The sequence below is a fragment of the Brienomyrus brachyistius genome, chromosome 6 (genome assembly GCF_023856365.1).
Source record: "Brienomyrus brachyistius isolate T26 chromosome 6, BBRACH_0.4, whole genome shotgun sequence".
Lineage (NCBI taxonomy): Eukaryota > Metazoa > Chordata > Actinopteri > Osteoglossiformes > Mormyridae > Brienomyrus > Brienomyrus brachyistius.
In genome coordinates this window covers 5,149,897-5,267,553 of record NC_064538.1, presented here as the reverse complement: position 1 = coordinate 5,267,553, position 117,657 = coordinate 5,149,897, and the positions used below count along the sequence as shown (strand labels likewise).

The 117,657-nt window shown below is 45.9% G+C and overlaps 2 protein-coding genes and 1 non-coding gene across 16 annotated transcripts; 1 reads left to right on the top strand and 2 right to left on the bottom strand.

The window, feature by feature from the left end:
* Nucleotides 1-7,213: 7,213 nt before the first annotated feature.
* Nucleotides 7,214-81,759, bottom strand: prex1 (phosphatidylinositol-3,4,5-trisphosphate-dependent Rac exchange factor 1). The gene is made up of 40 exons (XM_049016617.1): nucleotides 81,087-81,759; nucleotides 60,395-60,460; nucleotides 59,065-59,187; nucleotides 55,381-55,485; nucleotides 54,028-54,129; nucleotides 53,256-53,417; nucleotides 50,839-50,972; nucleotides 50,254-50,369; nucleotides 47,134-47,283; nucleotides 42,929-43,076; nucleotides 38,216-38,316; nucleotides 36,744-36,847; nucleotides 36,361-36,410; nucleotides 34,960-35,035; nucleotides 34,143-34,215; nucleotides 32,489-32,631; nucleotides 29,158-29,250; nucleotides 27,025-27,173; nucleotides 26,410-26,495; nucleotides 25,120-25,259; nucleotides 24,587-24,686; nucleotides 23,132-23,307; nucleotides 22,515-22,676; nucleotides 20,998-21,208; nucleotides 20,194-20,467; nucleotides 19,614-19,841; nucleotides 16,545-16,633; nucleotides 15,973-16,055; nucleotides 15,354-15,444; nucleotides 14,692-14,817; nucleotides 14,549-14,590; nucleotides 13,834-14,051; nucleotides 12,400-12,502; nucleotides 11,848-11,991; nucleotides 10,963-11,077; nucleotides 10,799-10,865; nucleotides 9,707-9,894; nucleotides 8,601-8,703; nucleotides 8,330-8,397; nucleotides 7,214-7,348 (listed from the first exon to the last, which is right to left on the bottom strand). Exons 1-40 carry the CDS (start codon nucleotides 81,225-81,227, stop codon nucleotides 7,306-7,308), a joined length of 4,893 nt encoding a protein of 1,630 aa, XP_048872574.1. The 5' UTR covers nucleotides 81,228-81,759; the 3' UTR covers nucleotides 7,214-7,305.
* A 2,011-nt stretch (nucleotides 81,760-83,770) lies between these two features.
* LOC125744675 (ral GTPase-activating protein subunit beta-like) lies at nucleotides 83,771-110,449 on the bottom strand. 14 transcript variants are annotated; one of them, XM_049016741.1, is made up of 34 exons: nucleotides 110,270-110,449; nucleotides 105,318-105,529; nucleotides 103,577-103,779; nucleotides 103,322-103,488; nucleotides 102,279-102,465; nucleotides 101,721-101,852; nucleotides 101,226-101,404; nucleotides 100,763-100,810; nucleotides 100,121-100,198; nucleotides 99,591-99,635; nucleotides 98,771-98,922; nucleotides 98,077-98,293; nucleotides 96,730-96,765; nucleotides 95,668-95,869; nucleotides 95,034-95,201; nucleotides 94,697-94,811; nucleotides 94,191-94,338; nucleotides 94,036-94,100; nucleotides 93,694-93,829; nucleotides 92,302-92,435; nucleotides 92,024-92,206; nucleotides 91,778-91,929; nucleotides 91,134-91,321; nucleotides 90,854-90,957; nucleotides 90,462-90,617; nucleotides 89,795-90,004; nucleotides 89,556-89,714; nucleotides 88,113-88,278; nucleotides 87,878-88,000; nucleotides 87,366-87,496; nucleotides 86,910-87,018; nucleotides 86,485-86,560; nucleotides 86,080-86,228; nucleotides 83,771-85,975 (listed from the first exon to the last, which is right to left on the bottom strand). In XM_049016741.1, exons 2-34 carry the CDS (start codon nucleotides 105,492-105,494, stop codon nucleotides 85,782-85,784), a joined length of 4,689 nt encoding a protein of 1,562 aa, XP_048872698.1. In that variant the 5' UTR covers nucleotides 105,495-105,529; nucleotides 110,270-110,449; the 3' UTR covers nucleotides 83,771-85,781. The 14 variants fall into 14 exon arrangements, with proteins under 14 accessions (XP_048872698.1, XP_048872699.1, XP_048872700.1 ...); XM_049016742.1 differs by having other exon boundaries at nucleotides 90,462-90,614; XM_049016743.1 differs by having other exon boundaries at nucleotides 90,462-90,614; nucleotides 92,302-92,423.
* A 3,139-nt stretch (nucleotides 110,450-113,588) lies between these two features.
* On the top strand, nucleotides 113,589-113,749 carry LOC125745575 (U1 spliceosomal RNA). Its single transcript, XR_007398711.1, has one exon. It is a non-coding gene; the product is annotated as a U1 spliceosomal RNA (small nuclear RNA).
* The last annotated feature ends 3,908 nt before the right edge of the window (nucleotides 113,750-117,657 follow it).

The window sequence follows — 117,657 nt, the reverse complement described above, 5'->3', positions numbered from 1 at the left end:
GAGACTGACATTTTTTTCTTAAGGTTCCTTCAAACAAAAATCTACCGTAAAGCCATTAAGAATCCGTTTTTCCCTTCTTAAGAATGAAAAATATGTTTTCAAAAGACCCGCTGATCAAGGCCATCAAAGCAAACCGGTCCTTGGTTTGTAGTCTCAATAAATTCTTACCAAAAAGCAGCAAAACCCATACAAATGTTAAGATGAAAGTGTTATTGTTAACCGTTCCTTCTTAAACAGTAGGTGGTAATATTCCTATTTGGGGCCATTTTTCAGAACCTTGGGTTGCAGTAATCCGGAGCTTGTCCCACGAAGTACAGCGCATTAGAAACGGAACATTCTGGATGGGATATCCATCTCATTCACTGGGACACCATTTTCCCAGATTCTGTTCAGTGTGTCCCACTTATGCAGTGAGCTTAGATTTGATAGTTTCCTATTTCACTTTATGCTGCTTTTCCTTATTTCCCCACAAAATCTCTCACTATTTCTGACCTCAACAGATTCATTTGTTACAGAACGACCTAACCATTCAATAAAGGTTATGTTAATTTGCTTTGTCAAGCCTTCTGTTCTAGGGTAAACCTTCAAGTAAGAATCAAAGATAAAAATAAATAAATAAACACGAGAGAAACAAGACCACTAAACATTGAATGAGGTGAGGCTGGTCTCCAGTCAGCCTTGAACTCACGAGCGGGGGGTTGAGTCTCTGAGCTACACACTCTGAGCTGCATGGCAGCCCAGGGAATAGGGAAAGACACTAAGGCCAAAGGGTTACAGGACAGGTAGGAGGAAGCAGGATGAGCAGCGCTCCCAACTGGCCAAATGGGAACAGGACACATAGTACCGGGTCGGATGGCCATGAGCCTGATCCTGAGACTCCTGGCTCTGTGTTGACCATATTCTTAGCAAACGGTTATGGAAAAGGGAGGGGTGTTTAGTATATGTAAAAAATGTAGAATATGTGTATGTTTACGTAGCGTTTGTGTCAGATATACAAGAATTAATAGAAACTGATCTTGACAGATTATGAATAATTAGTTCTGAGGAGAAACACATTCCCAGTATGGACCCTTGTCAATACTCAAGTTCAGATTTTTTCCTGTATACATCAAGCTACAGTTACTAAATTTGGTGAGTAACAATTTGGATTTTAGCCCCTTGTTGAAAACAATGTACAGGTAGTAATAGATTCCACACACTGTTGTCAGGCACCTTGGGGCACTCAGTAAAAATACACTTACCCAAGGTCGAGCATCGGAGGGTTGATGTCTCCACCCATGTAAGGGGGTTCTGGGGGTTGTATTGGCTGGTTTTAATTATTGGGGGGGGGGGGTTGTAAGCCCCCCCTCCATCCATAATTTTGGCATAGATCCTTATCTGACACTTTTATCCAAAGTGACTTACAGCAGAGGGTTACCGTTTACATGTGATCCCGGGATTCAAACCCACAACCTTAGCACAAAGTTCTATTTATTGAGCTACAGGAACAAACAACTAAACAAATTGATTTGCATACTCCAGCACTTTACTTATAGCTCTACCTTCTACAGGTACTCCTAAGATATCCGTCCAATATTTCCCTCCAAGACACATACAAAAAAATCCTATACACATAGCCTGTCTTATGTTACAAAATAGCACACAAGATCGAAATTGCCTACCATCACTTATATGAGAAAATGGCACTTTATTATATATCAATGGGGAGTTGATACTACCGCGACCCAGTAGGATAAGTGGTTTGGAAAATAGATGGATGGATGGATGGATGGAGTTGATACTAGGGATGAAACTCAAAATAGGTAGGTAGGGGTAACCATGGAAACTCTGGATCCTTCCATCTGTGTGTCCATGTCGGGTAATATGATGAGGACTGGGTGACCCGGTTGCATGAAAACTTGGTCAGAAATGCCGTTTCAATCTCCGCGGTCTGGCACTGCTGACAGAGCAGGTGATGTGTGTCGTGCTGGTCCAAATTAGTCTTAATAATGCCAGGTTGCTGAAAGCCATTTTCAAAGGACGTGAAAATTATTCCAACAATCCATTTTGAACTTTAGATCAAAGCTATTGTATTTAAAGTAGGTGCTTTAGCCAAAGAAACGCCTCTTCAGTTTCAGTGGGGACTTTCATTGGTTTTCAGAACATTCTGGGTGGTACATTGGCAAACAAGCACGCAAATGAAGTGTCATGTCATGTCTCAAAATACCTTCTAATTGAGTGGCATACATAACGAATGATGCAAATGCAAATTTTCTATCAAACTGCCAGGACACCATAAGGGACAGTTTTGTACCAGCTGAATTATTCCAGGTATTCTGATGATCTTTCCGACTCACCTGAACTCACTTGTTTTTCCAGAGAAATGAATGTTGCCAAACAAATATCTCTGCCCAGGTCCAGCAAAGCCAAGAACCTTAAACCACCTACGCTGTCAGTGCGGCCACTTGCCAACTTGCCCTCGGGGGAGCGTCGTCAGTGCCTGCCAGGTTCAGAGGGTAACTCTCACCTTTCGTATCCCTAGGAAATATCATCCAATGGTGAAACATTCGTCCGACCCCTTAGCAGCACATGTGGGCATCCTTGGCCTTCGCAAGGTCCTGATCGAGAGGCACTCACAATGAAACACTTCATATAATTTTGGAAAAGATGGTGGGTGTGGAACTAACTATAGCTGTAGCCCTCAGCTAAGGAAATAAGTGGTAACTTATCGGTACACGTCCCTCCTCATGCTCCCCACCGTGATTTTTGCAGGGCGTGATTTATGCAAATATATATCCATGACTTCACAGCTTTGGTGCCAGATATTTACAGGCTCACACCCACCGCACACAATTAATTTCGGTTTCATTCTCTCTGGCACCTTCAGTTCCCATCACCTCTGCAAGGGAGGGGAACTTGGAACATTCCCAACAGACCACTTCTAACACCGAGGCAGCCTTGGACTCTAGTACGAGGATTTTTTCTTTTCTACAGCATGATATCGTTGTAGGTGCAGTACAGTGAGGCAGAAACAAACTGCAGTCAGTAGAGGAATGTGGTAGCTATACGTCTTCATAAGAATCCTGTAGCTCTCTGGCTAACTCTAGTACTGCAGGTCATATTCATTCCCTTCAAGATGCCTGAATTGCATGTCCCCCCCCCCCTGACACTGTTATATCTTATTGAATGACACCAGACGGTTCATGGGGACATTTAAGATACCACAGTACCATGTGGCATATAAAACAGCACCTTCTAACCTCATGAATCTGCGGTGAATTCCTGGAACACGCCGCCCCGAAAGGATTTTAACACTTCTGACACTTTTGACACATTGTTGGTTTTCTTACATGTAGTCCCCCCCCCCCCCCCCCACGATTGCTTAGTGCCTGAGGAATATCCAAGAATGCAATTTGATGTGTCACGTATGGACAGAATCTGAACACGGCGAGTTGTATTGTATCACAGAAATAACCAGACAGCTCATTCTTTGGGATGGAAACATATAGATCGCGTTTGCTTGCTGCCAGACCCAAACATATTAACCTGAAAATGAATTAAAAGAAGCCAAAGAAACTAAAAAAAAAAGCTTAGGGAAGAAATCATTACTAAGCCTTATGAAGAGCTGACTGAAAAGACATTACTTCTACTAAGTTGACTTTAGTTGATGCCAAAACCAGAATTGGGGTCGTGACTAAATGGAGTTTAAAATAAGATTAATTTTACATTCCTATACACATTCTAAATTGAAATAAGCTCTACATAAAGCAGCTCAATTTCTCAAATAACTAATATGCAGTTGTACCTGAAATGCATTTTTTCTGCATTTAGAGAAGACTCTGTAAATCACATATAGAGTAGTCAAGCATATATATATCAGTCATATATTAGTCACAGAAGGTGGGAGTCTCCTTCTGGTGAGGAAAATTACCTGACCACCCAGATCATTTGATAAATGGCTGGCACCGGTGAGAACAGTCAGAAATGGAGCTGGACAGTAAAACCTCATTCATGGAAACATTCATGGACAGTTCTTAGACAGTCAAGTGGTTCTATGGTACCACAGAAGGTACTTTGACAGAGAGAGTTACGGAACATATAAATCAGACCAAATCAGAAATCACCATACCGTTTCGTAAATATTTTATTAACTAGCAAAAAAACGTTACATTCACAACAATAACTATAATGATTTGAGGGGAGAAATTAAAACTCTTCTGCAGAATGTTTTTAGACCACAAATAAACTAAAATATAAACAATTAATATTTAGAAAAAAAATACATAATTATTACATATAATTATGCAATACATATCCAGGCATATTGATAACCCAAAGTTAACAGATTCTTGGTTCGTATATAAGACAAGTTCCTTTCAATAACAGCTACCGCATGAAGTTTCTAAAACTGGCCAAGTAACTGCTTATATTACATATTGCGCTAATGGATGTGGTGAATGCATACGGTCTGTCCTTGCGGATTAAATTGTGTTTAGTAGAGATATGAGAACACAAGTTTGTCAGGCAAGTTTCTTGAATAAAAATCTATTTTAGGCAAAGGCATCTGGCAGCTAACTGTATAACATTTTTGTTCAAAGATCACAATCTTAAGATAAAGATTAACAGTGCACACATGGTTTAAAGATGTATGCATAAATTGAATGTCTGAGTTAGGTTTACATTTCGTAGATTACCAGTTGGTTAATAGCGAATGAAACGTTCAAAAGAGCTACACCGTTCGGCATTAGGCTTTACACCGGTACGGACAGATTCACGGGCTTTCGCAGCGAACCCTGACTCTAGCCTTTCATAAAGGACAAATTCCGGACAACACACCAATCAGAGGACACGAGAGAGAAAGTCAATTTACTAAACAGCAAAGTTAAGAATTACAAACCAATTCCAGTCCATCATAGTTCAGCTTCCAGAGAACATTCTAGTGTGACTTAAGTTCTTATTCTAACACGTAAAGTAAAAAAGAAAATCCTTTATAAGTCTTTAAGGTTTGGATACTGCCAAAATATAAATGCCACTCTCTAGTGGAGAGCATCTGTTTTGTATTGTATTTATCAGTATTATTTATTATTATTATTATTATTATTATTTTTATTATTTTTTTATCTTTACACAAGTATCATCCTTTCACCTCCCGAAGAGCCATTTACCAAGACGCCCTGATCCAAAACAAGACGCACGTTAACCGAAACAGGACCTTCAGGGCGTCTGCCGCACCAAAGAACGCAGCACCATCTGTGCTCAATCTCAGCTCTCGTTCAACAAGGGGGAGAAACGTCCAGAAGCTGCACAATGACGGGAGAGACGTGGCACATCTGAGGACACGTGAAAGGGAAAGAGGCCTCCAGTAACACGCCAGGAGAGGAAGGAAAAAAGCCAAATCCAATCAGATTTATTGAAAAATGAAACGAGAATTGCTGTGTGGTTTAATAAAATATTTACTAGTGGAGGAAAAAAAATAAAAAATAAGTACACTTTTTAATTGAAATAGGTAAGACGGACACTTATCACAGAAAAAAATACAACAATAATATTTATTAAGGGCAACAAAACAATTTAACTAGATGTAAATAAATCAAATCTAATAGTAAAAAAATAAACCTTCAAAACTGGACAATACTTGTTAATTTATAAATGTATAAATTTCTACAGAGAGCCACCTCAGAGAACAGACAAAAAAAAGACATTATTAAGTCACAGTGCAAATATTTGCGTTTTTAAAAATAAAAAAAAAAAAACTGTCACCAGCACTTGAATGGTCACTGCACTAAATCGCGTTCAAGTCCCGACCGAGTGTTAATCACTGTCCACTTGATGAAAATCACGCAGTAATACTCCGCCAAGGTTACAGCTTGCCGAAATAACCAGCGTCCACCTCATTCTGAACTCGATTGAGGACTGTTTGAAGAACCGTCTCTTCAGAGACAGAGAGGGACATGCAATCTAGCCCAGCTCAAAAAGAGCTTGTTGTTGAATAAGACTGACCTCCTTATAGGCGCTGCCACCCTGCCAGGAACTTAGACCTTTTGTCAATTAGAAATACTCATTCTAACACAGATTCCAGTTAAATGCACCCAAAGTGTCAATATCTGCCCTTCTTGTCAAGTTACTCAAATGTACAGTATTATTAAAAAGAAATACATGCTTTAAATTAGACTAATACAGATTCACAAACATTTTTTAAACACTGCCCTTCAGTAAACATCATATACTATATATAAACATGGTGGTCCCTCTGAAAATAAAATCTGGTTGTAAATATGTACACGGAAATAATACAGCATAGGTAAAAAGGGTTACATCTTTAAAATCGAGTGATTCCTCTTCCCTCATAATTGTACGGATGTGTTTAGAAATCTCTCCTTCTGTAAGTCTTCCGAGGATGGTTAGAGAAGCAGTGCGTACGTAAGAATGATGAAATGCTTTAAAAAAAAATCTTGAAAAAGTTTATGTCTGTGCAGGCTGGGAAAAGCAACATTTATAATCCGATAAGGGCATTCGGCCATGAATATTTTCATAATGTTAAACAGTAACAATTTCCGCAATGTTGCACTGCTAAATCTTGCAATACGCGATAACTGAAAAGATTAGAGAGGAAAACAGATTCAAGCATAGGATTTAAAGGCAAACTTCCTTGTCTGTTAAATACTGTGACATTTAGCATGGAATACTTCTAGTTTTTTCAGTCTTCTTAATACCTGAAATTACTAACAAATTTAATGCCCCTTATCAATATGTTGACAGACAATAAATAGCATGTTAAGGTACTAAGGTACTAACTCTGTATAGTGCAGTAGTACTCAAATCAGAATACACCGATTGCACACATTCTCCATATACCTCCGGCCGTGACCCAGGGATGGTGACCCCAGCATCCGTGCCTGGCGTGCGTTAACTGCGCATGGAGTGTTAGAGTTGTAGCCACAGTCCATTGCCGGGGGATTGGGAGGTACGCGCAGTTTAGCCATTATTTGAACTCTTGCACTTTCCCTTTTCACATCACAAGGCACGGCCGGCACGATTCGAAGTGTGGGGGGGGGGGGGGGGGGGGGGGACTCATCCCTGACAGCGCCGATGTGGTCTGGAAATCCTGCTGATGACCTAGATCCCCTCTGCCTTGTCCCCATAAGGTCTTAGGCACTCAGGGAAGCCCGGCGGTGAGCTGCCATTGGCTGCCTACAGTCTGCCAGTCCCTCGCCCCCCTCCCACCCCACCCCACCCCCCCGGTCGCCCCTCTCCAAAGGGTCCAGTTTCTGCTGCACCCCAGTGACAGACATGAGGAAAGGCGGGTAATTGAAGCAAAGGTGGTTTTTACAGATCCCCATCAGAGGGGGGCAAACACAATCTGTACAACCTGCGGAGAGGGGAAAAAATTATATTAAAGAATATTTACAAAAAGAACTCGTCCAGTCAAAACATCAACCTGGAATGTGCCTTATATAATCCAAAGCAGTGTTTCTCAGCCCAATCATATGGGACACATGGTTTTGCTTCCTCCCTCTAAGCACACCTGTACCAGGTATGGTGCTCTTGATGGTCTGGTTCAGGAATTCGGTGATCTTGATGGTCTGGTTCGAGAATTCAGTGTTCTTGATGGTCTGGTTCAGGAATACGGTGATCTTGATGGTCTGGTTCGAGAATTCAGTGTTCTTGATGGTCTGGTTCAGGAATACGGTGTTCTTGATGGTCTGGTTCGAGAATTCGGTTCTTTTGATTGTCTGGTTTGGGAATTCGGTGTTCTTGATGGTCTGGTTCGAGAATTCGGTACTCTTGATTGTCTGGTTTGAGAATACAGTGTTCTTGATGGTCTGGTTCGAGAATTTGGTTCTCGATGTTCTTGATTGTTTGGTTCTGGAATCTGTGCTCTTTATTGTCTGGCACGGGAATTTCTATTTTTTGCTTGTTTGGTTGAAAAACACTAAACTACAGGCCCTAGTCAGAGTGCATACGATTCAGCATGGATCTGCATTCTCTAAACCCAAGTACTACCATCCTTCATTAAGCTACAAAGCAAGATGAAGTCATCATCATTACTGCCAGAAATAATTTACGGATGTCTTTCTCATAGAAGAACCTCCTACTTGCAACAAATAATTCCATTCCCAGTTTGACTCCAGTGAGGCCAAAATGAACAGTATCCCTTTTCCAGAACACAGCATTTCTGAGCGTGAGAGGCCAGAGTTGGATGTTCACAGGGCACTGCTGTCATACCACTGTTTACGGCGCTTGACCCATAATGATCTCATGCCAATGAAGTACTCATCGCAGGATTAGCAGATAAATGCATTGTGTGGCACCATCTCACATACAGCCCACAGAGCCATCTGAAACTCACCTTGGTGCAGCTGAAGGCATCTGATCCATCACTTTGAGATTTTTGGCTGATATTTCCACTCGGGTGCCCTGTGAAAAGACATCCCCCTCACGTTAGATCTCACTTTCTGCTCCCCTTCTGCCAGTGCAGTCTGAGATTTCCTAAGAGGCCCCCCAGGCAGGGTGCTTCACAAATGACTACTTCTAATTGACTCCCTTTAACTAAATTTCACAAGGCCGATATTCATGGCAAACGGATTAACATGACAGATTAACGTGGGAAGTGGAGGCACCTGTTTGCGCATGATGTCAATGGTTTGCATGAGGCAGCGTGGCTGCAGGCCGTGGTTGCGGGCCAGGAGGACGGCCTGCTCCAGGGACACGCTCAGGGTACACCTGCGTGAGAGAGGAGGTCAGCTGGACCCTAAGGAAGACAGACATGGAGAAAAAACACAAGCGGCCTCGTAGCCCAGGAAACAGACCAGCCGAATACAGAGAGCTGATCTATCCATCCCAATGATACGCGAGAGACAGACACACACAGGTTCAACTGTCTCGTACTGGTTAAAGGTCTAGACCAGAAAAACACAAGAACCTGTCTGTTCCAGTGCATGCCCTCTCCGCATTCTCTCCCACTGGAAAGCAGTACCAGTGCATGCCCTCTCCGCATTCTCTCCCACTGGAAAGCAGTTCCAGTGCATGCCCTCTCCGCATTCTCTCCCACTGGAAAGCAGTTCCAGTGCATGCCCTCTCCGCATTCTCTCCCACTGGAAAGCAGTTCCAGTGCATGCCCTCTCCGCATTCTCTCCCACTGGAAAGCAGTACCAGTGCATGCCCTCTCCGCATTCTCTCCCACTGGAAAGCAGTACCAGTGCATGCCCTCTCCGCATTCTCTCCCACTCGAAAGCAGTACCAGTGCATGCCCTCTCTGCATTCTCTCCCACTGGAAAGCAGTACCAGTGCATGCCCTCTCTGCATTCTCTCCCACTGGAAAGCAGTACCAGTGCATCGCCACCCACACTATCCATTTCAGAGGCAAACCATCCGGTCCCTAAACAAACTGCACCTGTCCATCCCACAACCACTGTATTACACTGTTCTGTTCCTACTTATTTTGTCTTGCACTCATCTGGTATCACACTATTGTTTGTGCTACCCCCCCCCCCCCCATATATGCGACAATAAAAACTTTAACTCACTGTACCAGTCTGCCAAGGTACTTAAGCTGCTTAATATCCATTTGAATAAATAAATGATACTTGCTTTGCACACTGTGACCCTCCAGAAAGCGGTTTGAAGATGGATGGATGGATTTTCTTGGCAGGAACACAAACACTCAGCCAGGGAAACGTACCGAGCGGTACGTCAGACTGAGGGCCATCGAGTGGGTGGTGATTACCTCTGCATGCCCGTGGCACACATGGTGATGTGACAGGCTCCGAGCCGGTTGCAGAACTCCGAGGACACTGGCAGTATGCTGACCCCAGAAGGGTGGCTGCCACTGCTGCCCGACGCACTGGGCTTGAAGTTGACGTAGGTCTGCATCAGACGACAGAGGTTGTCCAGGGCATTGAGGGGCCGCAGGAGCTGGGTGGGGAAAGACCAGTTAGAAGCAGGGGGAGGGAGCACCAGTGCCCAGCAAGCATCTTCCAGTACCAGAGGAGATGGAAATCAGCTTCAAAGCCCAACCCCATCACAGGTATTATAACTTAAGATTAAACAATGTCTTAGACATGTTGCATTACTTTTTTCATTCCAGTGTTTTGGCTCAAGGTATCCTATAGTGCAGACGTGGGCAATCCTATCTGCAAAGAGCCAGTGTGTATGCAGGTTTTGGGGATAACCTTTAACCCAGCCGTTCAAAACCTGCACACACAACAGCCCTTTCTGGATGAGACTGCCTTCCCTTATTCGAGTGCATGAGCTGACCCTCATACAAAATACCGTGTTTAAAATGAAGTGGACACTCGTGTGATCTGTGACTGACCTCTCGTCACTTCACATTGGCGCTGCCTAGAGTGCAGGCATTTGTCTGCCGTCAGAATTAGCTAGATAACGCCGTGAAAATGACCGAAGGACACTCAGTTTTAACAGCCAGCTACATGCGACTGGAAATGGTATTTTTAGGTTTTAAAGTGCAAGCGTGTTTAAGTGTTTTGATTGCCACGCTCAAATGAATTTTTATAGTTAATTTGATACCGTTATGCTTTTCCCCACCCACTTCATAACGTTAACAATCAATTTGCCTTTCAGTGGTTGTGACACACCTGCAGTTTAGAGTGGATAAAACTGACAATACATCATTAGAGATTTTTTTTTTTTTAATAAATTTTTTTATCACTTTTTTATTTTTTTTTTTAAAAGGGAATTTAATTTCGAGTCAAAACATGCAAGCTAATAAAGTTTTCTATTCACGGTGGCTACCGCGCCAATCTTCAAAGCGCCCTCCTTCAGTCTGGTCACATTAGGAACTGCAAGCATAAAGACTCACCTGATCTATTTTCACTGCTGTGCCGTTGGCGTCTGTGGGCAGGTTGGACTTTTCCAGGTAGAAAGCTCTAGAGAAGACACCATGATTGCGGTGACGCATTCCATGGCTTTGATGTAAGTAACGTGGGTTGTGCGTGTCATTCGAAAACAGAGCGAGAGGCCTACCTGAGCCTGCGATAGTACAGTTTGACCTTCTCCAGAGAGATGGCATTGATTTGCAGCTGAAACTCCTGCACAGAGACGCAGTCCTGTATCGCCAGACCCTCCGGCCTCTCTAATGCTGATGTCACAGACACATCGAAACAATGAGGACCACAGGCCATCACCCACATGGAGACGACACTTTATAATACCTAAAATAGCTACGACGAGTTAGCGCCTACAACGAGTTAGCGCCTACAACGAGTTAGCGCCTACAACGAGTTAGCGCCTACAACGAGTTAGCGCCTACAACGAGTTAGCGCCTACAACGAGTTAGCTATAAAAATATATAAAAATTGGAGGCATGCACAGAGTGCGTGATTAATATAAACATTTACATTTACTTATTCAGCAGATGCTTTGGTTCAAAGTGACATAAAAATGAGGATCTGAGGTCCCCGGAAGCAGCTGCAGTTAAGGGTCTTGATTAAGGGCCCGATGGTGAAACGATTACTACACCAAGAGATTTAAACCCAAGACCTTCCACGGGGACAGACCAGTAACCTACTGTGCTACACACCACCCCTCTCCATTTATTTAGTGATAAAGATTATCTAATGGCTGAGCGGCTCGATGTGTGGAAAAAAAGGTAAGATGAGACAAATTTGTAATGTAAACACATGACCACTAGATGGAGCCGGCAATCAACATTCCCTTCTGTCATCATCCAACACGGTTCAATGAAAGTCGATGGCTTCATATCAGTTTACACGTCTTGTCATTTGTTTTGGACACAACAGAGCCAGTGTAAAATCCACTCTGACTGTCCTCAAATACGATGGGCCTGTTCCTGATGACTTATGACATGGCTGACTCACGCGGCGCCACCCCTGGTGGGCGCAGACTTACATTCTGTGAAAAGCACCGTGTGCAGCTTGAGGCTGCCGCCGTTCTGCAGGCGGGTGGGCAGCTCGCTGAAGTGGCAGCTGTCGAGGTACAGGGTGACCCTGAGGGCCTGTCTGCTGCCCTCCACGTGGTAGTACACCGACGTGTCTGAGGATAAACACGGGACACCAGTTACTTATATACATTCCAAATACAGGGTATCTTTGATAAAAGCATACAGTATGCCATCCACTACAAACATAGGTTAATGCCTTAAATGCAGAGCAATAAATGATCTGCGAAACCAGATGTGATTTCCTAACAAAAATGGCCCTCACTCCGACAAAACCTTTGGTTCTCTTTAAATTTCGATTTGTTTTTCGCAAACGTCACAGCTCTGAAATTCCCATGATACCTCAATGTGCGGGAAACGATAAAAAAGGAGCCAGGCCCTATTAGGAAATCCCAGGGCGATTAGCAAAAGGGAAGTCCTACCAAACACAGGCTTGTGACACATCAGAACTCCAGGGTAACGCGACATGACAGGGAGAACGCGGTGAAATGCACACTGCTTACTCGCAACCAGACATTCGTCCTCAAGCTGCCGGAAGTAGACGGTGACTTTATCCAGCTCTGTCAAAGCTGCCTTGGTGTCTTCTAGCATGATCCGCTCCTCCTTCTGTTGGCAGAAGAAATGAGTAACCCTACCCCGCTTGTCAGAAATAGTCCATTCACATTTAACATTCACGGTGCTGGTGCCCCCTGACCCTCTTAAATGTGACACTAGGCCAAACAAATCCAATAACTCCAGAGTTACACATAGTTATTAAACCAGACTTGCTTTGGGTACTCAGAGTAGCAAGATTTACGAGCCAAATCTCAGTGTCACTGCACTACACAGTATGGGATGATGCCACTGATTCTGAAAGCTGATGGAATTTAAAATATAAAGCAAAACATATACAAGAGGTAAATAAAGCACAAACAAAATAAACTATATATAGATGCAAATACACTGAGGGAGTCTAACTGTTAAAGTAACATATTATAAAGGGACTATTAAACAGTGCATGAGAGAAGTGGCAATATATTTAGGTTATTGCATATATTTAGGTTGTTGCACATATTGCACAATGTCTGTGAACTATAATAGCCCTTTACATTACTTATGTGAGATGTGTCTCTCTTTGGGACAGAGTTCATTATGCGAGATGGTGCTTTGGGAAGAAACCATTCCAGAACAGGACATTCTTATCCCAGGAACCGCCTATCATAAACAGGAGGACAAGTAGTCGGCTGATCTTTACTGATGCGGAAGACCTTCCTCGGGCAGCAGTGTTTCTAAATGCCGTCAGTGGCTAAATGCCCGGTGGCCTGACGACTCGCTGTAGAGCTCTCTGCTAATAACGATTATGATCCCTGTGGGGGACATTTTCCTTTCGCCTACCCCATCTCCACGACACACGTGTAGGTGAGAACAAGCTTGGCAGCAAAGGGCAGCCACCTGTAGTGCTGGGGGGGGGCTTAAGGGCCTGGCTGAAGGGGCCTGTGACTGTTCAGACCGGGTGGGGCTCGAACCGGCGACCTTCCGATTACAAGCACAGAGACTTAGCCTGATGAGCCACTCACTGTCCCGCGGTGAATTTACTAAGCTCACCTAGGCACTCTGTCAGTACAGTGCCAAGTGCCAACTGAAGGTGACTCAAGGATTTGACCCTCACAGGTTGTCATTTTCAATCAAAAAATATACAGGTAGCCACTGCTTCGTGGATTAAAAAATATATATATTTTTCAGGGGGCTGAGACAAAAAAATGCGAACAGTTGAAGCCCTTTAAATAGGGCCCAGAACAGCCCATTGTACCAACATCCTGCAGAGACAATGAGACGGTTTCCACTGCACTGGCAGCACTATGGAAGGACTAGTCTTATAAAGACCCCCTCGCTGGGTAGTTCTAGGGCACCATCGCCAGCCGGGCACCAAACTCAGAGTCCGAGGACACGACTCTCACCACGTAAGGCGACAGCGTGGACTGGAAGTTGAGGAGCACGCCAATGGTGGAGACCTGCTCCAGCCACTTCCTGCTGACCTCCTTGCTCTCCTCCTCATACTCGCCATTGTTGTTGTAGCGGAAGTTGAGGGCGGCCAGGAGCTGCTCAGTGAGGGTGCAGAGCGCCCCCACCACGCTCTGGCAGAAGATCACGTCTCGCCGGAGCTGCAGGTCCGTGTCTGCAGAGGAAAGTGCGTGCAGCCCGTCGGCATGTGGCCAAGCGCGGCTAATTAGTACCGCCAGAGTAAATCCTCCACAATGACGACGCCTCGTTTGCAAAGTCGGAAGCCACTCAGCATCATTGACTAATTGTATTATTTGTAACAGCACAGAAGTACTCATTAATTACCATAAAGCTTCTTACAACTGTTCAGATTCACTGTTTATTTTTGTTGTGGAGATTTATAAGATTGATTTAAACTGATAAAAGTAAATATGAATTACTAATCTAATTCAATCTAATCAGTTACTAATTAAAACACGTTTTATATTTTAATTCTCTTAAAAAGCAAACAAAACACTGCATTTTATTGAATCTGTAGAAATCTATCTTCCTGAATCGCCTGCAGCTGCATGAGGACCATGGAAACTGCGTGTTCTCTCTTTTTTTCTTAGAATGTGAAAGGCTGCTTTCGAGTTACTCCCTGGAATATGTGAAATTCCCTGGAAGGCTTACCTGTGCATTTCAACAGGGCAAGGAGCAGCTGATTCTTCCCATCTAGAGACGAAAGTCATGGAAACGGATCAGTGTCACTTAGCAACCGGAGGTGGGCGACACACGGGCAGAGTCGGCACCTGTCCTCAGACGGGCTCGCCCACCTTCTACAAGCCGCTGTAAGCTCTCCACCAGGGTTTTGATGGAACTGGGCAGGTTCCACGGGTCTTCCTGGATGTTCTTATGGATCATAAAGCGACAGCGCGCTGTCCAGTCCTCGGTGTTACGGTCTGAGAAAAACACAGCTCAGCTCCCATTACTGTTTTTTTTTTTTTTTTGACTCATTTGGCACAAAAAACTACCTGACAGTCAGAACGGACTCTCAGAAGTAACCGGAGTGCGTCACCTCCTTAGTCAGCGAGTTTATACTTGAACTCTGGAATGGGTGTGTGGTACCATCTGTTAAGGCTAATAATGATTAAGTAGGATACGACACATTTGTGTTTTTTTAATACATTTCAAAAGTGTATGAAAGGTTGTACCTAATTACTCAATCTGTGTCCTCATCTACAGTAACAAATAAAAACATGTAAAATATTATTATTTTGCAATGAATCATCCATTCATCCACATATCTGGAACAAGGTTAGCCGGAAGCCTATCCCAGGAAGCATAGGGCACAAACAGTCTAGGACAGTCTAGATAGAACACAGAGACAGACAGACAGACAGTCAGGTAGGCAGGCAGACAGACAGACAGACAGGGAGACAGACAGACAAACAAAGACACAGACAAACAGACAGACAGAGATGGAAGACTTCTCTACCGGACTGACTGTGGTCCATGGGAAAGTGCTTGGTTTCTTCACAGGCCTTGATCATGACCGGACCTTTCAAAAGGCTGTTAATGGAGTCAACCTGCGAGGAGAGACACAGTGAGGCCCTCGTTGTGCGTGAGACCAAGAGGAGCTTGACAGGAGGAGGAGGACGGCCAGAGGAGGAGGGCCAACAGCAGACAAAACACGCATGTGGGATAACCGATAACATCGGAGGCAATTCACTAAAATGTCGACTGGTTTTATCAAACACATCTGCGCAGAATGTTCCTGAAAGGATTACGGCAGGGGGACGCAGGTGCGCCTGTGTATTCAACAGGCCTGGCACAGGAAGGGGAGCGGAAAAAATAACAAATAAGATAACAAGATACATAGAGTCATCGTCAGGGTCAGAAACCAAGCTGCACCTGGGGACCGGGGACTTCTCCGAGCCCCGGACCCACTGACACGGAAAATTAGCCGAAAAATGCTGCAAAGACACAGATAGCTGTATAATGGCAGCTATCCCCATGGCAACAGCACACAAGCTGACACGGGCAGCTAGCCCCAAAAGGAAGCCGTCCCCGTGGCCGATGGCAGACCATGCGCTGGCGGAGCGATGATCGCTGACCTGGTTAAAGAGGTGCTCCAGGCAGCCGTGCAGCTTATCCTGTTTATCGGAGGGGATTCTCATGTCACAGGGCAGCTCGTCACCTGCAGGGAAAGCGGACATGCTGAGCGGACATGCTGAGCGGACATGCCGATGCCCCTGCGTCAAGGAGTTTGCTAAGCCGGCGCCCTCCAATAAGATGGCACCATAGACTGTTGCCCATGTTGCCCAATGTCCAGCACTGGACCTGTTGAAATTCGAACCAACCGCTAAGTGGGCAGGAACAGAAGTGCCCAGGAACTACACATCACATTTTTGCGGAGTCACACCGGACGCCAGAGTCTGTACCCCACCCTCTTTTCAGGGGTGAGTCATGTGTTCTTCTGCCACTTCCTCCAGCTGAGGCAAGATGGGGGGCGGGGTGGGGGGGGAGTTAAATAAAGACTAGGGCTGCTGAATCCTGCAGGAACCTGCAGTGAACTGTGCCACTTGACAAGTCAATAGAGTGAATCATGGACCTCTAAAGGGTCCTGGGTGGGGGGGGGGGGTGCAGGAGTACCCCCAGGGGATGGGGAAGCAAAAGAACATCCTACCTGAGCCCATCTCGTCGCTTCCCAGGTAGGAGCTGTTGCTGCGGACGCTGGTGTAGGACAGTACTGAGTCCCGGTTGCTGTTGCACTCGCTGGAAAACACGGAGAAGGTAGAGAGCTCAGGACCCAGGGACAAGATGCGCGGGAACCTGGAGTGCGGCGCATAAACACGCGTAAACACTTAATTGGGGACGGCAGCTTGATGCAAAGGACGCTAACTAAGCTGCGCTCGCACCGAAATCCAGAGCGTTCTGCCAGTCCGGTAAATACGCTCCTCACAGCCGTCCTTTCGAGTCCCACCAAACATCTCAGAGGCTCACCAACCCAAAAATATTCACACGGGGGGGGCTGATCCACCCCACTGCATGACTTACTTCAGCTGTCAGCGCTCCAAACTTACGTACGGCCTGTTTTCACGACGGCGAGCAGCGACGGCCTCCAGCTCAGGCTCGGGGAAAACGGTGCCATGAAAACACAAAGTCTGCCCTGCCGCTTCCCGCCGCTTGGTTACGTCACGGTCATTTGGGATGCCCCGGCTCTCATCCCGCATGTGGTAAGCATTACCCCGGAAAGAAAAACACCCCTCAGAAGGGTGCAGGAGGAGGCTTTGCGGGTAACGGCCTACATAGAAGACCATTCATAAACAAAAAAAAACAAAAAAAAAACTAAAATGACTCCTAAAGAGAGGCCTGCTCTGGGTGGACCAACTTAAACACTGCGATCTGTCCCACCGCCCATGGCGACTCCCTGACCATCCCACATCTATTCTGGGCTCAAAGCACTGTTTTTCCTTCATAATCTGAGCTTTTTCTGTATCTGGGAAGCATAAAAATAACAGCAGGAGCAGGGCAGCAAGAAGAGCCGGCAGCACGGTATTCAAACAGAGAAATTTACAGTATATTTGCTTCGAAGATGCTTTTACCCGAAGCAACATGCATTATTTTGAGAAAACGGGATCAGACAGTGGCCCAACCTCAAGGGCCCGACCGTGACAGCGCTCTGCCGATTGTGGGATTCGAACCAGTGTCCGTCTGATGCCAGACACCTAACACCTCCCCCACTTCCCATGAGCTACATGAACCACATGAAGAGGATTTTCAAGGAAGGGGGTGCAAGGCAAAAACAGTCCACTTCCATGGGACCCAAGGTGAAGCTGGGAGGTGGCAGGATGGATATCAGCCCCCCCCCTTCGGGTTTATCATAGGTGGTTCCTGAGATAAGAATGTCCAACCTATGGGCAACTCTGTACTGACACATAGACTGTGTAATAGACTAAGTCTATTACATACAAAATTTGACCTAAACATAATGGTTTATAACAACAAAGGAACATATACAGTTACTTTTATTATTTTTGTATAATTATTATTATTACTGTATTATTATTATTATTATTAGTATTCCGACTTATCTACAAATTAGACTTCAAAATAGACAATGCATCTCGTTCATAAACTGGGGACTGCCTGTATTTGGGTTCATTCAGATGCAAAACAAAAAAATGGCCGACTGACCTCATCCAATAATGCCTGGTATTCAAACACATTTACACACAGATTCAAAACAGACTTGCCATAAAACCTGATCTTTTTTAACAGTTTACAGAGGGTCATGAAACAATCTTACTCAGACTTCATAAAAGTAAGACACACCCACTGTCGCACGGAGTAACTGGGAGAAGGTAACGTCTGAAAATGTGTAATATTAAGTAAAAAGGCCAATATTACATAATACACTGACTTCAGCCACCCTGCTGAGCATGGTACTGTAGGGGGCGCCAAACCACATCGTGGCAAGCGGAGGGCTCTGATTCAAACCACATTGACACATTCCGCGCATCGGCTGCCTCGCCACAGGAATGCTGCCCTCGGGTTGTGAGAAAACACTGCCCACATTGTTTCAGGCAGCCAATCTGGCATTGCCATACAGACATGCACGTGTGCTGCTTGTTTTCCTTTTGTCAGGTGCATCTCCGACACATATAATGTTGATAGGAAAGCTAACACTGACAGGAGAAAGCCATCACTCGAGGTGGACCTGCTCACGGGGCTGACACACCGTTCTGCTGCAGCGTGAAACCGTGTGCACGAGCGGTGCGTAGCCCCCAGCCGCTCGCACGGACACTGTCCTCCTCGGCCCGGCCCGGACCGGACGCACACAGCGTCCCGACAAACGATACAGCGATTCACAGCAAAGGGTCGACTTCTACTGTCAGAGTCCAGACCGAGACAATGTAATGGGCCAAAAAGACATGGCAAAAAGCCAAGTTGTGTTTACACGAATAAAACACTGTGGGCTTTTTGCTCTCGGAGATAAGAAAACAGTCCCAAGTCAAACGGTTTGCTGCTGGGAGAAAACCCCCCCCCCCCGGCTGACATAATCACTACGGAGATGACTGTCGCTGTCCCACACTGAGGGCCCTGCCTTGGCTGTGAGCCCCAGATCTCCAAGCCCTCCCCTCAGCTGGGTCCACGCTTCACTTAACGGCCACCGTGCAGCCGGCAGCTCTGCCGTCACTCGCTGCCCTCGGAGCCTCGTACACAGGGCCTTCTGGGCAGCGGGCAGCCTCTGCACGGCCACTGCCAGCCTGGGGGGTGAGTGCCAGTAACAGCAAAGGGCTCGACAGGCCGGCAGCGGCGAGCCAGGTTATACAGAGGGCAGCCGGCTATTCCGAGACACGACTCGGACCGGAGTGGAGCAGACACTCCTTTGGGTGTAGAGGATATGGCATTTTACCGACCAGGAAAAGACAGCGTCGCGACATGTCACAGCCAGGGGCGAGTCGGCAGAGAATGTGTCTGGGACATTTTGGGCACTTCCCAGGTTAGACACCGGAAACTGAGCTACAAACTAAGCCACAAATTTCCCAGCGAAGTAGAGACACTGCTGGAAGAAGCCTTCTATCAGTGAGCGTTAAAGCTCATCTCTAGCGATCACCTCTGATCAGTCTCCACTGATCACTTAACCTGAGGTTCCGCTGACGTCAACAGCCACGTTGGGAACACTTTCCTGATCCCGATGGGAACCACCCGCTCAGAGAACGGAAATCCAAGTGACGCCACATGCTATCACCTGTACGAGTCCCTGTAGCTCATGGTGTCATGGCCGGAGTCTTCCTGGTCCTCTTCAGTCACCTTGAAGCAGACCTTCTTGATGCCGCCGTGCTCCGACTTGTCCAGGTCGACTTCCTCCGTTACTGGGGACGTGGGTGGAGTATCTTCTGCAGTGGGCGGGGCCTCTTCTACAGCAGGGGGGTCGCAGCTTTCTGGCTGGGTGGGCTCAGTTATAGAGGACAAAAGGCTGTTGGATTTGGGGGGGAGAGAAGAGATGGAGGATGACAAAACACTGTTAGGAACACGACTCCGACAAAACATCTGAACTTTGCTCAGTGGTGTGTGTTTTGTCCCTGCTCTGTTTGGCTTTTCGGCGGAAATATTTTCAGGAAGGAGATTCCTTCCTCGGGCCTTGAACGTAAATCAAAACACTATGTGGATGATAAAACTCCCATGAGCAGTGAGCAGACGCGGTGTACTGTGCAACCAGTGACCGTCTCGGCCTTTCACTGAACCCACTGCTCCTTGCTTAAATAAAAACATGAAAGTCTGTGTCTGTGGGGAGGCCGGGGGGGGGGGGGGGCATCTCCAGTACTTACACGTCGATCTGGGCCACATACTGCTTCATCTCCTTCACGGCCACATCCATGCGGCTGAAAAGATGGATGTAGGCGTCCTGGGCCTCGGTGTCCTCCTGCTTGAGGAGGAAGCTGAGGCCGCCACCCTCCTGCTGGGAGCGGCCGTCCAGGCTGCGTTCCAGGGGGCCTCCATCCGCCTCGGTGTCGCCGTCCTCCTCCAGAGTCTGGCAGCTGAAGGAGGGGGCAGCCATGCTGGTAATGCAGTGTGTCGTTTGGGACATGGGGTTCAGGTTGGCTGTAGGGGTGTGTGTATGGGGGGGTTGGAGAGACAAAAAAGGCAATCAGACTTTTTTTACACCGATTCAGGCCTTGCGCAACGAGTTGCCCCGCTTAAGAAGCACTGGGAAACATCCGGATGACCCTCCCTAAGGAGAAAACACATCTCCCAGGGCACAGGGAATGAAGGCAGACAGAGCGGTGGAGGTGACCATGGGAACTGGCAGAATTTCCTCAAAAGCGTATCCAGACTGAACTGCTAGCAGGTTTCTGCTAATCAGCCGTGTATCTCAGAAGTTCACCGATTCAAAGCAAACCCCGTATTTGGAAACAAATAGTAAGATTTATTGCCATATTTTTTGGAAACATTTTATGGGAAGGGAACTGAACATCCTCCCTTTAACCACACCGAGATTAACCAGAAAACCGAGATACGAAAGTGGGCCACTTTCACTTTCTGCGACTTTCGTAACGCCCGACAGACACAGTTATGCCTAACCGGCGTGTCTAGATGCATATCAGAGCCGACGCCCAGGAAGAGAGGCCTACCCTGGTCGGGGTCCAGCCCGAAGAAGGAGTTCTTGCGGCCGAACCGGATGCTGAAAGTGCGTCCGGCTGACGTGCTGCTCTTGGGGTAGGAGACCTGCATCAGGTTGACATGGCAGTTTGTGGGGACGAAGTCCAGTGCGCCCAGCTGGTGGGGTTGGCCGCCCGCCTTCTTGAACGTCGGCCATGCCATGTCTTTGAGTTCCTGGGAAAACTGAAGGGCCACATTATGAAGGACACAACAGAGCAGTGGCAGGGCCTCCTCCATCCCGCCGGTCGAGACGCTCGCCTGTCTCCGATTATGACCGGGCTGCTCGAAAGCCAGTTGGACCCAAACTCCCACTTGGGCTGAGGGAGGCCCAAAGTGCATTCAGCCGGCAAACCTCTCACAGAGTCTCACGAAAGCTGAGCCACTCGCCAGAACAAACCGGACAAGCAGCACAGGATACATTACTTGTGTTAGCAGCTGGATGGTATAAAACTTTGCCGACAGCATTAGAGATGGGGCAGAGAAAATAAATAAAAAATATATATATTAAAAAGCAAAACTAAAACAAATTACAGTCTCTAAAAGCTAAAAGAAATCAGCACGGCAACAACAGATACAAAGCAATTTCCTGACAAATGACATCACTGTTCAGAACTTTGGTGGTCTGCCCATCATTAATACAACGTGCACTTTCGCTGTGTTATTCTCACCATGAAAAATATTTACTTAAATGCATTTTGTTTTACTGCAATTGTTAGCTCATATACACAGTGACGTCACCATGGATAAACAGTTGCTGACAGAGCTAGAGAGGACAGAGAAAACACAAGTTTTACAAAAGTTATAGCCGAAATGAAAAAAATCAGAGTAGCAACAACAGACATAAGGCGTCATCCGGCAGTAAAGCTGACAAATGACATCAGATAGTTTTGACTATTATTATTGTAATGTGTGTTTTGGCGTTTCCTCCGGGTTCTCCGGTTTCCCCCCACAGTCCTCAGACATGCTGAGGCTAATTGGACTTGCTAAATTGCCCGTAGGTGTGCATGCGTGAGTGCATGGTGTGTGTGTGTGCCCTGCGATGGGCCCGCAGCTCCCAGGATAAGCTCTCGACCCCCCGCGACCCAGAAGGATAAACAGATTGGAAAATGGATGGATGTGGGCGTTGGCATCATTAAAAATATGTAGTTCAGTGCCTTTGTATGCAATTGCTGGCTCACAGCAATAAATACGCATTCTGAAAGCCCTAAAAAGGAGGAATGAAGGAAATCTAGTTCAACAGTTAGTAGATTTTAACCACAGGCTGCATTTCTGATTCATACCTGGGAGGTGGGTCAATATGAAAAGGACCATTCGGGACAATGAAGGTTCTCAGTCTCGACTTTAGTTCCAAATTTAAGACCTTAAATTCATACTTGGTTTAAATTGTACTTAACAGTATAGTTCTGTATAAAACGGATCTGAAATAGATCAACTATGTAACGCCTAAGAAATGCCTAATTCCTGCAAGGCAAGCGCGCCGGACGGATACCTGCTGGTAGCACTGCATGCGTCTGCAGATGCTCTCCAGCTTGGCGTTGCAGATGTCGCGGAACTCGTACTGCGGCATCGTCACCATGGTCCTGCTCTGTGCCATCAGCAGGCTGCAGTTTTTCACGAAGAGGCTGTCGTCCTCGGCGACGGCCCCCAGAATCTGCCGGCCACAGAGATCCCCGGTCAAAGGGACAATCGGCGTCCAGCAAAATCGGCACGTGGGCCTGAACGCGGCCCTGACCTTGAGGACCGTGATTTCAATAGCTCTGGTCTAAAGTGACATGTGGATCAGAAAGCCAGGCCAGCCACTGCCTGGAGGATTAAGGGCCTTGCTCAAGGGCCCAATGGTAACATCACACTGCCAGCCATGGGATTTGAACCGGCAACCTTCCGGTGATGGGATCTATTCAAACTGTCTGGCACACCAACAGTTTCCCGGGCCGTCTAAAGTTCACAGGTGTGTTACAGTTCCCAGCCTCTTTGTCAAAATGACTATTTGCAATATTTAAGCACATAAAGATAATTTCCTGAGGGTGGGAACTATCTGCAAAGTGCTGTAAAGTGGCATTGGGGCACTGGAAGCGCTCTCGTCCATCTGAACGGTGCCTGGCCTACCTTGGCCGTGAGGCTGAAGCAGCCCTTGGGCTCCACCATCTTCTCCAGCACGTAGCTCTTGACGCCTGCCGTGCTGACGTACTCGTAGAGCACGCCATGCTCCAGGTGCGCGTTGTCCACTGTTAGGCTGACCAAAGGCCCCTCGTCCAAGAGGGTCAGCTTCCCAAAGCTCTTAGCTAGCCCAAAACAAAGCAAAGCGGGGAGGCAATTAGGACTGAAATGACCAGTGTATTGACTTTTTTGGGGGGGGGGGGGGGGGGGGCTTCATTAATCATCTGAAGGGTCGGACGTAAATTTTCTGTGGTACACGATGATACAGCAAGAAATAATATCCCGAGAGAGAGTGAGCGAGGGAGAGGGAGAGAGATGCACGTTCCTGTGTTATAGCACACAATGCCAGCAAAATTGCTTTCTCAACTCAAGCCAGCAATAAGATCATCTCCCCAGCCTTAAATAAATCACTGGAAAGTCTTCTCTATCTAACAGGCAGAAATCACAGGCCTGTGTGTGTGTGTGTGTGTGTGTGTGTGTGTGTGTGTGTGTGTGTAGATTATGTTTATATCTGTTATATATGTTTTTCTGACATCGATGAGCCCCGTGCTCAGCCTGACCCTGTATTCCATAAGAAGAACATGTTTCCATACAAATGAAATAATAAATGCTTTTGCATGAATTGCAAACAACAGGAAAATTGAAATAACTCTACGCCCTAAGGATTGGATGTGCGGAGCCCGGGAAGGTGGGCTCTGTCAGCCACCAGCAGGGGCGAGGGGTCACTGCCGAGCATCTCGGCCCTTAAAAGGTGACCTATGATTAGCCTTGGCTGTAACATGAGACAGGGGATGTCCTGCAGGTGCCCCCCCCCGCCCCCTTCCTGCCTCCCGGGACAGAGAAGTGACAGAAGCAAACAGCCTGGCTATAGGCGGGTGTTTGGGGAGGGGGGTCATGACCCCACTTCCATAATGAACTCTGTGCAGGACCATCATTAGGCGTGTGCTTAAAAAACAAAAAAAGTTTTACCTCATACCCTGTCAGCAAGTCGCTGACATGATTCGAGAAAACGAACCTCGTTAAATAACGGAAGCGACTTAAGTGCAGCCATGGTTGTGGAATACTGTCTGTTTTAAGATGGGATTTCACCACCCAGCTGGCCCTTTCCGGATGATCGGGTTTCACCGGGGGACACGCTGTTCCATGACAGGCTGTTTCACCAGCCCGCAATCCCCCGCCCCCCCCCCCCCCCCCCCCGAAATCATAGGAAAGAGGAAACAGGAAAATAAATAAATGGGAGAGAACGTCCTTCTGACATGTTTATTTACATATGCGCACAGGAACCTGGGAGAGCTGCATTGTGGGAAGCCGCAGTAAATAATGGAAACGGCTCCTTTTTCTCCATTTGCCGACGAGGCCTCAGGTGCATCCTGCCGCGCTGCAGGAACATACCCGGCCACTCACCAGCTTCCTCGCTGTCAGCCCCCGCCTCCGAAATGCCGGGCCTCCACGCCCTTTCCACTTCCGCATCCTCAAACGTCCGGTAGACCCACTGGGCCAGCCCCTGTGTCGGCAGTGCAGAGAGGGGTCGTCACCCAAGGGGAAGATCCAAGCACGGGAAAGGCCTGCTCTGCATTTTAGGACTTATTTACATTGGTACCTAATTATCTGATGCTTTTAGTTAAAGCAACTTACTTCAGCGGGGATTTTTTTGGGGATTTGAACCCATGACTTTTGCATTGTTAGCACAATGCTCTATTTGTTGAGCAATAGTAAATAATAGGAGCTCCTGCAGGAGGACTGCTTGATTACAGTAATTAGGCAGATGTGTCGAGCTACTTTAAAAAGCTTTCTGGACACGTTCAGGAAAGCAGAGTGAAAATACAGCAAAGTGACAATAAAGACAGTGGCTAGCTGATAAGAGATTGTGAATCTGACAATCCAGCGTGAGAACAACCAGAGATGAATCAACAGTGTATGTAAGGAGCTCTTCTCACCAGCTGCCTTTGCTCTTGGCCTGTGCGGTGTGCTGTAAAGTGTTCCAGGACCTCCAAGTGGCTGTCATTGTTGACGTTGTTGCCGTTGACTTTGAGGATACACTGCCCCGGCTGGAGGCCTGCGGCAACGGCGCCTGAACCTAATGCCGCAAGAGGAGAGACATGACCAACGTTGACCATGTTCAAGCTGTTGCCTGGATACCTCTGATCTGTCCGATAGCCAACTTTGAGAATGCGAAGATTCAACTTTCACACTCCCAATAACGCATTCACTGACATTATCTGATAATTCATAACCTCACATGCATAAACGTACTTTATTAGTTACATCAACAGCATAATCACAATATAAAAAGCTAAATCCAGTTAACTCCAAACTCACAAGACCTTCAAAGCATTTAGGAGGCAGTGTTTGTATGATTTATTTGCAGTTTTATGTCAGCTAATTTCATATATAAAAATGTGAGTCAATTTTTAAGTCACTGTAATGATCAGGCCATAACATTTCAAACTAATCCGGGTAACACTCGTGTGTATTCTGCTATGAGACCCAGGAGTGTATGAAAACACTAAGGTAGAAAATGTGAGAATGATCATTTCTGCATGCTGACACGTACTGCTGACAGGGAAAAGCAATGAGACTAAACCACGGCAAATATATTCAGACACAAGTCACAGCTCACACGAAATTTGGACCTTGACTGCTCCCCAAAGCTGCAGTGAAATGAATTTAACCTGAAGACACAGGTTGGCACCCAAGAGCGTTAAAGTGCAGCTCAGGCATTCACTACTTCTGCAAGCTCACTTTTGGTTGTTTTGTTTTTTTCTGTGAAGCTCATACTTCCTTCCGGCCCTGAGCGGGGGTGGTTTTTGACGCCTGGTCTGTTTTGGCAAAAACTGCGGCTCGTTCGAGGCCCGGATGCCTTGTAGGTCAAAGTGCAGCCGTGGTACCAACTCAACGAATGAGAGCCGCTTTATTTATCGTCTGCATGCCGCGATGTGGCGCACAGTGAGGGTAAGCAAGGTGTGCTTCCTGCACGAGCTAAGAAAGCAAGCTCACGTCCTCCAAGGCCCGGCCTTCTCTGGGTGTTGGCCCGGAAGGGGGGAGAAGGTTACTTCTCCCCACAAGCTTTCGTCTGAACACCAGCTGTGCCGCAATGTGTCCGATTCGCACAATTGGATCACGGCCAAGAGAATACCAGGCCTCAGGGTCCCACTGGTTCAGTTCTGGTGCGGAGTGCATGAGGGGACGAGACGTGAATAGGGCTCAGAAGACCTGGCCCCGCCCACCTTTCCTCACAGCATGCACATGAGGGGGAGCTCGCCCGCAGATTTTGAAGGACAGGGCGTCCGGACAATCTGGTATCTTCACAATCCTGGAAGAGAGGCAACACAAAAGTCAACAGCAAGACAAAATACCATCAGAACCACAAACCCAAACCATAATGATTACATGACTATATGCTTGATTTTCCACCCGATGACGTCAGTCACAGACACGCATTTGAAACAGTGTTAACGGTGGGTAACGCAATTAAAACTTATATTACCTTCACATAGGATGATTTGAGGACAGTTGTGGTTAACTTTGCGTATGAGTGAAAGAACATGCAAGCTAACCACATGCATGGTGCAGAAGGACATTTCGCACCGAACACCATGTCACATCTGACAACTGCGGAAACTGGCTTTCAGTGGAAGGCAAAATTCGTCCGAAGCCGCGCATCACGACTTCCACTTCCCTGCTCTGGAGCCGCAAGCAAAAAACTTATCTGCATACCTTTATAGGAGCCAACTATGGCAGCATCATTGAAGTTACCAGTGACACAAGTTGACCTCAATGGAAGGAGACATGGCCAGAGAGTGACCCAGGCCTTCGCTAGCAGTGTGACCCCTCCCACTCACTCTTTGGCTTTGGTGGCCACCAGCAGCCGCAGAGAGCGCCGGATCCCGAACGCCTGACTGATCATGGTCTCCACCTCTGCGATCGGCCTGAGGAACACCAGGTCCTCGTTGATGGAGTAGATCTTCCTACCCACCTGCAGTCCAGCCATCTGTGTGGGGAGGTACATCAGAAACAGCCTGGAATCAGAGCACTGAACAGACCGCGGACTATCGGAATACAGCCACGATAAGGCATAAATCACCAGCTCACGCACGCATGAGCTCACATACATGAAGGCATACTGGTTGAATAGCTGGAAGTAAATTATTTTGGGCGGCAATCCAGGCGCACCGTTGAAACAATTTATAACTGCGGGGGAGGGGATCCTGGCTTTGAACCTCAGCTATCGTGTTACCCTCAAGCGGCAGAGGTCTCTCGTAACGGCAATTTAGTGCCTGAGCGGGAAAAACCCCAGAATAGCCAAGTAGCCGCGAGCAGGGCAGTGACCACCCAGCCCCAGTGTGAAAGGAAGCAAGGGTCATCCTGCATGGACTGGGGCGACCTACCAGCAGCCGGCAGCCGGCCCTTTCTGACAATGAACCCCAGCACATCCGCCCGCGTTCATCCGAGACTTTATCAGATGGGGCCATCACCCATAACACCATTTTGTGTGTGTGTCTGTAATTATGCATGAGAGGGAAATGGAACAAGTGACTGTGTATGCACACAAGCGGATGAACAAAGAGCATGTGTGTGTGTGTGCGCCTTTGCCTTCACTAGCGAGGTAGCTGCAGAGTTAGCATGTGGTTGGCTGTGTGCGCACCTTCATTAGCGAGGTAGCTGCAGAGTTAGCATGTGGTTGGCTGTGTGCGCACCTTCATTAGCGACCAAGCACCCCAGGAGAGATGTCTTGCTTCATTTAGTCCCCAAAGGACTGATCAACTACAGAATCCCCCAATACCCAGGGCCAGCAAGAAATAATGACATTTCTCTGTCTCTCAGCAATAATCTCTCACACCAAATGGATCAACTATAAATTAAAAAGACGGAAACACACACGCACATGCAGACGCACGCACAAGCCTGTCCTAAATAGACCTGACTTTGATTTATCGTTCACGCAGCTCAGGAGAGTATGTTGTGAACAAAATTCCGTGTTATCATCTGGCTCCAGGGAAACCCGTGACGAGGGGGGCATTAATAATGCAGGGCCAGCATCTCCTCATATTTAACTACACGGCTCGTCCACCGGGGGAGGCATATCTGTGATTAGCCTCCACATATGAGACTGTCACTGGGATGCCAGCAGAAAACGGTCCATGTGAAAATACAGTTTTGGTAACTGATTATTTTTTGGTAATTTGATTATTTTACAGGCCTGTTTATGGCTGAGTAGAGAGACCCCCCCTCCATTCCCAGAGGCCTCGATGTTGCAGCAGGAGCAGGGCAGACAAGACAAAGGTCCTGACATATTGGGGACGCTGAGGACACCTGAGGGATAATGGCAGCTCTGTTCCCCTTCATCCGCTCTCCGGGCTCGAGCTCCTTTCATGCTTATCTGTTGCTCCTTTGGGTCGTTTCAGCCAGCCCCAGAACCCCTCCAGGGAACAAGCCCTCGCTTTCTGACGGGGATGTTTAGTATTCCGGTCTCCGCATCTTTTCAGCCAGAGCTACGATTCAGCGGCCAGTATGGGTTTAAAGGGGCAGGGTCGATCCCAGCCGGAGTCACCTGCAAGGATGTCCCGTTCGCCACCGCACTTCAGCGGGATCGGGACCAGGATCGGGACCGGGACCAATGCGCTACTTGGTGTTAATGAGGGCCTGACGAGGCAGGCCTAAATATCGGGGGGAATCTGGCGGTGATGAAAAGCAGCCAGAGATGGGAGCCTGCCTGGAATAAACTAACAAAAGCCCGCCCTTTGACGGCCTTATCGGGCATCGGACCTCCTGAGAGCCAAGCGTCCGCCACAAAGGCTGAGAGCGCTGAGCGGTGGGGGAATGTCACCTTCAGCTCCGATGCCGGCTTTCACCTCGCGCCACCATAATTGTCCAGCGCCTCCTAGCCTTAGGAAGCACCCAAGAAGAGGACGAGTGAAAGGGAAAGAATGAGGAGGATGTCGATTAAATGGATAACCAACTCTCCCGACTCTCACCTCGGCGCTGGAGCCCCTGGTAACAGACTTGACCATGATGGCCTTGTTCTTCTCCTCGATCTCGAAGCCATAGTCATCCTCCTGGGGGTGGATCTGGGAAGGAAAGTCATTCGTTAGAGTAGCCCTGCCCACGCAGGCTGCTCAGGGGGAGGATGGACCGTCGGGCACAGATTTAAAGGTGATTTGTCTCCATGAGTTCAGTGACAGCTCATTTTGACGCTCATTTGTCAAAGATGTCAGCTCAGGCATCCTACCAAGACCATCCAACGGCCCTCGATGGCATGACTTTCTCCCTTGGAGGGGTTTGGGTGACCCCACCGTGACTCAAACTATACAGACCAGTGGTCCTCAACCCTGTCCGCTGGGACCTCTCAGACTATCCACATTTTTGCTCCCTCCTGGACTGTGTGTGGGTTCCCAAGGACTGGGTTATGAAACACTGCTCTAGATTTTCCTGCCCGCCTCAGATAAGCCATCTAATTCATATTGCCTGGTTAAATCACTCCACTTAACTGTCATTACCATAGTGAGAATGGAAATAATAAGCAGAATGGCTCGGTCGCTGGTAATCGATGGGTAGCGGAGAGGGTCTCAGGGTTTTGCCTCTAAACAATGCCCATTTCCTGTCAGCTTAATTTGGCGGTTGTAGCGGCTCAGTCTGGGGGGCCCTTTCTCGCACACCCCGGTGCCTTTTGTCTCGACCTTTCCTCCGATTCTTAAGACACCTGCAGGAAAACATCAGTCCTTATACGTCGGCAACATTCCAGCGGCGCGAGAGAGCAAGAGGTTCCGGTTTCTGTTGCACGTTCACAGAGAGTGACCCCAGAGCCTCAGGAAACGGGTGGGGGGCAGCTCGCCCTCCCATAGCGCAGACACGCGCGGGGTCTGCAGGGGACGGTGGGACCCACATGCTCGTCCGCTCACATGTTTCCAGGTCATGTTCTTCATGCTCAAACAAGCGCGGCAGATGTGGAGAGAGACACACGTAATGTCGGACATTCTGAAGCGCTTTAAAAGCTTGGGGTCTCAAATACTATGAGTGGTACGGGTTGTCTGTGGACTTCGGTCAAACCTTGACTGCCCTTCATTGCCACATATGAACCACGGACATTCTTAGCCCAGCAATGCTTCCAGATGGGGAGGGGGGGGGTCTGGCTTTTTGAATCAGCGTCAGGAAGGGCTCAACACACAAGCTAAACGCAGCTGATAAAGTCCGTGCTAAACCCTGTTTTTTTTTCATGATGATGGCTTCATTCCATAAAATACACGCAGCTTTTACCGGGGCGTGAAAGGCTACATCCAAAGGTCACAGCAATTACGCACCAAAAGAGCATTAAACGCCTTTTAATGACCTGGCTATTATTGGGAATACGTGTCACCACAGGATTAAACGAAGACAAAGGTGACCAGAAAGAAGAAAAAAAAAAGCTTCCTGTCAATCAAGTCTAAGCGCGACCCGAAGCCTGCTTCCCGGAAAGCGCTAAAAGCTGCTAATTCCGAAAATCAGTTCCATTTCATGCACTTACGCCGGTTTTCTGTGCAAAGCATTAACGTGAAAAGGGGGATGCATAAAGCCCCGCTGCTTTGTCCAGAGGCGATACCCTCCTTTTATTTAATCTAAAATGTTAGAGGATTAGCCATCCCAATACAAAGAATAAGATTAGCGAGACGCTTCTCGGCCGTATCGTCTTTGATGGGGTATAGAGCACGTTTTGTTCCTCACGGGGGAGTCCGGCTTGACAGACGCCTCCATTTCATACCCCAGCCAGCTGACATCCCCGACGCTCTTTTCTCTGATCGCGACCTCTAATTATGCTCATTTTTAAGCTCATCGGCCGGGGTGGCCCCAAGATGGCTGCCTGAGTACACGCACCCCTTCTCCGCGATCATGAGCAGAGATCCGGAGCCTCGCAGCACGCCGGGCCGGGCGATTTAATAAAAGGGGGCCTCTGAAAAATGCTCTGCTGAGGAAGATGGGGCTTAATCCGCTTTGTGAGGGCTGGTGGGGAGGGGGGGGGGGGGGGGGTGGGTGAAATAACATGCTGATGTCTGGAGGCGAAGGGGACTGAGTTTGCTGCACGTCGGTACAAAGCTGTAAACAGAATACAGCTATAATGAGAGACACATAACAAAGACAGACGCGGGGAAATGCCTGTTTCGGCAGCATTGCGTCAGCTTCGCCAGGACGGGATGACCGGAGTGGGTATCCGCAACAAAAACCCGACGGGTCAAAGACAGGACGGCCTGGAATGTTCTACTACTTGGCACGTGCATAAACAGAACCGAAAGCAAAAGCAGATGGTTTGAGCGGAGCTGGCAGTAGGTCCTCGGTTACTGTGTCTCCATTGGTTCTGAGGACTGAGCAGTCTGGGCCAGCCGTGGTCCTGCCAGCAGTCAAGATTAGGAATGGTCCGATTAGGTCGTCCAGAAAAACCCCAGGACCGCCAACTGCAAGCTCATCCTGCAAGAACATGTCTTTTCTGTTGGTACTGGAATCTTCCTTTAAACTTCTGAGTGATGCACGTTTAACAGAGAATAGTCACTGAGAAATAAGAAGTGATTGCTGTCACCAGCCCACGTGTCTACAGATAGTAGATTTGCATAGATCCCGGTCCCTGAGGGTATGCTTTGGAGGAAAATAAAATGATAATTGCCTGTTATTTAAAACAAAGCCTAACTGTTTGTTTAAACACAGCCTCAGGCAGACTGGTGTAACAACATGCCACGCAAATAAAATCTCTTAAATCTCTTCAAGTGGAAAAACACTTGCTCTGGAAAGGTGTTGCTCAGATGCACATGTGTTTCACAGGGCAGAGATCCCTGGTCTGAAGGATCTCACTCAATCAGCAAGATCCAGCCAAAGGATCTTCTAAGGAGCATCACCTCAGGCTGGTATTTATCTACTAAACTAGATATTTCCTTATTGAAAGGGTCCAAAAACGTCTCGTCCAGCCAACACGTAGCCATTTTGGAGAAGCTTAACGAAATTAACTGATACTAATATGGGGGCTCTGCCATCTTTGCTATTCCAGACCAGCTGGTTAATGAACAATAAAATAAGCAGGTTCATTCATCTGTCCATTCACTGTTAATGTTATCGTTTCCTGCCTTTGTTAAAACAACCTTGCAGCACAGCCAAGCAAAGGGTTAGTTGGAACATACTCTATAATTATTAGCTAGTGGGGGAAAGGGGGGGGCTGGGGGGTGGAGATGGGGCATTAAGCTTGAGGGCACAAATGGGCATGAGTTGAGCTATCAGGCGTAACAATGACAGTTGCACGGGGCATGGAGCGCAGATCCGAGTGCGTGGAGTTACACGGAGGAGACTCACCAGCAACGACTTCGCCAGGATGTTCTCGATCAGCTTGAAGTCATTGCGCTGCTGCTTGTTCTTAGAGCCTGTGCCCTCCATCTCCTCGTCGGCGTAGAAGCGGAAGAACTGCGACTCGTCCTTGAACTCGCTCTTCTCCAGCACTGAGGGCGGGAGAGTCAGCGTGTCAGAGACGTAGCTCCTTCAGGAGGACAGGTGACGCCGTGGTCGACGCCGTTTTCCAGGCAAATAAACCTCCAAAAACTGATTGTCTAAATGTGCCGCCGAAGTAAAATAAAATTGTTGATGCACCGAGAACACATTATTTAAAAAGAAAAACATGCTAAGTGCATCATAAATCAAGGTAAAAGCAAGGGAAAATGCAGGATAAAATCATGGTGAAATGATAAAACAGTTTACCATGAACTAGACAAAACACAGTAACGGGGAAAAAGCAACGTAATCCTGCATGACCTCTAAACTGTAAACAGTCTTCCTCTTTTGAAGATGACACATTTCTGTTATTTCCTATTTCCATGTGTTTTCCGAGACGTTCTGGAAGCACAGACTGTTCCTGTGTTCGGGCCTCAAAAGCATTTCCAATAAAAACATCTCTGAAGGTTCTGAGTGTAGAAAGCAGACGCCTCGGGGAAGCACACCCCTCCCGTGCTACACAGGGCCCGGGGTCCCGCTACCAGGCAAGACTCGGTCTCGCTTGTTTATTTGCAGAAACCTGACTACAGCACCTCCCCCTGGGCAACGAGGGAGTAATGCCCGATACCCTTTGAAAAGTTTTCATACTCGGAGGCTGTTTGTTTTTCAGTATTTGCGCTTCCTTGGCGTTATGGGACAGACCCCTTGGATTAAGGCTGTCAAGAAAATGCATGTATGGAATAAAACAACAGGTCCGCTAAGTAAGTCTGCCACTTAAAGTCGGCCGTCAGGTAGAGGAGAAGCGGTTTGGGCTGCCGTGCGTAAGGGACGCCAAATGAGGCGGGACGGTGGCCGCGGTGGATGGATTTATGCAGCCCGCCGAGGGCGTTGCGAGAGCCGGGTTCACAGGAACCGCTGCCTGGCCTGCATCCAAAGAGGCACACTTAACCTGCAGGGTGTTCCCCGGCGACCTCTCGCCCGTGGGTCCGTGCGAGCCAGCCAGGTTTGGAAGCACGGGCAGGCTTGCTTGACTACATGTAAGTGGCTGCACAGACAGCCAGATGGGTCAGAAACACGTTTTCTGTATGAGAGCTAAATTTAAAAAGTCTTTTCATTTTAAGATGATTAATAAAAAGTATATGAGATACTATATGCTACGCAAGTGAGATGAATGTTGTAGGACTGCCAACCATCTTCTAAACTCTTCTCCAGTACAGGATCTTGGTGAGTTTGAGACCTATCCTAGGAACCCCAGGGTATAAATGGACACCTGGATGGGATACCAGGCCATTGCAGGCCACACCTACACACTGACCACACAAACACACAGTTTGTGGGATTCGAACCCCAAATCCTGCCGGTGTGACTGAAGGGTTTAATGCAACCCTGCTGTAGAAGTTAGTGATGGTGTGTTTCGTATAGAAAACCTGACAATATGTTGCCAGAAAGAAATCAAAAGATCCTTATTAAATCCCAAAGCACACAGGATCCCAGAGCACGCTGCCCAAGCAGCAGGACTGACCATGGTGCATGAACCCACTGTTGCAGAGTCCGACCCCCAGCATCACGGCGTCCTCACGTGAAGAGCAGTCACCCTGGGGGAGAAACAGAGGCACGCGGTTAACAGTCACGTGACCCAGCCTGCCAGCACTCACCCCACAACAATCATCTCAGTCTTTTTTTCTTTAAAAGACTTCCCTCTGTCTGCCTCCATGCGCTCGAGGGGACATCATAAAATCAACACATGCAAAACGATCACTCCGGGAACGAGAAGGACCTGCTTATTCCAATGCGTCGTTTAACGGCCCGAAGACAAACGGAGGAAGTGCCGCGCGCACGACCTGACCAATGAGGGCGCACAGACGTCGAAGCCCATGGACCCGCCATGCACGCGGGAGCATGGGGGACTGGGGCCCATGCTCACATCGCGTCCACCTTCTGCTGAAAATACGGCACTGCTTGGGGACTCGGCCAAGCATCTGGAGGAGAGGAGCCATGGACTGTTGCCAGAATGGCATGCGTCCATAAGAGGAGGCCAGCCGGGCCTTGTTTGCACTTGGTAAGGAACCCGCTGACAACGGGCCGCGGGGAATCTGACCTGCCCTGTCTCCGCAGCTCTCCCAGCTGGACCGTAACCTCTAGTCGGGAGAACACAGCCTCACTCCCAGCCTCATGCTGGATCACAAAGACATGCCGCGGAACTACAGAGTTTCTCTGAATAAACCCAAGACATCCCATTGATAATTAAACGTCCGGCACACTTGTGGGAAATTCAGGATGCTCCTTAAACCAACAATGACTTATTTTTTATCAGCAGGGAGCAGACGATTAAGCCGTACCTGTGACAGCAGCCAGTCCACAAGCTTGCTCGCTGGAATCACCGATTTGAACGTTTTCAGGTGATAATCTCTGTCCCTGAAGGAGAGAACATCATCAAAACTGAAAGGGCAGCGAAAATGGTTAAGTAAACATTCTATGAGACGTACACAGACTGCCCTGCGCGGAAGATAAACTTTTTTAAAAAGAAATTTCAAATAAAAGCGCTTCTCTAAAGTAAGATTTGTGCTGGCGAGTCACATTTGCACCCAGGGCATTGTCCAAGATCGGTGTTTATCACGGTTGTAATCAAAGCTGCAGACTTTATTTTAAGGCTTTATAATAAATCACCAAAAAAATTTAAACACTGTGGTTTGAACATACTAGAAATTAGTTGTTTTGCTGATGCTGGTGAAGCCAAACGCATTATTCACAGTGTCACGGCACAAGCGTCCTCAGGATGAACGCGGGCCTGCTACTCATAAGAGGAACGGGTGGGGTGAGTGCAGACAAGCCGAATGGCACGGACTGAGCAGCACTCGCGGATAACTAGCGTATCAGTCAGAACATCTGTTCCAACATTCTGTCATCGATGGTGCGGTCTTGGCTGCCACTGTGAGAAGCAGGGAGGCCGCCTCTGTACCTTTAAGAGCACTGCAGGGAGTTCTAAGAAAACAGTCTGGCTTTGGGGGTTTAAAATAGCATTGAGCCACTTTGTAAAATCTGTAATAGAACAATCCAGGGGATTCGGGGGGGTGGCGGGGTCACAATTTCCTTTTACAATGGCATCGCCCCCCTTTATCTGATTATCTTTTTAAAACCTATTCAGCTGTCAGGAAACAGTGACACTGCCCGACAAAACTATTCAGCCCGAGATTGTGACGTATCCTTAGGACTTATGGACGCATCCACGGTCCTCAGCTTTGGGTAAAGGCTCTTCTTGACGGTGTGGCACAGGTTATTCGCTCGCGGCTGAATCACACACCTTCAAAATACGCCTCTCACCGAAACTGCAAGTTTAAGGTCTAGAGGCAAAGTCATTTTATTTGGCCGAATTAAAGTCCTTTTTTAATTTCCGTCACAGACAGCTGAGGCCCTCCCTGCAGTGATGGCTTATCCCGATGTTTCAATCTGGGCCTGGGAATTGGGAGGGCAGAGGTAACGACACACCGTGCGGAACAGGATTAGGTTTGATGGAAATCACCATTTGAAGCCCAGGGTAATAAAACTGCTCAGGTTGTCCCAGTTTAATCCATTTCCCAGAGGGGAATGAGGGGACAATTCAGAGCGTCCCAGGTCAGAGGATCTGTACCGCACTGAGGAACATGGCCTCGTAGAAACCCTTGCGGATTGAGGCTGCCATGCCGGCCCAGTGGCAGGTTAGGACCATAGCCAGTAGTGACGGATGAGGGAGGGGCACTCACTTGACGACGGGTACAAAAAGGCTGTGGAGCCGGCAGTAGAGCCTGACACCCTGCAGAAATGATGCTGCTGTTAGTCACACTCTGCCACATGCTCAGAATTAACGATTCTAATTGGAAATTATTATATTAAATATACAGGACCATTTTACAACAGTGCCAATCACAACAAAGGAAGGTGAAGATCATCAAGAGCAGAACTTCCTTCAAAGGTTTAAAAAAATAATTAAGCTTTGCAGCCATGTAAATTCCAAACACTTCTGCCTGTTCCGGAACAGCCCAATCAACTTCCCTCTCAGAAGTACTGACTGCTTGTGATTGGCTCATCTCGGTAGTTACGCGTGAGTGGAAATGGAACCGGTAATTCCGCGTGTTGGTGCAGATACCTTTGACATAATGTCCTCCATCTCGCTCCTGGCCTTGTACGTTCCATCATCATAGCGGAAACGATACAGGACCTGCTCGTTCTTGAACTGATGCTTATCAGACACTGAAAAAAAAGAAAAGAAACAAAAATCAATAAAACAATCAGACCACAAGAATTATTATCTCGTGGCACTATAAAGTCAGCCCAATGAAATACTTTCCTACACAGAACCGTTCAACTTCACTAAACCAGTATCTCTCAATCCAGTCTTTTGGCTTCCCCTATACAGGCCTCATTTTTGCCCCAAGAGCACCAAATACCAGGTACAGGTGTCTTGAGAGCTGCGAGGGAGGCTCAGCTGGAGGTCCCTGAGGATGATCATACAGTAACTCTTTCAATTTCTGAGCTTTAAGCAGGAATCCTGAGTCAGTAAATATCACACAATGTGGTAATAAGCTGTGGATTTGGGGTTTTTGTACATCATAGTTTAAGGACTATCATGGATGTTTCTCAATATGTATACTTGACCATACTTGTGTTCTCGTGATCCTGTTTGACATCTTTCACTGTCGTCGACCAATTCCAATCCTCCAGAACAGAAGCATGGAAGATGGTAAGAATCCCCAGACGTCGTTCTTGTCTAACCCCAAATATCATGGATGCATCAGTTGCATCCTTGCCAATGAGAACAAATCCCATGATTCATTTGTGTCCTGAGTTCGTTCTTGGGAGGCAAGTTAGCAAAAACACCCTTGCATAGGGCATAAGTAGGATCTTGGTGCTCTTGATAATGAGAAACACCCCCCCCACACACACACACACACACACACAACTGCCTCCAAGTTCATCACAGCAAGCTATGATGGTATAACCAGTGCTTGTTTATTTTCGAATCATGAGTGACCTTTATGTCTGTTATATTAAGTGAAATTCAGAACAGCATAATTATTGATAAGACTCCCACACAATGCTATGATGGGCTGGAAGTGGGAATGTCAACGTGCGGAGTTCATGAACGGCACAACGTCTCTTCCGAATCAGTCTATTCGGTCAGAAATTCCCATCACGTGTCAGCTCTCAGAATATGGCAGAATTCACACTTCAGTGTTGAATCATAAAGGGATTTCCTATCCTCTTGGGCCTTACAGCCATTTTGTCCGCGGGCATGAAACCCAAAAAAGACATCAATAATTTACTGAGGCAGAGTAACCTTTCATTTTCTATGTATGATATGCAAATTACAGCACTTCAAAAAATAAAGGGAGGACAAACGCGGGCAATAAAAATCCCCTCCAGGGATTCCAAATGGCATCGTAAACAATAATGCACGAAAACCGCTTCTTTCCGCAAGTCTACAATGACGTAATGCTAAAAACTACAAGCTCATCCTGGCTATTTTCTTCTTTCCGGCACCACATGCCGCATCATGCTAGAGTGACTGAGCTTCGGGGCAGAGTGTAGGGGGGCGTGTTCACATCGGTGCTGTCTCACCGTGATGGATGAGGCCATTCTCCAGCAAGGCCTGGCCCAAGTTCACGCCCTCCTCTGCTTTGCTGATCTCGCCGTTCTCCAGCAGCCAGGTCACAAACTCACTGCGAGGCATCAGAGAGGAGAGGTCAAGGCGGTAAGTGCCTGAGGAAGAGCCTCCTTGTAGTAATCTTTTCCCCTGACAGTCTGTCAGACTCCTCAACACCCTGCAGCTCAGCACCTAATCAGGGACATGGACATGGACGGGGACAGGGACAGGGACGGGGACTGAACCCCTCAACCTACCCCCCACCCCCCCACACACACACAAACCAGCCTGCCCGCCCTATCCTCGCTCCTCTACTTCCTCCCACCGCAAATACCTAATCCCAAACTCGCTGCACATGGCCACGTTTAAACAAAAACCATTCTGCATCAGGAATGAGAACTTGCACTGCACCGCCTACAATTCCTATTCAGTCCACGTCAAAGTTGCTGCGCTGCCGTCTCTCGTCTTCGCATCCCTGCTACACTCCACGTTGTATAGTACACATCTGAAGCTTGTCTAGTCAGCGTCTAAATGTTAGCGTTTCGGAGTCTATTGTTTAGTAAATGTGTAAATGTAGCACCATGGGGCTCTGGAAGGGGAAAAAAAAGAAGTTCAGTCTTCTGGATGGGGGGCAGTGGAGAGTCTTTCAGCTTCTCACCGGGGGTGTCACGTAGCTTAATTTTGAGAGAACATGTATTCATAGGAATCTTGCATGTGTAACAAGTACAATGCCAGTCAAATGTTTGGACACACCATGCCGCCGGCAAAGGAGAGTGATAGAGTGTCACATCACATGACCTGGCCACCTGACCTAAATACATCAATTGCCACTTAGGGTTGCCACTAGTTACTTTTAAACAGTTTTTTTTTTACTTTTTAAAACTTGGTACGTTTTACGGAGTTCGATTTATTTCATATTTTATACAACACGACAAAGTATGAAAATAAATAATAACACAATCAACAACTTTAATCAGTTTTTTTTTTTCCTTAATAAAACAAGTAAAAGTGTTAGATAAATTAATTAAGCAGCAAAATGAGCTTCTCCCTCCCTTTGCATCTTGTTTGTTGCCAGATACGCCGATGCCGATTGTGCGACCCAGTTAAGTTTGCGCTAGAGCAGGAGAGAATGCCTTCTGGTTACCACAAGACTCCGTTTTTCCGCTCTTAATGCTGTGAACGCCTCCGTTTTATCGCCTCAGATGGGAACGCCAGCATCTATGGCTCGAACCTGCGTCCGTGGGGCATTTTCTGTTGCAGTGTATGGTGATGCTAAGCGACATGCAACCGGAGGGAGGTGTGCTGTTAACATGAGAGGGAGCATGAAGAGTATTTGCACAATTTCTTGTACTTCACACATCAAACGACGCAGGCTTGGTAATGAACGATGCATCACTGGGGGCTGAGCTCTCTTCCAGGACCCCCCGTCCACCCCCCCACCCCCCAGCTCTCTCGCTACTGAACTGTGCCTCCTTGTGCTCCACAGCAAATTAAAACCCACCACAAGTTTGTGCCTCATGGGACTCACAGGCGAGTCTCTTAACAAACACCATCTCTGGGCCAAGAATGCGAGACTCGAGAGCTTAGACAGACCGAGAGGCGGAAGGAGCGATTTCTCTCCACTTTTTTTCCCCTCTTCTATGCTTTTCCGTCTCTTCTGAGTCTGGACGTCGGTCAATTGCTTGGATGAGAAAGTCCCCACATTCTCGACCATGGCCGTTTCCTTCTCAGTCCTGTCACTGCGTAACCAAACAAATTCCCTGGACCTCAGAGATGTTTGCGGAAACGCAGCTGGAATGAGTGTGAACTGATATCATTGTGTGTGTGTGTGTGTGTGTGTGTGTGTGTGTGGAGACCTTGAATCCAGGGACAGCTAACAGACAATGCTTTCTAATTCTATAAACCAGTGTTTCCCAATCCAGTTCACATTTCTGCTCCCTCCCCAGCAGTCTGTGGGAACCTGAGGACAGGATTGGGAAACATTACTAAAAAGGCTTCACGCATGCATATATAATATTATAAATATATACCTATCTGAATAAATATGAACCCGTGTATCTATTTATATTCTTTTTATTTGTCTTGTTTTTTTGCCGACTACAGATGTGCCCTGATAATTAAAAAAATGTATGTGATTTACAAAAATGTGCATCTCGGCCAAACAGAGCCAATGCAGAATGAGGGAGGGGGTCGATCAAGTGCAATCTGGTGGCAATCGGCAAGGAGCAATTGTGGGTGGGGACTTAAGAGGGACCATTCATAATTCGCAGAGGGGCCAATCTTATCATTAGCTAGGAATTTGTTTTGAATTGCTGAGTGACAGTGAAGGAGCCAATCAGCTTTCAGCTGAGGCCATGCGCCCTTATGGTGCCGCCCCTGTAAACGCCCCCCGGCGATTTCAAACAAATGTTTCATCTATGTGAGTCACTGGAGATCGCTGCAGAAAGGGGCAAGATGAGTAGACCCAACCGAGGGAGCAGAATAACCATTGTGCGCCTGTGTGTTCCTGTTATAACCTCACGTAAATCTTCCACACTGTGTATTTATCCCAGCTTGTGTATTGGGGAACTTCAGGCCTACTTCTGCATCCTCATCTAGCCTCAGAGAAAATGGCCAAAGAAAAAAAAATAAAATAAACCTGCCATGAAAATCATCTCTGACCATTATAGCTCAGACGTTTGTAAGCGTTACAATTCTGCTGTACTCAGGAAGGTTCTGTGACAGCAGGCTCAGAAAATATGGCCTTTTATCAGCGTGCAATGGTTCAAAAATACCAAGTTCCAGGCTATTTTAGTCACATCTTGGATTTCTATTATAGGCACGAACTGGAGAGCAATATGTCAGATGTTCCAGCGACTTCTAAAACGGCCACTGTAGAACACTTCATGCCGCACCGCGGGCCCGGGAAAATCTATCAGTAAGATCTGGAAAACATATCTTTATCACAGAGCAGAAACACAAAGCTCCCAAATCGAACGCAGCATGCTTTCCAATCCCCACGTAGATGTTTAAGGCTACGCTTCTGCGATAGAACACCCCTGAACCAAACCGTAGATGTAGACGACCCCGAGTCATCACGCTGAAGCATTACCCGGCTGAGATGCAGAACGCGGCCACGTTAAAACCGAGAAGATCGAATGTTAAAGCCTGCTCACTCAATCAAGGCGTGCGGTGAGTGGGAGGCGACCACAGAATCCTCATGTCAGGCTCCCTCGCAGAGACCTGGCTATTATCGCTGTTAGCCAAGCAGCAGTGAAAGACAGAGCACTCACGGGTAGGCGGGCAAGGGCAGTGGAACGGCGGTTTCTAACCTGGGGCTTCTTGTGCAGCTCTAACCAGCACTGCACCTCATCACGGGGTGGTTAAAGGTCACGCCATCTCAGAATCTCAACTGGCAGTACAGTCCGACGCGCATGCCTGGTTGCACACTGTGCTCTCTGCGCCACAGCACCTGTGCATCCTTGCTTGCGACGTTGCTTACCCCGCATAACACCCCCACCCGTATAATATAAGCTCACGAGCAGATGAGCAAATGTGACCCATCTGCGCCTTTTGGAGACTCGAGTTTCATTTCTAATAAATAAAATGAATGCGGAATAGCAATATTACTTAGCTCTTGCTGCAGACTTTCTATGAAACAAATTTGCGCTAAACTGTTTCTCCGTTTCTCCGTCGAGAGGAGTTGCCCTATTCCCTCTCTGGACTGTGGCATACATGCTCACTTTGAACCGATGAGTAACGGAAAATGCATTTTCGCCCTAATAAACAGAGCCCTCGTTCATTCACTGCTGGGAGAGACCAAGCTGTGGGGGGGGGGGGAGGGGGAGGGCTCCCCATCATGACACAGAGTGGCCTTTCCCACGACGAGCATGGTGCACCGTCTAGCACTGACCTGGGTTCAGTGCCTGCTATGCAACGTTAAGCATCTGGGGTAAGCAAAGTGGCTTGGGAGGCTCCACCGGCTCGGATCCACAACACTGTTTGACAGTGAGGACCACTGCATACCGCCTGGGTGCCCTTCAGATGCTGCCCAGTAAATCCCACCCGCAGCCTATACGGGGAAATGCAGGAAAGGTGTGACTCGGGGTCTAATTATTGCCCTGGGTTGCCTCCAAAAACCACATTTAAAGTGCAAATCATCTCCAGGGTGACAGATTTTACAAAGCAAATGATCTGGAGACCTTGAACCCAGGGACAGCTAACAGACAATGCTTTCCAATTCTATAAACCAGTGTTTCCCAATCCAGTTCACATTTCTGCTCCCTCCCCAGCAGTCTGTGGGAACCTGAGGACAGGATTGGGAAACATTACTAAAAAGGTTTCAAGCATCTACCATCCAGCCGCTAATCCTGAGCTGGGTCACGGGGAAGCCTGAAGGCTATCAGCAGCAGCACAGGGTGCATCCTGGACAGGACATCAATCCATTGCAGGGTACATATTCACACTGTCTACAGATTAATTAGCCTAACTGCAGGTTTCTACTCTGTGGGAGGGACCTAGAGTACCCAGAGAGAATCCACATGACACGGGGAGAAGAGGCAAACTCCACACTCACACGGCGCTCCTTACAGAGACCTCAGGGAAATATGATATTTAAATCAGCCTCTCAAGGCTGCGATGCCGTTTGCCCCATTCAGCTTTGCCCCGTGGCAAAGCCTCACTCCAGGGGCCACCTTCTGCCTGCTTACTTTCCAAAGAAGCACTTGGGCACGACGGATAACTTGCGCCGGCGGTCCTTGATCAGGTGACGGCTCCTGCTCATGATCATGTGGTAGAGCTTCTCCCCCTTCTCGGCGATCATCATGTAGGCGTCCCGCTCCATCCCCAGCTTCAGGCCTGCGACGAGCAAAGGAGACAAAGGTTACAAGACCCCTCACAGACTGCCATTTGCCTGGCGGAGTCTGCTGGAAAATACCATACAGTATAGAGAGGGGTCTGGCTGCTGATTAGATGAGTAATGTTTTCTACAGTAATTAACACAGGAAATACCATCTAACATCTGTAATGCATCGATCAGTCTTTCGATTTGTTCTGTGCCGACAATCGATAGTTCGCCGATCTGGACGGGTAGGAGGAGAACACCGCATGTGGGAGACCTTGAACCCAGCTCACGGCACAACGGCCGTGCCGATTCTGGTGACTTTCAGCCAGATTGGCACGGTGTGGCACAGGAACCTGGGCGATGCCAATCTAAACAAGGTCTGGGAGACCAGAGTCCCTTAGAAATGACGCCAGCTTCACAAATCAGTAGAAGGGAAGCATCGGTCCGTCACGGTCTGGATGCAGTGCGCGGAGCGCGGAGCAGACCGTGGCGGCTCGCGTCTGGGGGTGCCGGCCAGAGGGAAAACAGATGTTTATCTCACCAGGAAGCACACAGACCAATGGCGGGGGTGCTAATGCGGTGTTACGGTAACCGGGAATTAATCAGCAAGGGCAGTACACAGCGACTCAGTTCATGCCAGGATCAAAGCAGGAGCTCAGAAAAATCAACGGAGGGAAAAACAGCAAACAGACGACGTCTTATATTTTGGCCAGAACAGAGAGGTCGTGGAAAAAAAGGAAACTTTCCACCGACGCAAGGTTCACCCAAAGGTCACATCCACAAGTAGCGTGAGAGTTGTGGACCCCACCTCCCAGTTGGAGAGCCTCACTGGGGCGTCTCAAGACCAGTTCCTGTGGCTGGTGCACGGCGAAGTGAGGCTGGATTAAGAGCCAACAGCTGCAGGAGAGGGGCAGGCTGGGGAACAAAGAGTGGCTTTCAGGGGAGGGGGCAATTCCCTGCAGTGGCCCCACCCACAGCGTGAGCACCAGCTGCCTCTCACTGCTCCATGGCTGCTCCATGAAGCATAGCACTGCAGACCTGAAGCTGCCCAGATTACACCATCCCGCTGTGAGAGGGCGTGAGCACTCCTAGTCTGCTAATTGGGTAGCATCTTGTCCAATGACAGGCGTCACACCCACTTAATGGCATCCGGCAGCCACGTCGGCTTGTCGGCATCTCCTTCCTGTTCTAGACGTCCGACAAGACATCAGATCACATTCTTGTGTAAAGCACTGATTTCATCCCAGGCATTAAAAGACGTGGCACTCTACTGAAGTGCCATAATGCAATTTTCAGCACACAGTGCCTTAACAGATCAATAAGCGAGCGGGAAAGCAGAGCCGGCCTAGCTGCTGAACAGCAGGCCCCTTGTAGGCATAGCGGCAAGATCGCAGGCCGCCGTTAAACAGGCAGGCAGAGGTGACGCTTCGTAAATCACATCCGTGGCACGGGGGAGAGGCTACAGCAAGCAGGGCCCAGCCAGGGGGGCCGCTGCCACGCCTCCCAGAGGCCCCCAGGGGCTTGGTGTGACAGATGGAGCATCTGCTGGCCAGGATCTGCTGCCAGCGGTTGAAAGCTGATACACACCCTAAAAGGGCCACTGCAGGCAGGGTCAGATGCAGAGTGCAGTGGTTGTGGCGGGCTGCACATCAAAGGGCCGACCTGAGACCCGCCTGCATGGTCGCTAAAGACAGGGGTGAGGATCACGGTGGCTGCATGACGCAAAGTGCACAGAGGGCGATGGTCTGCAGCAACAAACATCTTTGTTTCCATTGTGTACCACAATCTACCACAACTGTACCTTTGCGCATGTTTTGATAAGGAGCAATACTACAGTAATAACGAATTAAAACAAAATATAAGCTTTTCCTGTATTTATCGAACGACAGAGGAGCCAACGTTTTGGGGGCATGCGTTATTGTCTTGTGTTTACCAGCTTCAGACCAATCCAGAAATGCCACATTTCTGAAACCTGACAATATAAACCTTCACATCAAAGGCACATAGTCAGCACAGAACAGGTGCTCAGAAAACACTCACGAAACGCTCCTTTGAAGATTCTCAAGCAAAAGCAGTAAAAGATTTAAGGACAGGGGGGTGGGTGGGTTAACGGGGTCAGATGAACGATGCTTCAGAAGCGCCGCGTTTCTCCGGATTAATTTCCAGGTCATACAAGACACGGAACTGTGTCTTTGTAATTTAACAAGAATGTAATTAAATCCCCTGTATTCTTAGGGTTAAGGGGACAAAATGGAGTTATTTACAAAGAGAACTAGCACAAACACAAATTTTCGATTTTTGCTTGTTGCTCCATCCACCCATCACAACTGGAAAACACTGATCCTCACAACACAGAGGCTGAGAAACATGTGGAGATGGTTCAGTTTTGCTGATCAAACGAAAATGAAAAAAAATTACATTTTCCATTAACATAAGTACATTGGAGTGCCTCTTTTCACATATCCCATCATGCTCTCCTTTATAACACAAATACACAAAGAAGAATATAAAGGTGAGAGTGAAGCATGGGGTGTGGAGCACAGGGTCAGCCATTTATCTGGTGTCCTTGGAGCATTTCGGGGGTCAAGTGCTTTGGTGAAACACCCAATAGACATGTGGCAATTCTACTGAGGCCAGGACTCAAACCAGTAACCTTCTGATAACAGGCACACCGGCCTAACCTGCTGAACCACACTCCACCAGTACAACGCTGCCCATTAGCTCATGCACTGTCATGTCAACGAGCTCTGATGACACATGGGCTGTCTGACAGGAAAGTACAGACTGACACACTGACATTTCGGTTGGTGAAGCTGCAGCATCGCGGAGGCCCCCGTCCCAGTCCCTCGGAGGCCACAAAGCGAGGGCAAAGGGCAGCAAGCCCCATGTGGGGTGCAGTTCAAGGGCTGAGAGGCGGGTTCAAGCAGGTCTCAAGGGTATGAATGACTAATGTCTGACCCATCGCCCCCTACGTTTGGAACAAGCCATTTACCTAAATACAAATAAGTAGAGTAAGAATTTAGCTAAGTATCAGATTTGAATACCTTCACATCATTCTGGCATATTATAGCATATTCATTGTTATTTTTCTGCATCATGGTAAGGACTTCGGACGCTACATGGAGATACAAGAAGCTACATCAAGTGACATCATCCCTGTCTATGTCCACTATGCCACCTGCTGCCCGCTAACCCAGTACAACTCATTGGTAAATTAGCTACTTTCAAGGGTTTATTTGATCCAAAACTGCTTCTAAAAAACCACTTTAAACTTAAAGGGCATGTTTATGTCTAGTCAAAACAAAACGAAGCACTCTAAGACCGAGCGCTGGGACCTCACTCTTGGTCAGTGTACTGTCTCGGCCTGGGAATGTTAATTTATTTCAGGACCAGGGTCAACAGTGTGTTTTTTTTTTTTTTAAATAACATTATGGCTGTTTGTCTGCGAGCTGCCCAAACAACAGTCTGCTGCTTGTTCTCCCTTCCAGACAATTTAAAGAAATGAAAACCCCAAAGCCTACCTTTGCACCCAAAGCTATTTCTGTACAAATCTGCAGCACAACACGCACAAAAAAATAAAATTACAATTCCAGTTACTACATTCCAGTTCTCACTGCTCTGTGACGGCCTAATTAAAAGACCATTCAAATTAGGGCGCCAGACAAAACAGCATTCAGCTTTCAGTCAACTGAGCATTTACATGTTCTAGAAAACATAGGAAACCTAGAAGTGCATGCTTAAGTTAGAGTCAATTTACAGTCAATCTGCATTCTAAAAGTAATTTTGAATGACATTAGGTTGATATTCACACTATACACACAAAGAGGTAGTATATGTCTAATGTAAAGACACATGTCTGGCCAAGACAAGAAGGTGATTGGTGAGATTAATAAGAAGCTGAATGAAAGGGTTTATAACAGCCCTTGTTTGTACTTTCCCCTCCTGAATGGTCAGACCACGTTCTGCTGGGAACGGCTGCATGTGTAGTCTGACCAGAGTGTTTACCCGCTTGCAGGGTAAATGTTTCCTTTAATGAAGCAAAGAGAAAGATGGTAAGAATGGCCAACTCACTCTCCCTCTGCTCGCGCTCCTTCAAGATGGCGTCCAGCCACTTCTGCTTGTCCTCTGCGTTCTTTGCCATGCAGACGAACCACTTGTTCTTGGCCGTGTTGTGGATCTTCCAGCCATTTGTCACTGTATAATTATTGCTATGATAGTCAGCTGTGAAATACAGGGAGGAGAAATGTAAAAATATATAATCAGAAATGAAAAATTTTATCAACTACACTTATTGGCATACCAGAGTTCTCACGTCTCATGCGGCATGTATAGCCTCCTGAATAATCTAGCCTAAATCACTATGCCCCACAAAATTTATCAGCTTCTTTTAATCACTCCAGATAGGATTGAGCTCCAACTTGCCTGTGACGGTTTGCAGTCTATCAGTATTGGATATAGAATTCATATCAGTATTGGACAGAGAATAAGCACAGGTTTTATTAAGACCTAATTTCAATCATACTATAGAGATGAGCACGGCTTTGCCGAGCAACAGCTGCATTTAAACTGAACAAGGACACAGAAAGCAGCATAAATTCCTAAAAAAAAAAATTATCATCCTGGAGGAATCCAATTAGAACAAACGATTCGTATCAGCCGGCATGTTGGTGCAGTGGTTAGCACTGTTGCCTCACACCTCTGGGACCCGGATTCGAGTCTCCGCCTGGGTCACATGTGTGCGGAGTTTGCATGTTCTCCCCATGTCGTCGTGGGGTTTCCTCCGGGTACTCTGGTTTCCCCCACAGTCCAAAAACATGCTGAGGCTAATTGGAGTTACTGAAATTGCCCGTAGGTGTGCATGCATGAGAGAATGGTGTGTGAGTGTGGCCTGCGATGGGCTGGCCCCCCATCTTGGGTTGTTCCCTGCCTTGTGCCCATTGCTTCCAGGATAGGCTCTGGACCCCCGTGACCCAGTAGGATAAGCGGTTTGGAGGATGGATGGATTCATTTCAGTTAGAGTCTTTGCTGACTGTCGCTATAAAATGCTAAGGCTTTTTCCCCAGTAAGTGACTAATAATGCATGCCGGACCCAAAGCTTTAATGCACCTTCAACTACACCTGTGTCATCTCATCCAAGTCCAATACAAGGAGATACAAGGTGAAAGCGCAAACAAACTATGAATTAGTAATAAGTCTAGACATTACACCAGTAGCTACTTACTTGGAAACCTCATATAGAATTTTTCGGCTCCCCCCCCCATCTACATTAAAAACTGCGGCAGGTTTTATTGGAGAAATCCAGATGGAGCTGCTGCATGGCATAGCTGTCCATTTATCACATCAGTGCAGCGGTACATTCCGTCCAAGCAGAGCGGATCGTCACCCAGACGCACGGCGAATGCAAGGCTGGCCTGTGGCCAAAGGAGGAAATGACTAAAAGCATAACCTGCAAATGGGTGCAGAGCCGGCTCCCACTGCAAAGGTCACATGGTGCTGACCAAACTCGTGAATGATCCTGGTGACGAGCCGCAGTTACCCGGCTCACTCTAAATGGCACCAGTACACTCTCAGTAACCTTAGTAATGGGCACGGCCTCCCCCTGGGGGCACGGCCTCCCGCCAACCTGACCTATTTTCAGCAGAATCGCCGGAATTACTAGTTGAATTTTGCATTTACTTTTTACATGTTATTTAATTTAGCCATTTATTTTACCCAAAGTGACATATAACTGAGGAAGCAGCCACTAGGCCTGGACAGTATTACAGTGATACGCTGTTTTATTTTGGATAAACTGCGGTGTTTTGAAATCTTGGCAACAAAATTGGATGCCATGATAATTTACCTTCCTGGCACTTTACTAAAATAGCATTGGTTGAAAGATTAGATACCACACCGGCCTACCAGCGACCTTCTGATCACAGGCCTTGACCAGACAAGACCCGAATGATTTATCTGGCTCAGATTTTTTCACAACCAGGCTCTCGGTGTGAGAATTCCATACATCACAACAGTCTTAGTCCAAGGCAGCATTCCCCAAAACCTTTGCAGTGCTACGATGATTGTAACTTCAATGAGAGAGAATTCAATATGACACCCCTCTGATAGCTTAGGTATCTCATATAAGCCCCTGATGCCTTAAGCCAGTGTTTCCCAACCCGGCCCCTGGGGACCCCCAGGTCTGTCCATGTTTTTGCTCCCTCCCAGTTCCTGAGCAAAAACGTGGAATGTTTGTAAGACCAATAGGACAGGACTGGTAAACACTGTCTTATGATCCTAGCAAGGCCCTGGGTCCTAACCTGCACAGCCACATACCTCCCCCATTCTATTCTACAAATAAAAATATGGTATTATATTTATTAATTAATTACATTAAAAGCTACAACGTTATCCAGAAATGTCAGCTTCCAGTAGAACAGATTAAAATAATTAAATGAGCACCAGTTTTTGGAGTAGTCCGTGCTCCAATAAAAATGACTTTATGCAACGTTAGTTTTCCAGTGACTAATTTCAATCTCAAACAAGTAAAACGAGGAATAGCATTACGAACGAAGTCTGACGATTCTCCGGCATTTTTTTTTGCCCTGAATGTGTAGCAGAGCAGTCATTTGGCATTTGTTTTCTGAGAGGGTACTCTCTGGGAGGGGGTAAGGGGGGGGCCGCTATCTGAAGCTACGAAGCGGCAGGTTGTTCCATTTCTCACGAGAAACCCATCAGAGAGACGTTTCTCTTCTTCTGTGGTTTCCTTAAATCTTCAGCGAGCCCAAGAAGCAGAGCAGAGGTGGCTGATTTTGACGCTGGCGGTCCCCAAGGAGGCCTGGCGAACGCGGCGAAGTGGCAGACGAAGAAGCTCTCCCCGGCACGTCCAGCGCCGTCCTCAGCACTCGATCATATCTTCCTCTCTTCAAGATAAGCAGTGCTAGCTGCATAGCTTAGACTTCCTGAAATGGGGCATGCTTCCCTAACTCCTATGCTCTTGCAGACTCAGACCCAGTTGCAACATCCATCCATCTATTCGGGTCAAGGTCATATGGGGGGGGGGGGGGGGGGATGGGCAGGGCCTGGAGCTTATCCCAGGCAGCAAAAGGGCACAAGGCTACATCCACCAGTAGTTGCAACATCAACAGAAGGGCATTTATTTTGCACCAGTTAGAGTACTTAGATAACTCAAAAGGGCATGTGAGCAACACAGACCTGTTCCATCTTCCACGTTCTCGACCTCCATCACCTCAGTGTTTATTCTGCCTCTGAACACGTAGAGAGGGCCGTTAATGGACTTGGTCCTTTTGGTGGACTTCTTCCCTGAAACCCTGAAGAACCAAAATAGTCATTACAAGCATGAAACTACACAAAGGGAAGTACGTCTCATTTCAGAGACTCAGGACTCGAGTGGCTTGCACAAGAGGCCAGGTACACACAGCCTGCTGAAATTAAGCAGCTGCAACTGGTCGTGCCAGGCAGGTAAAGTATCATGGCATCCAGTTTTGTTGCCAAGATTTGAAAATACCGCAGTTTATCCAAAATAAAACAGCGTATTACTGTAATACTGTCCAGGCCTAGTGGCGGCTTCACATCCCGAGTGATTCCATCATTTGGCTTTTGAGCTCGGCCCTTAACCTTCTATTACTCCAGGGACCGTCTCACCCTGCTTCCTCAGTTATATGTTGCTTTGGGTAAAAGTGTCAGCTAAATTAAAACTCAGAATGTTATGGCCTGCGTGTGGCATGCAAACCGTCTTAGCAATTTTTGAGGACTGGTGAGGGAGAATCGCCAACTTACCTGGATTTACGTTTGCAGTACACCAAGAGGTTGTCGAAAAGGAAGAAGACTCGCTCCTGAATGTTGCCTGCAGAAATCTTCAGCAGATTTCCATGGAGAAGCAACTCTGTACAGATGTCGGTCAGATTGGTTCCCTGCAAGACGGCACAGGTAAAAGGTGAGCATTTCAGCTTTGGCTATGTGCTAATATCAAAGATATGTCTGGACCCGATTCTGTGGATCCAAATAAAAAGATGATGTAATCAGCGAAGAACGGCAAATATGTAAAGTTATCTTTAGCTTCTGCGTGGACTTCCACTGTGAGGAAAGAGACAGGGCAAAAAACGAAAAGTTACAACACTCATTTTGGGAACCGTCCGTGTGACCTTTCGGCAAAGATCATTGCGTAGTTTCTTGGCTCATGTGGAGGAGGTCAGAATCTGGGTGAATCCCAGATGACAGAAATTTCACAGGAGGTTCAGAAACAGCCACCCACCCCAACCCATGTCCCAGAGGACATCAGTATATCAGTAACCACAGATATTTAAGCCACAGGAATTCAAACCTCTCATGCTGTGAATGAACCCAAACCTAACACCAAAGCAATGATATCCACCATTTAGGGGGTCTCTACAGCACAGCAGCCAATCAGCTTCCTAAATATCAGAGGCCGAGAGATTTCAAGTGAACCGATTGGATGTGGGAAAGCGTCCCTCCGCAGTTAGTCACGGGGGGGAGCTCATCGTGGAGCATCTCATTAAGCTCACGTCAAATGGCTTTCTGAAGGGTCATAATGAGCATTACATTAGCTCAGGGCTGGGCAATCATATCCAGAAAGGACTGCTGTATATGCAGGTTTTTGCTGCAACTCCATAATTAGATTACTAATTAGAGGACTGACTGGCTGAAGAGTCCTCGCACCTGGGTTTGGACAGCTGACCTTAAGGTTACCCCAAAAACTTGCATATACACCGGCCCTTTGCGGACAACACTGGCCACCTCTGCATTAGCTGGTATGCAGTCCTACATAGACCCTCAGTGTCATTTACTGACATTTCTGACAAAATGCAGAATTTCATTGCAACCTGTCCAGCAGTTTCAAAATTCGGTCTATAAGCTAGATAAATAAATCTAACAATACTAGCAATCCCATGCACAATTTTAATTCCACATATTTTTTTAATAAGATTTGCGGGCTACATTAGATTAAGTAACACCATGTGGACAATTTAAGTCTTATTCTAAAACAGCTTTTTACATTCCTGTGGTTTCACAGGGCCTAAGACTTTGATGCTGCCTAGGAACATGATGCCACTGAAAACATTTTGTCGGTCAAGAACATCAGCGTCCCGACCCGACAGGCAATCCATGATTGATCCCAACACAGATCCAGTCCTGCAAGACCAGCTAGCAGCACAACAGACTGAAACCTTCTCCTGTGGGTTTGCACCGAGTGTGGCATTCGCAGTAGTTAAGTGCGACTTCCTGCGAGCTGACCTTTACCTCATATACGATCCACATCGACTACATTCTGCAGTACCGAGCTCGGCCATTGGGGCCTTTCTCCGGCGCCTGCTTACAAAGCCGGCCTGCTGCCTGCCCGTTTCACTTGCTATCGAGCGGGAAGTTTTTCCATAACAGTAGACAAGGGCTTCATTGTAGGAAAGAAAAAAGAAAAAGGCATTATTCTTGCTGCAGTGTTCTTTTTTTCCCCTCTGAGATTCTGCGCGATAACCTGCCTGCTCGTCTGAGGCGATTGCCTTCGCATGCCGATCGTGTTAAACGTAACTGCGCTCGCACTGCGGTGAAGCCGCAAATGCGCTGCACCAGCCTCCGCTCACTGTGTTTCACTGAAAAGCATCAGAACCGCTCAGTGCATGCAGGGAGCAGCTGAGCGACAAGGGGCCAGTCGGACGGCCCCTACAGCGCCGACACTTCCCCTCCTGCTGTTTTCGGTTCCTCCTTTCAGTGCAGAAAGGAAGACGCTGTTTAGAAGGCCCAGGTGACTATTGTTTTCTTTGGGTAGTCTTGGCACCAACATTCTATCGATTACCTATCAATTCATTCACAGCGATAATCAAAACTTGGGAAATTTCTCAACAATCATCTACAGCTGAATGAACGTGCTGACAAACAGAAAATAATGCTGTGGAAGCAGGATGAGAAAGACAAAAAAAGCAGTAGTCTTTCATTTATTCACAGCAGCCTAGGACAGCATTGTGATTGACACACTCTTGCTTTTCATCAGCTAGCATGAGCATTTCCCCAGTGTCTCTGGGTGCGAGCAGCACTGGCTAAAGCCTCTCAGATGTCAAAATGACGCCTTGGGGGTGTGGCCACTAAGTGCACCTCTATTTACGCTCCATGTGACTCCCAAGATGTTTCGCTTTGGGCTCTCTGTGCGACGGGGCCCCACACGGCCAGACAGAACCTCTCACCTCCCAGCCCTCGATGTGCGACTGTAGCTGCTCCAAGGCTTCCAGCTTCTCCATTTGTCTCTTCGTCTCGTTGATGTTGGAGCAGACAGTCTTCATGGCCTGCAGGGCCTCCTCCACAGCTGGGTAATCAGAGTGCTTCTTAGGGGTCCTCTTCAGCAGCTCCTGTAGGTAAAGCTCCAATCAGCTGCAACCTACTGACCTTGTGAAGATGCAGTGGCAAAAACTACCTCTAGGTGAACTCCATATTTATGGAAAAACAAGAAAAACAAGTTATGGTCTTTGGCCACTGAGTATGAGCTAAGAATTATTTTTTATTGTTTTTAAATTGTTTTTGCGAATGTGGATGGCAGGTGAGATCCGTGCCACATCCAAGCCAGTCATTTTAATCAAACACCGATAACAACAGGCTGGATCACTGAGGTCTCTCTCAGGCGGCCATGGGGATCAAATCACCGCACACCTCCACTCTCTCACGCTCAGGTCTGTAAGGGTGTGAAAAGCTAACAAAAAAAAAGACACGCCCACCCCCCAGCTGGAAGCTCATGGCTGCCTTCACCACTGCGTTAATGACATAGGATCTACTTTGATGGGATAATCAGAAAGGCCAGCAAAGAGGAGAAAGAGAAACTAAATCTGCAACCTTAATTAACCGTAATTGCTTACTCTTCAGATTCTTAATTAGGCTGTCTTAACAGGCACAGAACGCTCCAGATCACCCGCGGGGCCTTTCTTTGTGGTGTCCGTGAGAAATGGGTGAGAGAGACCTCCTTACCTTCAGCAAAAGAGGGTATTTACAAATCCTCTGGATGGGTGTCAGCAGGTAGCCCTCCAGGGGGATGTCTGTGGTCTTCTTCCCTCCCAGCAGCATGCAATGCTGACCAAACGTAAACACGGAGAATCTCACCGTGAGAAAGTCCAAGATCTATGTGAACATCTACGCATCTGTGCTTATCTCCCTAATAACTACTAGATAATATTGCCAAGTACATTTATCCATATTTGCCTTTATTAAACAAGGAAACACTACAATTTAATACCTCTTGAGTTTTTTAGGATTTTGAAAAATTATTTCAAAGTCTCTATACTAATTTCATTTTAGCCGTTGAATGTGCAGTGGAATGAACAGAGGGGAAGAAAAACAGAACCTCCTCGTTTCTGGAAATTTAGAAACGTTAATGGCAGAAACAGTGATACAGAAAAATGAGAAGTATAGCTTTAATGTCTGACTGTCCCTTAAACGTTCCACCGCTTCCACTCGATGATTCTTGTGGTCCAGAGCAGATCAAAGGCTTACTAAGGGCTAAGCAATAAATATACATGAATTTTTAATATGAACTGAGCTCGCTCAGCAGTAGGATAGAGCCATTTGCATACAATTACTGATGGTCCAGGCTATCAGCAGCCAATCACATGATAGCGACCTCAGCAGTGATGGGCAACATTTCAAAATAGGGCAGATTCTGCATTTTAAAATACAATTTCGTTTTAAATCCGGCAATGCTACACGGCCGAGGACATTAGACATAGTCGATGAAAATGCCGCATTCTAATTTAAATTTCATTTGCACAGGTCCGAAACAAAGAATCTCATTACCTAACTGGGCCCTTGTTTATTAAGATGGCAAAGCAATTACTCTCAGATCCATCTTTAATTTGGCTTCATCTCCCATGTTAAACAGGTTTTCGTTTTCTAATAACCTGCCGGAGTAGAAACATTTATCTTACAGGAAACACAGATTCATTCGAGGCCAACAAACGTTCATATCAGCAATAACACATTTCTCTGGAGCTGAAAGTAAGTTCAGGCAGCATCAAATTTTGCATACCATCCAGACTCAATACTGTGGAATACGGTATCTGGACGATATTTTAAAATCAATGATATTTCGGTATTTTGAAGTCTTTGCATTAAAATTCTCGGAGTGATTTAATAATACCACGGACTACCAAAAATACCATGCCACACCCTACTGCCGTAAGACCACACAAGCCTAGGTGAGGGGAACACAGCTCCTGTAACCCATGATGCAAAGTGAGCAGACCTCCCTGGTAGCGCGTGATGCTTTACTCCAGAGCCTGCATTAGGAGGATGCTGCCAGGGGGGAGGCGGGGAACAGGAGCTCACCAGCAGGAAGGTCCGGACCTGCGTGTTCTTGTTCAGCTCCATCAGCAGTCTCAGGGCCTTTTCATGGTTACTGCAGTACTCGCCGTACACGGAGAAGTGGCCTTTCTGAAATGAGGAGCGGGTCAGCGCATTACACGTCGTCCCTGGACAGGAGGCACTACAAGCAAAACATTAAGTCATCGCCTCCCAAGGCTACTTAGATGGAAGATCACTCATAAGAATCATCCGTCTGGGCTGGGCTGATGCTTCGGGAGAGCATTAGTGGATGGTTCATTAATTCTAATGTATTTATTGCCCATAACCCACACTGAGCTCTATATCATGGTGCGTTCTGGTCGCCTTAATAATAGGGGGCATTTTGATAACTGCCATCCTGGTTCAACAAAAATAATGAACAGATTTCCACCTGCACGGCTACATTCTGGACAGAGCCGAACCCTCTGCGGGAAATCCATCCCGCGTCCGAAGCAGGTCAGTGCCGGTCGGATCCGGAAACTCAAGTCGTCGGATAGGGTTTACAGACACCCCTGAAAGATGCATTAGACTCTCGGTAGCGAGGCCCAGCACTCAGACCGAAAACTCGCCTTGGGTCTGTGGCCCCAGACGGAGAAGCAGGTGAAATGAGGAGCCGTGCGTTGGCGGCAATTCAGACGCCCGGTGTGGCTTTAAAACCGCAGCACGCAGGTAAAAACTGTCTTATACAGTAAAATTCCAGGCCAAGAACGTGAGGGATATAAAACGCAAATATTCTCACAATGGAAAATAAGTCATAAAATGTCATCTGTCATTCTGGCAGGCAGTTATAACCTCATTTCTACACTGATAGAGTGTTTTGTTCCTGCAACTGTTTATTACTACATTTATTAAAAATGGATTCTAGTCCACAATTTGGACACAGAATACCCTGTTAGTTTAAGATCCCCCAAAAGAGACTATTATTTGCATTCTCCGCTCATTTTTGTATTCCGGTGTCACGTGAACAGACAGAATTAGCCCAAAACTTGCGGTTCTACGGAACACAACAGTGGTGGGTGAGTGTATCGCTTAGAGCCAAATTAAACTACCATGACACTCTGGCAGCAGTAATGATGAAGCTTTGCTGGGATAAACATCCACCGTAAGCTATGGAAATAAAAACAAAAAAATGTTTAGAACTGTAAACACAAGTGCTGCAGTAAATGAACTAAAAAGTCTAATAAAAATTAAACTAGAAATCCCCCTTTGTACTGTCAAACTTCTGGATTGGAAAGCCCTCAGTAACTGCCAGAAATATACCAATTACCTACCGCAGAAGCCAAACCGAGAAAACAACAGCTACGGTTTTCCTAAATCAACTCACATTATAGGTCAAAAAAAATAAATCAATGGCAGACGATGAGCCTCGACACAGGCGAAAAGTTAACGCGAAGGAACCCCTGGAAAAAAACCTCACGGTGAATTTCTCGTCCGACGGCAAGTTGAAGGCCGTCGGTTCACCGCATGCCATCTGTCAGCAGGGCACTGCTATCAGACGAGGCCCTGGGTGTCGCCACCAGCCCCGGAATGGCAAGCAATTATGGTTACATTAAAAAAAAAAGTTTTTAATGTCAAATAGCCCTACACTTTTTTCCTATTAACAAGATCATTAGAGTGAATGTGTATGAGGACCTTAGAGAGAGGCAGGCTAAAGGCCACAAAATAAAGCAGAAAACATTAAGGGATAATCGATGCACTCCAAACAATATACACAGACTGTGATTCAAACAGCCAATGAAATAATCCTACCACCTGGGGGGGGGCATCATCTTTACTACAATGGATACAGCACCAGGACTTAACTTCTGTTTCTACAGAATCTTCATTTGCGTGACCGGGGCAGCCGATACATCTACGGAAAGTTCTGGGTTCCAAGCTCTGAGTTACACACTTGTACCCAGAATAGCTCAAAGAGCTGGCCAGAGTCTTCGGCGATTTTTCTTTTCCTTCATTGGAGACGCAGGGAGAGGATTCACTGCCATGGAGGGGAGTCAAAACGACTATCAAAGAGGCGAATTACGACACACAAAAAGTTTACTTATGGAGCCTGCAGTGAAAATGCAGCTGGGGCAATGAATAAACTCAGCTGCGGAGACTAAGAAGTAAAACAAACATTGTCAGATTATGCCTAAATCCTCCTGTGAGGACCTGGTCGAGGTTGTGGCCTGCGGTTGCAGAACTGGTGGGCGTTTTATCCGAATGGAACCGTTTAGCAGGAACACGCAGCATCTGAAAAAAGCATAATACTAAAATTACTCAATCTGCCAAAATAAAAGAAAGATGGTGGAACCCAAGCCTGACTTAAAGAACCAAATCTGTTTGCACATCATTTGGAAAAAAAAATGTAGACAAGTATGGGTATCATACGAAGGATCATGACTTACACATGACACGTTCTGCGAGGGACACATAAATGTAATTGCCACCAGATTTCTTTAAGCAATTAAAGAATTTATCACAAAAAACAGTGTTGGGGAGAGATAATTTAACTAGTTGGGAACAGTCCCCTGGTGGTCTGTAGAGAGGGGGGGATTTTGCCTGAGTACCAAGTTAGATCCTGACCACTACACTTGTCCGAGATCAATCGGACCTGGCTCTCATTAACCGGGACGGGATGCGTGCGTCAGCGGCAAGCTGCACATACTCAAGTCCCACCTGAAAGTCTCCTGACACACTCCACAACTCGAGCGGTCCCATGGACCGGTTATGCGGTCCACTGTTGGCCCTAAAGCACTGCAAAGCTTAAGAGTCAACATATCTAGAAATGCCGTCCTTTCTAGAAGCGATGACCTGCATGCGACCTTCCGCACAGTGCGACTCCTATAGAGAACGTTATGGCAAAGCAGATGAAGGATGCTCCCCAGGAGTGGGAGTGCTCCCAATTCATTTTGAACACCACGCCTCCTCCAGTGGGCGGCCAACCGTAAGAGGGCGACATGTTCGGTATTAGCGCAGGGGCTGCCCGCCACGTCATGTCAGACTCCTGATTTCAGCACTCAGAGTAGAGCGGCTTCCTAATACAGCGGTTAATCGGGTGCCTCAGGTCCCTTGAGCCTCATGCTGCATCAAAGGTCCTTTTCAGCCTTTGCTCGTCAATAAAGCACAGAGTGTTTTTCACAAGGTCCAAGTGGAAGCGAAAGTGGGCAGGACCCAATAACACTGATCATTTGCCAACAACGTTGAACAATCCGCCCCGGAGGATCCAGGGGCATTTTCATAAATGGTCTAAAAATCACATGCTTGGGACCTGGGACTCAACGCGACGACAAGGCTTGGAGGATTACTCAACGCAGAAAGTACTAACAGTAGCGCACACGGCCCTAAACCCCCACCCCCCATCAAGAAACACAGACTTTAATTTCCTTGAGGGATCTGCAAGATAAGTTTTACATTTACAGTTTTACCCTTGGCATCCCAGCATTCTTCACCCATTGTACTACAGGGGACCTGCCCAACCACTCTGCCCTGATACAGATAGGCCTTTGTGATCAGCTAGGGGTGATGAGTTCAAAGGGAGGGGTGGTGAAGGGGGGGGGGTGGGTTTGTGGGTAGATGGAGGCACATCCGCCGACAAGCCTGCCAAGCTCACCCGGGCTGGGAGGGGTAAGAGCTGGGAGCTGGCAGGAAGCGGGCGTCCATTGAGCCGCCATGCGAGGCCATTGTACTCACAAACTTCAGGAAGACATGCCCCAGGGTGTGCTGTGGATGGGGCTCCGGCTGCAGGCTGGACTCCAAGGCTGCCAGCACCTCTTTGTGGACCTCCAGGATGGCCTCGATGTTGGAGAAGAGGATCTTCATGGACGGCGAGGATGGGGAGGAACAGAGAAACCCCCATTAGCCAGACGGCCCCGATCCCACTGGACAGGCCGATCTGTCACAGTGCCACCGCTGCGGGAGCCTGAGCTCCTCAGCTTCCTGGAGAGTTGAGAGCGCCACAGTACCATGGAACAAAGAGGGACTGTGGTCCCTTCAGCCCCGTTCCTGGCCAGTAAACACCCGGACATCTCATTAATATGGATGCTACCAGCAGGAAAACAAATACATACACATGTACACAACAACCAACGAGGCTGCACAAAAACACGGAGGGCTAGCCTGTGCTGAGGCCGCAAACCAAACATGAAAAATTGACAGAGATGAAGAACCTTTATAAGAAAAAAAAAAAAGACAGACAGACATTGAATTGCTCAACTGAATCTCAAGAAGATAGCAGAAAAGCCATCAAGGCCTGTAGGGGTAACTGGAAGATGAGAATGGTGGACTTCAGCTCCACTACCTGAATTACCAGCTCGCCCAGTGCTTCATAGTATGGTTAGAGATTGTGATAAATAAATTAAAGAAAAATGGTGACTATGTGGGGACAAAACTACACATATCTGGAGGGAATGCTACACGAAGCCAAGTCCAAAGCACACAGAGAAGTTGCATAAGTTGTCGAGTCGAGAAACTGACATCGTTGGGAAAGTACGGGGGGGGGGGGGGGGGGGGGGGGGGGGGGGGTGATAAGAAATGCACACAGCCCATGTGGCTAACGTGCTCCAATCAGCACTTCTCCATAGTGCAGTGGTGCAAACGTGGGAGATCTCATCTTTCAGTTTGGTGACTCCGCTTGCGTTTCATGGTGGGGGGGGTGGGGGGGTGGTGACCAGGGATCAACATCGTGGTTGTAAGCTTGGGGACAGTCTTCCATTCCATCTGCTCTTAGGTTGGGTTACACTCTGTTAAACTGGAGGGACAATGATCTCGGGAATTAACGATTAGCCGTTATGTGCCTTTTGTGCTTGGGAGTACAGCAGCAGAAGCTTGAGGGAGTTCACCGCCCAAAACAAGTGTAAGCTCAGAAAGGCCCCAGCTGAATGCTCAGGTGTTTTGTTAACACCTGCTGCCATTATTTCTTCCACCTTTGTGTTCGGTACATCGAGCTACTGGCTGTTTTTATTTTTTTATTTTTGAGCGTGTCGTGGAGATGCATAGCTAATCCCCGAAGGGAGATGCTCACCCTGACGTTCTCCGGAGAGAGGCATTGCTGCTCGTCTTGGGTCTGCCGGATCCTTTGCAGAAATGCCTGAAAAAGAGACGGACGGCTCGGTTACAGCGCTCGCATTTCATGCTCAAAAGAAAAGGAAGAGTATCCTTAAAAAGAGCGATAAAAAAGGAGCCTAATCTATTACGTTTTTCCACACGCAGCCACAATCACAACCGGTTTCACCGGCACAAGTAGCCCGACGACTGAAAGGGATTAACCAAGGTCATTAACGCTCGCTGCAGATCGTTTTCACGGACGGCCTTCAAGTTGGCAAACCGTGTGCCATAAATCCAGCTTAGCTTCATTGGAGGCAGTATATACTGTAGTAGTCCTCTATCGAGAATAGAATTGTCATTGTAATGATCATGTTCCGGAAGAGTCTTTTTGTGTGTATATCAAGGACAAATTTCCAAAACTCAAATCAGCCCATATTTTTGTTGTTGCTGTTTTTGAGATGACATATGGGTGAGTTTAAGAAATTCCCTCTTCAGATATGACAAAACAAGGATAATAATATATCATTGATACTTCATTGATCCCCTTGGGGAAATTATCTTCATGTCTCCCTCAACTTGCTCTTTTTTGCAGAGCAAGTTGTCTGTGGAGGGCAGCCACCCGTGGCGGCACCCAGGTAGCTGGGGGTTAAGGGTCTTGCTCAAGGGTTTGAACCAGCGACCTTCTGATTGCAGGCACACAGGCTTAGCCCACTGAGCCACACAATGTCCCCCCATTGCCACACGCTGCTGACACTGACATAGGGACGATTTGTTTTTGCTTAGAGATGAGATCCACAATTTTCTGTAATGATTTTTCCTCCCCTCAAATTTCGTCGTTTATTGCGCTAATTAAACTGCAAAAGGAAACACAACAAAACATGATTGTGCCAAACATATAACTGATCCAGAACCGGCAAATCGACAGCAAATAAACTGTCAACTGGCCATTCAATTAGGGTGACCAAAACAGGCAATAGTCCCAGTACCAAAAGTGCCAGTGGGCTTCTGGGTACTTTGGTGCTTTGGGGAGGGACTTGAAATACTTCCTTTGTCGATCGGTATTACAAACAGCCTGCCTCTGAAACGCAATATAACCACCGTCTCAGAACTCAGAAAACAACGAGAACAATAAATAAATAAATAAATAAAAAAATAAATGATAATAATAATAATTATTATTATCCATCCATCCATCCATTTTCCAAACCGCTTATCCTATTGGGTCGCGGGGGGCACGAGGCAGGGAACAACCCAGGATGGGGGGCCAGCCCATCGCAGGGCACACTCACACACCATGCACTCACACATGCACACCTACGGGCAATTCAGCAACTCCAATTAGCCTCAGCATGTTTTTGGACTGTGGGGGGAAACCGGAGTACCCGGAGGAAACCCCACGACGACACAGGGAGAACATGCAAACTCTGCACACATGTGACCCAGGCGGAGACTCGAACCCGGGTCCCAGAGGTGTGAGGCGACAGTGTTAACCACTGCACCACCATGCCGCCCAATTATTATTATAATAATTATAATAATAAACAATAACAATAATAATAATGTATGCGTGGACAACTGAATTGAGCCAAGCTTTAACTGCGATCTGGTCGGAAGAACCAGAGATCAGGACAGCATGAAAGGACAGTATTTTGTTTAATAATCTAGGACAGCATGGTATTGGGAAAAGTAATGCAATGTGATTTTGATGTAAAAATGATCGAGTTATTTATAAAACAAAAAAGGAGGTCAACATAAATTTTTCACAAACCCGTCTAGGAGTGATTTAAATTGCAAGGATGAACATGATTATGACTGTTTCGGAGAACGCACGCAGCGCTCATGCAAAAGCAGCGGAGGTAAACTTCAAACTGATTTTTAAACATATACTTGATTATCTTGAAAAGGAATAATAAATAAAATAGCAAAACTTGATGAAGCCTAAACTTCCTGCGTTATAACGCCCGTACCGAATTGAAGGTAAGAAAAAGCAAGATCGTAATCTAGCTGACTGGCGAAGTAAGAATTGCATGAGCACAACATGCGATGTTGATTTTACTATCACACATTGTGTAGCCCTATAATGTACTACTGCCATTTTTATAATTCAGTACATAATACCCCCCTCACATTGTGATTGGCACCAGTACCAGATATTACGTCAGTGGAAAACCAACACCTTGAAGTACTATACTTTTGGTACTTTTTTGAAGTACCAAAAGTAAGGTACCTGGTGCGGTGGAAAAGCGCCCTTTAAAGAGAATAGAGTTATGGGATACTTGAGATTCTCTGGGGAAAAGAGGGAGTGCTTCTTTTGATCCAGCTGATGTAATACAATGCAGAAGAATCGTTGCAATTTAAAAATGAGATCGCATACAGGTGTGAATTGAGAGTTTTTTTTTTGTTTTTTTTTTTTACGATGAATTGTGATACATACATATACAGGGAAAGTTAAAGTACAAAGTTAAAATGCAGCCAAGACTGCTCGAGGAAGGTGAATAAGCACGAAATACTACAAGGTGCTTCATGTCTTCATGTCAGATGTGAAGCATCCATTTATGGGTGTTAACAAGCAGCATCAACCAGGCACTTCCTAGTGTTTATTGTTGATTTTCCAATTGGTGCTTTTGAACTCTGCAGCAGATGTTTTGCGTTACTGTCGGTGGTGGTGTTGGTGTGTGTGTCTGTGTGTGTGTGTGTGTGTGTGTGTGTGTGTGTGTGTGTTTGGGGAGGGGGTGTCCGCATCTGGATGTTGTCAGTGAAGTGAAGAACGAAATGAGCAGGGGCGTCAAGGGGAGGGGGCACCGCGGTGAGGCTAAGGGTAAAGTCTATATTTGCTGATATATCCATGCAATACAACTGAACTAAAAAAAGTCACTAGTGGGGAATGGGGAGGGGGGGGGATGCGGCGAAAACCTTCTAAATGACAAAACAGGAATTTGTGACACTTTATAGGGTTAGTTGACCCTCAAAGTGTAGCTACACAGCATTCAGATTCATCGGTAGGCAACCACTTGTTTTTATAGTCATTCATACAAAAACGTTCCATTTACTGTGATTTTACACTTATTTAGCAGATACTTTTACCCAAAGTGGCTCACATTTTGAGAAAGCATGGTCAGCCAGTCAGTGGAGCTACTGGGGGTTAAGGACCCTACTCAAGGCCCAGTGACGACATCACTCTGGAACTGACCGCTGGAACTGAACTGATGACCTTCTGATCACGTGCACTGTATTCTGACCTGCTGAGCCACATACCACCCCCATGTACTGAAGAGGCACTGGAAGTAGGAAGTGAGAAATATCATCCTAACTGTGTTTGAAAAGCAGGCAAAGAACTGCAGAGGCCGCAAAGAGGGAGGCAAAATCTCCACTGAATGGCCTGCAGCTTGGATTAGCTGAAACAAAGCTGAGGGGAGCCCCTTGGAAGCCCGGCATGAAACAGAGCCACTCAGCTACTCCCCATCACTCACAAAAAACAGCTTAGGTTTCTGCTCTCAGTATTTATGTGGGAAAAAAACATTTTGCATCAAGAAAAAGATAATCTAACGAGCGGGATGCATCGCTCATTTCTCACTGTTAAATTGAAGCTAAATAGATCCCATGGAAATCCCATGGAAAAAAAAAATTCTAAACTAAAGAGTAAAAGTTTGCTGCCACATTGAAGAAAACCAAAAAAAGGTATTATGGCCACAAGTGTCATATTCTGAATGCATAAACTTCAAAATGGTATAAATTTGACAAACCTAATTAAGCTGAACCCATTAAATCTTTCTTTTGTGTTTTGTCCCTCCATATATAAACTCCATTTATGTGACATTCTCCCAAAAATAATGTCATATTATTCACATCATTCATATAAACCTCAAACTGCTTACAGGGCAGACGGGCTGGGTTCAGGTTTGATGCAGCAGTAGTGCCAGAGCAGACAGTGTGACCACAATGACAGGACAGCCACTGGCTAGTCAAAGCCCCCCCCCCCTCCTCCCCACCACACTGCCTCCATTCCTTGCCTTTCATTAAAAACCAACAAGCCAAATCATGGAACAGTTAAGAACACAGACCACCTCTCCCCCTCAGTCCTTGAACAGCATCTCCTGCTGTCACTTGAGAAGCTCCTTCCTCCCTGATCTCCTATGGGTTTGGAAGTTCCTTCTATGACACACCAGACCTAGCAAAGCAGTGGGCAGCAGTAATGGCTGCCCTCTCTGACAGACGGCTCGATTTGTTTTCGAGACACCCTGCTTGGAGGTCCCCAAGAAGGTGGACCCCTCACGCCCCGTTTGTGGATTAACGTGCGAACTCCAGGCCGACGGCAAGAGGGCCGACACTGCGGCTTATTAGTAAAGCCTGTATGAACTGAGTGCGTCAAGGCAAGGCGGAAAACGGAACTGAATCTTAGCAGGAATCTGCAGTCTTCCGAAAACCACAAAACACTGTATGCAAGGTGCATAGAAATATTAACCAAATCAAAAATAAATGGCTACGAAGAAAGAATGAATTTTAAAGCAAAACAAAGGCACATGGGTAAGTTCTACGGGCCTAACTACAGATGCCAGTTTGAGAAACTGTTCTCATTCAGCACTAATTTAAAAGTACAAACTGCAGAGCGAGCGAGAATGCAGAGGAAAAAAGCCACGGACATTGTTCCACATTCAGATATTTGTGACACTGTCACTCTTATACGTCAACTGAGATATGGAGACTCGATTTGGGGGTTTTTCTACGTTTCAAAACAGGGTTGCCATGGCAGCAGTTGCTACACAAAGGAATTGGGAAAGAGTGACAGGCACAGTGCTGGTCCGGTCACTGATGATGACGATGCTGATGCAGTAGGGTTTCTTAAGTCTGATGCTGTCCTCACTGGTTTTCCACAAACCACAGATTATGACTTAAACATGAGAAAGTTACATTTGTTTTGAGTTTATTTTAATAAAACATAAAACACGATCTGACCAAAGGTCAACACCATAGCGGATTCTGATGGACATTTTCATCAAAACGCAATTTTTACTACAGACGTGGTATTCGAAAACGTAGATTATGTTGTTTTTTCCCCACTTCAATCTAAACATTTCGTAAGATAAATGTTTGTTCGTACAGGGACAGGTTGTGCAAATATATTACATTTCACCTAAAAACCATTCGGAAAGCATCTCCATAATATACATATAATAAAACAAATAATTATTAATTAGCATATATAATATTCACAAACTATGTTTGTTTGCTCGAAACATATTTTGCAGTCTCACATGCAGGGCCATTATCGCCAATCAGTTACTGGTCCAACTGGCAATGTGGAATCCACTCCAAGTTCATTAGCAGCAAGCCAGCCTGAAGGTACCAGATACTCCCCCACAGCGATACGATTCTGTCCCCATGCTAACCCGACAACAACCCCTGGCTGCATATCTCCATCCAGTACTCATTTCACACAGCTCACTAAGGCGGCCCAAAGTGCGGATGAGCAACAAACAGGTGCACGTGATAAACGGAGCGACATGAATACTGCCACTGTGACTTTACAATAATCATGTCTAATCCCTCTGATTTGTTCCACAATCAGTTCTTATTTTTACATTTTTGCACGTGTCCAGGGTGAATCAAAAATTTTAGGTCACTTGAGGAAATGAACTTCCCCTCTTACTTAAAGACGAAATGATCCACCGCAAGACGCTCTGCATGTCCGGTTCCCAGTAGCTGCAGGGTCTGACATACAGCTATACCACCGCGCGGCTTCCGGTGAGGTCAGTCCAGTTTTTAAACTAAAGCAGGCTTCATTCTGGGAACCAGCATGCTCTGAAGGTACTGCATGTGTTAGCTTCATGGGAAGGTTAAAAACATAGACTGATTATAATATTTTCTGAGAAAAGTAGAATTTAACTGTGGCTATAGACACACACACACCAGTTGGCAGCAGAAGGGAGTTGGAGATGTTATTGATAAAATATGTGTGAAAACAGTACGACCTTCTAGTCTCGGGGGCAGTAATTCAGAAGGCAGTACCACAATCCAAGCAACCTACATGTAAAAGAGTTAAAGAGGAGGTCATCGGCTCGCCTTGCCATCACTTTTAAGGAGACCACGGCGCGCAAGGTCACATGTTGGCACAAGGAGAAATCAGGGGTTGCACCCTACTGCCTTTATTGGACAGCAAGTCCGCCGAACCATATGGCCCAAATGCCTCTTTTGTCCTTCGCTTTCATCTGGCCCATTCTGCATTTCCAATTCAAGAAGACGACCTTCCAATGACAACAAGCAGAAATTCAGCAGTAGATTTCCATCCATTCACTCATCTTCCATAACCACTTCCCCAGCACTGAGTCACAGGAAGTCTGAAGCCCACTATATGAAGCAAAGGGAACTAGGCATGTAACTCCAAAATAAATTATAAAACAAGGAGCACATTTTAAATGAAAACAAGTAATACAAACATAAAATAAAAAAAAGTAAAAACACAAAACACTCCATTGTCAATTGCTCTGTTCAACAAACTCTAGAAGCTGCCTGAACTCAGTTGGCTTCGGTTTGGTTTTTAGCCGAAAGCCATCACAAAAAAGGAAGTGAAATAGTTAACACAGCACTGAGGTCAAACAAAACCTGCCAGGTTCCCTTTACAAGACGGAGGCTTCCGAAAAGCTCCTCTCAAATCAGTAGATGTTCCGGTTTTAGGATTTGCTTAAGGCACAAAAAGACGAAAGAGCACAAATGCTTCTGTAAAAATCTCAAGATGTACTTTTCTTTTCTGAAAATAAGACACCCCGCAATGGAACCCAGACTTTAAAAGAAAGCACAAAAAAAATAGCGCAGATCCTACATTAAATCTTGACAATCAGAAGTGAAAACTGAGTTGGTGCCATCTGACTCCGAACCAGGTGACATAAAGCAGGACAAACATGAAAAATCTCAAGATGTCTAGAACAAATCGCATGCGGGAGGTGATTCCTGGGCCCAGTGATTCGACATGCATCTGTAAAGTTTAAAATACATGCAGCACAGTGCAAAAGGCTTAGGCAATCAAAGAAAACAATGTTTAAATGATCTTCACGTTTGTAAAACTGTGTCTGTCAAAAGTGTTTCAGCATAGCCAGTTCAACAGCTCTCCTAAAATCACACCAGCAACAGTCCAAAACACCAGCATGTGTTCCTTTTTCTTTTTTTTTTACTTATTTAACTAATTCAGTTAATTACTTCATTTGTGGTGAAATAACAAATACATGGAATGCTGGGGTGTTTAAATATATTTCACCTATTTTCTGAGCAAATACACTTTTACTACCCAGATAAACAACCTTCAAATTTTTCCTTGACTGCACTTACAGCAAGCACATGTCTGTAGGTGACAGACTGTCACCAAGACAGGGGCAGGCGGGCACAGCCCTTGTGTCACACATGGCCTAGCCCACCCCCAGAGAGGGCATTCGTGTCCCCATTCATGTCCCTGCGTGCCCCCCCCCACCCCCAAACACAGGGAGGCAGACACAGCCCTTGTGTCACACATGGCTTGGCCCACCCCCAGAGTGGGCATTCGTGTCCCTGTTCATGTCCCCGTGTGCCCCCTGCAAGCCCGCCCGGCCAAGCGATCAGATGCCCACGACAGGCCGCGTCTGCTGAGGGCCAGTGGACCGAGGATGACCGGGCACCAAGGTGCAGGGACGCAGATCCACCATATGTTCTAGAAGGGTCCTCTCTTTTGTTTCCCTCCATTGGCCTGGGGTCGGGGGATGGGTGGGGCAGCCTGCTGGTCTGACATTCTGCCGTCCGTCTCCGCGAAAACGCATCGCCGCGTAATGCGATTAGCGCAACTCCAAGCGCCATTTCGGCAGGAAGAGGAAACTGCTGATTGATTGCTTTGGCTGCGACCGAGGAGCCTCTTGACTTTAAGGGTCTTCCTCATGCCCTTTAAAGCCGAGCTTTACTACCAGAGGGGCTGAACTGCTGTGGAGGAAAATGCCAATTAACTTCACACAGAGAAAGAAGAGACCTTTGGTTTTGCAGACGGCAGCACTGAAAGAACGGCATGAAAGACGATACAAACGTCAGTCTGAACAAGTACAAGAATATGCCAAGCGAATGGATAGTACATCCCAGATCAAATGTTTAGCTAGCTACGCTGCATCAATAAGCCCAAACACTGCTGTAAATAACAATAAGCTTTGCAGAGTTAAACTGCATCCGGTTGCTTGACCACCTGCATGCACCCATCTACCCATCTAGTAGAGCTGTTTGGCGGGGTGGTGGACAAACTGTCCGAGGTGAAACACGCCACCCCCTTTCACGTCAGTGATCAATAATAGACATGAGACAGGCTAATTCATGCCTTGTGAACTTCTGTTCAGCTTCCTTAGAAAGCGCAGGCAAAAAAAAAATAAAAATAAAGGCGTAGACGGAAGGATACGTTTGCAGCCCATTCCCTCAATAGCTTATGACCGAGGACACAGCTGATGAGACACAGGGGTTGCGAGATTCTGATGGGCAAACAGGGAAATTTCACTCTGAGGTGAATCTGTAAGCAGGGGCTCGCCAGCGTTATGAAAGCCAAGAGGCCACCAATGCAAGAAATCGGGTGGCCTGGACAACACTGATATTAAAGCTTCTGTGGCCAGCGCTTGCGTGACACCAAGACTGGTAGAGCGCTGACCAGAAGCCATCTCACTAGAGGCTTTACACGCTACGCTACTGAGGGGGGTTAGCTCTCCATCAGAGGGCTTTGTGGGGACTCGAGCTGCCCCCAATCCTATGACCCTGCCAGGCCGAATTCTCAGTTTGGGTCAGTCGTTACAAAGTTCCGTGGCTCTTGCCATCGATAAAAAGGATCACAGGCTTCAAGGCGATTCCCACCTCCGACAGCTTTCGTCTATGTGGGGTAAAACATCTCGCACGATCGAAAAGAGAAGCATGTTGGGATTATAAATTTTATACTAAGCCACCAAACTGCAAAAATGCATCGACGCGAGCAGCGTCCAAACAGAACAAGACGGAAGCATTTGGGATTTAACGAGGCAAACCCACCCCCGCTGCTCACATGAGCAGAAGTGGTCGGATGTTTGGGGGCTTGGGTCACATAAAAGTCGGAGGTTTGAATTTGTACGGTGCAAGGGGTTTTTTTTTTGGGAGGGGTGAAGTGAAGAGTCGTGTTTTTGTGAGTGAATGTTATCGGCACAGTCCAGCCACTACCAAAGGCCCCTTTGTCTGAGGCATCGGTGCTGAACCACAGCCGGAGACAGAAATAGCCTCCTTTGTCAGGACAGACTGAAATATCACACCTTCCAGTTTAAGAAGCATGCAAGATTTTTACACAATCTTATAGGACCTTATAGGGTTAACTCCTCTTAGTCAGTTTTTGTTACTTCCTAAAACTGTGTGCTTAAATAAAAATCAATAAACGGAAATCAAAAATAAAAATTCCAACTTAAAATGCACAACTGAGTAACTTTTATGCATGGCAGGGCTCAAGCTGGCAGCCGGCGGCTCTGCAAAAGTTGAGCCCTAAGCACTCGTACTTTTCAAAGCATTTAAAACACTGACCAGCAGAAATAAGCAGAAGCATTGATACTTCTGAGGTGTGAAATGCTTTCCAGCTCAGCTCAGAAGCAAAAACAGCCCCCCCCCACCTCCCCAGAACAGGCTGCAGTGCAGACGAGTGCATGAGTGTCAGCCACTAGCAGAGGGCATCGGACAGTTGGTTAGTTTACTGAGTTCACACACCATGCAGGCAGCTAGTGCTGTATTTACAGCGAAAGCTAGGCCATGTAAAACGGTTAATAATCATTAAACAATCAAACAAACAAACAAACGAGAACTTGAGAATGTAAAAACTCAAAACACATAGAAAGCAATAATGAGTTAACAGAACAGTTAAAAGATTCTAAATGAGGTGCATGGAAAAGCAAAGGAACTATAGGTGTCATCAGGTCCGATGTCATTTCACCATCCTACGAACCCCCTGACTTCAGAGTTCCATTTTCTCTGGGGCGTCCTGCACTTCAGCTCATCTCCTTCTTCTTTCTTTTCCTCAAAGCCAGTGTCAGGGGGGGTCATGAATATTAATGATGGCTTCCCCCTCCCCCCAAGCGTCCTTCACACAACACAAAAAGCTGAAATTTATCAGGGAAGTACATCTTGACCCACAAGGTCAAAATGGCAGCAAACGCTGCCCCTGTCCATTCCACTCACGCCACTGAAGCCCTGACTAGAACATGCAAGGCGCAAAAAAAAGGCGCAAATGACAGCCGGGATGCGCGCAAAAGATACGGTTTTATTAGTCATCAGTGATAATACGTCATTTGCATTTAGCGCAAAGACAATAGCAGACAAACATTAAAGGGACAAAACAAAAATTCCTGTCCTTGGTGGGAATCACAAAACCTCATCACTTCCAACACAAAAAATGGCTTAATTTCACTCAAACAAGTCTCATCTGACCTTACTGTGCAGGAAACTAATTCCGTCCATAAAACACAACATTATTTCCTAGGTCGCAAAAGAAGCAGGCGTGGTAACACGAGGAATAATGCAGCTTTTCAATAGCAAGCCTTAGAGGCTTTTTATTAAATTGTTAAAAACAAAATTAATAAATTACTATTGCACCCACTGTACCCCAAAAAGAAATGCTGTTCTTTTCAACTTTTTTTCCTTCTTCTTCTTCTTCTTCATTATAAATTAGATTATGGTATTCAGCTGGCAGAAGCAGCTAGTTAATTGGAGCTCCTGCCCCATTCAGGCCCGTGTGATCCTTTCAATGGCTCTGATGATTCAGCACTTTTCTTCAGACGGCCCCTTTGCAGCCTGGACCATCCACAATGCCCCGCACCTCGGACTGGGCTGTTAATGCGCGAGAGCCACCGCGTTTCATTCTGCTCCGTCCCCGCTGGCTCCGGGCGAAATGCAAACGCGTCGGTAGACACTAATTGGGGAATCGCCTGGCCGATCGCTGCAGGCAGAGCCATTGCGCGGGACCGGACCCCGGTGGCTTTTTCCGCGGCCCGGCGAGGGTTTCGGAGGAGCCGTCGCCTCCGCGGTGCGAGGATGAATGGGGGGGCCCCCTTTGTAGGGAAGCGGAACAAAGGCCCAGCGGCACTACGCTGAGAATGAATGCTGAGGAGCCCGGCGAGCCCCAGCCCTGACTGGCAGCCACGGCCCGGGGGAAGGGGAGGAGAGGGGGACAGAGGATTTATTCATTGGACAGTGCGAAACCTATCTGGCCCTGGCTCCCGCCAGTGCTCCTTCCCCCAGTTAACGGAACCGGACATAACAATGTCCTCCTTCAATGTCGGCCCACTTCCTCTCCGGATTGGTGGGTTCATGGGTGCCTGAGCAGCTCACACGGGCCGGAACAGACAGAAGGGGAGTGGGGGCGCTGGGAGGATGAGGGACCCACGCCTCTGCCAGGGAGGGCAGCACGCTGCCTACTGAGAGGGATACAACGAGGCCCAAACTCTACCCACGGTGCTGGGACACTCGGGGAGGGGCTGGGAAGGGCGCAATCAGCTTCCCAATAAAGTTCACCTCACACCTAAGTGCGGAATGCGGAAATTTCAGGGGCCAAATCTCACAGCAGATGCCAAACACCATGAGGAATCATCCCGAGGGCCTTCAAACATCCCGATGCAAGGAGCCGTAACCCTGGGCTCTCGTTTCGTCTTCCGGTTTACAAACTGTGGCATCTCTTTCGTTTTTGTTTATCTTTTTTTTTCGTTCCATTACAGGCAAGTTTAAACATTTTCATGGGCCGAGTTGGAATGATTTAGTAAAACGACACTCCCAGCTGCTGGTGGGGTGGGGGGCATTCAATCTCCCATTGGTTAAGTGCTCAGCTCTTTACAAGACTGACTTTGTAATCATTTAATGCATGATTGCAGCCTAGTTTATATATATTTAGCACTTTTACAAGTGCCTTCTTTTAAAGTGAGGTTTCCCCTTACTTTTCCCCACATAATTATGTACCCCTGCCCAGCCCCCAGTCCCCCCGCCAAGCCCCAAAACACAAACATGTGTAGGACATGAGCCTCAAGGCACCCAGTGGAGTCCTTGTCGCCGTGACCAAGGCTGGCACGTGGCTCTCCAGATAACATCTCCTCAGTGATCTTATAACCCGCCTGACAGGTATGAGTGAATCTGTCATCAGGGAATAAAACGATCTGCAGGAATGTGAGGCTTTGGAGGCCTGGCTCCCCAGCAGGCAATGGGGGACCGCGCTCAGTGCCAACCCGATATACAATCCCGATCAAACCTGCACGCAGAGGCCAAATGGCCAGCACGGCCCTGCATACTTCCATCCCAACCAGGTGTCCTAGCATCAAGAACTGCATCCCTCAGAGGGCAAAGGCTGTGCCAGACATCATGAAGGATCGCGGACAAGCTTTTCCTCATCAGTCGGATGTGACGGATACGAAGGGAGATGGAGTGACAGAGATTTGCTTTGGTTCAAATTCACGTGAAGTCAAGGATGTCCGCGGTGTTTGACGGGAGCGGCCACGGACCACTGGCAGCGATATAGTAAGAGTACAAATGCTTCACTCAGACCCCATCCAGCAGTGAGGTACAATCGCTTCACTTCTGCACCATCATATCTTTCGAAGGTGCAAAAAAAAATAAAAAATACCCAGCCATCGTCTCACCATCCCTCACCTTCTGCCACATCTAAACGCAAACACTAAAAAGAATTCCTATCATTGCAATGCAAGTCCTGTGACGGCAAGTGATTCAACATAATCAGAGATCTAAGCGTGCGGAAACACACCCAGGCAGGCACTGCTCTCAAGCTGAGACAAAATTCTAAGCCGACATCAACATCCATGGTCCAAGGCTCCAAGTGGACCACTATATTATGTTTTTCAGTGGCGGAATATTTTTTTAAAAAGCAGCTATATTTTTTATGAAGCTGGGCATTGGCTAACATATATTCTTAGAGAAGTCTAGAGGAGCTTGAGAATATACAGAACATGTCATCTTCAGAACACTAAAACCAGACAGACATATCATGGATCCTGACAGAAGAGATCAGCTCTGTCATAAAACCGAGGATTTATAGAAGGGTTAATCTACAGCTCCACTGAAAAGAAATCAAATCCAGCTTTGCTTTCAGTGGCATAGATTAGCCTTTCAATTATAGGCACAACAAATCCATGGATGTTTATCATGAAACAGGACGAAGTTAATCCCGAACAACCACAATGCATCAAAGTTTTCTGGTGATAAAATTATGGAACATTATCATCACGACCACTATATGACAATGAATTCATGGATCCGTGCAGAAATTACAGAGATACAGTGATAAATGTATTTAAAAACAAAGAGAGAATAACCTCATGTAACCTGTAAATCTAGGGAAAAAATATTCCATTACATTGTGCTCAGAATGTGTAAAAATGCACAAATATGCAATTCAGGAAGTAGAACTGTTTTTCATCTCTATGTATGGAAGAATAAAAGCAGTGATGTTAGACTGTAGCATAAGCTGGTTTCCCCGCAGTTCATCTTCTCAATATATTACATCATAAAATAAGTCAACAACCAAAACCCACTGATAAGCTCTTTCCATCAGACGCTACGTTAACTACGTTAAAACGCAGACGGTCTTTTCCAGATCGTCGAATAAGATGTTAGACAACGGCGCTCGACCAGCGGGGCGTTCATAATCCTCTGTGAGAATCTTGCTCCCCCCCCCCCCCCCCCGGCTCCCATGGCATAGCAGAGCAGGGAGAGCCTTGGCTTCAATGCTGCCTGCTGCCTCCGGAACACAGTGAGTGTCGCAGGATGGTGGCCGGAGTTGCAGGCCGCGGCTGGACACTGACGTTCCATCTCCACTTCCACAGACCAACATGATGGCCACATTTTCAGTAAATGCTAAAAAGAAAGTTTGGCAGTAACCAACAACCACACTGGTTGTTTCTCAGGACTACATACCTTGAACTACGAGCCCTTCCAAGCTCTTTACTATGTCTATGTCGTTGGCTGACGTAATTATATTTATTATTTTTTTTTCCCCACAGGCAATAAATTACACCAATCCAGCTGCCTGCATTGGAGTCAAGTTTTCATAAGGAAGCTATGTTCAATTGACTCCATATGGACTCTCCCTAAACTAACTTATACTTTTGTGTCAGGTCTGTTTCATGCCTGAAATCGTAGCCGTTTACCTAGAGGACCAGCAACAGCTCTATGCACCTAATGCCACCAAAAAAACCAGAGAAGGTACTGGGGAAGCCTTGCAGTGAGCCACTTACTAGAACGACATTTATAGGTAAGATTTGGTGATGGGAAACATTGAAGCACTTCAATAGACCCAGTTAGGATGTCTGTCAGTCCTTCTTCAATCTGACTGATTGGTCATGTTGGTCTATCAACTGAAAGTAGTGACAGACTCACACTAATTACACATGCAAGAAACCCATGTCTATAAAAAGAAACAATTACTGCAAATGTTCATTGCAGCTACTTACTGGCCCTTTCCCAATGGTCCCACAGCGACCTGCCACATCCCATTCCAGTCATCCACCCCACCTCGGCAGGGTCACAGCTTAAACACAACCTATGGGGTAAAGCCTGCTTTTTGTGCATCTGCATTCCCGCATAACAACTGACATCGCCCCATAGCAGGCACCCATGAACAACAGGCCACATTATGCCAGATGTTTCCCGCTGCTGCGAAATGCATCTCGACTTCAGCTTATGTGACACTCTGCGCCTTCACCCAAGACTTCGTTACACACCCTCTATGAATCCACCCACCGTTTCCTCCCATAAGATATTTATCCAGAGAACCATGCAGATACTCCACACTGCTTTTGAGCAGAGCAGGGAAGAGCCAGATTTTGAAATAAGCAAACATACAATTTTGTTACAGTCATCAGGCTGACTCATACAGAGATTAGCTGGAACTAAATAAATAATAATAATAATTTAAAAGGCAGCTTTTTACCCTATGTGTTGAGTTTGAGGCCCCACCCCATGCGTAAAATAAAGTGATCTTGCCACAGCACAGGTCAACTGGAAGGACCCCACAGAACATCTGATATTGTTAAGTCTTTCATGGGTGGGATGAAAGTTGTGGGAATAAGAGGATTCCTCAATAACCCATTTCTACATAAAAAAAAACAACTTTAGCTCCAATAACCATATCTGTCAGGTTGTCATTCAATAGAATCCACATTACCGTGCCAGAGAGACAATTACCATATTCAAAACAGACTAATTTCCAGGCAGTTATGTGAGGCATGTCCACAGCTCATCAAAGGCTTCAAATACAGTCAAATTTTAACAGTTACACAGGAAAGGTGTTGAGATTAGGCAGGGGAATATCCACTTATAAAATAAACAAAACCAGACTGTAATCTCAAACAGTGAGGAATGATAACCTCCAATGCAGTCATATGTGGATTCCTAAACCATTTTTCCCCCTCAAGAGTCATTGCAGGATCCCCCGACTGCAATGGCTGATGGGAGAAGCCCTGATTGAACAGAGGACCCTAAGCCTCTGCTGCTACTTCATTCAAACTCCATCGCAGCTAATCAACAGCCTCCCCGAGCTCACACATCAAGGCGGGCAGAAGAATCAACATCCAGTTACGGATGATGAAACCGTGTGGCATGTCAAGCACTGACAGGCTCACAATGACACACATGGAGCCAACGGTGAAGAAAAGGGCCCTTCGGGGTAACAGGCTGCAATCCACACTTCCCCTTCCACCAGCACCAGCTGGCTTGCGGACATCGACAGTTTCACAATCATCCTGCTCGAGAGTTCCCTTAAACATATACAAGTGACATTACATTTCATTCATTCTCGACCCTAATACGAAAACGAAACGACAAATATAGTGAACTTCGTTATATATATATATATATATATATATATATATATATATAGCTTTACTAGGCATCTGCTTTAACGCATGGTGGTGCAGGGCATCAAGATCATTTAATCAAAAGTCATGAACGCTGGGTTAGGAGATGGACACACAGAAAATCGGATAGTCAGCCTGGTGCTACTATGAGTGGTCCCCTCAATTCAATGCAATTACATATATCAGTTAAGAGACTTTTTGGAGTTACATACCAGCTGAATTAGCTTAAGTAATACTTTTAAATTATCCTCCATCATTACTTCTACCACAACTCCTCAAATGTCATATTTTCATCAGCAAAGTCAAGCCACTGCAAACCATGTAGAGGATGAGGGAGTTTGACTGTCTCATTTCCAAGAAGAATTCCATTTAAAATTACTGGGGCCAAATTAAGGTCATGACGAGAAACTCCATTTCAACAAAGGCCGCTCTTATCCAAGATGGAGTTCCATCCTACATGTGACACGCCACAAAGTCCTGCAAGATGAACTGCTCGGCCTCTTCTCCATACCCATGTACGTCCAACTTCAGCACCATGAGTCATTGACACCAGGAAGCTCAAGAAACAAACAGACTGCTGACCATGCACTCTGCCTCTCATCTCCCATTGTGCTGAACACATGAACAGGAGATCCACCTGTACGCTGTGGTACGGCGCTAAATTCACCTAAAAACTGACCCGTTTCCTGAACCACAAGTGACAGTCTTCCATACACATCAGTAGGGAAAATTTATTCAAACTATTACAAGCTTTCGATGATTGTTTTAGGCTGATATATCCCTGAAATACCATAAAGAATAACAAAACACTTATGCCTGCAAAACAGACAAATATTTGTGGAAGTAAACCTAGGTTAGAAAATCCAGCATTATACTAGGCTGTTCTTGATCATTCAGTCCAATATCTCCTGATTGAGACATTGGTCTAAATTATCCACTTCCCTCAGCACGACCCAAACAAGAATACACCTGTTTTCCTTGCAGATAGGTGGGACAGGATGCTCTTCCAACAGTCCCCCCCCCCCCCCAATTAACCCAAGCATTCATGACCGTCCCGGTTCGTTTAGCCAGAGGGTTGGAGGTCAAACCGCGGTAAGCTCCACCACCAAATGCAAAAAAAAATAAAAAATCCCTGAAGAGGTTAAAGTAACAGAAGGAAGGCTGTAGCGCAGCCATGATCCAATGAAGGCACTAAAGCAGGAATGTGAGGTTTTCAGATGATGCGGCAGCAATAAATGGAGGCTGGAAGCCCAGCCAGCCCAGCAGAGCACCAAGGAGAACATGAGACGCCTTTCACGCACACAGCTGTGGCGGCAAAGCGGCAGCCAACTCACGAGAGGACAATCAGCAAGCATGGTCTGGAAAAACAAGCTCTGAAGACACATCGCTACTCTGCTACTCAGCATCTTATGGAGGGAGACCGCGCAGTAAGGCTTGCGGCAACAGAGCAACGCGTCACATGACTGGGCTGTCACGTGCATGGGCGAAAATGGGAAGAAACTATAATTTCACTGCGGTGAGAGAAGTAGCTCGAAGCCACCACCACCCAAGAAAATCAGAGTGGAGACCTGGAGTACTCGCTCGTTACTCACAGGGTAATGACACGGTGGCAGAGCTTCATCAACGACAGGTGGCAATTATGCCATTTCAGGGGGTGCAAGGGACGTATCCAGATGTTTGCAGTTCTCCAGCATCTCGTTAAACCCCCCCCCCGTGGGCAGAAGGTTCATTCCGCGGTGATATGTTTTATGGCCGGTTACACGAATGTTCAGGACAAACAGTGACCCGATATGGGGGAGCACCGATGAAGAGCACAAATTCACTCAGTGAAATCAGTGGAAAAATTAGCGTGAACAAATTAGCTTTAAGGTGACATTAATTTCCACACCGATTGTCCTGGAACACTGAAGCTGTTATCAGGATTGCGGAATCACCTGCCCTTTTTTCCGCAGGGTTACCGGATCCCTACATTTCCATAAATCCCACCTAGCTGACCGATTGCACGCTGGCGAAGTCATTATTCACACCTATCGTCACAAAAGCTCGCAAAAGACATTCCTCTCACACCATGCCCTCCAAACTGGAATGCATTTCTGGCTTCTCGCTACAAGAACAAAACACACACAAGACCACTAAGGTGTTTCATGAACAGGCATATGTTCGCAGCAAGCGAACATGACAGCGAGCATCACGGAGCCCGCTGCCACTTTCCTGGCATGTTTGCAGCCAATGAAGTAAAGTGTTGAATGTTTCAAATTTCTTAAGCGGAATCGACAGAAGACAAACAGGGACAATCCATCAATTTGGTTTTTCGGTATCTGGCCTGCAAGCGGACGAGCCGCCGTGCCGAGCAACAGAAGTGACCCAGACAACAGGATGGCTCCTTAACGAAGAAAAGATGTCACATTTAACGAGGATTGATTCAATTTCCCCCCCGTCACCTCCTCCCTCACCCTCCCTCTGTGAAGTGAGGACAGACACAGCTATCTTTACCCAAACCATATGGCCTCCCCTCCAGCTTGGGGCCAGACGCCTTATCTGCGCCAAATGAGCCCTTTAATGATAAAGCATGCACTACTTAGAGCCACGTGGACAAGGCGGGCACCTGACCCATTTTATGAATGTAACATCTGAGATGTGACACAGACACAGCAGCACATGCTCGGCCGAATATAAACAAAGAAACAAAAATAGGTAGAGAGATAAATGAAATGCACAGCTAAATAATAAACTACTAGGAAAAGCTGCAATTAAGACAAGGAAGTAAATTCATCCCAGATACAAAGGGTATTGAGTAGAACATTGTTTATAAAATATTACTGCAGATTGCGGCATCGTAATGCTTAAAATAGAAAAAGGGCAAACAAAGTCAAACAATAAGAGTCTGTTTCTTATTCTCTCTCAGCCGATGTGACCTACGCTCAGGCAAGGAGGACCCAGAATAACTGGCGTGATCAGAGCAGCCTCTCCCTCCCTCTTTCCCACACACACACACACACACACACACACACACACACACACACACACACACACACACACACACACACACACACACACAGAAAGACACCAACCTCATAATCCCCTGCAGAGAATGTGGATTAAATTAAGGGATTCCACATAATGTCACCAGAGCAGAGTCAAAGCCCACAGATTCCCTGCCTATCTGGACCCCCTTGGCCCGGCAAGACCAGAACCTAGAACTCTGGTGTTCAGGACCATCTGCACGATGCATTTCCAACATCTGCTCAGGAAAGTTTGGTCTGGAGGCAAGATGCCGGCGTAGCACGTTTGTGACGCCTTCCAGCTCTGCGTGGTTGGGTATTTAAAGACCGAAAGCCGGTCCTGATATGAATCTACGCTTCATTTCTTTGATGGCTGAGGTTTTTTTCCATGATACAGAGAATTCACTACGCATCTTGATATTCACTCTGCGAGGGACTTGATTCAGATGCACCTCTCAGAGATCTGTTTATAGGCTGTGACAACAGACTGGAATTTTTTGGTGACTTTTTATGTTTTATACAAACAAACAAACCTCACTTCTGTTCAATGACCACTTTCTGTTTCCTCGACTCTTTCATGATCTTCCGAGTGTGACTACCTCCCCTCTCCCACATAGTTGTACATTTTGTTTTTCTTTCTTTCTTTTTTTTACTGTACGTGAAATACCCGTCTTCTGCACTACACGCAAGGGTCACTTCCCAGACTGATCATACACAGTAAAAAGCAGCGAGATCACAAGCCACAAGCGTGGCTCATTGTTTACACTCACTTGTGCCCCTAGTAGCCAGTTTCTCTAATGGGAAAAAAATTAACAACCTGGAAAGTTTTAATCTGCCCCACGATCACACTGTAAGGTAATGAGACACTTTAAAAGGATTCCCCTTTCGTGTGAACAGACTCGCAACATCAAAAGACAATCAGTGAATACGTCGCCGAATTCATTTACATAATCCCCAGTCAAAGGATCATATGGCTTCCCTATGGGCCGTGGCACGAACTGCGCACAGTCCATAACTATACTTGACATTATCACAGACAATACAGGGGGAACGAGACGGAGACAGGTAATAAAACAAATGGCTAATATGTAACAACTTAATCACTGGAGATAACTCTGCATCGACAGAGTTCCTGCCCTCCGCCTTGCGGGCAGACGAATTACTCAGTGGTCCGTATCAAGATAGAACACAAACAAGACTACAAATCGTAGTTCGGAATTTAATACAAACACGATTAATAAGCAAACTAAGCAGTTTAGTCTGAGCAAAGCAATCAGATTCCCTATCACTGAGAGTAAGGCACCTCGGCGTGTTCAGGAGAGCATTAATATACTTGATGACACACATGCTTTACGAAGACAACATCAGATAGGCCTATAATAATTTTGATGAGACAAAACTTTGCTTGTTCGTACACATGGTTAATGCATCAGGTCCCATGACTTCGTTTATGCATATAAGGTGAGAAAATCCCAGTCCCATGTGAGGCCATTGGGACACCCATTTCAGATGGTTAAGTAAAGTAAATAAACTGTCGGCGTTTTATTTTTGGAGACTGAGATTAAACATATTTAAATTATGCACAACTAAACTGCACCGTCGATCACAAGTATTGCACATTCATTGTAGATATGACTGCCAAGCAGGAACGTGACTGCCAATACCATTCTGACAACAATACGATATTTTAATTATCTTGCCTGAAGATTAAAAAAATGCAAAGCTGGTCTTTGACAGAAACAGAGCTGGTTTAGCAGTGCGTGCAAGTGCTGTATATTTTACAATGCGCTATGCATACATATCAGCAAACACTTACCGACTGGATGAAGAGCAGTGTTCCCACGTAATCCCTCTCCGTGTTCAGGATCTCATTTAAAACACAAAGTCTCAAACGGAGCTGCCGATCGCAATCTTTGGTGGTCTGAACCCCGTTTTCCAGCTGCCCTTCTTCGTCCATCTTTAACTCGACTGCCTCTTTTACTTAAAAACACAGCCAGCAACTAGAGAAACTCTCACACTTCTACTAAATCCTAGGATGCGCGTTTTTAATCCATTCCGCTAGTTACATCACCGCATCTTCAAACAGCAGGAAAAGGGATGCGCGGATCTTAAGATACTGAAAAAAAAAACTTTCCTTAAGTATTAGGAGAAACAAACAGAAAAGCAAAAAGTAGTTCCTCGGTTCACCTCTTTGCTGTTTTATCAAAGCATGTATTCATAATAAGCGAAAACAAGTAGCCGCCGGCTGGCGAGAGCTTATGTTTTTCAGGCTGAACGCCTAACTTTGTTTTTCGCAAATTTGGCTGTTTTTCACAAGCTAAAAAAAACTGCGAGTCTTTAAAGGGATGAATATCCGCAGTGTTATTTTTAAAGAAACGGCCAAAGTATCGAAAGCTTTGCTGCTGAAACGGACAGTCAGAGAAGGAGCGGCTCACTTTAAAGTTGCCACTCTCGGCGCGCGGACTCAATGGTGAACACCAGAGTCTCTCGGCTCAGAGACATACAGTAGCGGAGGGATCATCTGCAAGACACCGCCTCAAATACTTATGCGTTGCGCCGTTCCAGAGAAAGTTATGCAACCTATTTCAATATTGCACGTTATATTTATTTATCTCAAATGTATTGGTCATATGTTCGTTTATTGTCTTTCATCGGGCAGTGTTTAGAATCATTTGCCGCAAGGTTATTTAAAATGAGAAGTGTTATTAACCTCGACAGAGCGTGATTTTATATGCATTAGTTGTAACGTTTAAATATAGCATCATACGAGCATAGTATCTTTATTATGATAACACACTTATTGAAATGAGGATCTTTTAATTAAAAAAAATACTTATTTTACGTTATTTCGAAATATGAGCATTGTGCGACAACCCCTGCATCTCCGTTATCAGGGGTGTGTGTTCGAAGGTGTTCAAGAAAAATAATACGCACTGAATGTTTTTAGATTGTGATTGTGAGCAAAATAGGAACCGGGTATTCAGGGACGCATAGTAAATATAACATGCATTTAAATATTATCATGTGTTTTAATTGTTTTGAAATGATCTTTTATAGTTGCATTTATTATTCTTTTTTACAAATGGCTTAACTTGCAAAAATAAGAAAACCTACTACTTTACTTGAAACTGTACTTTTTTAAAACTGAATTAGGAACCGTTACGTCCAGTATTCGGCTAACGCGAAAATAAGGCACAAAGCAAAGAATTGTAATTATTGTTAACCATAAAAACATATAAATATGTTAGGAGTTTTAATTACACAAATGCAAAAAGGGATATAAAACGTAAATGGTGTGACAAAATGTCTGGCAGGTGCAAAAAAGTTAGCTCCCTTTCAAAATTAGTTGTGACAGCTGGGGGGGTGCCCCCCTCCCAGCTCTTCAGTGACCTCTGCTGGACTGGAATTGCTTTGTTTTGTGTGAACGCGATTCGTGAAACACATTGCAACTTAAAATTCACCTGTCAGATGTCTACCGCTGCAAGCAGCCAGCTAACTGGAGTTGCGAAACAGTTTGTATTATTTCAATAAATAAATTAATGTGGCCTTTTTTAGGTGGACTGAATCAGGCACTGAACACTAAACGCGAAGAGGCCGTAGTTCCGAATCCCATTTAAAAGCAGCGAAATTTGCAGTCAGGACCTTCTACGGCTCTCTCGAAGATGAAAGATATCAACATGTCATTTTTTTTCTTTTCGTTTTCGCGTCCTCGCGTCTCGGAGATAATGGCCCAGCCCTTTAACGATTTTTTTTTTCGTTTTCTTAACTTCCACATCCTGTTTTTCTTTGGGTGCATATTGTATGAAAGCAGTGTAACCCCCTAACCCCAAACAAGTTAGGACCTCCACCCATATCATACATTTCATAACCGTTAAATGACTGTTTCACATATTTTAGACAATTACTCATTATAGTACTAGCCTGGCAATATACAACTTAATTTGACAGGGGAATGTTCCACTTTCTAATCTTTAAATTACCTACCTAATATTGTTCATACAATAAAGACTATTTTTTGTCAAGTATTGGCCAAATGCATTTTCAAGTTATATATTCCTATAAGTTAGGAATTTGACTTCGGTTTACACTACACATAAATCCAGAAACGAGTGTCTTTCTTTGACCAATAAGAAATCGCAAAATAGAGCAGAAGCTATACAACCATGAATCTAGGTTTAGCATATTTTCCACATGCATTCGTATGCGTTAAGAATTTAGTATTGTAAAACCTTAAAAAAATTCAAGACAGACATCTAAAAAAATGTGAGAGAACTCATGCGTTTACATACCACCTGCTGGTTAAAAGTGGTATCGTCTCACACTGGTGAATGGTACCAATAAACCGCATTAGCATTTACGTAGAGGAAAAACATCTGATCTTATATAACCGTAATAAAATATACACTGTAGAACTGCATTTAAAACGGACTAACTATACTAGCCATATATGCATTGTTAATTTATAAGGGTTCTGTTAATAAATACAATAAAAAGCTATAGTTTTATGATAAGAAGCTTTTTAAAATCTTTATTCAATACATGTGTTACATTCAATATCCAACGGTTTGTTTTTGGACACTTATTGTTGGCATAAATACAAACACGCATTTTGTGCCTTTCCTCATAAAGGGAACCAAGAAATGAAATAAACTTCACATTTTCATATTTACACATAGACGTCCAGCTCTATACACCTCAAGTTAAAGCCAGCAATATTTACAGAACACAAGCTGTTCAAAAGGAACAGGACAAAAATCAAGTTTGGGCTGTTTTAAACAATGTACCATTATGTTTCTAGCAAATAATGGCTTTAATAGTATACCCTTTCACATTCCTCTGTGAATTCTCTTTCAAACGTTTTTTTCCCCAAAAGCTGCGATGGGCTGGCCCCCCATCCTGGGTTGTCCCCTGCCTCGCGCCCATAGCTTCCGGGATAGGCTCCGGACCCCCCGCGACCCAGAAGGATAAGCGGTTTGGAACATGGATGGAAGTTTAAAACGTGTATCTTCATTGACATGACAATGTCTCTGCTGAAACCAATTCTCTTTGAGTAGTAGTGTTTGTTTTAATCAAAAATGCCACAGTATTTTTAAATGGAGTGCTCAGAGAGTAAATTAGTTAGTAACGGTAGGCATCCAGTAGGTATATGCCAAGCAGGATCGTTCAATTTATTTTTCATTTTTAAAAAAGTATTTAAAAAAAAACTATTGGTACATATTAGACTTGACACAACCAACAGAAGCAAAGTAGTCCTTCATTCTTGGTGTGTAACGATTATGCGTTGTAAGGCCTGGAGTGGGCTAAGGGGTTGAGACACCTTAGGAGGTGTAAATTAAGGGTCAAGAGAAAAGTAGAATGTGCACTGAGCTAAAAGAGCAGTGAGGGCAAACACACACACACACTTACTTTCAACATAAGTTCACCTTTCACCCTGGAGATTTTGTGTGTCCGAGACCACTGACACTATTAAGAGAGTAACAAGTCTAACCCCTCATACCTTTAATTGTGAATGGTTCTGAAATACATATTGCTTTCAGTTCTTATTGTGTGCCAAAGGACTGCCGAAAAGGGAGGGAAGACTTGGTGGGCTAAATCTGCCATAATGCTTTTTCTGTTATTCATAAAACAAGCAAAATAGATAGACACCCACAAGGGGTCAATGTTGACAAAACACAACATCATGACTACCAGGGACAGTCCTGATTTAAATCAAGCTAAAAGCAGATCATGACAGTACTGAATTCCACGATGTAAGAAAATTCATAAAAAAAAAAAATAAAAAATCTTAATTACACAATAATGAAATGGGGGGGGGGGGGGGGGAATCAATGATCAGTTTGCAGATTAAATGCATGACCAAACAGAAATGCATATGTAACATGCAGGATAAACTACCTGAGACTATTAACATCAAAGTTGCTGAATGTTGATGGCTGAAATCAGGCGTAAAGGAGTTAATCTGTGTTTTACTTTACGAAAAGGCAGGTCTTCTACTCGTGTCTACTGCAATAACTGATGGAGCGACAAAAGCAACATAGGAGATTGCTATTATCTGACTATTTGGTTGTTGTACAGAATATTTGTCCATAAAATAAGTCATGGAAAAGCCAACTGCGGATCAGTGTCAGATACATACAGTGAAATAGCGGAAATCGCTCTACAGGACACTGTCGGATTCTCCAGGGAAAAAATGATTCAGCTCCATCACTCCCCTCCGTTCTGCTACTTAACCTCTTTGGCAGACTCTCTCTACTCTCTGGTACACAGCAGCATGCCCACTGCCCCCCTCCCCAGAGCTCCTGGGGCTGTCCTGGGGTGCCAGCAGGTTTGGGTTGCCTGGGGCGGCTGGCAGACTGGCGTGGCTATGATTCTGTGGTAAACGCACCACTCCACCATGGACTTCCCCTTTAAAATGACATAGCCGAGTACTGAGAGAAGTAACAAAAATAGTTTTACAAATATATAGGATTTGGTGCTGGCCCAGCAGTAGTCCGGTGTTTAGTGGGCGGGGTCAAGGATTCAAGCTCCTCCCTCCTACATCCTGGAAGAGTGAGGTATAGAACTCAGGCTCCAGCTGTTTGCTGCGGTATTTGTTGAAGATGTCGGCGATCTTCTGTTTCCGTCGCACGTGTGGTGGGTTGTACGAGTCACTCTCTAGCCTCTTCCGCCGGCACGCGTTGATGACCATCTGCCTCACTAAAAACCCTGTGGGCGGGGCACACAAGGAAAAAAAAAAAAAAAAAAAAAACACTGGTTGGGTGGGGCTAAGAAAGCAGGCGGTGATTTCGGCACCTGGAGCCAATCCTCACCTAGCGCCCTCCGGCTGACCACCATGCCATCCATCAGGGGAATGACCATGCTGAACTTGCCCGTCGTTCCATGCAGCTTGATGCGGAACAATCCGGTCTTCAGGGGGTGAATGAACACCACCGGGACGTCTTTTTCTGAAGCAACTGGCCTGTGGAAAGAGCAGCGAGGCCTGTAACATGGCACTGAAAGAACACGGGATGATCCATTTATCAACAGCCCAGACACATAATATATGACAATATGCCACACAGTGACCCAAGCGAGGCAGAGCGGGACCCCAGATTGTCAGTGTAAACACTGGTTCTTATACACCGATTTAATGCTCCAGGAAACAGCCAAGATCATCTTTCAGACGCGGTCTTCAAACCTGGGTGTTCAAGCATATAAGAATCACCATTAAATACCTGTATGATGTGCTACTGTTTGACGACTCGACTCCCGTACTGGTTTCTGACAAAAGATCTGAAAGCGGAAAGTTTTCTGGGGAAAAAAGGGGAGGGAAAGTGGCATAAATGGTGAGGTAACACACAGAAAATGCCAAGCAAGGTATTCCACAGGACATTAACTAATCACATTAATTACTAGGACACCACCATTGACTGCTTGACAAAGCAGACCCTCTTCAGTAAAGGAATTTAACTTTTCAAAATGATAGACTGGAGCACAAAATCCACTATTGTTTTTTAAGAGAATGAATATAAAGTGATTGTTAATGCTGACCAGTGTACAACCCTCTTCCATTCATAGTTGGTATGTCTCATATCGTGTAGTAAGGTGAACTGCATACTGGTGGTATACGAATGTAAAGCAAGAATAAAGGGCTTCTTACCAATGTCATCGTAGCGCTCCATCCAAACTACCAGAACCTTTGTCTCCGGGCCCAGAGGAGGTATGTTCCTCCCACAGTGAATTTTCTTTGTCTTCGAAGTAGGGCTCATCTAACACACGCAAAAATCTAAATTTAACATCCTAACCCCACCACATATAAATCTACGTACTGGAGGAAACTGCATTTTGAAGCCCATCGTTAGTTGTACTGCTGTATGCCGGCGATCAATCACGGCTTAATTTCAAGACTCTCTGTGATCAACAGTCTACAAATCTACCACCCCAAAGCCTCATCTCTCAAACTGATATTCAGGAGTCAGTTACAAGTACCAAGACAACTATTGCATTAAAAAAAAAAAAAATGTATCATGAGAAACATTCAGAGTATCCCACTTCATGCTGGGCTTGGGGATGTCCAAGAAGACTGAGGTAGCAGCCAGCACCAGCACAGCATTACCCTCTGCGGCTGGCCGAGGTTCTCCGAGTGGTTTGGGAAGAGCTCAAGTGTCAGGTTGGACTGAATGCCAGGCAGCAGGCCCATCTGCGAGTCCGTCTCCAACGGGGTGTGGCCGTTTTCCGAGGAGTCACCTGCATTCACACGCAAAGCAACATATCAGATGCGTTTCACCTAAACTGAATCCACGTAACTGGATACACAGAAAGTCACTATTTACACAAAACAGAACATGGCAGACCCTGACAAAGACCCTGCATAAAATTTGTCCGAATATTCACAACTCAGGTCTTAACATTAATCATTGATGTAACAGTGCCAGACATCTGAAGGTACAGGCTTGTACACATGCACCTTCAGGGTGTACCTTGCACCAGTTCAAGACAGTGTCAAATTAAGAGCAATGTCAAAATCCTGTACTTAATAATGAAACAGTTAAATCTAAAGGAAAACCTTGAATACCAAAATGACAAGAATTAATGTACAGGATCAGGAAACCATGGGCAACTACTTACTGGAGGCATCTGTCAAAGTCGGAACCACAAATGCAATTTCAGTCAGAGCATCAGCGTAATACAGGACTTTCTTCTCGCCATTAAACATGGATCCACTGGTGTCATCTACCGGGAATCCTTCCTCTGTTAAGATGGAGCACATCAGATAGCCGTGAACGTTATGCGCAGAGGGCCGGTAATGTGGAGCGCAGAGGGTCAAACACCTCCAAAAGCAGGATGGAGCGGCCTCTCTCACCCTGCTGCTGGCCTTCTCCATCAACGCAGGAGTTGATGGACCAGCTGGTGTCCACATTCCCCGTCCACCCAGGGTGACTACCCACATCTACAGGCCAACCCAGGGACAGCAGAAACTCCAGGAAATGTGGCTGGATGTTGACTGAGGATTCCGCGTTCCTCAAGATCTGCAGATCCCAGAATGCCAGGTATGTAAATGACAGCAAAAGCACTGGCCTAAACAGTGCATGCAGAATTCATACTGGATATATATATATAAAAAGGTACATAATGATGAACAAAAAGTATATTTATGGAGCAGCAGGGGTATAGTAGGTTAGAGTACTAATGGTGCTTTTCCACTGGCTTACAGGAACCGAGCCGTACCCGAGTCGTGCTGCGAAGACAGACTACTGCAGTGCGGCCGCAGCTTGCTTTGGTTTTTCACTACACAAGGTTCGGCTCGGTAAAAGCGTTGGACAGTGACAGTGATGTTAAACCAGACATTTACTGTTCACATGGAGTACATCATGATTTACTGCATGCAAAATTTCTGCTAGCAAGTCTGTGAGACTCTTTGTCTTATGTTAGCATCAAACGCTACTGGAATTTGCATTCGCTTGGGTAAATTTGCATTACAAATCCATTCTGTTCAGCTGTTATATATTACTTTAAGTAGATGTAAGTAGTGGAAATTTTCAGGTTCAGTCATCGAGAATGCATTAACAAACCACAACGTACAATACTACTAACAATAAAAAATGCACAGAATATGCCTTTTTTCTTTCAAATAATCCATGCATATTGACACAGAACACCAGTATCTCTATGTATTTCGGCCAATCAGATGCAGATGGTGGTCACACAGCTAGCTTGGTTTGGTCACGCTTTCAGCCCTGCTATTAAGCAGAACTGTCAGCATAGGTTTAATATTTTGCCATGAAAAACCGTCAGTTCGCAGTACAGCTCGGTTCTTGGCGGCAGTGGAAAAGTGCCATAAGGTGAAGTTAATTCCCATAAAGGGTCCTGCTGTTGTACTCTTAAACAAGGTACTTAAGCGATGCTGCTTCTGTAAAGCATTCAGCTGTACAAACACAAGCAACCTTGTGGTTTAGTACACGCAGATACAGTGATATGGTGTTTCAGTTTTTATTAATAACAGATCTGATATTTTCAGTGCAATACACCATGCACATCCCATGCACATCCCATAAATAGTGAAACAAATGGAAGGGCCATTTCAGCCACATGTACCACACAAGGCTGCATAGCGTGTGAATTCATCGCAGGTATGTGTTGCACATGTGTGACACAGTCTGTAAACATGCAGCTGGCCACTGTAAATTGCCCACAGTGTGCATCTAAGGTGTTCCCTGCTTTGTGCTTCTGAGGTCGTGGTCCAAGCGTCCCACAACCTGGTCCTGGATGAGCAGACGGAGGATGGATGGTTGGTGCAAGTTCGTACCTCTTGGCTGGTCTTCTGCCCCGCCCTCACATAAAAAATGAACACCGTGTCAAACGGCCGACAGGGAAGTAAGTCCAGGTACTCCATGTCTTGGAAGAAGCCGGGCAGGGCGGAATCCAGAGCAATCAGGTTTGGTGGGAGGCGGCTATTACCCGATTCCTGCGGGAAAAGCCGGGTCAGCCTATGCAGAATGGCCAGGGGGGCCCGACACGCTGAGAAGCGAAGGCCTCTTTCCCTACCTTCAGTGCTTCTAGGGACAGGAAACCGAAGTGAGAGAGAAAGAGGCGAGCAGTCTGGAACTCCTGCGAGGGCGGCGGGGGCTTGCAGTCCACCTGGGGGTCGGGGAAGGGCTTGCTCTTCCACACCTCCTCGCTGTGTTGCTCCAGAGCTGCCTCGTACTCCATCTGCTTGACCATCACGTTCCTAAGCTTCTCATGCTGCACCTCCAGCTGATGGGGAAGGGGGGGGGGGTGTCTTTATATTACATATTTTATATACATATTTTGAATGGGCGAGTAACAGGAGAGTAACACTCCAGTGGCCAATCAACTTTCAGCTGGGGTCAGTGCTCCTGTGGCCCCACCCCTACATATAACTCTGCTACAAACCAAACTCCTCCTTAGTAATTAGACACATAATTAAAGGGCATATTTTCAAAGCAACAATTTTAATATTCTCCTAGCGATGCTTCCCCTCATCGCCAAGCAACTGCGATAAACACATTCCTGTGTTAAATGCAGATTGGAAATTCATACCCCGTCACAAAAAATTCCAGAAATGTTTACGATTTCAACATCACTTCAATGACTCAATTCCAGTGCTTACAATGCCTCGCTTTCCATTTGCGCCCGAGCGAAAAGCCACCCCGCTGGTAACGGCCGAACCGGCTGAACAGCAAGCGCTCACCGGCTTGCTTACGATGTCATCCAGGTCCGGAATGCTCATGTCTGCCTTCACAAAAGGGATCTTATCGACTTCCTCTGGGAAGGCTCTGTGTTTGACGTTGAAGCGGATGCCCACGTCGTTCTTAGGGGTGGGGCGCCGCTCGGGGACAAATACCTGCTGTGAAAGAAAAGAAGGAGTGAAGGAGTGTTCATTAAAACCCACGCCCAGAGAGGCCTCCATGCAAAGGATACGCTCAGTGTAGCGACAATGGAGGAGGAACAAAGAGATCAGAATAAAAGGAACAAAGCCAGTCAGACGCACACAGAATATAGCTTCATGCATTATTCATGGGAGGTTCATTCAGTTCCACTGCAGCGCAGCCGAACACGTCGGGCGTCACGGAGCTACCTTACCTTCTGATTGGCACGCGCTACTCTGGGCTGGTGGTACAGCTGCATGGTCCAGGCATGTCTGCCTGACACGCCTCGGATCAGGATGGTAACAGCAGGACAGGGGTCTTTAAGAAGGAAAAAAAAAACAAATGGAAAATGTCGTCCTTTGGCTCTATGCACACGGCAAGATCCTGCCAAACACAGCTGCCACGAGACCAATGCCCTCACATTTTATACGGCCTCTGGGACTGACCTCTGTCAGCGCCTCTCAGGCACCATGCCCCCCCCCCCCCCCACTTACTCTGCTCGTTCCCCAGCGGCTGCTCCAGCATGGCCAGTATGACGGAGTTGTCCAGGACGAAGTAGCGGAAGTTGTCCCTGCTGGTGGAGGTGAGCCTGGAGTAGCGGATCAAAGTGTCCTCGTTGAGCAGACTGCACATGGACGAGGGGCCACTAAGGGAGGGGAAGGCGGCCAGCACCTGCATGATGCTGTCCGGGGACGAGCCAAGAAAGGGACACGTCTGGTTAGAGAGACCCTGCAAGATGGCTCATCTGAGGCCAACATTATATACAAATAAACCAGATTGTTTTTTACCGGCATCCCACCCAGGTTGCACCCCAGCCCCGAGACCCATGTTCTGCCTGGAACATGCCCAAAAGCCCGACTAGGATTCACAGTAATTCTAATGTAGCCAGCGCTGTTGCTCACGGTCGCCTCATGGCAAGTTTGACCAGATCTGTCCAGTTTGCCCTGAATGCATAATACCGCCAGTCACCCTGTGTCTCAGGGTTGATGTTTTCAGGCAAACAATGAGGAATCTAACTGTGACATTACACTTTCCTGATTAATAGTTTGAGAACAAAGTATAAATAAAACTCAAAGGTTAAAAACACAGAGCGGTGGGCAGTGACTGCGGTTATGGCGTCCCCCCCCAGCACCCTCACCAGGACAGCGTGGCCTCCGCAGCGTCCTTCACCCTCATGGAGGCCGGGTTGTGCTCTTTGTCCCCCTTGTAGCGCACCTCCTGCTCGCTGGTCTTCGACTTGCTCCCTGAAATCCCCAGCTCCACGATCTCCAGCACCTCTATCAGACAGTCCTGCGAAACACAGATTTCAGGGTTTGAGCCTGGGCTCTGAGGAGGGCCTCACGCCGGCCACGGTCCCTCACTCCCCGAGGAAAGGGCGACCTGCCTTTTCGTCCAGCATGTCAGGGTGCTCTGTCAGCCAGGTGCACAGGCACTGGAAAGCCGCCACGATCATGGAGTGCAGGTCCCGCGAGTGCAGCGGTGCGGGCCGGCTGCACTGATACACGATGTAGCCGCACACGGAGCTGACGGCACACTTCTTGTCCGACGTTTCCAAACTGGCTCTCACCTGAAAGGTGCCGCCAATCAGATGAAGAACGCAAAGGTAACAGGACTGGGTTCCCAGCCCGCCGACGGCCAGCGGTGGGAGTCTCGCGGCGTTACCTTGGCCAGGCCAGCCAAGAGCTCCAGGGCAGCCAGCGACACGCTCATATCGGACCTCCATTGCTTGTTGAGTCTCTGGGTGACCAGGTGGATACTGCGGACCAGGAGGCCGGCGGCTGTATCTGTATGAAGAGCTATGATGTAACCCCAAATCCGCATGCACACCACAGAGAGGGAGAACTCAGCATTAGTAACCACAAGCAAAGCAGTCACCCTATAAGCATCAGGCACACTCAACCAGTCAGCCAATCATACTGCAGCGCTGCTATAGATGCTGTAGCACCACCCAATGAGAGGTCCAGAGCATTGCAAAAAAAAAAAAAAAGACCAATGTTAAGAGGCTTCTTCAGCAAACAACCAATAACTACTATTTTAAAAATGCTTGGCTTCCCCCAGATTAACAGCCCCTGGTCTAGAACCTGGTGCAACACTGGGTACTGTCCTACAACAGCGCCTGCTACTGGCTGGAAGAATAAGAGAACAACACTCTCCTCCAAGTGTATTCTCTCAAAGCCTGTCTGTGGTGAAATGGGGGGGCAATAATGAAATTATATACTATAATTAATATGAAACATTTAAGATGAAATACAAAATAAAATTTACAATGACGTACAATTGTGACACAGCAATTTCTTTTCCCGCAAAAGTAATAATAGTTCACTGCCCTAAAGCTTCAAGCTGATGACTTCAGCAGTATCACCAGTAGAGTGAACACACACACACACACACACGCCACATCACACATGCTGTTAGTGAGACATGGAAACACGCTGACATTTATAGCCTCATAGCTTCAGCACTTTTAGCTGACGCAAAGTTGATTAATAAAAAGCTGGTTTTATTTTGATAAATCCCAAAATCTGCCCCCAGGAAGATCACAACATGAGCAGAAACCCGAATGTAAAATTATTTTTAAAAAGGTTCATGTGGTACTGGCACTATAAATGTACTGTATAGAAAAACATCCTCAAGCGGAACACCGCAGGCTCACTGCAAACTTGAAATAAAAAGCAAATCCACTGTCCATACAATTACATTAAAATCCAGAACTTTCTATACCTGCTAATTACTTTTATAATGCAAGCTAAAAAAAAAAAAAGGAGTCACAGTTAAACTCTGAATTCCCCCCCATCAGCATCACCAGGAACGTATAATACAAGAGCTGTGGACAAGAACACAGTAATGGAAAAACCGGTGTTTAATCCAGAGCTTAGAAGATGGCTGTGAAGAAGAAAATAAAAACATCATGCTTCACTTATATTTGGAAGATATCAGAGTGAGTTCATCAGACAAAAAGGCCCTAAAAACCATCCATTTCCCTGCATTCAATGTGCATGAAAACACAGGTGATTTGCTGGCTGCTTCTCTGGATGGATCCCGCATGGGTCTTACCATAGTCCCGGAGGAGGGCCTGAGCAGGCCGCTCGCTGTCTGGCGTGGTGGGCTGCGAGCTGCCCCCGCTGGTCGTGCTGATACTGCTGCTGTTACGGCTATGGCTCTTCATTGTGCCATTAGCCTCGACGCTTCCCTGCATGGCACAACACGGGCAGACGTGTGGGATGTGCAGAACACCTGTCTAGAGCTGCTTAATGACTGATCGACCATATAAATCCACCCGGGAAGCGAGCAGTCTGTTGTGACTCTTACGCCTGAAAAGGTTTTCAGACTGACACCTAAATCTATTGAAAACGCAGAAAGTCAGTCAGTCAGCTGGGAATATTTAACTCCCCTTACCATTTCAGTTTGCGTCCCTATCGACTCCAGGAGGGCAGAATCCTGGACGATGTTCAGCATCGCACCTGCAGAAGAGATGACCAGCATTGGCACGTAGGCCTTCCTCAACATGCGTAAGCAAAAGAGAGAGAGCAGTTACAGCCAGAGGGACCGACCCAGGATCATCTGCGTGTTGATGGAGTCGGTCTCCGTCTGCAGGGCCCCGATCAGGATGTTCACCAGCCGCAACCTCAGGGACAGGAAGGTCTGAGCTTTGTCGGATACCGAGTTGTCATCGTTGCTGAACTTGCCCTCCAGAAGAACCTGCAGAGAAGGAAATGGCCCAACTGTCATCCAGTTCTACACGGCAGACATTAAGGGACCAAACATCCATCTTGCAACCGGACATCCGAAGTCAGAGTTATGGGGGCCTGCAGCCAATCCCGGGTAGCACAAGGTACAAGGCTGAACTATGCCCTGGATATTTGCCACATACATGCATACATACATAGAATCACAGACTATGGGAAAACATGGCAATTAATCTGTCTATGAATTGCATATGGAAACTGCAGCACCTATAAGAATCCTACAAAACAGTGTCATCCACAGAAACCACAGGAATCAATTATGGTGAACCAGGCACAGGCCTGGACAGAAGGGGGGGGCTGGTTATTCTGACCTCAGACTTTATATTCCCAAAGTGGTGAGGAAGAGAAAGCATTGAAAGCAGGATGCTGATGGAAGCCCTTCTCAGGTCGGTGGGGTTGACATAGGATTTGAACTTGGAAAGCTCCCTGGAGAACAGAAGAAGAATGATCAGCCGCCATTTGAATGTGCTCATTTACTTATTAAAAAAAAAAAAAAAAAAAAAAAGACAATGTACAGAAATTCTGACCATTCCAGAGTAAATATCAGCGGCTAATGATATACTGACCATCTAACAATCACAAGGCATTTCACCCAACATTTTGAATTTCTGTTAACAGCAACACGATGGCAGGGGGCAAATCACAGACCTGTCCGGCAGAATGGTTTCCAGGGCGGAGATAAAGTAGGGAACCACGACGTTAACGCCCTTTAGGTCAGAGCAAAAAAGCGACGTGGAGTTCAAGATGATGCTGGCCAACACAGGTCTACAGATGAAGTCTGAGATCTGCAGACCCTGGACCAGAACCATATAAAACCTATGGGAGAAGGCAGACACTATGAGAAATATTGTGAATGCAGGGACAACAGGCTCTTCCAGTGGCTACCAGAAACTATAATGGTGGAGATTACAGGAGGGCAGTGAGTGTTTATGGCCAGAGCATTACGAGGTGCAAGATATACCAATACTGCAGGTCTACCAGATGGCCACCAGGCTAACCATGTTTAAATATTACAGGCAATTCAGAAGGGAACATGAGCACAAGGCTCTGCAGGTTAGGAATTTGACCTTTTGATCAGAAGCTCACACATTTAAATCCCACGGCCAGCAGAGTGATCGTATCACGGCTGAGCCCTTAACCCTGAAAATAGCTTCTCGGGTGCTGGATAAATGGCAGACCCCAAGTTTCACTCTCTGCATGTGTGTGCATGTCACAGAAGACTAAGATGAGACTACAGCCTAAAAACCAAAAGAACTCCTACATATTTCAATACCACACTTACCTAGAGAGATAGACAGGCAATATCTCCTCCCCGGTTCGCTTGCTGCAGAAGATCCTACACACCGTCCCACAGGCCTCGGCCCTGCCGGACTCGTAGTTTTCGGGGAACTCATTAGTGTCGAACATGGGGTTGGACACCATGGTGTCAGTGGATATCTGGGACCCCTTTCTGCGGAACTCCAAGCCAGCTTGAGTGGCCAGGGCTGAGAGCAGAGATGGGGAGAGAGAGAGAGAGAGAGAGAGGAGGCCTGAATGGACCTGGCCTCCACCAAGCTCAGACTGCAGTATCCTCTCGCACAGAACATTCGCCAAATGCTGACACAATGAGGGGCACTGGCTAGGCCAACATGAGCAGTTCCAGCAAGCGATAATTAACGTGACCTTTACGGTAAGCAAGGCGCTGGTTTGACAAACAGATTTCTCCATCCAGTGGTTTTTAAAACGCTTTGAAGCTCCTGTGGCTTGAGAGGTGCCTGTATATATATATATATTTTTGTCTATGTCAACGAAGAAACCAGAGAGGACACTGGAGAGTTTAAAACACTCCCAAGGGTCGTCACGTTACAGCAGGCAGTTCAGATGTGAAAGAGGAGCAACTGCAAAAACCTGCCACTCGGGAATCTGTCGTCAAACGGATGTCACCGGCAAGTTCCAAAAGACAGACATCAAGATCATGCATAAGATCCATTCAAAAATAATACCAACAAACAGACAAAAACAACCAAATCAACAGGCCAAATTAAGATCAACTCAGAGCAAAAACGCAAAGGCTCAATTTGTGGGGGGGAGGAGGATAAAAAACAATGGCAAGTAAGTGTAAAAATCCCAGGACAAATGGAGTGATGACAAAATGTCCATGGGACGTATCAGATTAACAAAGACGGGGTTGGTACTGGCCAGCAACACAGGAAGGACAGGGGCAGGTCCACATCCCCAGGATGCAGTGCAAACAGCGAGAATGAAATGGCGGCAATGTAACAAAGCAACAACGGTGGCAATGGAGGGGAAAAGAAAATACTAAAATACTGACTGCAATTTAAGAGAAGCTAATGCTCCTACTTACAAGATTTATAAGAAAGAAGAATTTGGATAAAAGATGCTGCAAGATAATAGAAATAAAAAGTAGAAACAAATCAAAGGACAGCAGTATTATAAAATATTAAGATGGTAAAAACCAATTTTTATTTCTGAAAAGCAGCCTCTCTTGGTTTATGTTGTACAACTTCATTAAAAATGAAACCTTCGGTTGTTCTCTGAAAAAATATATATATATATATGCCTTTTCAATTAAAAGCCAAAAGTCCAAAACGTAATGCTTGTACTTCATCAAGGTTGCAAAATGGGGGGCAGTTGGTAAATTTTCAGACATCTGATATATAAACTTTTTTTTTTTTTTCCAGAGAATAAATGTTGGTAACTTTAGAGAGCCTGCTATCAGGCAGAGACTTAAACACAGCAGAGTAGCAGTCAGATACCAGCCAGAACACAGACATCCAGCATGCAGAACAGGACGAAGGAACAGAAAGGGGCGACGGGGAAACACACGCTGGATTTAAAGACAAGACTTCAGCTACTGAACACACACAGGACTCTTCAGCTCAGAGGCATGTTAAACACAGCAACGAGGCACCGGTCAGCAGCAATGGGTACCCAAGGTGAAGCCAGCACCTTGACACTGAAGAAGGGAAGGTCTTGATGAAAACATCAGGAAAGAGGCCCCCTAGAGGCAGCTAAGACCCAAGGAGGGATTAGTCACGTCCGTATGCATGGAGACTGGGTTCAATTTCAACAGCACGTAGTGTGTGAAACGAGAGAGTAAAATCATGCTAGCAGCTGATTGGATTCAATTCACTACTGACTCCATCCTATCCGTTTCAACTGACCCACTTGGCAATTCACCAATTTTTGTCTGGCAATCACCAGGGAAAAGTGATAGGGAAATATACCTTGTTTTCCTTATTGTCATAATCATGTCTCCGTTATTGCCCCGACAAAAGTACTGCTCATTATTTAAAAAGTTCATTTTCAAGCTGGAAACCTTTTTATATTGGAAAAAGTCAACTAAGTTTAAAGAGTTCAAGAAGAGCAGGCTGCTTGGAGTTGAAGAGGTGGGGTCTTGGGCCCTGGTGCAGCAGTACATCCAGCAGGGGCTTGGAGAATATTTGTAGAGCATATTTATAGTAGATCAGGTTAGCATGAAAGCCGAGGTTTTGGGAGGCCTCTGAGCTGAAGCGTTCAGATGGAACTCATACGTAGGCCACGGCAGATGGAGCGCTTAATCTTTCAGGTACGAACTTGGGGAAAAACAGAAGAGGAAAGAGGCACAGAGCAAACAAAACACTGAAAGAACAAAAGAAAAAAAAGACAGAAGGTGAATGGCAGGCCATCACAGACCAAAAGCCAACCTTACCAGTCATGGTGTTGTCCCTGTTGAAGCCATCATGGAGTTTACAGTGCACTAGCGAGGCATCAAAAAGCCACTGGCCAAAAAGGTTGAGGATGCTGTTGACCTTTGGTCTGGAGGGGGCCGGCAGAGGGCGAGGCTCTGCGTTCGTTTGGTTGGGACTGGACAGAGGGGACGAGGAGGTGGTCGGGTGAGACACTTTGGGCGGGTGGGCAGTAGTTCCCTGGGGAGGAGATTAAACATGCCAACAGTTACACTGCAGCTGGCAGATGCAGAACAGGTTACAGGGAAACAGCTGAACAAACACTGCAAGCATGCAACTGAGACTAAATGTCAACACAACTCTACGAAATCTGACAACTTCATGAAAGTTCCTCTTAAGTTTAGATGTGGAAGTCACTGCTGCTCTCTCTAAAAATGTCTAAAAAGAAGCTCAGGACATGCTGTTGGAGACAAAGTCAAGAAGTGGAACCCACTGTAGAGGTGGAAAATTCAGGTTCAGGAAGTACAAATCCAGGATAAGATTTGGTTTCAGCCAATCGATTCAGTATCGAGTCACAGAGAACTCAACTGGACAATTGATACAGTCTAGGTCTGGATTTGTACTTTTTGAACCTCTGATTATAGATATTGTAGTCTGTTGTTAACATATAACTATCACTGCCAGGGGGATGTGGTACTCGCCATGCGTGTGGCTCACCGTGGAAGCTTTGCTGGTCGTCTTATTGACTATTGTGGTCCGGTGCCGACGGCTGTGTGGGGGTGTGGTGTTTATGGCACTGGGGGGCGGCGGCATGCTCAGCCGGTTCACAGGTGTGGGCGGAGCACTGTCCGATCTCGGCCGAGAGATACCTAGGGAAGAGATGAAGATGGTTAATGGAGGAAGCTGCATTAGTGCATTCAAATATACACCCTGAAAATCCATTACAAAGCTAACTGGTGAAGACCCTTTAACCAAAGAGCAAAATCACAATTTGCAGAAGTCCCTCTGAACAGGGTGCCATTCACCACTGTCAAATGATCTGGCTGCTAATTTAGTCTCCCATGACCATAAAATCACAGAAACCCAAGAGTTCCTGATTCGCTATGTCCTAGATCATTCAGTAAAGAAACAGCAAGCCCTCTTGGCGCACCTGTTCACGGACCCTTCACCAAAGCCACTTCCTGCTGCAGAGGATCACAGCGACTTACCTCTCACCATGCAGCTCTGACATGTAAGCACGGCTGCTAAAGATTTCTAGTGGTTGAGTGCATTTTACTTCCTTTCTGGGATACAAAAGCGGTCTCGAAAAGGCACCGAGTGCACAGCAAGCGAATCACAAATCAAGCAAACGCCACTCACAGACTACAGGACCAATGTGGCCTTGTGCTCCTGAAAGCATAACATTTTAGAAACGTGAAGTCTTTGACATTCCGCTGCGAATGCAAACACTGATTTAACATGCGCCGCTAGGACCACATGATCAGCTTCTGCCAATCAATTGAAAACCCAGGTCCAACCCTCATGCAGTGCTGAATACCATAGGGTAGCCTCTCTCGAAAATTGTTCCTAGATGTCACGAAACCTAGGAAAGACAGAAATCAGTGTACCCATTTACACATTAAACAGTCTGAAGCATCCAGACCGCTCCAGGCATGCTGGGACCGGATGCACGCCTGTGTTTGTCTAGGGGCTCACTGGCGGATTCATACCCGGCCAACGTAACAGGCTGTAAGGCTGCCCCATAAAAGCCAAAACACAAGGCTGAAATGTGGCAGGGGAGTGATGCTCTGAGGGTTAGAGCAGCAGAGGTTTGAGCATTTAAAATGCTCATTTCAGCAGCTGCTCTGTCGGCTTCCTTCCTAACAACGGTCTGAATGCTTTTCTTCCAAATTTAACAACATTAACAGTCATGCTACTGAACTGAATTTTTTTTTTATGATTTTCCATATTCTGTATTAACACTCCTAATTTCAATCAAAATAAAAATCACTGAACTTATGGACTTAACATCCACATTAGCATTAAAATGTGACTTTGCTGATTGGACTCACACAAGCTTAAATGTACCTAAAGAGGGCAGCCTGGTGCGTACAAAGGTCCTACTCACTGTAACCCCTGAAGGAGAAAGAGAGGATGACAAGGTGTCTGCAAAAAAAAAAAACTCAGAAATGCACATCCAATTTTTAGTTAAGAAATAAATAATAAACCTATAAATAATTGAACCTATGATGTCCTGGCACATACACTCTTCTTACACACACAAAAACCGACACATCATACACCTGACACAGGAAACCAAAGTAACAGCCAGGAAGTCAAAGTTATTTCCATTTGTGCAGAGTCTAAACTACCTGCTGAAAGTCAGAGCAAGAATGTGGAAGGACACCATGTGAAAAAGATCTGGCTAAATGGTTCAGGCCATGTTCCAGACCACAGATTGCACATCAGGCCACAGCAAGCAGTCACTCGACGACAGGAAGATGAAGCATTTGTCTGCTTCTTAACACAAACGCAAAATCATACAGTAATCTCACTTTAGCCGGTAATGTTACTAAGGAGCCCCAGAATATCCTATTCATGGATGCCAGACAAATGCAACATATTCCTGCTCTTTGTGACCCGTTTTCATCATTGGAAAATCAGCCACATCCTGCAAAAACACCACAGCCCCGATTCGTTAGACGATTTCATTTGCGTTCGAATAAGTACCATAAGATGGCAGATGGTCACAGGTCTCTGACTTTGAGGCCGCAACACCTACAGCGGAGAGTAAAGTGACATTTGCAACACCAAACAGAATGAGGGTGGTCAACTTCTTTTTCCAGAAAGAATTACCCTTATATAATATAATAATGACACTTTATTGATCCCCGTGGGGAAATTATCTTCCTGCCGACACTCTCTTGCTCTCCATGACACACAGACAGGTATGTATGTAGGTGAGAGCAAGTTTTGCAGAGAAGGGAAGCCACCTACAGAGGCGTCCATGTAGCTGCTGGTTAAGGGCCTTGCTCAACAGCCCACGGACATGTGAAAATTCTGCAAAAGCCAAAACTCGAACCTGCGACCTTCCGATCATACGCACAGCGGCTTAGCCCACTGAACCACATGCTGTCCCAAGGAGAACCGTACGCCTCCAACTGCCCAATTCATGGACCAGGTCCCTGCTTACCGAGGAAAGCATCCACAAGGAAGCTGATTCCCCTCATGGCACGGAAGAAGATCTGTGGCAGCTGTTTGAGGCAAGGGTGCTGGACGATCTCCTGGGGGACCCCACTGACGTTGAGAAACTGCTCCTGGAACTTGGGCGTGGTGCTGATGATGGCAGGGTTGCTCAGGTCCACTGGGTTACTAGAGAACACCATTCAGGGAAGACAGTGAGGCTGCATGCTGGGGGAACCTGAACTCCGGGGGAACCTGAACTCCGGGGGAACCTGAACTCCGGGGGAACCTGAACTCCGGGGGAACCTGAACTCCGGGGGAACCGCCCTGACCTAGCACAGTTAAGCACAGTAATTAAACTGCTCCAGTTAGAAATCCAGAAACAGAACTGATTTCAACTGCAAGTTTGATAACCATCAATCACAAATTATGCGGCATTACGCAGCTTGAGACTACAAAGATTTCAGGGCACTGAGAACAAGCCCCATAGCTGCGGCACCCTCACCTGAGCATGTGCAGGAAGCGCAGCCAGGTCTGAGCCACGCAGTCGTCATCCATCTCGGTGGGAATCTTGCTGGCATCGTCTTCTGGAACTTTGAACGGAGGGAACGAAGGCCCATAGGTGAACCGGAGCAACCTGGGGGGAAAGGGTGGGGGGCACCAGGGAACACAGACAAGTGTCGCTAAAACTCCTCATACCAAGACGGAGATGAGCAACATGGGCGCAAAAAACAAAACCCATTAAAGAAAATGCTCATTCTGAACAGCTACAGCACCAACATTTGGTAACTGCCAAGAAAAAAAAAAAAACATAAAATATCATGAATAACCAGATACTGAAAACAAATTATTGATTTGAATAAACAAAGCTTCACTTTCTTCGTGAGACAAATCAATGGAATTCATATCGCACCCACTGCCTTGCGTGTAAATTTTTTCTTTGTTCTGATCTGATCTCAAAAGCTTTCCTTCAGTGGCCTTATGTTCTATCATATCAAATTCCGGAACCTACTCCCCTGCTGTCAAAGTGGTCAACAGGTGGCATGGGCCAACCAGTGTTTACCTGGAGGTAAGGGCACATATGACCTTGTTCCACTGCTCCACCACTGGAGGATGGTGTCTCCAGTTGGCCAGCATCTCACGGGCCGTCTTCCAGTAGGGCGGTGTCGGAAAGCAGCGGGCGGAAGCCAGTAACCACACCTCGAACAGCACGCCGATTAGCTTCCCCGCTAAGTTTTCTGCTATCCCACCTGAAGAACATGGATATAGTATACTGACTAAATACACATACGGTACCAGTCAAAACACTGCCAGCTTGCCTACAAAGGAAAATAAGAGTGTCACATCACATGACCTGGCCACCTGACCTAAACACAGCAGAGATGGTTCTGGAGGAGTCTCGCCGCAGAGTAATGGAAAAGTGGACAATGAGTACTCAGCATGACTTCCTTTTAGCCATAAATGCCTACCCCGTGCATGGCTGTGGTGAGCCTGATGTCTATCCAAGTCCATCACAGGAAGCAAGCACACGCAGACACATTCTGGAGACACCAGTGCACCTAAACAGCTAAATGTTTTTGAAGTATTTTTTTTATTATTATTTTTTATTATTAAGAGTGCTTCCAGGATACAATTAGCTGCATTAAGTTTTTCCACAGCTGACAGAACAGGTCTGCTGACCTAGAGATCACATTTTAGTACCCTGCTCCACTTGACCCAAAACATTGGGTTTGTTATTGAAGTTTCACAAAAATATTAAACGTCATCTTGTTGTCTGATGATACCCTTTCCAGCCTATCACAAATCCTTGACTCTTGCTAAAAGAAAAATTTAATAATCAGGCTCAAGGCAGTTTTATGCTAATGTTTTTGCTCTTGAACCAGCTGAATACCACAAGGGAATTCAGCAAGTTATGGAACCCAAAACAAAAAATGCTCAAGCTTTTATAAAGCATATCATGATGAACTACTTACCATCCCCAACTCTCGCTACATAACACTTTTTCAGGAATCCCTGAACAAACACTACATCAATAGTAGGCTACACGCAGGCTTAAGCAGTAACTAAACACTTAGAAGAGCATATGGAAGCTTTGCCGGGACCAACCAGCAACGGTGGGTGGGGCCAACAAGGTGTCACAGATCCTTAGCAGGAAGAGTAGCAGAACCTCCCAGGTCTCCCGGACCATGCTGCTGGACTGCTTAGCCAGCATCTGCACTGCCGAAAGCACCTGCTGACACAGGCGGAAGTGAATGGGGCTGCTCGGCTCCTGCCTGCCACATGGGAGAGACGGAGAGAGCGTTAAGGGCCGTCTTGGGACAGAGAAGAGCGGAAGCGAGGCTACCAGGAACTCCACAGTACCTAGGGAGAAAGAGATTGTGGAGGTGTTTCAGAATGGTCTGAACATAGAGGTTGGGTTCATTAATGATGGGCTGAGGGATGGAGTTCCGAGGGTCTACCAGCGCCATCATCCACTCTGTGTAGACATCCACACACAGCTTGACGGTGTCTCCCTCCAGAGGTAGTGACAGGCCATAGCAGAGCACTTCCATTGTCCATTTGACCTAGGAGGAAAAGAAAGACTGATATACTTTGATCCCAAGTGGGGAAAAAATAAAAAATAAAAAATCGGTTTGCACACAACAGCAAAGGTACATACAGTAGTACAAAGGTACATACAGAAAGTCTGAAGACGACACACAGTGTAAGCAAGGTTGTGCAAAAATGCAAGATATCCTTAGAAAAGTAAACATCAACTAGCAGGGTTGTACGGAGTCACGTGCAGTTATGTATGGTGTCATTCATTTCTATAATGTCAGGAGGAGGTGCCATTTTGTCTGAAGGAGGCAGGCAAAAAGGATCCCCAATATTGCGACTTAGCACACTGGGGTGAAATGCTGGGGACTAAAAGGTGAGGTATGGGTAGAACCGTTTATAATGTTGATTTTGTCGTCATCATCATCATCTTTTCTGCAACTCCCTCCAGAGGGTCCAAGGGCAGTCCTGACGTGGATTTGACTTTTCTAGATCACCTGAGCTTATCGGACTTCCACAGCTCACTACAGTCGACTGAAGTACACTGGTTACTATACACTAGTGAAAAAAATTTTCACAAAAAAAAAAAATTTTTGCTCAGCATATCTGAAGACCTGACCATCCCCAGAAAGTAGAGTCTGTTCTGAGCATTCTTTGTTATTCGCCCAGTCCAGTCACTCCCTCCCAGACGGTAACTGGTCTCTGACTCTCCTTGGCATGCGGGAACTCCACCGCTGACTCCATTGACTCACTGATGCTGAGCTGCAGGTTGTTATCCCTTCACCACAAGACAAAAGCCTCTGACTCAGTTCCACTGCTGATGCACACTACAATGGAGGAGTTTGTCAGGGAACTCCTGTAGGTCGGATGAGCTGGCGTTGTACTGGAAGTCCATCGTGCAACGGATGAAATGGAGGGAAGACAGTAGGATCACTGAGATGTCCCAGTGTTGCTCAGCACCATCTCCGACACACAGTCCTCAAGCCTCAAAAAATTGTTGATCTTGTAGCCCATGATCAAAGAGGCTAGATGGCATTGACTGCACTGGAGAAGTTACTCAAACTTGCAATGTGGACTTGTATAGTCTTGACAAATACACGCTCAGTAGCTAATGCACCCAAATAAAGTAAAACAGATCTCCTAAGAAAGTTTGGGAAGTGAATGAAAGTTATTTTGTTTTACTTATATTTTGTTATTTTTCCTTACTAACGTTAAATTACTCCAGACTATAAATAGTAACTGTGAGGTAAGGAAGATCATTCTGGCTAAAGAAACACCGGAAAATATAATAAGGACAACAAGACCCAAGAGATGTTAGTGCTCCAGCAATAAGAATGCAGATGGCCAATGTGCTAACACATGCTAATTAATACAGCTGCTCCTGCCAAAGAGTCAATGGATAAGTACGCAAGAAATTAAGTAATAGATTAGTGTCTTGTGAGGCTGTAAAAGAGGCTTCTTCCATCTATGCATTTAAATCAGTTGCACCCAGACAGGAAGAGACATTAGAACTGAGGTTTAGTTGAAAGGAAACGTAAAAATAAGTTTCTTGACCATAACAACATACCTCTTTGTCGGTTTTGAGGATGCTTTCCGATCCAGGGGTGCTGAGGGTCGCCCCAAGGGGGCGCACCACAGTATTGGCCACTTCGCGGCCCACCGTTGGGGGATACGTATGAAGGACGCTTAGGTGCCCCTGGTCACTCTGGAGCGCCAGGTGCAACGACCTCCACTCTGAGTACATGGCACTGCTCTGCTTCTACTCGTTCCGACAATGACCTGAAACAAAGCACAGAGCTTTCTTTAGAATCAGGGGCAGTGGCTCCACGTCTAAATTTTCTTTTTAAAAAATACACCCATTTAAAATGAAGTTAAATGACCAATTTTGGTTTTGTAATAGTCCAGCTACCCCAGTCGATAATCTGATGATCTGGCAGCCTGTTCTAAGTGGAAGAATGAACAGCAAAACAGGAAAATCCAGCCATTAACTACCCACATGTGAAACATCCATTAGTTGACTAGCTGAAACCTTCTTCACATTGTGCAGGTATTTGTGACGATCTTCATCTTCACCATGACTATACACTATTCCAACAAAGACCACTGACAGGTGCAACACCAACAAACCTTGATTTTCTGCTGAAGTAGGGAAGCTAAGCTCTACTGAGGATGGGTGACCAGGTGGCAAACATAAAAGGTCAAACATACCTTCAACAAGGCAGTAAAAGCTGCCAAACACCAATACAGTGACAAATCAGAGGATCATTTTTCTTCTAATCTAGAAGGTAATCAGACCCATCACCAACTACAATCCAAAACCAACAATCATTTAAAGCAGACCTTTCACTGCCAAACCAGCTCAACATGTTTTATTCAAGATTTGTGAAGCATGACATGACCACCCTCCCCTTGCCCCAACACAGTCATCCTGTGACACATTGACTGCCTCCCCCTGCCCCACTACCAGATCTCTCTTCAAAGACTCCTCTGACCCCACCTTCCAGTCCCATCGTCACTGATCAGAAAGTGAGAAACATCTTCAGGAAAAAGGACCAGAAAGACAGCTGGCCTCCTTATCTGCTACACTCAGGTACTGTGCTGATACATTGGTCTCCATCTTTGCTGACCTCTTCAATCAGGGTGTGAACGAGCACACAGTACCTGCTCACTTTATATCCCTAATCATTAATCAAGCCCCTAAAAAAATTACTGCCTGAATGACTACGGCGCCTAAATTCTGTTTGTGAAATTCAACTCTTCCTTTAATACTATCAACCCTGGCCTACAGTCCGGAAACCTCAAGAATCAGTGTCCAACCATATCTATGCCAATGAATCCACAACATCCTGACCAGCCGGAAACAGGTTATGAAGATCAGCAATCACATTTCAAATCCTTTCTTCCTCATCACAGGTTCTCCACAAGGATGTATTCTCTCTCTCCCCTGCTTTACTCCTTGCAAATTAACAGCTGTACTTCACACAGTAACTCACACAAAACTCCTGAAGTTTGCAGATAGCACCACTCCAATTGGACTCATCAGAAAGGAGTCGAGCTATCAAAAAGAAACCAACTGGTTTCATGAACACACACAATCTGTGGAAATGATCACCGATTTGCAGAACCCCAGCCCCCCTTCACTTTCTAGGCACCACCACCCAACAAGCCTTCAAATGAGACAAAAACATCACATGCATAATTAAGAAGGTCCCACTGCACCTGAACTTCTTGTGTCAGCTGAAGAAGCTAAAGCTGTCACAGACTATGCTGGCTCATAGCTACATGGCCGTAACAGAACCAATTACATCCTCCATCACTGTCTGGTTTGGTTCTGCATCAAGATCAGCGAATTGTGTGATGTACAGAGAAGACCATTGGCTGTCAGCTCCTCCCTATTTATGTCCTGTACTCATCATGGATGAGGAACAGAAGTCGGGGGGAAAAAAAATGTCTGGCCACTCACACCCTGGTCACCTCCTCTCCCAGTGCCTCCCTTCTTGCTGAAAGCTTGGTAAGAGCACTGAATATAAGGACTAATGACCATCTTTCCCCAGGCTATTGCCCTCCTAAAGAGCCACGAGATACACACTAGCACTTAGGGAACTTTTCCTTATTTAGTCACCCACTGAACGAATTTTACTCTTTTTCTCATCTGACCTTTATTAGGTTTACAATTATTTGTATTTATGTTTATATTATTTATAAACTACACATTTTTTATTCCTGTTTTATTATACTTTACGTTTGTTTTTTTTTGTCCTGATTGTATGCTTACTTGTATATTTCATGCCACTGCCTGCAACAAAACAAATTCCTTGTACTTGCCAAATAAAAAGATTCTGATTCGCTTTATATTTTCTGGAACACGTTTCCAGGACAGACAGTTTCAACGTCTCTTCTCCAGCAGCCTGAGTAACAGTAAAGTCTGTGTGTTTCAATAATTTAATTAGATGCAGGAATGCCTTCGACATTCTCTGTATTAAATACATCAGAAGTTAAAATGTCTTCATCATCACCATTCAGTCAGCTTCCAGTTTAAATGTAATGTGTGGAGGTAATTGTGAAATAAGGCTGCAAGCCTCCCTGAAATGTCCGTCATTTCATATACAGGAAGGTTACTTGCCAGGGTGCTACACAAGTGTTAAATACTTAGTATTAACAAAAAAGCAAGCTGGCTTGCTTTACAACACTGTTTCTCAAACCAGTCCTCAGGGGAGCCCCTGAAGGTCCATATTTTCTGCTCTCTCCCAATTTCCTGCGAGATGGGAGAGAACCAAAATGTGGACCATCTGGGGAGTCCCCCCGAGGACAGGTTTGAGAAACAGTGTTTTACAATAAATTTATCAGAGAGAGACAGGTAAGTTCAAGCAGCTTATGTATTTCAAAAAGTCTGCAGTAAGTCCGCAGTAAGTATGAACCAGGCCTTATGGTGGTGTCATTGTAGAAAATAGTGTCACAATCACCGCCCAGTTTTGTTCTCAGCACAGGGCGATATGCATGTGAACGATTTATCAGTTAATGCATCGGTAGTGACCGATACTGATTAAAAAAATCAAGATGTCAGTCTGTTGGTTGTGTCAGTCTTGGTCGATATTTAAACCATATCAATCTTCAAAATTAACAGCACCAGATCCAAAGCTATAATACATAGCTATAATACTAATAATAAAATGAGCAGCCATTTTACGTAGTGTGGCCCGTAAGGATTTCGTCTTAGCAAAGTTTTCAAACTGAGAGAGGTAAATTTATATGGAGATGTGCCAGGTTGAACATTTTGATTGAGGTGGCCATCAGAGGCCAGATATATTTATGAGGATGGTCAGGGGCAGGGCTTGTTTATGGGGCCCCATAGCGTAAATAAGAGAGAGATATGACGTCAAAAATCCGCTAATCAAGGCGTGAACTGCATTCCCGAATGGGGCATGTTTCACAAAGCCGGATTTCTTAATTAGCTGGATAAATTATCGACATTAATTATATAAGAGGATTGATTCGCCAGATTAATTAACGTAGGGGGACAATCGGATCCGGCCCTGTTTATATGGCCCACTGCATGTTTTCAATTTGTTACTAAATTTGGTTATTGAACATTTCCGCAGAGAATTAAGCGATGTAATGTTTTTCCGCAGCAATCGGCACATGCACTATACAGGTAAATTTTAGAAGCAAGTGGTACAATTTTTTAATCAGATTAGCAACTGCTTGGCTGGGAAGGGACTGGAACCACGACATAAAAGCCAATGAATGACAGCTGTGAGGCAAAATGCAGAAATGAATGCAGAGTCCAGTATTTAATATTGATTAAATGAATGCTATAAACCGGACGCCAACTAAGCAAAAGAATGAGTCACACGAGCAAAACAATTTCTGCACTGGCCAATAGACACTGCTGGACAATGTCAAGTAAACTAAACTATTAACTTGCGTCTAATGTTGCAGTACAGAAATGAGCAGCAAGGACGAACTCTTAATAATACAAAATAAGTATCTGAGATATCCCATAAAACATTTATGTATATACTAAAGTAAACCAGTAACATGTATAATTCCTTCTGCGTAAATACCTATCTGGTCCACACAACAATAACGCAGTTTATGTGGGTGTAACAGCTGTCGGAGTGAATCATGCATACGACCACGGCAGATGTCCAAATAACTGAGGCTATTAATCGGGCTGACCACACAAACAATTAACACAGGTCGTCTCCCAAAGAAGCAGCTTCCCTCCCAGGCCAATTTCGCCCTCAGACGCCACTGGTCACCGAAAGCCAAAGTTAGAAGATATATGTCAGAGTGTGAACCCAGCGGTGCTTCCTGAATTCACACTGACCTACTAGCTATTCCAACCTACCCAGGAAAACAAGGCTGGGCTCCTTACTGCTGGTGACATTTAGCGACAACAACTCAGAAGTGGCCCGTGAAAAGCGATACCTCCGGGCTTCGGGGAGGCCAGACTGCGCCGCGATTCAGTCCCCGGAGCCCAAGCTGACCTCGTTTACTATCAACGAGAGTGATGTCAAAACGTAAACAACAGAGCCCACCAGCAAGTTAGCAACCAGCTAGCCACGGGGCTACGTCCCCTTACGCTTCAAGTACACAAAAAAGCAACTCGAAAGTATTTAGCTGACATTTATACGCCGCTGTCGCCCAGAGTACGAGTTTTTGATGGACCTAGCTGTAGAATTAGCTGTTAGCAAGGTGAAATATTCACCCTGGCTGAGACTGATATATTGTGGGCCAGTTAATTAGCCACCAACTGACTTAATCGCCTTGTTTAAGACATAGCGCCTATATATTAAGATAACCTCACGAAAATGCCAGCACATATTAATTATTGTAACGATTAAAGTTGCTCATAAAGCCAGTTGGTGGGTTGTGTATTTCAAGCGTAAGGACGGGGGCCGTTGGCCGCTGCCACGGTGGATGCGAGCCCCGCTTTGGCTGCTAGCGCAGGCCGCAATGCGGGACAAACATCCCGCTCCATTAACAGCAGTGCTAGCATATTAAAAACGTCCATACCTGGGATACGAGTCAAGGTTGACATATCAGTCCGATATATCAGCTTCACAAACCAAGACCTCGGAACATCATCGCTCCTGTGGCGGAAACCACCGACGAGGGAAGCCTTTATGCTCCGTCCGGCGGAGTCCGGCACTGTCATTCACTGTGTGGAAATCGGAGGCCACGGAAAGTGCCGAGGACAACCGAACACGGCTGGCTTACCTGCGAGTGGAGTTTCCGGTTCCGGGTTTTTCCTCCCCCCCCAGGAACAGAAGTACAGTGTGGCCGGGGGGGGGGAGTGTGTTTAATTGTACAATGAAATTAAACTATATTTTCTGCACTGGTTGCCAACCGCCAGTAACTCCCACGAAAAGAAGGAGAATAAGAATAGTATTTTCTCAGTTTTCATCTTGCATGAGCAAGACGCACGTCGAGCCTGGTTTCATCAGTCAATGAAATGCATTGTTTTTTTTTTGTTTTTTAAAAGATATTAAGGTATAATAAAATGGTTGTAAAAAGTAAAGTAATATGTAATACAAGAGAATATTTGATGTACAAAATTCAAGCATAAATACTAATATTTAATGAATATCCAAAGCTGTATTTATTGCAAGCTTCTTATGGGATACTTTTATAATAACTTATAATAATACTACATTTAATGAAATGACAATTTTTTAATTCCTTTGAATAATCTGAAAGTAAAAAGCAGCACCTAGTTTCAATATTTTATTGTTGAGTTGTGTGATTTTATTTCCAGTATGTTTTTAATTCATTTCTGCGCATACCAGTGGTCAGTATTATGCTATACACAAACACAGGGGTGTGATGCCAAAGTTTTTAGTAAAAAAAAAAAAAAAAAAAAAGTAAAGCTATTTATCTGGGTAGTAAGTATATATTTCCCCAGAACGAAAACCTAATTTAGCATTAGAACATGTGCGTATTAAGAGTAATAATAAAAACCAAAGGAATTATATCTTTTCTCGAAAAATGTATTGATGGGTGGCAAGAAGGACATCGACTTGATTCCCAAACCTCCCCTTAGGGGCCCCTCAGTCATTCCATGTATTAAATTTCACCACGAGCTCATTCATTCATTAATTTCAATAAGTTTAAAAACTGAATGAACCATATGAGATATGCTAGTGGTCGAGTCAAAATATGGGTGTACTGGATGGTTGCTGCCAATATTGGGGTGACTTTAGGAGAGGTTCTGAAATCATTAAGCAAGCACACTTTTACAGAAAATGCAGTTTTAACCAATATGAAGATCATTTAAACATCATGTTTGTTGGCTGCTTAAGACTTGCCTGCACACACACATACACACACACACATCATTGTGGGGTTTCCTCCAGGTATTCCGGTCTCCCCTCATAGTCCAAAAACACACCGAGGGTAATTGTTACCAAATTGGTGTTTCATTGTGCCCTGTGATTGGTTGGCGCCCCATCCTGGGTTGTTCCCTGTCTTGTGCCCATAGCCTCTGTGACAGGCCCAGGACCGCCCATGACCCTAATATATGTAAAATAAATATCTAAATCAAGAAATGGAAGTAATTACGTGGAATGTAAATTTCCCTGAAATTTGTATTCAATTCCAGTTATGTTCCTCATAGTTTTTTCCTAATGCCAACTGCAGCTTAGACTGCTACCCCTGGCCCCACATAGAATGGATGGATAGATGGGTGTATATATAACTAGCTAATGATGGAGGAGCACATGCATGTTTCAGGTAATTCAGCAGATAAGACAGAATGGATAGTACCAATTTGAACTGGACTCTAATAAAACCTTCCCTTAGTTTATAGTCCTAACATATGCTTAGTCATTAGCACAATAGTTTAACACCTCCGCAGCTGTGGGTTTGATTGCACCTCTCTTTTTATGTGAAATGTCTTCTCCTCATGTCCCTCTGGGTTACTGCTGGCTACGCTGGCTCCTTCCTGCAGTCCAAGGACATGCAGTTAGATAAATAAGCAGTAATGGAAAAGAGACAGATGGATGTTTTAACAATCTTCTAGAACCCAAAGACCCAGCACACAGCCAGACAGGTTTGAATTTTTCGAGGAAATTTGCTAGTCATTAAAGGAGAAGATTTTGCTGATGTAATGCAGCAAAAACTGAGCATTGGCTCAATTAATTGGGCCCAAGTTTAACTACAGAACTACATCTGAGAATGTAAATAAAACAAGGCAAAGAAAGAAAGAAAGACTGGAAAAGAGAGGAAACATCACCTTTCAAGGAAGCTGCTAGAAATAACAACCAATATTAGCCATTCATAACTGATTATAAACCAATTTGTACTACATAATGTGTGTGATCATTTGCACATTGCAGCACTCTGTAAATCATGGTTTTATTTCTACATGCGAAATATCCATCCAGCCATCCATCCATTTTCGAAAACTGAAAAATTCAGGGTCACGGGGGGTCTGGAGCCTATCCTAGAGGCAGGGAACATCCCAGTACAGGGCGCCAACCCAAAGTGCAAAATATACATTTTTTAAAACATATGTAACACTTTACTGTATATTGTTAAGAACAATTTGTTTTTATTTGAAATTAAGCAGATATTGTGACTGCTAAAACAAATTGTTTTAGGGGTTTGTTTTTGAATATAGATTTTTTTCACAATACCATTATAGGTACCCGTAATCCAAGTAGGTGAAATCAGGTGAAAGGAAGCGGTTATTTAAGAAATGGCACAGAAGCAAATTAAGAGAAGATTATTTGTTAGTCATTGGTGAGCAGAATGGTTATACTATTCATTCAAAGAAGACTTTAATCGCTCAGCTTAGCCCATGTGGTTGTTCCACGGAGTGAAACATTTCTGGCTTAGTGTGAGAGAGTGGGGTGCCTTAGTCACCAATGTCTGGCTTTCAGTACGTGAGAGCTGACAGCCCCGAATCTGGTACCTGCCCACCCTCAGCTGTTCCTCCACATCTGAACGTTTTGCCGCCAAGAGCTGAGTAATGTGCTGATTTAGCTTCCCGCTTCTTTGACAGCCTGGATTCAGTGATACGTCGTGCAGCCCTGTAAATATGAGAAATCGTTCCTCTAGCTTTCCCCAGCCTGTCATACTGAGCAGAATGCAAACATTCTGTGAAACTGTCCTTTGAAATCATAAAAAATGTAGTTGAATATGTTGCAAACCCAACAGCTGTCTGTGATATCTGCTGTTCACTAGCTGTAAAGTCTTTAGTGACTTGTTAGTTTGAGGGATCATGTTTTCCGCCATCATCTTTACACACTGGTGTCTTGATCTAACATTCAAGCGAACTCCACATTTTTTTTTTTTTTTTTTTGAGATTTCCACTTCACTGCTTAAAACCGAAATACTTACTTGGCATCAGAGACCCCGATCACGCAGATGGGACGCCCAGGGCGTGGTTCAGCCATTGTGCCACAGCTGTGCTGCTCCCAGTGAACTTCCTAGATGCTGGGATTTTGTCGGATTCATTTCTGGTAGCGGGGGGACTGTGTTCACGTTCTTCCATGATACTAGTTTGTTTGCAGTATGTGTACTTGTTTGTTCTATGCGTAATGTCTTTACACTTTGTATGTCTTTTGTACTGTATGTTTCTATCACCGCACTTTATGAACTTTGCCTCCTCCAAGATAAATAACGTATAAATTCTGTGTTTCTGTCTGGTACGGCTTAACATCCCGTGTGCCTTTTCTGTAATTACCCCTTTTCTCCGTTTCTGTCCTCTGTCAGGGAATGGCAGCAGACAGACAGCAAATGCCCCCCCCCTACCCCCCCCCCCTCCCGTAACCCTCTTCTGCAAGTGCAGAGAAAATTCTTGGCTTTGGCCTTGAATAAATAATTCAGCTCGGTAGCCGCCTTTAATGGCAGTGCTCTGTTCAGTATGATGAGAAGCAGGTTTCAAAGTGCTTTTCCCTGACATCGCTAATGACTGTTATAGTGGGGCAATAGAGGCAACCCGTAATCTATGAAGCAGTGGAGAAGGATCAGAGGGGTGCATCCACTTCCCAAAAGGCTCTTTCTCAATTCCAGTGCAAATTGTCATATTAAAGTCTATAATTTGTTTGTATGTTTGCTCCTGCCGTTTGTGGTGTTAACTAAATGCAAAATGAGTAATCTCACTGGAATAGTTTTTCACCTCGAAAACGGAACGATACGGATATTGTCAAGGGCATCCTTAAAGGGCATCCAGATTTGTTTTTATGAAAGATTTTGTATTTCTTCATGCAGGGATCGCACATAATTTGTGTTATTATTTGCCCAATCAATCCTTTGCATCTCTTGAGTTGTGCTGATTTGTAATTTAAGGTTTTAATCCTCGCTTGCACACAGTGCACCTGGACATACTTAGGAAGCGTGGAAATCTCTGGTACAAAACCATGACCAACATGGGTCTCTGTTTACGCTGCCAGTGTGGTAATGATTGTACCTATTATCTAACATGGTAACTGAATATAGTATAAAATGTGCATTTAAAAAATGTAATAGCTGCTCATGTGCGTCACCACGCGTGTTTCAAACATGTGTGCTGGACCATGGGCTGAGACACAAAGCTCAGTTTCTGTTGATCAAAATTGACCTATAATTGTACGCATTTATCCAGCTGGATACTTATCTGGATACTTGAATTAGAAGAGTGTGTAATATTGGCCGTATATTTCAGTTCATTCTGTGTATGTTGCTCCATACACCCCTACAGCATACAGAGCGCGTACAAAGGAAAGCTGTGGCATTAAAGGTAAAAGTACAGCATAAGGGGGATGCAGCAACTCTTTGTTTATCTGATTGATATATATGTAAATTAAAATAGTAAGAATATATGAACGGAAACGTGTCTCTAAGCATAGGTTTAGCTTCTTAGCTGATGCCAGCCATTTAACAAACAACCATCGGTTTACAACTGTGTCATGACGAAGCATACTGCACAGTGCTGCACGTGGAAGGCTACATCCTTAACCAGTGTTACCTCCAGCTAATCCTGAGCGACGTTTCAAGGCGTATTTTGTGAAAAATGAAAAAGGAGTCACAGGTTTGACAACTGTGGTAAGCTGGCTGGTGTGAGGTTTTCAATTTTATTACCATGCAAATAGTCCGTATGGTTTGCAAATTGCCCCAGCGCCTTCGATGTAGCTAATTTTAAGTTTCCAATGGAATAATACAGATTTGCCGTAAGATTTCTTGCCTAAGCATGAAAGTCAGAAAGCCTGGGAGTCACGCCAGATGCGTGAGAGGTGGCAACTGGCAACCCTGGAGTTAGCGATACAAGATGTACCGCTTGCGACTGCATCTGTATCTAATCCTAATATTTTTCAACGCAATACTATGTTAACAACGCTAGATGGACCCCTTTTCCGAAACATCGAACGATAACTAGCTGGATTACCGAGCGCAGGGACAACAGTAACTATATACTTGTGAGTTGTGTACATAGTACATAGTGTAGTTTAAATACGCCATATATTCCTTATCTATATATCTATATAGATGTAGCTTAAAAAAGTCAGACACATTGCATACACGTACAACTGTTAGAAAGTAACGTCCACTGTATCTCCCCCAAAGCATGCTGACAGAACCGGTTCTATATTTGCATGGAACCACGTGTACTTCTATCGCGAATGTGTTGCGAATGCTCTGCGCCCTCTGCAAACACGTGCTCCTCAGCATCTCTTATTTGCATATCCTGCGTCACGTGGCATGATGCCGTCGCCCATCACCGCCACGTGTCTGTGGAGGAGCAAAGGCGCTCTGCGGCATGTGGAACGGATGGGGGACGTTAGATTCAGACCCTTGCGATATGTGCTTCATTATACTTATTGCTGAAAAAATATTTAAAATAAATGTAAAACATTTCAATTAATTTCGTTTAAAATGTTTCCATATAGCCTAACCTGAAATATGTTACATAAATATGATCCCAGCTTAATCATGAATTGATTGTACGTAGCCTGCATTTACATCTTCACTAATCAGCAGTTTCACTGGTCCAGTTGCAGAAATCAAAATATACTGCAAGAGAATGCTTTAAAATTCTTAATTCATCATATATTCTGTATGCTACTGAAATGTCTGAGAGTATTGCATACACTGTTATTCTGGATTATAGGTTTGTTATTTTTAGCATTTTTCTTTGCACGGAGTAAGAATTATTAAACAGCATCACAATATGCTGAGCAACACAAATGTTTAATATATACACACGTGCACACACACACACACACACACACGCACACACACTGTATAGCCGTGATCTCATACCTCACCCCTTAGCACTGACTATTTTGTATTCCATTTCTCACAAGGTGCGAGAGTCTCATTTCTGAGTTACACGCCCTGGTGTCTCTTCGGATTACAGTCAAGCACTTAAAGGGTTAAAGGGTTGTCATATAAATCTGCTGAAATTGCTTCGGAGGTGAAAGGCATGCATAATATTCCGAAGTGGAGCGAGCCGGACTGGAAGGCAGCACTATGTCCAACTGCTGGGAATGAATAGGGGGGGGGGGGGGGGGGGCAGCTTTCCTTTTCATTTGCTCAGGTTCTTCTGGGAAGTAAATGGAGTTTTTAAATTAGAATTTAAATTTCTAACCAGATTCCAAATGTGGATAGTTGGATGTTTATTGTGATTATTTTTGTTGTTGCTGATGATGATGTTCTTGTATAGGCAGCGGTATTTCAGGTCTCCCATTTCCTTCATGGAGAAGAGAAAAAACCCAGAGAATGACCCTCTATGACATTAATAATTTATTCAAGCAAACCTGGGAGTAAAATGAAAATAAATGTGTTGTAATAAAGCAGGAAGATAAACTGATTCTCCAATGATGCTTCCTCTTTCCCAATAAATCAAATAAGAAGAGAGCAGGGCTGCTGAGGGTCCTGTCTCCCGGAAACAGGGACGGTTTAAACACACAGTGATACATTGTTTCAGAAGATGGATGCAAATGTGCCGCTCGGTGGAAAATTTCCAGGACACCCGAAGCAGACTTAAAAGTTGACATTATCTGAGAGGGTTTCCTCTGGGTTCTGAAGACCACCTACTTGCATCCTGTTCTGCCGAACTAGTGATGCTTCCCGCTTAACGCATGACGTGCGCGTGTGAAGATATTTGCGTGTGGATGCTGTGTGTTATAAAGCACGTCTCATTCAGTCATATTTCAGAATTCACAATGGAAGAGTTTTAAGGTTTATGCTGCCGCGTAGAAAGCCATTCCTGAGACAGGCTCCCTGCCATCACAGCCCTGACTAAATTAGCAGTTATCAAAAACGGATAGATGGACAAATTAAAATAGTGTATTCAGTGCCACTAAATGGAAATGTACCTATTTTACATATGGGATGTACCAAAATCGTACTACATAATATTTTAGCAGGTATTCTCAGTCAATGAAACATCGATTTAAACATAAACAAGGTTTAATAAC

Coding starts and splice junctions, on each gene's coding strand:
- LOC125744675 (XM_049016740.1), bottom strand. CDS start 105,494: ATGTACTCAGAGTGGAGGTCGTTGCACCTGGCGCTCCAGAGTGACCAG. Junction 101,853..102,278: donor ATATGTGCCCTTACCTCCAG/GTAAACACTGGT, acceptor CTTTCCCCCCAG/GTTGCTCCGGTTCACCTATG. Junction 101,405..101,720: donor CGCTTCCTGCACATGCTCAG/GTGAGGGTGCCG, acceptor GGTGTTCTCTAG/TAACCCAGTGGACCTGAGCA.
- prex1 (XM_049016617.1), bottom strand. CDS start 81,227: ATGGACGAAGAAGGGCAGCTGGAAAACGGGGTTCAGACCACCAAAGAT. Junction 43,077..47,133: donor GGAGCGCGAGCAGAGGGAGA/GTGAGTTGGCCA, acceptor TGCTCGTCGCAG/GCCTGAAGCTGGGGATGGAG. Junction 20,468..20,997: donor CGGGCTGGACCCCGACCAGG/GTAGGCCTCTCT, acceptor ACACCCCTACAG/CCAACCTGAACCCCATGTCC.